At 34.5% G+C, this 140,146-nt stretch overlaps 5 protein-coding genes across 6 annotated transcripts in view; 3 read left to right on the forward strand and 2 right to left on the reverse strand.

Moving 5' to 3' along the window:
* LOC133174364 (uncharacterized) overlaps positions 1–17,821 on the reverse strand; it is a 103,492-nt gene extending 85,671 nt beyond the window's left edge. The window contains exon 1 of the mRNA XM_061309481.1: positions 17,812–17,821. The gene's annotated coding sequence lies outside the window, so the exon portion shown is untranslated. The remainder of the gene's footprint in view (positions 1–17,811) is intronic.
* On the forward strand, positions 15,264–23,205 carry LOC133174365 (uncharacterized). The gene is made up of 3 exons (XM_061309482.1): positions 15,264–15,467; positions 20,386–20,562; positions 22,334–23,205. Exons 1-3 carry the CDS (start codon positions 15,334–15,336, stop codon positions 22,506–22,508), a joined length of 486 nt encoding a protein of 161 aa, XP_061165466.1. The 5' UTR covers positions 15,264–15,333; the 3' UTR covers positions 22,509–23,205.
* Positions 23,206–41,096: 17,891 nt separating this feature from the next.
* On the reverse strand, positions 41,097–62,931 carry LOC133174360 (transcription factor SPT20 homolog). 2 transcript variants are annotated; one of them, XM_061309475.1, is made up of 24 exons: positions 62,722–62,931; positions 61,092–61,156; positions 60,852–60,918; positions 60,474–60,629; positions 59,748–59,783; positions 59,548–59,586; positions 58,897–59,004; positions 58,093–58,286; positions 57,072–57,219; positions 56,420–56,476; positions 56,210–56,266; positions 53,668–53,825; positions 53,331–53,363; positions 53,025–53,235; positions 52,590–52,674; positions 52,350–52,461; positions 51,192–51,241; positions 50,876–51,058; positions 46,337–46,573; positions 45,711–45,796; positions 44,910–45,036; positions 43,324–43,469; positions 42,537–42,660; positions 41,097–41,753 (listed from the first exon to the last, which is right to left on the reverse strand). In XM_061309475.1, exons 1-24 carry the CDS (start codon positions 62,755–62,757, stop codon positions 41,521–41,523), a joined length of 2,748 nt encoding a protein of 915 aa, XP_061165459.1. In that variant the 5' UTR covers positions 62,758–62,931; the 3' UTR covers positions 41,097–41,520. The 2 variants fall into 2 exon arrangements, with proteins under 2 accessions (XP_061165459.1, XP_061165457.1); XM_061309473.1 differs by having other exon boundaries at positions 45,696–45,796.
* Positions 62,932–67,580: 4,649 nt separating this feature from the next.
* Positions 67,581–120,720, forward strand: LOC133174366 (uncharacterized). Its single transcript, XM_061309484.1, has 17 exons — positions 67,581–67,716; positions 74,938–75,021; positions 75,241–75,287; positions 79,719–79,791; positions 80,058–80,139; positions 82,854–82,977; positions 84,321–84,372; positions 87,351–87,468; positions 88,542–88,600; positions 111,421–111,521; positions 111,920–111,972; positions 113,767–113,798; positions 114,051–114,153; positions 114,463–114,542; positions 117,225–117,396; positions 117,846–117,886; positions 118,347–120,720. The coding sequence occupies exons 1-17, from the start codon at positions 67,597–67,599 to the stop codon at positions 119,247–119,249; spliced, it is 2,244 nt and encodes a 747-aa protein (XP_061165468.1). The 5' UTR covers positions 67,581–67,596; the 3' UTR covers positions 119,250–120,720.
* An 11,528-nt stretch (positions 120,721–132,248) lies between these two features.
* Positions 132,249–140,146, forward strand: part of LOC133174361 (protein inturned-like) — a 17,026-nt gene continuing 9,128 nt past the window's right edge. Inside the window, exons 1-7 of the mRNA XM_061309476.1 lie at positions 132,249–132,697; positions 135,900–136,390; positions 136,628–136,713; positions 137,450–137,653; positions 138,070–138,176; positions 138,695–138,784; positions 139,625–139,877. Coding sequence (XP_061165460.1) covers positions 132,618–132,697; positions 135,900–136,390; positions 136,628–136,713; positions 137,450–137,653; positions 138,070–138,176; positions 138,695–138,784; positions 139,625–139,877 — 1,311 coding nt within the window. The 5' untranslated portion in view covers positions 132,249–132,617. The remainder of the gene's footprint in view (positions 132,698–135,899; positions 136,391–136,627; positions 136,714–137,449; positions 137,654–138,069; positions 138,177–138,694; positions 138,785–139,624; positions 139,878–140,146) is intronic.

The following is a 140,146-nucleotide window of genomic DNA, read 5'->3' on the forward strand; positions in this document are numbered from 1 at the left end:
ATCTTCGAGTTGATGCTTTTGAATGTTCTGAATATCCAATGGTTCTGTTGGCTCTTTTCTAGCTTTTGCTCTGGTAGGCCTGTTAGCTCTATGCCTTTTATCTCCTAGTATTTGTGCACAGTCACTGACATTAATACTAAAAAGTCTGTCTAGAGCAAACACGTCTTCTTCTTTGATTGTGTTAAAAGTTCCCCGTAATTCACTAACATGAGAGAATTTGTCACTGTCACTATTTGTAGATTCACGTTTGCACTGTTTACAAGTCGAATCACATGGAATTCTAGACATCGCATCCGCATTTCCATGCTGCTTCCCAGAACGGTGTTCAATTCGGAATATATATGGTCCTAATTGTTGAAGCCACCTAGCCATCTGGCCTTCTGGTTCTTTCATCTTATGAAGCCACACTAGTGACCCGTGATCAGTCCGTAACAAGAATTCTCGTCCCAGTAAATAATGTTTGAATTGTTTGATGAAATACACTACTGCGAGCATTTCTTTTCTTGTAACACAGTAGTTTTTCTCTGAGTTAGACAGTACACGACTTCCATAGCAAATAACAACTTCTCTACCATCTTGTATTTGTGACAGGACTGCTCCAATAGCATCATTACTGGCATCTGTATCCAGTATGAATTCACTTCCTTTTACATCCGGGTAACCAAGAATTGGTGCTGACACAAGTTTCTCCTTTAGCAATTCAAAAGCTTCTGTACATTCAGAAGTCCAGTTCCATGTACTATTTTAACCAGTGGGAGTATGTAAACACTTTGCTATTTTAGCAAATCCGTTGATAAATCTACAATAATATGCTGCCAGTCCAAGAAAGCTTCTAAGTTCAGAGACATTCTTTGGTACTTTCCATTCTTTCACTAATGTAATCTTGGACAAATCAGTTTTTATTCCTTCTTGAGATACGACATGTCCGAGAAAATTCACTTCCTTCTGGAAAAAGTTGCACTTTTTAGCCTTCAATTTTAAATTTGCCTTTTGTAATCGATCAAGTACTAAGTTCAAGTCTCTAGATGTGTATCAAAGTCACGGCTATGAACTATGATATCGTCCAGGTATAACACTGATATTCGCCACTGTAATCCGCTCAAAACTTTTTCAATAACACGCTGAAAAGTAGCTGGTGCATTGCACAGTCCGAATGGCATTACTGTGTATTGATATAATCCTCCACGAGGGGTAGCAAATGCTGTTTTCTCTTTATCACCCTTGTGCATGGGAATTTGGTGGTAAGCCATGTTTAAGTCTAACGACGAAAACCACGCAGATCCTGCTAAGGAATCAAGATCATCTGCTACTCTGGGAATTGGATAAGCATCCTTGATGGTGTTTGCGTTCATCTTCCGGTAGTCTACACATAGTCTCCAGCTCTTATCTTTCTTCTGCACTAAGACAAGGGGAGATGACCAAGGACTATTAGACTTCTCAATTAGCCCTTGTTCTTCCAGTTTCTGTATCTCATTATCCATAACCTCACGTTTAAAGATTGGGACTCTTCGTACAGCTTCTTTAAAAGGTATTTCTTCTTTCAGTTTTATAAAATGTTCTCCAACACGTGCCCTCTCAGCTGGTTTACTCGGGTCAGCAAAAACTTCTACACGACTCAGGAGAAAATCTTTGAATTTCTTTGTTTTTTCATCATTCAAATGTTCACATCCCTCAGTGAACACCGGCTCAAGGAAATCTGGCAATTTCCTATGTGACGTCTCATCCACACTACAAACATCTGTAACTTCGACAGAAGATGAAACACACTCAACTGGTTCAACGAATGCTACGGCCGTATTCTCTTTTACACGTACTTCCTGCTCAAATGGATTAAATACTCGTAAATAGATGCAACTCTGTTCAGCATCCAAACTCACAAGCACACGAGCAACCGCTAATCCATGGCTAAGTACAAAATCCGCAAGGGCACTAAAATTCCTTCACCTCCTCCTGGTCCTGAGTAAACTCTAGCTTTAATAATTGCTTCATGATGTGGTGGAATTACACAGTCCTCTATGGAAAACACATGAGATCCCTGTAAACTACTATCTGATACACATTTTAGGATACACAAATTACGATCAAAGTTCCACTGGCATTTAAATCTTGTAATGAAATCCAGTCCAAGTAAATTTGTTTTAACACCTCCAACAAATACACGAAATATCACACTAAACCCAGCAAATGATATCAACATTTTAGCTGTTACTATTATGTGCAAGTTGTTTCCATCGGCAGCTTGAAATTTCTTCTTTGCGAACTCAAGTACTGGTCGTTGTTCTGGAAGGATGCTGTAATAGGCATCTTCTGTTATGAACGTATTAATGGCTCCTGTGTCTAATTTCCATTCTAATGGTGCTCCTTCTATGAACCCTTTTAACTTCATTCCAGATTCTCCAGGAATGTGTATAAAATTTCGGCTTTCACTCACATTAGAATGATAACCCAGGTCCTCTATAATATCTGTTTGTGTTGCCATAGTTACCGACTGTGAAATGTCACCATTAATTTCCTTAACATCACGATATTGTAGATTTACAGTACAAAGCCGCTTCCTTAACTTAGCCGACGCATGGCCTACTGCCTCGGCTGACTTGCGTTTAAAGGCTCCCTTACTTCACGTTTATTTTGGTTAAGTGTCTTTTTCGGACAGTCCTTTAGTAAATGTCCTGTAGAATTGCACCTGTAGCATCGTTTCACTGATTTAAAACTACCTTGCTCTGTATGATTATTCTTGTTGACATTTCTTGCATAAGAATGACGAATATCATAAACAGGTCTTTCTATTCTTCTTTCTTTCATCTTTACATTTTCCGTCATGCGTATACATTCCTCCTGCATAGCCGCGGTAACAGCATCTTGAAGACTTGCAGGTCTGGTGCGCTTTACAGCTAGACGGAAGTCCTCATTGTCAGAGCAGTTATCCACGAATGTTTTGAGACTAGCCTCCTCAACATATTCTCTGTTATTTGGATGGGCTCTCCTAAACAAATCAGCAATTGCCTGGCCAAAATCACGAAACGATTCTGTTTTCATTTTTCGGCGCATCTTAGCTTCGGCGATGTAGCTTTCCTTCATGACTCTATGACCAAATCTGTGATCCATATTTTCCACCAGTGATTCATAACTCTGTAGTACGCAGTCCGGTAAACCATAGGCAAATGTTTCGGCTTGACCACGGAAAGTTGTAATTAGAACTCGTCGCTTCATATCCGTTGACCATCTATTCAGAGTAGATATATTCTCAAAGTAGCGAATAAATTCACTCCATACATCAGTGCTATCACCTTTGAAAATTCGTTTAATTTGAACGTTGAACGATTTGACGCTTTGGTCACTTGTCGGTACCAGACGATCAGTTTCTGGGGCGAAGCTCCTTGGAGAACTATTAGGTTGTATTCTCCTGTTTCCTGCTATATACTTTACATCGCGATAATCTCTCCACATTTTCCATACAGCACTCACTAAGATCACCAGCAGGACTAAGAACAATGATATCCCCAGAAATAAGACAATACAAGAGATGTCCTGGAAAATAGTGGTAAACACTGACCAGCACCATCACACACAGTAAAATCACGGTAGTCCAAAATCTCAGAACAGAACTCCATCTAGAATTCTTATATTCCACACTTTGGGAATGCATATTGTTATCATACACTGCTGTAGATTCATTGTACTCCGTCGGTATTTGAATAGGTGATGGTGATTCCCTATCAAATTCCGGTAACAGTTTACGTCTTGCTATTGATCCTGGCGTTTTTGGGGATGTTCCTACTTGTAATTCAGGTGTGCTGGCTGAGGATATATTACCAGTTAACTCCATGTCTCTGGGTGAAAACGTCGTGTGTTCACCTCCATACATGATGTTAAGAATTAGTGCACAATGTGTCAATGCAACAAATGCAGTAAATAAATCCAGTGTAAATACTCGTTCGTGGCGGACTACATAACATTAAATCATTCAAAGTCTCTAGAATTCATCGTAGGCTTTGATTCTGCATCCACAAAATGGGCACTTGTAATATTTACTAATATGTCCATTTTTCCTGTGAATACAATGGCGATTCTCACTTTTCACAAACATTACATAGCAGTTTGGACATTCTTTTCGGAGGTTAACATTAACACTTCCAATTAACACAAAATTTCCTAACTCATCTAAATCGTATACATTGACAAAACTCATTTTTGTGAATGTACTAGCGGTATTCCCTATGACCACAACCAGGGCAAGAAAATCGGAACACTGAGATTGCACATTTTTCACATTCCAAAATAACTTTGTTTTTGGCCTTAGATTTGGAAAATATTTTATTATATCTGGTACACTTCAAATTGTAATGTTCCAAGTCCACAAAAGATTTGACATAACCAACTCCGTTTTTCTTGATTTTATAATGTTTCACAAATGAAAATTTATCCATTTTCAATGTCACTGAACTATCCAACACCAGGTAATACTTCCGCTAGCATGAACGGTTCGTAAAATCCATGAAATTCATATTGATCCCACAAATCCACATGGATCCCACCGCTGCCACCAGTTGTAGCGCCGGCCGAGGTGCGGGGGAGTCAGCTTAAACTGCTGAGTTGATAAACATTTACTGTCCGAGCGGTTTTTACTTAAATTCTCACCCCTCCTCAGAATGATGCTTAATAATGCTTAATAACTATGAAGTCCGCATAAAAGTTCACTAATATTTTTTTACATATCTACACACAATATTTACACATATAGTCCACACTTCACATTAGAAATAATAGTAAAATAATCCAGATGAAATCTATAAAATCCTAAACTCCCGCTAAATCCATTCTGTCTGATATTACAACAATTCACTATACAACTGCAACTGCAACTCCTCTAACTGTTCAAATTCGCTCCCTTATATACTATACTGAGCCTCCACAATGTGGGGAGTGAAAAATCTATCTCCTCTAAGTGGGGAGGCAATACACAACATTAAACAATGACCACCTGTGATTAACTAATTATCACTATAATTAAAAAGCACTAAATCGTCCTAGCTTACAAATAGATAAGACTAAACAGCTAAATAGAAAATTAATAACAGGTAGCTATAATCAGGATAACAATCCGGAATCTGAAAATCAACTATTATAAATTTGCTACACAGTGCAACTCCTTTTGTATTCTTCAAAATCATTTCGGAGTGGATCCACTCCGATTTGCTACATTGCAAGTATATGGGACGTATTCTAACTGTGGTGAGGGCTTGTCCCGAGACACAGTTAGATTATTCTAACTACTTTAACCCTTGAGCTTGATTTAAATACTATTTCATTTTCATAGATGCGAAAAGTGCATCTTATGATCAAGAGGATACATATGCAATATGCAATTAGACATTTTGTTCTTTGTTATAGTAGCTAGTATGTGTATGTCAATCTATCCCTATATGTGCGACATCTCTTACTCCTCTCCATAATTTTTTTTAATCCTTGAATTTGCCCAGTGTTTAATGGGAGGCTATAGACCCGAGGCTGCGGTTAAATCATATATATATATATATATATATATATATATATATATATATATATATATATATATATATATATATATATATATATATATATACTTAAAATAAAGAAGAAAAACACGAAAAACCTCAGTAAAGCTTTAGGCCTTTCATTCTATCTAGAATGAAAGGCCTAAAGCTTTACTGAGTGTTTTTCTTCTTTATTTTAAATATTTTATTCCGACCACTGAAACTTTTTATTGGATAATCTATATATGAATATATATATATATATATATATATATATATATATATATATATATATATATATATATATATATATATATATATATATATATATATAATGAACTCTTGAGGCCCAAGGGTTCAATTCTCGTTCCCAGTGCCACGTCAAAAACAAAGGCATCTAACGCGGCTAGTGACTGTTCCTTTGCTAAGTGTTCCGTGTTAAAAGTAGAAGTCATGAGTCTTTTTGGATATTACCTTAAAAAAGGAGGTCGCAAAGTTATAGCTAATAATACTTCCAAATATGTGTGTTGCTTCCTGAAATCCAAATGGATTGCCTCCTCGCAACACCCAGGTAACACAGAATATTTGGATCTTATGTCGCTCATACGGAAAAATATGAGGGTCCTTCTGAAAGGCTGAGGCAGGAATTCCCATCAGTAATTCCCTATACAGTGGAGCCTCGTTTATCCAGACGCTTTGGTTACCAGTCAATTTGTCCGGATATGTGAAGCGTCCGGATACCTGAATTGCCTTGATTTTTGTTACTGCCTTTCATACCATTTCAACAGTAAAGAATGTTGCTTTTTATCAATATGCTTTATTGTTTAAATACTTTAATATAAGTCAGAGTACTACTCAATACTTGTTTAAATGAATAAAAAAGTCATTGGAAAAAAAACGTGTTTATATGGTCACATTAATTATTTCTACCTCCCAGTGTCTAATGAATCAACTTCTCCTATTAGCCATGTCGGTACGGTACTGTCGGTAGAGTCTTATTTAATATGGATGCCCATCAATGCTAAATGTGACATAATCTGCATATGTATACGAACACTAATCGTAATCATCCAAAGCGAGATCGTATTAACAATTGTGTAATTTTGAAAGTGATTTTATAAATGTCGTCATATAATAAAATTCGTTTCGTATACTGTGCATAAAAAAACTCCGATGTCATGTCTATAAATACATAAAACCATGTTACGACTTTATTCTAACCGTTAAAGAAATATATTTGCCGACTACGAAAAAATTATCCTAGACTTATAAAATTATTTTCTTTAATTAATACGTATCAAAACCATGTTAGAGAAGCGAGAGTCTCATGCGTACCTATCGACCTACAATTAACCTTGCCGCAAGCCACTGATAACAGGTCGCAGGTGATCATCTTTAAAAACAAACAACCAGACCAGTGTTTTCACTCAGATCAAGAAATTTAAGCAGACTTGACAGACCAGTTAAAAAATTATCGTCCGGATAAATGAACCAAAATATAACTTAAAGATTCATTTTGTGGTGAAAAAAGACCGTCCGGATACGGAACGCGGAATTCCGGTTAAACGAGACAAAATAACATTAATAAAATTCGTTCCCATTAAAAATCGTCCGGAAACTGAAGCGTCCGAATATCTGGCGTCCGGATATCTGAAGGTCCACTGTATATAAAAATACATGAGTACCTATAGAAAGATAAGTAAATAACACAATTAGCAAATACATCTTCCCACTAATCGACATTTTCGGTTGGGTGAACATTTACAAAAATAACGACTACAGATCTTCAGTATAGAGCGCATTAAGTCATTCTACGATAAAAGGACCAATTCAGGGTATATAACATACATAATATGTGAAAAAAATAATTGTTTCGAATAGCCAGTTATACATAATTCACTAAGGGACATAACAGTGGACTTGAGAAAAAATTATTATCCACAAATTTGGTATCGTTAACTTTTTACAACAATATACCATTAACAATATACCAACAATACACCATTTAAATATACCATTAATTCTAAGGTAATGTTACGGAAGTTAATGCTTGAACAGGCCTTATTATTTTTTAGATAAAGCTGAGCTTGACCATGCAATTTTTAGTTTTCTGATGTTCATATAGAACGCTAAAGTGTGATTTTTGAAGTCTCGCATGAATCCGATATTAAGTTAAAATTTTGGGGGAAATATCGTTACGGAAGTTAATCGTTACGGAAGTTAATTTCCAATAATAAAAGTTGAAATTCTCGGCAATAGATAAAATTTACGTTTGATTTAAGATGTTAATCAAAAGTATGCAGTATGTCGCTCCCAAAATAATTTAAATGTTTATACCTTAAACGCAATAACATTCTTGAACTATACCGTTACGAAAGTTAAATTTTTAAGAGAGACAACTGTTTTTGTATAATTCAATTTGTTATGTCGAAAATATAATGGTCTGTAATAGCTGACTCGCAACAAAAATCGATGATATTAGGTTCCACGGTCACTTTCACTTAATTAAGGAGGAATGCCACACCAAATTTTTATTTAATAGATCTTTGAGAAATCCCGTTTAAACTACGCAGCACAGTTAAGGCTCAGTAAGGAGGCGGGGCCTAATTTATACTGGAAATGCTTACTATGACGTCACACAAAAATATAAGTTCTTCAAATTACCACAAAATGAAATGATTTGCTATTTTAAACTTATGAATAGCTTTAAACTATATCAATACTAACTAGTGCATGCATTATTGTCGTTGGTTAAATCCCACACAGCAATATATAAACAATTCACTGATCGCAATGCAGTTGTCAATGTGACGTCATATCGGAAAATTTGACGCAGTTTGTATGCAGTGAGAGGCGGACCAACTTATATTTATACAATGAAAAATGTATTTTGTAATTAAATAAAATATAAATTGTAGATATATAAGAGGCCATTAACTTGGATGTGATGTCTGTTTTATGATTTTATTCATATACTTCCCGTACATTCCCTACACAAGCGACACTGTCGTATATTTGTATGCAGATTCATTTAAGGGTAAGAGAAGGGTTGTAATAAATCGATATATTGCAAGGGCATGCCCTCAATGAATTATGACAAGCTTTTACACATAGACTCAAGAAGTATGAAGATATTTGAAAAGTGCTGCGAACCTGTTGAAATCTTGCAAATGAAATAATTATATCTATATTTAATGTGCTTGACCAGCAAAATATTCAGCATACGGTCTAACAAATGTAATTTTAGCAATTAGATAGTAGAATCTATATAGGTTCGCAGCACTTTTCACAAATTACAAAGAGTGTTGAAAATAATTATATGTTAAACTTAGATTTTTAACTTGGTTATGCCCTTGCAATATTAGAATTTATAGATGACCTCAATACTTCAGGTATATTTGCTAAAATCACGTGACTGCCACATCACGTGACAAGTCTTAATAAGAAATCTAATCGTCCTCAACATTTAGTTTTCAACAACATTGCATTTGTCCGATAATAGTAAAGTCCTAAAAAGAAATGCCCATCCTTGTACAGAATGTATTTTCTATCTAAAAAATTCGCCGATATTTCCATTTGGCACCTTAACTGTGCTGCGTATGGTTTCAGCATTGAAAGACCGATATTAGCTTTTAATTATTTTATACGAATATTTTTGCATTTTTTCAGAGAAAATGGAAAAAATGTTATATTTGCAAATAAGATGCTTTTTGGTTTAAAATTTCAATTTCTTTTTAAAATATGATTGCCTAACATATTCTCCCTAGTTGTGACTAATTTTATGAAGATTTTAACCATAGGTTTAAAAAATATCCACAAATTATGTGTTTTATTTTCAGAAATATTTTTTATCTAAAAAATTAAAATGTTTATCCAGCCTTTAATAACATATTTTTATTAGACATTCATATTATGCATTTATTAACAGCAAATTTTTAACCGTAAAGCATCTTATTAGCAAATAAAACACTTTTTTCATTTTCTATGAAAAATAGGAAAAAAATTCTTATTAAATAATTAAGAGCTAACATTGGCCTTTTAATGCTGAAACCACTACTTATCATGGATGTCTTAAAGGTCTATGTAATAAAATTTTGGTGTGGCATTCCTCCTTAAGTTTCAGTTCTTTGTAAAATCTGCATTCTATCCGTGCAATTCAAACAAAATCGTTACGGAAGTTAACTGATTTTTCGCGACATAATATCGTATGAAAGAAGCTCCATGCATTTATTCGCGAGACGTGTTTTGTTTTCTTTTTGTATAAGACCGCGGAACATTAACTGGCAATATTGGAAATATACAGCTTACGTCATTTCCATCTGTTACAGTCAAAACATTTAATGATAGACAATGAAATAGGCGGGTACAATTCGACACGGACGTCCGTGAAAACATTGGATTGAAATTCTAGTTTGAAATTCATTTTCAATCCACCTGAGCTGTTTTCAAACGAAAAATATGAATGTATCATCCAAAAGACAAATAATTTCAATTTCCAAATACGTGTTGTTTGAAATTCAAATTTATTTATGTTTTTCAGCCTATAATTTTATGAACAATTAAAAGTCATAGAAGTTTTTCTAGGGGACGGCCATTTGATTCTAGAAGGGATCGGGGGTCAAAAATTGTCGAGTCAGATCATTCCTTCACTTGACAAAATATATTTATTTCTAGGATGACAAGAGCTTTTTTCTTTATTTTTGTCTTCATTGAAAAATGTTTGACAGTTAAAAACAGGGAGGGTTGTCCAAGTTAAAAAAAACTTTCTTTTTTTATTTCCAAGATCGTACAGCCCCTCTCCCCCAACACACGCATGCACATACCAAACAGGAATCAAATGTTTGTCCCTTTTTATTTCTTTAAAAACACTGGACAGAAATTCTGATTTATACAAATTTCAAACTATTCCGAAATTGAAATTATTTGTCCTCTGGGTCATTCAGTAACATCGTGATTCTAGCGTAGCTGAGGTGGATTGAAAATTAATTTCAAACTAGAATTTCAATCCAATGTTTTCTCGGACGTCCGTGCCGAATTGTACCCGCCCACTCCATTGTCTATCATTAAATGTTTGATTGTAACAGATGGAAATGACGTAAGCTGCATATTTCCAATTTTGCCAGTTAATGTTCCGCGGTCTTAGGAAAAAAAACTTTTCTTTAACATACCTTGCAATCTACTCTGAATGATTATACAGATGAAAATTTCGCATTCAAATTTCTAAATGAATGAAGCGATATCAAGATTTACAGTACAAAATTTTTTTAGAGACCAGAAGAGCTTATGCGATAGTAAGGTGTCCTTCGTCCGTCCGTCCGTCTGTCTGTCTGTCTAAATGTTTACAAAACCATGTGTCTATTTTAAATTTTAGAGTTGAAATTGATCTTTAAAATTATAATTACGATATTACAAAGGTAAATTTGTAAACGACATAAAAAATTATTAATTGGGCATGTTTTTGTAGAATGACTGATACATGTAATTATGCACTAAAAACCACTAGTGTTGTCAACGAGAATCCGGTTAACAGGTTTACCGTCGAACGATGCGAATATATTCTGATATGGTTTTCTGTTTTTGTTAAGTTTAAGAGGTTGCCCCTCTATGATATATAAAAATACTTAAGGTAAGAAACAAAATCTTTTAAACAGGATGTCCAGTTTCAAGGGAGATACCGGTATTCAATGTAAATACAGCATTTCAAATGGAATGTGTGCAAGAAGCAGATCAGGGAGATGACATTTTACAACCCTCTTTTGTTCTCAACCGGTCAAAGTGTAATGTATCATTTGTCCTAAATTCGTATTTATTTACCAGACTTCATTTTACTGGCAGCGAATCAGGTGGGTCATTAATCAGAAATACTGTGGTTCATATGAGAACATATATTATTTAGTAGTGCGAACATTATCGTACGGATTTTGCTAAAACATTAACATGATACTTTCATGGAATACTTTTTATAAACCATTAAAAAAATCAAAATGCAGTATAATGTATACAGTCACTAATTTGGTTAATTATATCAATTTTATTTGTAATAGTTATTTAATTTTTGCACAACATGGTTTCCAAACTTTTTTATCCATAGTCGCTAATAGCTGTAGAAGTTCACCAAATCGAAAATGTCCACTACAACAAAGATATCTTTTACCACTTCAAATACTAACAGATATGGGGTACTCCTAAGGAATAAATACAAAAATCTAGCATAAATAAACTAAACTATAATGATAAAAAATAATTACTTATAATAAAACTGATATTCACACCTGAGTATGTAATTTTCTTTTCTTTATTTCTAGCAGACAGTTCAATGAAAGTTGTCTTCAGGTGTAACTTCATAACTCCCAGTCTTTCCAGTTCTTTGATTTTAGATTTTAATTTGGCAGTCACTTTTTACAGACTTTGCCGTAAAAGCACTTTAGGCTGATTTTTCAAGAAAAGACTAATTCTGGGTTTGCGAATGAGTTTTCAACAAAAGCGACAACTGCGACAAAATGTGAAGAAGTAAAACATGTTTTTAAAAAGTGTTAAATTTTACAGAGACTGGGTTTACTTTCATTTTATTCACCTTAAGTGATTCATTCATTACTGGAGTGGAGGAATAGAAATAATGAAATGAGTTAAATTTGTCTAATAAAAGTAATGCACAAATAAAATTTATTAAGAATTTTTCAAAAAATAAGAAGCTCATGACCAAAAATGCATAAATACTGTCAGGGCATGAGAGTGAATACTTATTCTGAGTCCCAACCATGCATCACACATATAGTACAGAATGTCACTTAGCACCATGGTATGCCTGTTATGGTTCTCTAGACTTTTTCCATGCTTTCGCAGCTGACATTCAAGATTTTTCAGTTTGCCGGAGAATGTTTTTTGTCATTTTACCACTTATATGTAGGTGTTGACCCTCTCTTTTAAATTAAGTCTCAGTCAGGATGTTTATTTTAGCATGATTTGTTAAGCACATTAATGTACTGAAATATTAATAAATTACAAATTAAAGTGATGAAGAAATTTGACATATTTACACAATCAATATATCAGAATAACCATAATTCAGCTAATAAAGTGCCCTGTTCTTCTTTTGTCACTTCCTATAAATTTTATCAGCAGTTTTTGTACACCCACCCACCTCCAAGAATCATGGAGGATGGCCTGATATTAGTTTCTTTGTTGCATTTATTCACATTTAAAAGTGTTAAGACCCATAAAAATGTTTAAGATTTATATTTTTAAATTTAAATGTTGAATTTTTATGTAAATTTCTTGAAACAAAAAGCTGTAATCTTGAATTAATCATGCAAATTCATCAAACACCTTTGAAATTCCTGAGTAATTCAATGAAAAGAGGATAATTATGTATGTTCAATTGGAATTTCATGGCTAATTTGTGTCTGCAGAGAAAGCCAGTTACATAAATCACAACAATAAATTACATCTGAATTGTTTTCTCCATTTTCTTATCATCAAAGCAAGTTTAATGGAGTGTCGGAGCTGTCCAGAACCTCCCCAGATGCTGATATCATTTGGACTGCCCTGTGTTACAACACAGCTTTTAGATAAACTTCTGCATAGCAGGTTGTAGACAAGTACCTAGGCTTTATTTGGAACATAAATTGACCAGATGCAGATTTTATTATCAGCCTAATATTTAACAATTTCTGTAAATTCTGTCATTCTTAGGAGGGTAAAATGCAATTTTGTTATGTAATAATTGCATAATGGTCTCAGACTTGTGAATTATTTTTTGTTTGTTGTGAAGAACAGTGCATATACTCTCCACGGATACAAAATTGGTTGCCAGGCTTAGTCTATTAAGGATGAAATTCTGCTTCAAAATATGCATAAAAAACTACTGTCAGAGTGCTCAGTGTGTATTCTTGACTGCTATGGAGTAAGGGAGATAAATGCATCATATCTCCAGCAATAATGGGAATAAGTTCCCCAGACTTCAGGATGTTAGTGACAGTCATTTAAGAAATCTCAGGTGCGAAAATGAAAAAAATCTGACAACTTCAAAGGTCCTTCAAGGTATCACACCGGTAATTGACCAATCAAAATGAACTTTGTCAATTGTAGTTCCATACATAATAAAGAAATATTTTTTTTATTGTGGGAAATATTTTAATTTCCCTTATTCTATTTTTACATTTTTGGCACCTGTGCTTAGGATATTTTATGTACTTTGTAAAATATTAAAGGTTTTTAACAGGAACTATTTCTTTCGGGGCATAGGAGGCCACTTCCTGGGGTGCACACAGGATGTTTATAAACACATTGAATACACGTGGTTTTGAGGGTATTCCTGTTTGCGGATGGAAAAAATCAGAAAATGCCGTGTAGGTACCCAATTTTTTGGTGTCAGCTGATGTGACTGGTAACGTTTAACACTTCCTGCTAAATATTTTTTCATGAATTCAAATACCTGATTTTTAATGATTTTTTATTCTATATAGAATTACATAGTGAAAACAATTACCGGTGTGATACCTAAAAAGAGCTGAGCAACATTGGTGACATTAAGCGATTCTGAGAGTATTGTGAAGGATCCTTTTTTAACGGATGAAGATTGTAAGTGACCAGTAGGTAAATATTCCAGGAAAGCGCCGTATTTGTCCCTCGGATATCGAAAGCACCACATCTTTACGGAAACTAATTTGGAAATATATACTGAAATTAAATTTCCGGGGGGGGGGGGATCGGAGTTGTATGGGATATATTTACAGATCGAGTGTAAACTTGTCTGCATTTCGCTTTTTCTTCCCTTGAATGCTAACATTCTTCAATGGACCACTTTACGTGGATTTATTTGGATGTGTTTTCGGAAAAATCATAAATTTTATATTAAGTGTTAACTCGACCCTATAGTGTGCTTAAATACCGGTAGTTTCACAATCAGTGACCTAAGTGTAAATTCTAAGGGATTTCTGGAATATTCCTATTTTGAAAGTTTCGTTGCATGAACTGGATTACGAGTATTCTCTATTGAGAAGTTGATGGCTCGTTTTAATACTCCCCCCTCAAAACGAGCCATCAACTTCTCAATAGAGAATAGATTACGAGATGTTGATTTCCTTACAGCTTGCATTGGATTCTATATAGCTTGAATTGGATTACGGAATGCATGTTGAATTCTATAAAGCTTGAATTGAATTATGAGATGTTGATTTCTATATATAAAATGCATAATTTTTGTCTATTTGTTGCCTTATTCCTTCGTTGTGTAAAAGCTAGGTGACGTCATCTTTCGTTTCACACAGTCCAGTATTATTTTGGGGTACAATATTAGATATAATACTGTACTTCTGGAAATAACATTGGACTAAAGCTAGTACACGCTTTGAAATATGAGACTGTAGAAACAAAAGAATGACGTCACAAAAATGTTTTAATAGGGACTAATAGTACATTACTTTGTGACCTTTTATCATAACAGATACTATAGCATCATTAACTAATCTTTTGACATAAGAGGTTGGGGGGGGGGGGGGGGGAGTTGCTTGGTATGATATTGAAAGTTTTATCTTGATTAAGTTTAACATTCTTAATTGAAACAGTTGTAAAGTTACATAATAAAATCTGGTTATCAGCAAGCACTTAAAACTCACAAACAGCCTTTGCCAGTGATATATGTTTCCTGTATTTTGCACGTGTTGTTATATGCCCAACTTGCAATTATACTGCTGTTTTGTAGGCATGCTTATCTTGAATTAAGTAAGTTAAAATTCAGAGTTTTGCGTGATAACTTTAGAGCCACACATAGTAAGTGGGGTAAAGTGATTTTTCTTTTAGTGACTTTTTTCGCAACAGAATGGAAAAATTTTATATTTTCCTCGCTTTGTCTCTCATGTTTGTTCTTCAAGCCTCGTGCAGAGACTGCACTACCCATTCGTGCTTACGTAGGCTGTATAATTCTAGAGTTACCTGGGCAGAATATTGGACAAGGTAAGCTAATTTTTTATGTACTTATTCGTAGTTTCATTCTTAAAGCCAATTATTGCTACAGGGTTATTTTTTATTTAAAACATTTTTGTGACGTCATTCTTTTGTTTCTAGAGTCTCATATTTCAAAGAATGTATTAGTCTAGTCCAATATTATTTTCATGAGTACAGTATTACATCTAATATTGTATTCCAAAATAATATTGGACTGTGTGAAACAAAGGCTGCATGACGTCACCTAGCTTTTACACAACGAATGATAAGGCCACAAATAGACAAAAAATATGCATTTTATATAGAAATCAACATCTCGTAATCCAATTCAAGCTATATAGAATCCAGTTCAAGCTATATAGAAATCAACATCTCGTCATTCAATTCAAGGCAAGATACTTTCAAAGTAGGAATATTCCAGAAATCCCTTAGAATTTACACTTAGGTCACTGATTGTGAAACTACCGGTATTGAAGCACATTATATGGTCCAGTGAACACTTAATATTAATTAAATCTATGATTTTTTTTCGAAAACACATCCAAATTAATCCACGTAAAGTAGTTCACTCAAGAATGGTAGTATTCAGGGGAAGAAAAAGCGAAATGCTGACAAGTTCACACTCGATCTGCAATTATATCCCATACAACTCCGATTTTGTTCCCAGAAAATCCAATTTCAATATATATTTCCAACTTAATTTACGTAAACAGTGGTAAAGATGTGGCGCTTTCGAAAACGGCGTTTTCCCGGAATACTTGCCTACTGGTCACTTATAATGTTCATCTGTTAGTAAAAAATAAATGTATCCCTTATAAAACTCTCAGAATCGCTTATAATTGTCATGAAGTTTTCAGCTCTTTTTAATGCATCAGTAGAATGCCAGAACGATAAATAATATATGATTGGGGTTCAGTAAGGGTTTTTAATTCAAAAACTATTCATCCCTCTGAAAGAAATGTCTTAAACCCCTAAGCGCTCCATTCATCTGGTTTGGTCACCGTCACCAGTATCGTATTATGACAATAGCCAATACAAAAGTGCATTGAAAAATGTTTTAAGTAAGATACAAAACTCAGATGGTCTATAATGTCAGATACCGGACTGAGACTCGGTGCTTCGCACCTCGTCCCAGTCCCGTATCTGACATACTAGACCATCTTCGTCTTGTATCCCTTACTTATTTTTTAATTCAAAAAATCAACTTCCTTTGGCAATTTGAGTGCCAATGCCCTACAAGTTTCGAAATATTTAGAAAAGACGAAAAGGTCTCTAGACTAAGGAAATAGAACGAATGTAACTTTCTCATGTCAACATGAAATTCTCAGAGACCATGACATTAAAACAAAAAAATGCAAATTAGCAATCGTCAATTCAACATTACAGAACGCTAAGACGGATTCTGAAGTGGTTTCGTTCCTCTGAAGATTACAGTTTCTTAGAAGCAGTGATAACAATGTTTATAGTGAAAGGGGCAATAACTTTTAAAGGGGTCAATCTTCTGGGACAAGAATAAATTCTTTAAAATAGTTTCAAAAGGACATATCAAAGTTGTAAAGATACATTATAAATATTGAAAGACAAAAGAGATGTAAAAAGAGCTAAATTTTTAAATGAGCTTGACATTTTTTTTTCTCTGAAAATTGCTACTAAACTTTTTGATAAATTACCAACACCAAAGGGTATATATGTATATAAAGCTACAGTACATCACTTTTATCAAGCAGTTTTATGATATCAGAGGGATGATCAATGATTCATTTATACTGAAGCATGTGTCAGAAAGCTTTGTCTACAAAGCTAAGATCACCGGTCTTAATGGTATACTGCAAAATTTTTAAGAGATTAAGGGCCCATTATCGAACTTCCTGTTACTTCTTTGTCTCTCTCAGAAGGTACTTTTCCAGATGATCTGAAGATTGCAAGAGCTAAACAAATTTTTAGCAAAGGTGACAGATTAAGATCAGAAAATTATGGATCTGTAAGCATACTTTGCATTGTCTCTAAAATTCTAGGAAAAGCTGTATATACGCATCTGGAACACTATTTGACTTAAAAGCAATATCTTGTATGAATTACAATCTGGCTTCAGGGGCTCATTTTCCACAGATAGCTGTCAGGCATTTAACAGATTACATAAAAGGTAAAACAGCAAAAGGTCGTTTTACAGGAATGGATTTACTTGATCTACAAAAAGCATTTGATACAGTTAACTATCACATTCTTAGTTATCAAATCGTGGTGTCAAATCGATTGTATGGTTTAAATCATATCTATCTATAATAGGAAACGAATTTTAAATATTAACAACACAAATTCTAAGGTATATGCATCTTCGCTAACCAAGGGTGACAATCCGCTCCTCTCCTCTTTCGCTAGCCAAGGGTGACGATCCGCCCTCTCCTCTTTTCGGAGAGGAGCGGATCGTTACCCTTGGCTAGCCATGCCCGTAGCAACGGTTTCAAAAGTTGGGGGCCAACTTCCCCCAAAAAATCTGACAAGCAAAAAAAAAAAAAAAAAAACTTAAACTGACCAAAAGTGTGTGTGTGTGGGGGGGGGGGGGGGACTTACCAAAATTATCTGACGAGCAAAAGGAAAAAACAGCTAATTTACTGTCCAAATCCTGAAATTTGCCTGTGCTCGACCTTTCAACATCAAAAAGTGTGTGTGGGGGGGGGGGGGGGGGGCATCTAAAGGTAAATTTACTGTAGCAAAATCGATTGTCTGTAAGAGAGTTTCTCAATTTCGTCTCAACCATGTTTTAGATATTTTCCATAATAAATGACCAAATTATTCGTCTTTTTTTTTTTTTTTATAATTTTACACAAAATTCTACAAGAATAACTAGATCCTGTATGTTGAATTTTTCGTCCCCATAATTGTAAAAACAGAGACAGAAACTTTTTATTATAATGGTATTCAGGAGTGGAACTCTCTTCCAGATAAGATAAAATCCATGTAAAACAAACCCATGTTTAAAAAAGAAGTAAAAAAAATCAAATTAAGACGGATGTTTGAAATGAAAAAGATGAAGATAAGGAACAGTTATTGATCACAAAAGACACAGGTTATAGGTTCTCTTACGTTATTTATATCAAAACACTAGTGCTTACAGTGTATGCAATTACTATGAGGACCCCATTGGAAATAAGCCTATTTAGCTTTCATGGGTTATCCTCTGGTAAATGGCTTTACACTTATATATATATATATATATATATATATATATATATATATATATATATATATATATATATATATATATATATATATATATATATATATATATATATATATATCAGGGATGTGGGTAATTGAAAAAAGTAATTGTAATTGACTGTAATTAATTACATTTTTTGAAGTAATTGGAAGTAATTTGTAATTGAACATTTTTTCAATTACTTGTAATTCAATTAAATACACTGAAAAAATACCATGTAATTTCAATTACTTTTTCAATTACATTCTATTACTTCATATAATACACATTCATGATATATTCATGATATATCGTTACCACTACATTGTACCTCCCTATATTACTGGTTTTTATTTTATTGTTAAACAATATCCTCAATCCTTCAATTATACAAAATCTTAGGTTAATGTTTACAAAAAAATAATTAAATGATTGGATTGATCATAATAAACTAGTTTCTTTCTAATCATTATGTAAATTTTGATTTTTTTGATCTATGTTAACTTTATAAATATGAATTTTGAACCACCTATCTTAGGTCTATTCAGCTATGAAACACACATTTATTACATTTCAATCTTTGTTGTTTGATCAATAATAAAGAAAAAGAAGGTGTGTGTCATTAATTAAGTTCTCTCTTGTTGGGAAGAGATAATTGCCCTCCAGATCACAGCTTTAAATTGCAATCAAAACAAATCAACTCCTCTAAAGAGATATTCATTCCATGATTTAGAAGACAAAGCCAGTGAAGATAATTATTTCAATTAAAAATGCTCCACTAGCTTTAGAAAAAAAAAACTTTCAATTTGATAATTATTTTAACATCTAAACAGATTTTATGAATGAATTTTCCATATGTACAATTCTGATTTATGAAGTAAAATTGTTCAACATAAATAACAATTTAGGATGTTCAGGTTACCTTCAAAGGAAATATTTATATAATTTGAGAGGTTACGGTTGCGACTCATTTCACTCTATTAAAATACTCACTTTTAATCAAATATCATAAGCCATGCAATTTGTGTACATGTAGGTTTTGTGTGGTGGAAACTGCATCAAACTGATCTCGGATAGTTCTTTAAGGAGATTCTTATTGTTTTGTAAATAAATGCTATAAATTAAACCAGAACAATACACATTATTTCTTGCACTGTTTGTGCAGAGGCTGAGCTTATATACAAATAAATGATGTTCTATATATTCATTGACAAGGATTATAAAAATTTTCAAAAAATTAAAAATGTAATTTGTAATTTAATTAATTACTTTTGTAAAGTAATTGTAATTTAATTAATAACATGTCTTAGAAAGCCTGTAATCTAATTGTAATGTAATTGAAGACAAAGTCAAAGTAATTGTAATTTAATTAATTACTTTTTAAAGTAATTGACCCCATCCCTGATATATATATATATATATATATATATATATATATATATATATATATATATATATATATATATATATATATATATATATATATATATATATATATATATATATATGTGTGTGTGTGTGTGTGTGTGTGTGTGTGTGTATGTGAGGGTGTGTGTGTGTGTGTGTGTGAGGGTGGGTGAGGGTGTGGGTGGGTGGGTGGGTGTGTATTCATTTAAACAATTTTCATGATTATGTCATTTTCCTGAATAAACAAACAAACAAACGTCTCCAGTATATGAAAACAAATCATAAAAAATTGTTACATCCATGTGAAATCTTTGATTTCAGACCCTTGGGCTCAGGTTGGTGGTCATCGCGGAGGAAGCGTAGCTTTGACTATCACCTCCACCATGCAGGAGTAGTCGTTACTGTCGAGAACGGAGACCGATGGTTGATCCACAAGGGGTCGAATTATGGCGATTCGTCTGACACAGTTATTACAGATGCTGCTTACATGAGCAGCAGGTATTTTTTTCAAACATTAGACTATTTCTGTATTACAATACATTGTGAAGTTTCCATACACATGTACGACTCAAAGGGTGTCACTGCTGGTGAATCAGGGCATCTGTAGGCAAGAATTTCAGATGTCTCGGTTCGACATTACTTTCAAAATCACCTTGTAGTCTTAAATAACGCCATAAATGCATCATTTTGGCGATTTAAAAAAGCTAACTATGAAATTAAATGGCCAAACGCCATGCAACGAGAAGACATGTTGCTTTTTTCAATATAAGTAGTTTGAATTTTACCTCGTCATAACATTTTGAAATACCTGACTGATTGGTCTAAGTCTAAAATTTTCAAAGAAACTCTGTAGGAAAACGTTATTTTTCTATATATTTCAATGGGAAAACGTTAAAAAAAAGTACCACAAACCACATCATGCTAACAATAATGTTGCATTAAAAATTCTCGATAATATGTTGTATATTCTAATGACAATTACTCAAAAATCAAATATACAAATACAAATATTTATTGGCACAACCACAGTTACAGTAATTGGTAAAGGCCCATACAGAACATAATAATAAGCATAATAATACAGTAGAACACAACTAGAATACAAACAATTGGTGTAGCAAATAATGTAGTGTACTCATCCGATACTAAATAATTCACGATACATGTAACAATGTAGTTAATCATTTATAGCTAAAACTTTTTTTTTCTAATATCTGATATTTGACATAAAAATGATGATATTAAGAACCCTTTTACACCTTGTTTTCATCAATGATTTTAACAAAGGAGATGGGTGAACATAGCGTGCAGAAAGCCTATAGCTTCAGATATATAAAAATCATTTCAATTTATGAATTTAGTATTTAGAGTAAAGTTCTCATTATTGAAATTTATGAAATTATAATAAACAAAACTTTTCTGAGGAAATTTTCTCGACAAAATTCATTCTTTTATTAAAAAAATAATAATGCGGTGTTCGTGGGGTTCGAACCCTAAGCAATAAAAGTCTTGAGTATCATTTTCTTTCGAGACTAGCACGCTAACCACTAGACTACACAAGTCCTGATAAATAGTGGCATTTAAATCATGTTTGTGATATGACCTTTCACTTTATGGACTTCAAGTATTTCTCGAAAAGATGCAAATGCTATGTCATAAAAGTATATTTTTAAGGTATAGTGGGTCTTTGCTCCATGTTTTTGGAAACCAAAAAATGTATATTTTTATGCAAACTTTGAGGATTAACTTTCAAAAAAATGGAGCAAAGACCCACTCATAACGAAAAATTGTGTTATAGTGTGAGAAAATGACTCTTTTTGCTCTCTTTAGTGTGTGTATAGTATTTCAGAAGCAAATAATTTCAATCTTTGTGAGTTTTTTGAAAATTGTAGAGATTTTACATAAAGTATATTTTAATGTTAGATGAAATATCAAGGAAAATTTTGATATAATTGAGATTTAATTTTTCACCTTCATGTTTGTCACATTGTAGGCTTTTCGCTCGTTATGTTCACCCATCTTCTTGTCATTATTATGGATTGTTTGGTTGAAATTAGGGAATTATTTTGAATATTTTTCTCTGTGCTTCATATTTCGGACAGAGCAAAATGAAAAACAAAGTCATAAAGCACACTGCAGTTATTAACATGATCATTGCTAAATTCGAAAACTTGCATTGCCTTAAGTGCTATAGGTGTAGATAAGATTTTTCTTTTGAGCCAGAGCTAGAAACTTGTAATTCTTAATGATAAATGTTTGTGAATTACAGATGGAGACTGTGGAGCAGGAATTATTCTAGGTCGGTCAGGCACTGTAGGTACACAGTGAACATGTTCATGCAGCATGCCCTGGTATCGACACCCTACAATCTGATTGGGGCTAACTGCCAGACAGCAGCAAACGGCATGTGGGCGCTGGTAGAGAGTTGTCAACACAGAAACTGATAACATGGAAACATTCTTACTTCAGTTAGACGGAAGCTCACGAGCTACTATGATGAAGATAAAAAACGACAGCAAATGCACGCCTTTTATGTAAAGTTCGACAGGAGGAAATAACAGCTATTTTTATTGATTATTTTTATAACTTAATGATGCAGTTGCGATTCTTCATTTCTATTTCTCTTCCACTGTAATAGCCCTTGTGGCTTCATCCACTAAATGTTTAGCATGGCACCAATACTTCCCATCATCTTCTGTCCCAGAAGATATATTCACATCTTCGCTAGCCAAGGGCTTCTGATGCGCTACTCTCCTCATAAGCCCTTGGCATACGGTGTTAAAAAAAGTTGGGATTTTTTTCTCAAGTTGTGATTGGAGTTGATCGACATCGTTCGGCCAATCAGCAATTGTTTTTTGTAAATGACGATATTTGCGTTCTTGACTCTTTAATATCGGTAATGCAAGTAAACAATGATCCGTATGATAACATGCCATTCTATGAATAGCAATATGGTGTCATCCAATTTCTAAAGCAACGTGCAAAATATGTGATTAAGTATCTATACTGAAGATGTAGATTTGCATTTTTACATGTTTAAATATTAAATTAACATAACTCAATACCTTCTTGTTAATTATTCCACAGGAGTTCGCATACCTATCAATTTTACCGAAATTTTCAGTAAATATAAAAAATACGTAATACCTATAATAATTATTATAGGTATCACGTATTTTTTATATTTACTGAAAATTTCGGTAAAATTGATAGGTATGCGAACTCCTGTGATTATTCTTTAAAAACAATTTTTTTTCAAATACGCTTTTTATTTCTGTCGATGACGCAATCTGTGCGCAACCTGGTAAGAATCATGATCACGTGACAAAAACAATCCCGTTTTTTGTCAGCACCGTATGCAAAGGGTTTATGAGGAGAGTAGCGTATCAGAAACCCTTGGCTAGTGAAAATGATATTTTCAGAAAACCAATTTAAACATTATTCAGACCCGTAGGAAACAATTTTACTTTGAGAGGGCACAACCATACATTTTCAGTTGGGGGGGGGGGGGGCACTATCAAGTACCGGCAAAATTATTAAGGAGGGGACACTCCCCCCGTGCCCCCAGTTCCTACGGCCATGTTATTTATCGTTCACAAGTTAAAGATTTTATTTCCTCCATGTAGAATCCATGTAAAGTGCTTACTCTTTTAGAAAAAGTTGCATACTTGTGTATTTTTCTTTTGAATGCCTCATTAAACTTCATAATAATGAATGTAAATCTATATTTTAATTTTAACATTTACTAGTAAAAATTACCATAGCCTATTAGGATCAATCTATGGAGAAACAAAATTTAAAAGGCGCTATAACGCGAAAAAGGCGTAATAACGCGAAAAAAGGCGTTATTACGCCTTTAAAAAAGGCGTTATTACGTCTTTCTAAAAAACGTTATTATGCCTTTCCAAAAGGCGTTATTACGCCTTTCTTATAGGCGTTATTTAAGCCCGTTATAACGCCTTTGCAAAAGGCGTTATTACGCCTTTTATTCTCAATACATGACTAACTTAGCCCACTCCGGGTGCTGAAATCTTATTCTCGGGACATAAATTTCACAATTGAATATAGGGCTAATTTCTCAAAAAATAATTTAAACATATTGTATTAGATTTTCTGGAAATAGATTTTTAAATGTGTACTATATTTTCAATGTTAAACCAACTTAGTCCTTCTCTGATGCCATACACCTCTACCAAGGGTCATGGATTTCACAAATTTGGTTGAAGGGTATAATTGCTCATTATACCCATGCAAATAGTTTGCCTGTTTTTTTCCAAGAGGAGAGAAAAATATTTTCAAATTTGACATGAATTTTTAATACATGGTCAGCAAAGCCCCAAGCTGCATCTACCTATATCCTGGATATTCACAAGTAGAGTGTTGACTTCTCTTAGTACGGATACAAACAGTTGTCTGCGAGATGTGCAGGAATATAGAAAATACTTTTAAATATTGCATAAATAAAAATGGCTCTGATTCAACCTTTCATATATTTATTAATATAAAATAACGCCTTTCCATTTTTGGATATAAGGCCTTTTCAAACAGGCCGGTAGTACGAGTGCTAGTGGGGAGGGGGGGGGGGGGCTTCCCCACCCCACTTTTTGAGAGAACAGTCTTGCCATAGTTTAAATCAAAAAATTCATTTATTGGCTGCTTGGTCCCTAAACATTTTGTTGCAGTATGGTCAAACTCTGGTAAATTATTGCATTTAAAAAAAGTTTTACAGAAAAGATAGAAAAAGATCCCTCTCGAGTTTAGGCAGTTTATATTTTTTTGAATGGGGGTGTTTTTGTTTTTCGTTTGCTTGTCAATTTTTTGGGAGGCTACCCCCCCCCCTTCAAAAGCACGGGCCTGTCAAAGGCATACTAATGACTATTCAAAAGGCATAATAACGTCTTGTTAACGCCGTGTGCTCCTTGTCATGATCGGGAAATAACGGAAAAATCTGTCGACAATTCTGTGTGTAAATAATGGCCTAACAATTAGTATAAAAAACGTCAATTATTGCATTTAAAAAAAGTTTTACAGAAAAGATAGAAAAAGATCCCTCTCGAGTTTAGGCAGTTTATTTTTTTTGAATGGGGGTGTTTTTGTTTTTTATTTGCTTGTCAATTTTTTGGGAGGCTACCCCCCCTCCCCTTCAAAAGCACGGGCCTGTCAAAGGCATACTAATGACTATTCAAAAGGCATAATAACGTCTTGTTAACGCCGTGTGCTCCTTGTCATGATCGGGAAATAACGGAAAAATCTGTCGACAATTCAGTGTGTAAATAATGGCCTAACAATTAGTATAAAAAACGTCAGTCAGCATTTGACTCAATGATAAATTGTATTTGCTGATAAGATCATTGTATCGACCATAGAACGAACGAAATGATTACTTTAAACGAGACTGCTGATAACCTTGTTTCATCAATTTGTTTGTCAATAGTTTACCTCGTTTTAGAAATTGTACGTACGTAGAGCATGCTCTTGCGTATCGAATCAACTGAGAGATATAAACCCCGTATGCAGGTGATGAAGGTATATGGCTGCATAAGTAAGGGAAGTTGACGATTGAAAAGTTAAAGTTATCATGTTTATCATAAAGTTTGGTTGTTAGATTACCATTAACGTATTTTTCGAGTAAAATATCCAATTATGAAACAGATGTGTCATACTCTGTAGTATCTTTTATCTCAAGCTCACTGGGATATATCGTATCGACATTAAGGTATCCGATCCATAAAAGGACCTAATTTTCTAACCTTAAATAAATACTCGGAAATTAATTCAAAGCATTTTACAGTAGAAAAGGATTTACCAGGAGAAATTTTCAAAAATATAATTAACTAAATAGTAATTAATTAATGAAGAATGCATTTAGGTCTATGGGGACAAGCAAATTTTTGAAAATAAAAATTTAAATACTAAGAATATCAAAAAATGCTTTGGTGGAAAAATGTATTTAATTATTAGGAATAGAAAACTGATTGAAAACTATTTTTTTACCAGATAGATTTTTTTAGAATTGATTTTATTGATTAAGAGCAAAAGGGGATAACTCTTCAAGGACAGGACAAGGTCAAAAATTAGGACACATTCCGCTCTTACACATTGATACTAAAACATGAAGATTATGTCTACATATCCTGAGTATTCAGCCAATATATATCTGTTATGCATTCAGATTCATTGAATCTGAGGCTATTATGGATCGGATACCTTAAGAATGGAAATAACCATTGTTAATTGACAATACGTCGTCGATATATCTAAATGTCGAGTTGAAGGCCACAGCAAGTGTTTTCTTCTTTTCACGTATAAGATTTGGGACAATTTCTGCTTTATATGAATACAAAAAAACATAGGCGCTTGGGTCAAGGATAATGTATATTTTCTATATAATGTATTGTCGAGGAAATTCGAACTATATTCGTAACAATTTTTTTAGCGCCGTATATTCTCCGTATATGTTAGTGTTAGTATAAATATCTGTGTTGTGATGTATGAAAAATTAAATTTAAAAAAAAACAACACCAGAATAATACACTTTTAAAACATTTCTAATAAAGCCAGTTCGGAGCGACATACGCTATTGCTTGCAATAGCAGACTTTCTAGTTATTATTCCCTTTTCATAGTAATCTCAGCGAGATCCGTAGAGACTAAAAATTTTGGTCTGGTGTCTCTACGGATCTCAGACCAGTGTCACATAATTTCATTCGGGGTTTCGTGGCCGGGTTGTTGATTTTTCATAGCAATATGCTATTCGTTTAAACCTCCGATGCTGAAGAGTTCCAGCAATAGTCTGCTTCAAATACTTCGTACTATGGTTCATTTCTATAGGAAATAGTAGTAGAACGAAGTATTTGAAGCAGACTATTGCTGGAACTCTTCAGCATCGGAGGTTTAAACGAATAGCTTATTGCTACATGTATGAAAAATCAACAACTTTATATTTTGGTGGATTTAAACCTTTCAGAGGTAAAAAACGAAAGTTCTGTGGTGATAGGGAATTAAAAGGATGTCCAAAGCAAAAAGTTGAAGCGGACGGCTAATTCATTTGAATGTCAGGCAACTCGGCCCATCGACAACACCTCGGCCCATATGACATCTCGGCTCAGACGCTAGACGGGTCGGCCCAAGATTTAAGACAGGTCGGCCCATACATAAGACACCTCGGCCCAAGCAAAATTTTACTATGATATGATTATAATATATTTTCATTTTTGGGACTTTAATTAAATATTGATTGAAAAAAGTACATGAATAAACTATCAAGACAGTTTAAAAAAAAAAAAAGAAGATCTTCCACGAGTACATTAACGATAATCAAGGAATGAGAAGACAATTTTGCTATTTATTAAAGTGCTAATTGATAAACAAACAAAATGCCGCGGCGCATCCTTTGGAGGGTCAAGTGCGTGTCAAAGCAATGACAATAGGGGTTAATTACGAGCAAACTTAATTGGGAGACGGTAATTAAAGACATTTACATCCATTGAATATTTTCTCTTTTTTTCTTTTAAAGAAGTGCGTGTGCTTTTCAAAAGAAAAGAAACATAGAATGAAGTACAGACCAAAAATGCTATTTATTTTACGTTTTTAAACATACATGTATAAATTTATACGAAAATTTATTTAGACATATAGATCTATTAGTATATAGTAGGGATGTCAACGAATATTCGAATATTCGAATATCCATTCGATGAGTTGATATTCGAATATGAAATTAAGATTCGAATATTCGGCTATATCAAAATATGAATCAAAAAGAGAGGTAACTCTGGAGAATTTCAAGGTAAAGGTACAGGGGTTATCTATCTTATTTACTTGCAATTAATTTAGATCCGCCGGTTTAAATTGTTTCATGAGTATTAGTCACTACGTTCTTAGTAGAGTGAATCTTTCCATTTTGAGTTCGGTGTTTTATAAGATCAGTCATATGGATGATATTCCTCTTAGAGACTCGATTCCTTCTTCTAACGATGATCCCCAACCACCGGCAAAGCGGGCTCGAAAGCCCAACGGAATTGACTATCTAACTCAGTTCTCGCCCGAAAAGGAAAAATCAACGAGGGTGAATGAGCTAGAAAATTACTTAAGCGATCGTATCCAACCAAATTATGGTGGCACAAAAATGAAGAAAAATATCCCGTTCTTTCTAAACTCGCCAAGAAATTTCTTGGTGTACCCGCGACGTCAGTTCCGTCTGAGAGAATTTTTTCTTCGGCAGGACTTATAATTACAAAACTTAGAAATAGACTCTCCAGTGAACTTGTTGACAAAATAATCTTTCTAAACAAGAATAAATTTACTTGACAATTTAATTACTCAAGTGTGTATATATAGAAAGTCCGTATTGTTGTGATTAAAGGGTTCAATTTCATAATAGATCTATAGTTTATTTGTTTATCTCGTAATTGTCGTTTGCATTCTAATATAATTATAGTCATTAGATTGGAAAACTAGTTGAGAGAATGGCCTAGGCCTAATTATGATCAATACGCCGTTTCAAACAGGTGTTACGTCTCTAAGAGTTATCTTTCTTGTTGCTTGCTTAGACGATCGGTTCATCAAGTGTACTGGAGCTTCAATCAAACTTCCATTTTCTTGTGCTTTGACTGTTTTAACAGTCAACATATTAACATCAAATATTAAATATATATATTGTACAGTGTCTCCCTAAACAAGTCTAGATTTAACTTTCAAACACTGAAGCAAAGTGTGTACTATGGGCAGGGCAATGCGTATATACGCATATCAGAACTTATTTATTGTTAAATGACATCAATTTTTATCGAATATTCGAATATATTCGAATACTGTTATCGAATATTCGAATATTAATTATTGACTATTTTGACATCCCTAGTATATAGACAATAAAATGTTTTTTGTCAATATATGATTAACCGTGGCTACCATGATATTGTAGAAAAAATATATATGTTTTCCACAAGAAATACCTGTGGATTAAGTTAGAAAAATAAATGATTATCTATCAAAGACCCTCCCCCCCCCCCACCCCACCCCAACTTTTTTTTAATCGTTTAATCATCAGAAAGAATAATAACACCGATAATAATATATCAATTAAAACGCTGGGTTAATCTTTTTTTCCATCACAAGATTTTGCTTGGGCCAAGGTGTCTTTTATTTGGGCCAAAGTGTCAACAATCCTGGGCCGACCTGTCAGAGCTGAGATGTCAAGTGTGTCGGGCCGAGGTGTCGTTGGGCCGAGATGTCTGTTTACCAGGGTTACCATTCATTTCAGCCCGTATTAATCGAAACAAGCGGCACGAAACCCCGAATGAGATTATGTGACACTGGTCCAAGATCCGAAGAGACACCAGACCAAAATTTTTAGTCTCTACGGATCTCGCTGAGATTATTTTCATAGTACACCCGATTTCTCGAAAAATAATCGACCGATTTCAAGGATTTTTTAAAGGACGGATGCATCATTATAATATCTCCAGGTTTTTTTTTATTTTTTTATTTTTTTTTTTAATTTTTTTTCATTTTTTGAAAAACCACTTCCGGCCGCATTTTTGTCCGATTTTCATTTTGCAAATGGTCATTTTGTCCACGCATTTTCTTTAAAACGACTCAAAATAGAATCATGATTTTTTTCAGAGGTGATAGAACATCTCTTTGAATTGTGCATTACGCCTTTTATGTCTGCATCTGTCACTTCCGGTCACACCGGAAGTGATATTTAATTTTCCGATTTTTTTGAAAAATTGAACAGTTTTGAATAAAGGCATATACATATGTAGAACTTATGTTCAAATGTATAATCGACAACAGAAACTATCCACTGAAAGTACTTCCGTTTTAACCGGAAGTAGAGGAGAAATGAAGCTTTTCCACTAAAATCATTAGAAATAGTATAAAATGATTTGTAATTGAGTTTTTAATTTTTTTAATGGCCTTGTGCCTTTCGACGTCAACCGGAAGTGACATCCAAATGGCCGGAAAAGCCCGTATTGAAAGCTGAAAGAACGAGACAGTGCACTTATGGGCCCCGGTAAAATGTGAAAAAATGAAGAATCAAATTAAGCATAATTTTTCATCTCAGGTCATTAATTGATATCTAAACCAAAAGATTGAACAAATGTTATAGCTGGTATTCATTAATATACAAAGAACAAAACCATACAATGTGGTAGGGGTCAGCCGACATTCGTGATTTTCTATAGTAAATCGAGGACGGTCATTCATTTCAAGTCTTTTGTTTACTGTCAGCCTAACGTTGTACAAACTTGTGCGAATGACAAAAAACGCATTATACATTTATAAAACTTGTGTGAAAGTGGGAAATTTGTACAAGATTAGGCTTGTACTCAAAATATTAAAAATGTTTGAAAAGTTCAATGTTTTTCCTATAGCAAGCGAGAGCTATTTACCTTTACCTGTATGACCTATGTTGAACCCACCCGTGGAATAAATTATTTAAAATACCGGTTTGATTTAAACATATTTTATTGAACACAATCAATGGGATTGGACACAAGTTATACCAACTTAGATTGTCCTCTCCAACACAAACAAAATATCAAAATTATATACACGTGATGTACAAGCAACAAATATACAATACAAAAAAAGAAGAAGAAAGAAAAGGGTGCAGAGAAATAAGAAAGGAAGGGAATGGGAGTGCAAGGAGAGAATCGAAGAAAGAAGGAGGGGTTGTAAAAGATACAGAATGGTTACGCTGGTTATTCATAAAAATCTGATGTCACGTGACAATATGGTGTAGACGACAGTTTTTGTCGGTCCGTAAAATATGTGAATTTTTCAAAAGGAAAATCATGGATCACATAGTGAATCAGTGTCACAGGTAACAAATGTATCTTGTAACTGTATATGATCAGAAAAGTCAAGGCACAGATGCTAAAACTTGTATTTTAAAGCCTAAATGTTGTTGAGATGGTCAACGGTTACCGTTGAGTACAGTTCACTACAAGTACAAACGGCATCATCGCTTACAAATACAAACGAGTTTACTTGTGTATTGTTAGCAAACCCAAATCTATTTGTGACTGTGTGATTCTATGTTTAATCTGTGTGTATCTTATGAAAATTAATGATGGGTGGAAGAGGCTATTCAACAAATAAAAGCTCAAACAGAGGCAATAGGGGTAACAGAGGTAACAAATCATCAAATGTTCATTCTGATCCTTCCGCTTCTATCCTGTTCTCTACTCAAGGGTCATCACATAAACCTAAGTCATCGAAAAGATTCAGACCTAGTTCAAATTCAGATTCTGATCTTTCACAAGACCTGGTTGAGCTCAGTAACCTTTTAGACAATCTATCTGGTAACAAAGAACTACTTAAACAGGCCACAAGCATTATACTGGACAAACCCGAAATAAAAAATTGTATTCTCAAGGAATTATCAACCGAAGTTAGAGAACTTAAGGCTAAAACTACAGATCTAGAATCTCGTCTCGATGATTTGGAACAATATTCCAGAAAAACCTGTTTAAAATTTTCCGGAATTCCGGAGAGAGACAATGAAAACACAGATGAGATCATTTTAAACATAACAAATAAATTAGTTCTACCAGTAGGTGTCGAGAAACTGGACAAATTTGCAATCAGTACCTCCCACCGACTTGGCCCACCACGCCAGGATAGACCGAGGGATATCATAGTTCGGTTTGTACGGTATAATGACAAAGCTACAATTTACAAAAACAAATCCAACCTTAAAGGGTTCAACACAAATCAAGACAATGGTTACAAAATTTATATCAATGAAGCCCTTACTCAGCGGCGTGCAATCCTATATGCCAAAGCTAGACAGGCGCTGCGAAACCAGATAGTAAAGGGATGCTGGACCACAGACGGCAAAATTTACATCAAAACAAACGATGACAAAAGAGTGACTATTAGGTCACAAGATGACCTAGACGCACTTAACACTAACGAACAAGTGAACAGTGACTGTGAAACAGACACGGACGAAACAAGCGAACCAGCTATCAGTGATCAAACCAAACGTAACTCGTTCTCCGACGTTGTAAAAAAGAATAAAGACGAACCGGTGGACAGCACAAGAGCCGCCGATACAGCCAATTCCTAGATATGTATTAACCATCAACCCGCTTTATCACAAAATTAAACATTTCATCAGTGCAATTACAGATATACGTGGGCAATTCACAGATATAACTAAATCAATCCCAGTTAATTTAAAGTATATAATTCACTTATTACGGACCCTTGTACATAATTATATCAGTTTTGAATGTTGCATGTCATTACGTTGTCTTATATCCTGATATATTGTCATGTATTGTTTGGGAACTCACTTGTAGATGAGTCGCTTCCCAAACAAATTTGTATTGTAGATTTTCTTTTGTTTTTGTTCATATTTTTTCTGTTTGTATGTGAAATGCTGTTTATTTGTTTCCAATTTTCTGTTTTTAACACATCCACAGTTTTATATATCTACAACTGTCAACACAGTTATTACAAACAAACAAAACCAACTCTTAGACCTTATGCATATCGTGTACATTTTTTACATAATTTTCCGTTTTGCGGCAAATTCAATGTCCTTAGACCTGACATTATAGACAATGGGTAACAGCATAGAGCAATATAGAGCCGCAATTGGAACTTTTTACTTTGTGTGTAGGTGTGTAACTTGCTCGTCAATGTTTGTTTTTCTTACACTGCGTGATATTTTGAACTTATTCCAACAAGTGACTCGAAAATGTCTTTTGAAAAGTTTTTATGTTGGTAAAATTCTGCCTATACACATAACTTTTTTCATGCAATTTTTTGCTTTTATTTTGTTAATATCTGGTGATATAGAAACAAATCCAGGCCCTATTTATGACAATGTCCTTGACATTTTACACCTAAATATTAGAAGTCTCAGGAACAAAATTGACCCACTTAAAGCCATAGTAAATGAATTTGATATTGTGTGCTTTACTGAAACGCATCTCGACGACAACATTTTGAATAGCGATATTTATTTAGACGGTTTTAATTGTATTTTTCGCAAAGATCGAAACTCTTTCGGAGGCGGAGTCGTTATTTACACAAGTAACAATATTCGAGCTCACAGACGAATGGATCTTGAACCTGTCAATATTGAAGCTATCTTGTTAGAAATTGATAATCCTACCTCTCAACTTTTCTTATGTTGTGTTTACCGTCCTCCGAACGCAGATTCCACTTTTTGGAGAAACTTTTCGTGGTCTTTAGACAAAATAGGTGAGCTTTCTGACAAAATCATAATTGTTGGCGATATAAATGTTGATCTTCTAAGCACTCCTCACACACACATCATATATGATATAATATCCAATTGTAATCTTATCAACAGAATCAGCGAGCCAACGAGAATCACGAATTCCTCTCGAACACTTATTGACCCAATATTTACTACGCAAAGCGTAGACGTAACAGAGTCGGGAACTTTAAATGTAAGCGCGAATCTTAGCGACCATAGAGCAACTTATGTGTGTCTTACCTTGAACTACAAAATTAATCATGCGTACAAGCGCAATGTATGGCTGTATAAAGAAGCGGATTTCGAGAAACTTAATTCCTTAATTAACGACTGCGATTGGGACACTTTAATAAACAACGCCCAAGATGTCGACACTGCCACGGAAAACTTTACTACTCATTTCTTATCGTCTGTACGAAAATGTGTTCCAGAAAAGTCGGTCACTATTCGTCCTAAGGACAAACCGTGGTTTGACTCGGTTCTTAGAAAACATATAATAATACGCAACAGACTACATAAAATAGCAAGAAAAACGAAAAATGAAGCTGATAGGGCTAAATATCGAAAACTCAGAAATCAAGTTAACAACATGAAAAAATACGCGTTATCGAATTATTATGACAATATTGACCTTCAGTTGTCTGATGCGAGTGTTAACAATACTAAATTATACTGGAAGCTGCTGAGAGATGCTTTTCATGTAAAACCAAATAAAGATATCCCACCTATACAATACATTTCTGATAGCGGAGATGAAAATATAGCTTTCTCAGATGAAGATAAGATTGATGTGTTAAATAAGTATTTTTCTTCTATATCTAATGTGAATGACTCACAAAACCAATTACCTGAACTGTATTACTTATGCAATGATACACTGAGTGATATATTAATTACTGAGCAAGAAATCATTGATATAATATCAATACTTCCTGTTAATAAAGCAATAGGTCCTGATGCAATAAGCCACAAAATGTTAAAATCTACTATGTATTCTGTTTCTAAACCGCTATGTTTGTTGTTTAATAAGTCGCTGGCAGAAAATGTATTCCCAGATAAATGGAAACTCGCTCATGTATTACCATTGTTTAAAAAAGATGATCCTTCTGTAGCAACTAATTATAGACCGGTATCATTGTTGAGTTGCATTAGCAAAATTATGGAAAGAATTATATTTAAACATGTGTACAATTACTTTCATCAAAATAACTTATTTTACAAATTTCAAGCAGGTTTTTTGCCAGGTCACTCAACTGTTTACCAATTACTTGAAACTTATCACAGCATTGTTAAGAATATCGATGAAGGAAAATTTTGTTGCATGGTATTTTGCGATCTGTCCAAAGCGTTCGACAGAGTTTGGCATAAAGGTTTACTTTTTAAATTAAAGACATACGGTTTATGTGGTAACATTCTTACCTGGCTTGAGAGTTACTTATGTAATAGAATGCAGAAAGTTATGCATAAAGATATTTTTTCGTCTAGTAGAAACATTAATGCTGGTGTACCACAAGGATCAGTTCTTGGTCCTTTACTTTTTTTGATTTATGTGAATGATGTGTCAGAAAACATGATTTCATTATGTAGATTGTTTGCAGATGACAACTCGTTGCAATGTTCCTCATATAATGTTGCAACTATTGAATATATCTTGAACCATGATTTAGAAATTCTTGATAGGTGGTCTTCCAAATGGCTTATGAAATTCAACCCATCCAAAACAAAAGCATTATTCTTTACATTAAGATCTAATTACTATCTTCCTAAACTACAATTTCAACGATGTAAATTAGAATACATAACCTCTCATAAACATCTAGGACTACTATTGAGCCAAAATCTCAATTGGACTGAACATATAGACAATATAGTTAAACAGGCTTACCAAAGATTAGGCCTCCTAAAAAAGCTAAAATACAACATTGGTAGAAACACACTAGCTAAAATGTACATAACTTTTATTAGACCACTACTTGAATATTGTTCTGTAGTTTGGGATGGATGCTCTCAACAAGATGTTGAAAAATTAGAAAAGGTGCAGCTTTATGCTGCGAGAATAATTACAGGGTTACCCATTATAGCCTCAAGAGATGCATTATATTTAGAAACAGGATGGGAACCTCTCGCAGAGAGGCGTAAAGTAGGAAAACTAAATACCATGTTTAAAGTACATCACAGTTTGGTACCTGATTATTTAAAAAGTATTTTTCCCTCAGTAAGGAGTGTTGAATCAAATTACAACACACGTAATCGAGATGACTACACTATTCCTAGATGCAGACTCGAAATATTTAAGAAATCCTTTGTTCCTGATACAGTAAACCAATGGAATAGTTTAAGTATTACCACAAGAAACAGCTCAACTTTTAGTAGTTTCAAAAACAAAATACATAAAAAACCAGCAGACCCCCCTCCTTATTTCTGTTATGGTAACAGACGACTTAGTATCATACATACTAAACTACGACACAACTGTATTTTAAATTATGATCTTTATAAAAGAAACATTATTGAGAGTCCTAATTGTTCATGTGGTACACCAGAAGACCCATATCATTTCTTCTTTGTATGTAACAAATATCAACATGCTAGAGAGGAACTATTTAGAAACCTACTGTGTCTTATTAAACCAAACACTAAATTGAATATTATTGATTGTCACCTACTTCTGTGGGGAGATGAGTCACAAAATGTTGAAATCAATAAATATATTTTTCAATCTGTACAAAAATTTATAAGAGATTCTGGAAGATTCAATTAATTATTACAGCCTTACACTAAAACTCTAGTTAGTTATATATTTATCATGTAATGAATGTATGTTTAAAACAAATAAGTTTGTATATATCAATATTTTTTTTTCTCTATATATAGACCTTGACAGTTGTATCCATTTATGGTGAGAACCTCGTAAGTTGTTAGAACTTGTGTTCAAACCATTTGTATATTATTTATACAATAAAATATGTTCAAACCAAACCATAAAAATCTTTTCGATTTTTTAATATATTTATGTACGGCTTTAACAATGTTGATATTATTTTGTTGACCCAAATTTGGGTCCCCAAATAGAATTATGTCAAGGTCTATTGCTCCTTTGTTATTTTGTACGGTGTGAAATAATTCTGTTCTAATTTCAGCATAATTTTTACAGTACAGGAAGAAGTGTTCAGTGTTTTCATTAATATATCCACAAGAACACTGAGTGTTATCTGAAAGCCTAACCTTAAATAAATCTGACTTAAGGATGCTTACATTGTGTCTCATTCTTGTTAAAATTGAGTTTGTTTTTTTATCACCATAAGAAAAATACTTTGGGGGAGATTCACCTTTAAAGAGTCTTTTTTTGAAAGCATTTACAGTATCAAGGTTTCTAATCTCTGTAGGCAAAGCATTCCATACTGATATTGTAGATGGAATGAATGAATTTTTTAATAAGTTTGTTTTACATTGGGGAATAGAAATATTATTGCGATTACGTAAATCATAATGGGTAGTTTGTGAGACATCAGGAGGTAATATTAGATTTAATAAATAGTCTGGCGCGAGACCATATTTTATTTTATACATTAAACATAATTTTCTCTTTTCCCGTCTATAAGCAAGTGTTTCCCATCCTGTTTCGAAATATAGAGACTTACGAGGAGCATAAATAGGGAGACCAGTGACAATACGCGCAGCTTCTAATTGTAATTTCTCCAGCCTATCACAGTCAGCTGCGGAAATGTTATCCCATACTTCTGATGCATATTCAAATAGTGGCCTAATAAATGTGATATACATCTTAATTAAAAAATCGCGATTCAATGATAATTTTAATTTACGAAGAACAGCAATTTCTTTTGAAGTCTTTTTAATAATGTTATCGATGTGATTTGTCCATTTGCCAGAATTTGAAAACGTAAGTCCAAGATGACAGTGAGTAGAAGATGGGACTATTTCTTGATTGTCAAACTTAAACCGTAAATTGGATACTTCATCTTCTTTACAACCAAATATTAATATTTTAGTCTTATCAGGATTAAATTTTACAAGCCAGTTTTTTGACCATTCGTTAATTTTTTCTAAATCATAATTAGTAAATCTTTCTAGGTCCTGCAAGTTTTTAGAGGTGTTTGACACAGATGTGTCATCTGCAAATAGTCTAGAGAGACCCAAGAGTCCACATGGCAGATCATTTATATAAACGAGAAAAAGTAAAGGTCCAAGAACAGAACCTTGGGGAACTCCTGCTTTGGTTCTTCCCACTGTAGAACTTGATGATTTTATTTTAACCTGTTGTGATCGACTAGTAAGATAATCATTTAACCATGCAAGAACCTCTCCCACAAACCCATATTTTTCTAATTTATATTTTAAACCTTTCAACCAAACTGTGTCAAATGCCTTACTTATATCACAAAAGGCAAAACACGTGACTTCTTTGTTGTCTAAAGCAATACAGATATTGTGATAAATTTCTATTAATTGGGTAACCGTTGAATGGTTACACATAAATCCAGCTTGTAGGTTATATAACAGTTTATGTGATACTAAATGATTATAAATGTATTTAAACATTACTCTTTCAAAAATTTCTCCAATACAACTCAATAAAGAAATTGGCCTGTAATTGGATGGGTTTGATTTCTCACCCTTTTTAAAAACAGGAACTACACTAGCATGTTTCCAGACACATGGAAATTTCCCAGTTCTCAAAGATTTATTAAACAGTATTTCTAGCGGGACTGCAATTTCGTTTCTTATTTCTTTTGTTAAAATATGACTGAAATTGTCGGGACCGGAGGCTTTTTTAGAATCTAAAATTTCGATAATTTCATTTTCATTTATGGTAACATGTTCAAGTTTAGCCTCTGTCCTTGGTTCGAATTCGGAAAGGTCTTTATCTGTGTTGTCATTAGAAGAAACTTTACAAAAATATGCATTCAATAATTCACATTTTCCTTCATCTGTAAATACATAAGCATTATCTTCCAGATCTTTTAGTGGAGGAATCGAGTGTGATGGCTTAGAACCCTTCAATAATCTACGAACTATTTGCCAATAAGATTTTGAGTTTGTACAGTTCAAATAATTCAATGATTCATTTAAATTTATTAGGTACTCTTCTTCTAGTTTCTTTTTAAAATTATTGACTTTATTTCTTTGTTTCCGGTATTTTTCTTTATCTTTCTCATTTTTAGATTTTCTGTAAGCTTTCTATATTTTTCGCGCAAGTTTATTTCTTTCCGAATTCCAGAATTAAACCAAGGTTTATCGTCCGGTCTTACTACTACATCTTTTTGTGGAATGTGTTCATTCGCAATTTCCGAAAGTTTTTCGTTAAACTTTACTACATCGACGTCGACATCTTCGCTATATAGAATTTCACCCCAATTTGTTTCACTCATTTCATTTCTAAATTGGTCAAAATTCGCTCTTTTGTACAGGAAAATCTTTCGGACATACGTATTTTGGATGGCTGTATCAAGCTTGAGTATTATATAGGTTGCTTTGTGATCACTTGTAGTTTTATCTATATCGATAGTTCCTGATTCAATGCAATCAAGGTATCTGTAATAAGTATGGGGTCAATACAAGTCGATGTCAAATTTGTCACTCTTGTCGGCTCGGTAATGTAATAATAAAATACCGGTAGTCACGTGAGTTCTACCCAGGTAAACATTCCTCAAAGGTGCTCACTGTAAAAAATAGCCACGTTTTGTATCATTATATCGAAGTCGTGCTGCATCTAGAGAAGTTTGTATTTGGGTTTAGGAACATGGGAGGGTTAGGAGAGTTTAGTGTCATTAAAATGTCATATCATACATAAAAGCGTCAAACATTTTTAACATTCATGCAAGACAATGCTACCGGTATTGAAAGCTACATAAATACACATTTTTTCTCATTTTAAAATTAAAAAGAACTAATGTTAATACTTACTGTATTATTTCAAATGCAAGCGTGCAAATTTCTTAGTTTGATCACTATGGCTACAGGCCACAGGCACTTGGGGTATGGACACCCCCCTCTTTTCCTTTTTTTCTTTTTAAATATAGAGTCGAGTCACCTTTTTTCCTATTTTTGTATTCTAATATGCACTATATGTTATCAATAATGTAACTCTTTTGTCTCTACGAGCTGTTTTTAAATATATCGTTTTCGACTGATGCATAAAAAGACTCTTTTATGTATCAGTCGAAAACGATATACTTAAAAACAGCTTATAGAGACAAAAAAGTTACATTATTGATAACATATAGTGCATATTAGAATATAAAAATAGGAAAAAGGTGACTCGACCTCAGATTTTAAAAGAAAAAAATGTAAAGGGGGGGGGGGGGGAGTGTCCATACCCCCAAGTACCTGTGCTACAGGCATATGTACAACTTCATTCGATTTTTTTTCTCAGGTAAAATAGCGTAAGAAGTATCATTCGGCAAACGCGCCCGTCAATGATCCACCATCAGATTGATTTAAATAAACGAAACTCAAAATAGGTTAGGTACGACTTTTCCGGATTTGGGTTATCTATAGGCATTTAAAAATCTTCATTTGTTTCAAATCCATGCTGACTCAGGTGATGCTTCAACGTGATTTTAATTAGAAATATACACTTGTATTTAACTTTTACAAAAAGAGAACAATTTGGTAATATATTCTAAAGTAAAACGACACTGAAAAAGGGCCCATTAAGCATTGCTTAAGTGCAATTGTCCTTTTTAAGAAAAATTTTATCATTCTTAGAATAAAAACTCTTAATATATTTCTTTCGACGTCTGTCGTCCATCGGAAGACCTACTCGTTGCTTTGCAATAACTTACCAGCTATAAAATATTGTCTTGACCAAATATTTCACAGGTATTTTATATGTATCATATGTATTTTACCTCTCCCTCAATTCTGAGAGTTTTTTTAAAGATAAAATGGGAACTCGCTGATATTCTTATCTAAAAAAAATATCAAGAGTGTAAATTTTAGTCCTTTTCAAATATTATTATTAGATTTAATGACATGACAATATTCTGTGAATAACTTTTTAGATACAATCACCAGCTTACAAAAATCTGAAAAGACCATGTGTTATTATACGCCATTTATAACATGACCGTGAGGGAAATATGAACATTTATTCAACCAAGAAAAATCATATTCCCAGAGGGAAATATGAAGATTTACCGGTATTCACCTGGAAAAATCAAATTTTTCTTGACTGAATAAATCTTCATATTTCCCTCAAGATCATGCAATAAATTGTTTATTATACGAAAACAAGCCTAGCCTTTAAAAATGAACATAAATGAAACATAAGTCTGCATACTCTTAAAAAACTACAGCTGTTACAAAGCATTAACTTGATAAGAGTAAATATATATTTTTTTTAATTTAGAAAGTTATAGTCATATTGTTCATTGACTATACATAATTTTGTATGTCTGTTTGGTTAGACTTCAAAGATACATTGTAACAGATCCCCAAAACAACACATGACTTTAACAAATTATCCATAATGCTTCCTCAAGTTCTGATAAAATACTTTTCATACAAAACTAGAAAGATTAAAAATAAACAATTAAAAACTATGCCTGAACATCATTTCTGTTGACACACAGACCAGGTTGTACATGCATTTTAATACAATTATATTTGTTTTCTCATCTTTCACCATCATTTATAGACCTACATTGAAACATGTTTTATGTAAATCATATAATTAACTTTACAATCTGTGACATTTTATTTGCTACAATAATTGCAGTACAATAGTGAGTTTTGATCTGTTTATTGATAGATGGGAGTAGGGTACATGTAGATGTGTCCACTGTGTGAGTGAGCATTGTCTATTCTCCATTTTTGGGAATGTCTGTAGCTGTCTTGAGTATGTTACATGCAGATGTGTCTACTGTGTTAGTGAGCATAGCATTGTCTATTCTCCATTTTTGGGAATGTTAGTTGGGGAAGAGGCTGTATAAAATAGGCATGCATGTCTACTGTTTGGAAGGAGTTGTCCATTTATGTTTTTTTTTTTTTTGACAGATTGTGTTTCTACTGTTTGGGAGGTGTTGATGTGGTCCATTTCTTACTCTTGTCTGGGTTGTGTCTGTGTCTATTGTTTGGGTGGTGTTGGTGTGGTCCGTTTCTTACTCTTGTCTGGGTTGTGTCTGTGTCTATTGTTTGGGTGTTGGTGTGGTCCGTTTCTTACTCTTGTCTGGGTTGTGTCTGTATCTATTGTTTGGGTGGTGTTGGTGTGGTCCGTTTCTTACTCTTGGGTTTACTGACAGGCGGGGAAGCAGCGGCTTGCGGCTGACGGATTTGGATCTGCTGTAGTTGTTTATATTGAAGCTGCTGCAGTTGTAGCAACTGTTGTTGTGGTACAGCGCCCCCTTGTGGTGTGTTAGGTTTGAACTGAGACAGGGTAGCTAACTGGTGTCCTGATATGTTCTGTGCTGTGAGCTGCACTGTAATAAGGGATAGGACTCAAAATGTTACAACATTTAGACAATTCCACCGTTTTATATTCATTTTGCTACTAAGGCAAGAACTCCCTCTCTGAGTTAAACATTAATCTGAAAATAGTTGCACAAAGCAGAATTTGTTCAATCAATAAAAATACAAAATATTAATTTCACATAAATTTAATCTTCTCTCACATTTATACACAAATGCATGTATTTAACAATTACAAATTTACAACATTGTAAAACTAAGGAAACAAGCATTCTGAGAATATTGCATTAGCAATACTAGTCCCCTACCGGCAAGTGTAATCTGGTTCAGCACCCGTTAAGAACTGAAAATGCCATAATTCCGTCAAAAATTAATGAAGCGGGACAAAATGCAAACTTGATCTATAACTAATCAAGGTAAAGCCACATACCAAAAATCAGCTCAATATCTACAAGCGTTTAGAAGAAAATTGTGGAAAACCCGTAAAAATAGAAAAGGCCGTAATTCCGTCAAAAATCAATGAAGCGGAACAAAATGCAAACTTGATCTGTAACTCATCAAGATACACTCACATACCAAAAATCAGCTCAATATCTGCAAGCGTTTAGGAAAAAAGTGCGGAAAACCAAGTGGGACAGACTGACAGACAGACGGACGGACAGACTCAGAGGAAACCTATAGTCCCCTCTGGTTTCACCGGTAGGGGACTAATAATTTGATTTTAAATTTCACTTACAAAATCAAGTAACAGCAACAAACACATACTCGCACAATGTTATAAATTTCCACCTTACCTGTTGTTGGTAGCGATGACCCTGGTTTACCACCAGATTGAGAGGTCACGACCCCAGGTCCTGACTTCCCTGGTGCCCTCTGTTGGGGGAGACCCACTAACTGTATACCAGGCTGTCCCTGGATCTGCAACATTGGATATTATTTATGACATTTTATTTCAATGGATGAGTTCTTCACCTAAATGCTTTTCAAGTCAACACCATCCAAAATATACATACAATGGAGCTTGTTTTTTCCATGTTTATTTATTCTTGGAAACACATTATGGTAATGAACACAATGGAGTGTATCTTAATAGGTGTCTAGCTTCCTGAAGGTGAGATGCTGAGTTTACCTTTGTGAAATATGCTGAGTTTATTTGAATCTGAGATATTGGTTAACCTTCACAAGTTATGCTGAGATTGCCTGTGTGTGAAATATTGACATTACCTGTGGGTGAGATGTTGAGATTACCTGTGTGAGATATAAGGATCCTGTGTGAGATGTTGGGATTATCTGTGTGTGAGTTATAAGGATTACCTGTGTGTGAGATATTGAGATTATCTGTGCAATGTTGAGTTTACCTGTGTGTGAGATGTTGAGATTACCTGTGGGGGTATTGAGATTACATGTATGAGATGTTAAGATTACATGAAGATGAGACATTACGGTTATCTGTGAAATGTTGAGATTACATGAAGATGAAACATTAAGGTTATCTGTGAGATGTTGAGATTACCTGTGTGGGAGATGTTGAGATTACATGAAGATGAAACATTAAGGTTATCTGTGAGATGTTGAGATTACCTGTAGAAGAGGTACAGAGGATGGTTGTCTGATGTTAGACCCAGGTTGAGTTTTTACCCCTCCTTGTACAAAGGGAGCTATTCCTATGATGGGGGATAACAGTCCTCCTGAACCTGTGATAACAGTACTCGGGGTAGTCACTGACCCTGTAGTACACCAAAATACTTCATGAAATACTTAAATGACATGGTATGTCAAAAAGTGCACAGAAAAAATGTGATAGTTTTGAAATTAAAAAGCATTTGAGCTTATCTAAATGATAATGCAAGACTATGTAAGGCAGACAATAAAATGTATTATACAGAGTTATTAATAAACATTCTGAAAAAAATTATCTTTTACCATATGACATATAAAGTCCTCAAGACCTACATGTCATTTCTACCATATCATCATATTTACATTTGCCAATGTTTTTCCTTATATAACAATACTAATTAAATTGAAATTCAATTTTCAATGACATGCAGTTGGTCACATGATCAGACTTTCTTGCGTTTGGAAAGCAAACTGCACGAGTCATTTGGAAAGTTCTGATTGTGACGTCACATGACGTAGTAGGTACGTTTCGTTGCATTTTCATAGTAAAGTCTAAATAGTGCCTATATTTCTTTGTAACACGAATAGAAAAGTAAAATATAAATATAAGAAATAAGGTATCATTTTTAGAGTTTCACTGGGTTATGACATGAAGTCGGTACATGATCAAACCTACTATAACGCCCTTTGGGCGTTATAGGATTTGAACACGTGACCAACTTCATGTCATACTCCAATGAAACTCTAAAAATGATATCTTACTTCTTAATTAAATACAAGAAAATAAATAAGTATTAAGGAGATGTAAATCTTATATGGTTAAATCTGAAACCCTTCACAATATCTAGATCATTTGGATATTCTGTACAGATACAATGTAAATCACTGAAAGATAATCTTTTTCTCTTTACCTGATGTGACTGTGGCTGATGATGATTTGTTTACCTGATCTGACTCTGGCTGATCATGATGATTTATTTACCTGAAGTGACTGTGGCTGATGATGAAGATGATGATTTATTTACCTGATGTGACTGTGGCTGATGATGAAAATGATAATCAATTTACCTAATGTGACTTGATGATGATTGAGAAGATGATTTATTTACCTGCTGTGACCGTGGCTGATGAAGATGATGATTTATTTACCTGATGTGACTGTGGCTGATGATGATGATCTATTTACCTGATGTGACTGTGGCTGATGAAGATGATGATTTATTTACCTGATGTGACTGTGGCTGATGATGATTTTTTTTACCTGATGTGACTGTGGCTGATGATGAAGATGATGATTTATTTACCTGATGTGACTGTGGCTGATGATGAAGATGATGATTTATTTACCTGATGTGACTGTGGCTGATGATGATGATCTATTTACCTGATGTGACTGTGGCTGATGATGATGATTTATTTACCTGATGTGACTGTGGCTGATGATGAAGATGATGATTTATTTACCTGATGTGACTGTGGCTGATGATGAAGATGATGATTTATTTACCTGATGTGACCATGGCTGATTATGATGATGATTTATTTACCTGATGTGACTGTGGCTGATGATGAAGGCGATGATGAGGTGAAGGATAAACCAGAAGTGGTGACAGCTGTGGGCATTGAAGTCACCATGGTAACCAAAGTTGGTGCCGATCCAACAGATGATGAAGTCTAAATAACAAAAAAATTTGCTAACATTTGTAAAGGATTTTATAAGTTTAACAGAACAGGTATGACAGATTAATCCACTATGACCCTTCAACCTTATTAAAGACTTCATGTTTTTTTGTTTTTTTTTGAAAGATTTAGTTATGGAATACCTGTATGTAATATAATTTAATAGGAAAACAATGATTTTGCCAGGTTATATAATGTCTTGTGAAAATTTAAAATGAACATGGCACGTACAAGTATATAATTCACAGAAGGAATATAGTAGAAAAGCCTCTGGTTCTTTCTTTTACAACTTCACTTTATTTACAGAATAAAAGTCAATCAACTAGAAATTGTTCCTCTCATTTCAAACTGAATCATTCATACACATAAAACAAGACATCGAACATTGACATGCAATGCTAAAGCAAGATCTCCCTAAACATACATTGTACATTTTATTATTTATTCTAAAATTTCCTGCACAAACACTCAATACATATTTTTAAAATTGTCAGTATCCTTTTGTGGTAAAAATCAACTGCTTCATTTATAAAATGTTTACGTCCTTAATGCCAAAAAAGTGAGAGCATGCTGAACCCACACATGACCATGTTACCATGGATACCATGCAGACAAACTGGAAGTGTTGACATCTGGTTGCCATGCATACGTACAAGTTTTCTACTCACAGAGACAGGCACGGATCCACTGGTGGTGGATGACAGAGAACCACTGGGCAATGAACTGACAAAGATGTTCTGATTCTGTATTACACCTGTAATAATATAATTAAATATTGATATATCATAAAATACAGGCATGGATCTTATAGTGGTGGTCAGAACTAACAAAAATGTTCTGATTCTGTATTACACCTGTAATAATAGAAGTTATATATATTGATATCTTTAAATATAGGCATGGATCTTAAACATATGGTCAGATCTAGATATGCTGATTCTGTATTATACCTATATTATACCTGTAATTACAGAAGTTATAAAACCACATACAGATATCATAAAATACAGGCATGGACCTCATAGTGGTGGTTGAAAAACTTGAACATGTTTTACTTTATATCATAAAATAGTTTGGGAACTGACTTATAATAGGAAATTTTGTGAGCAGTATTAATTATATACTAATAGTTTGGATCTCACTGTATTGTGTATCTACTATATATTAGAGGACTTCAATATACCTACAATGGGGAATACTTGTGTACTGTACTGTATACAGGTTTGGAGTTGTACCTATGATAGGTCATACTTTTGAGTTGTCATATGTATTGACTACTGTTTTAAGATCTTACCTGCATTGGTGTTGATGAGGCTGATGGGGACAGGGACAGCGATGCCACCCCCAGGCATTGACACCCCTGTCAATGACACCTGCATGTTCTGTAGACCCTGGAGGTTGGCTATGTTGACCCCCGGGAGACCGGTCAGGTTCTGGATGTTAATGTTGGGAGGAAGGCCAATGTTGGTGATGTTGATATTAGCAATGTTTTGTTGTTGACCACTCTGTGTGCTGGGTGTATTATCTGTGTCTAAAAGTATCAATCATAAAAACATTATCACACTCTGATTCTTGATTTTAATCCTTTGATTTAAATAAAGCAATAATTCCAAATAAATTTGTAGTAAAAAAAACTTGTCTCTGTATGTGGCAATCTGACCTCAACAGTGTGATCTTAATATGATACATGTATAGAGTATTGCTTACTGCTAATTATGTTTCACTAAGAGCATGTACATGTAGCTATTCTAGCTGCAGGGGAAATTACAATGTAATAATGTATGATAAAAAATTGTAAAACAAATCTACACTCTGAGATCACCAGAATAACAAAATCATAAAATTTGGTAACTGAGCAAAACAATGTTTTCAAGAATTAGAACTGTCAATGGTCATTGACCAAAGGGTAAACAAAAAGCTTAACCAAGTAGAAGACAATAAGGTCATAGTTAAATTGTAACTGCTCGAAAGGATCACATTTTCTTACAAGAGGCCCAAGGGCCTTAACGGTCACCTGAGTATAATAAAACAATTTAGAAGTTAAATACACTGATAGATGAAGCTTTGTTGCCCTAAAGCAAGAGAAGTAGGAAGATCAGGATCAACAAAATAATTAGTCTAGTATTCAGTATCAACTCATAAATTAAGTTCTAATCTGTCCCCCACTTAACACTATCACCATGCAGACTATTAACAAACTATTAGTGCTTCAGTACTATTTTTAAACCCATATTAAGACCTCTAGCATTGACCTCTCTTATGGTCTTTGAAGAACTTTAAATAAGATGAGTTATTTTTGTCTCATTTTTATTTATCTATTACTTACAGGTCAACCTGATTATTAAAACTAAGAAAATACTTTTTGAATTATATGATAAACATTCTTGCATAATTATCTTATTCTATTAACCTTTCAAATACATTATTTACAGTGATTAATTATCAAAGGTGAATGGAAAAGGGGAATAACTTCTCTCAGTAGAATACAAATTAATAGAGCCCTGCCCAGGACTAGAATGCTTAGACAAATGGTCCAGATGTTCAAAAATCTGGTAGAAATACGCTTACTTATATCATTAAAACTTTTACTCAGTTTTCTTCCAATATGACCAGAAGCAGAGAAGAATTTCACAGGTACAATGCATTTTCACTACAGATTCAACAAAGCCTTACCCTAACACCAGAACCCAAGACCAAGGGTCAAGAAATTTACAAATTTGGAAGAGTTACCCTCATCATCATACCTATGGACTTCAAAGAATTAACACTTTTCCACTATATTATCAAAAGCCCCCCCCCCCCCCCCCTTAGTTATGCCAGAACCCCTGACCCTAGGACCACAAGATTTAAAAATTCTGTTCAAAGCTCACATTTTCATCATAGCTAAGCAATTTATTTATCAGCTCAACGCTAAGGAGCAGACAGGATTAATTAATGATTAATTAATAGAATTAATGCTTTTTCACTATATAATCAATAGAGCCCCCCCCCTCTTTCCTCAAGAACCCCAAAAACTGAGGCCATATATTTGAAAATTTTGGAAGAGGCATCCTTGCCTATCATAATCATGCACTTAGCTTGTTTAAATAATCTCCAGTAGCAGAGAAGAAGATTTCAAAGAATCAATGCATTTTCACTATATAATCAATAGAGCCCCGTCCTAACACCAGAACCCCTGACCCTGGGGCCATGAAATTCACAATTTTTGAAAAGACATCTTTATGCATCATAACCATGCACTTAGTTTGTTTAAATAATCTCCAGTAGCAGAGAAGACGATTTTCAAAGAATCGATGCATTTTCACTATATAATCAATAGAGCCCCGCCCTAACACCAGAACCCCTGACCCTGGGGCCATGAAATTCACAATTTTTGAAAAAGGCACTTTTGCTCTTCATAACTATGTACCTAGTTACTTTATTCAATACCCAGGAGCAGAGAAGAAGATTTTCAAAGAATTAATGCATTTTCACTACATAATCAATAGAGCCCCACCCTTACACCAGAACCCCTGACCCTGGGGCCATGAATTTCACAATTTTGGAAGAGGCACTCTTGCTCTTCATAACTATGTACTTAGTTACTTTATTTAATACCTAGGAGCAGAGAAGAAGATTTTCAAAGAATTAATGCATTTTCATTATATAATCAATAGAGCCCTGCCCTTACACCAGAACCCCTGACCCTGGGGCCATGAATTTCACAATTTCGGAAGAAGCACTCTTGCTCTTCATAACTATGTACTTAGTTACTTTTTTAAATACCCAGGAGCAGAGAAGAAGATTTTCAAAGAATTAATGCACTTTCACTATATGATCTATATAGCCCCACCCTGGGGCCAGAACCCCTGACCCAGGGGCTATGAATTTCAAAATTTCGGAAGAGGCACTCTTGCTCATCATAACTATGTACTTAGTTACTTTATTTAATATCCAGGAGCAGAGAAGAAGATTTTCAAAGAATTAATGCATTTTCACTACATAATCAATAGAGCCCCACCCTTACACCAGAACCCCTGACCCTGGGGCCATGAATTTCACAATTTTGGAAGAGGCACTCTTGCTCTTCATAACTATGTACTTAGTTACTTTATTTAATACCTAGGAGCAGAGAAGAAGATTTTCAAAGAATTAATGCATTTTCATTATATAATCAATAGAGCCCTGCCCTTACACCAGAACCCCTGACCCTGGGGCCATGAATTTCACAATTTCGGAAGAAGCACTCTTGCTCTTCATAACTATGTACTTAGTTACTTTTTTAAATACCCAGGAGCAGAGAAGAAGATTTTCAAAGAATTAATGCACTTTCACTATATGATCTATATAGCCCCACCCTGGGGCCAGAACCCCTGACCCAGGGGCTATGAATTTCAAAATTTCGGAAGAGGCACTCTTGCTCATCATAACTATGTACTTAGTTACTTTATTTAATATCCAGGAGCAGAGAAGAAGATTTTCAAAGAATTTATGCATTTTCACTATATAATCAATAGAGCCCCACCCTAACACCAGAACCCCTGACCCTGGGGCCATGAAATTCAAAATTTTTGAAAAAGGCACTTTTGCTCTTCATAACTATGTACCTAGTTACTTTATTCAATACCCAGGAGCAGAGAAGAAGATTTTCAAAGAATTAATGCACTTTCACTATATGATCTATATAGCCCCACCCTGGGGCCAGAACCCCTGACCCAGGGGCCATGAATTTCACAATTTTTGAAGAGGCACTCTTGCTCATCATAACTATGTACTTAGTTACTTTATTTAATACCCAGGAGCAGAGAAGAAGATTTTCAAAGAATTAGTGCATTTTCACTATATAATCAATAGAGCCCCACCCTAACACCAGAACCCCTGACCCTGGGGCCATGAATTTCACAGTTTTGGAAGAGGCACTCTTGCTCTTTATAACTATGTACTTAGTTACTTTATTTAATACCCAGGAGCACAGAAGAAGATTTTCAAAGAAATAATGCACTTTCACTATATGATCTATATAGCCCCACCCTGGGGCCAGAACCCCTGACCCTGGGGCCATGAATTTCACAATTTTGGTAGAGGGCTCACTGCTTATTACAATGATGCCAACAGTTTGACTGCTTGATGTCCTGGAGTAAAGAAGAAGATTTTTAAAGATTGCATTATTTTTGGTGGTTTTAGCCCCACCCTCAGGCCCCAGGGGGGCAGGGACCATGAATTTCACAATTTTTGTTCCCCTTCACCCATAGATGCTATAAGCCAAATTTGTAGGAGTGAAACGGTTCACCGCGGTATCGATGCACCGCGGTATTTTTTCTCGGTTTGATACACGGTGCAAAATCTCTAATTTTCGGTTCGGTTCATTTTTCGGTCGGGATCATTATTCAGTCGGGTTTGGCATAAGGTATAACACGTTACTCAGAATAAATAAGTATAGAAAACGTAAATTTTTGATGACTGATAGCTTGTAAAATAATTTTTGACAGTCAAATAATTTTAATCAATTTCTTCTAGTCAATTTGCAAATAAAATTCGTAAAATATGTGACTAGATTTAGAAAAAGAAAGCATAAAACAACGTAGAATTTGTTTCCTTCTATCAAAATGTATCGTATCGAAAATAACCGAACCGAGACAAAATTATGCAATACGTATCGAACAGTGAAGGAGGTGTATCGTTTCACCCCTACAAATTTGGTTGAAATTGGTTAAGAGGTTTCAGAGGAGAAGCTAAAAATGTTCAAATGTTAACACACGACGCACGCCGACGGACGAGAACGGATAGCAATAGGTCACCTGAGTGACTCAGGTGACCTAATAACAAATGAACAGTTCACACTTGAATCTCTTACTTTGTACAAAAGTGATATTTCCCTGTGGGAGCCCCTGGTTGATCTGTTGTACAGTGGTGCCCTCTGTTGATGACTTTCTGCCAGGAACAGTGGTTGGTGGTGAGGATAAACTGGTGACCCCTTTATTGGTCTGTGCTGGAGCAGGAGAGGGAACCAGGCCAGGAGAAAACAACTGACCTTGAACTACAAGGAATGAATTAAAACAAAATAATGTTACAGTCAATTGACTTTTACGTATTGAATCTTTTCCTGTCCATCAAGGTTGCAATTCTAAGCATCTGATAATTTGTAGATAAAATGCTAATCCTTGACTTACTTGGAGCAGAAGTGGGTGTGGTGGCCGGACTTGGGGTTGATGATGAGGCCCTACAAATATCATTAACATAGAACAGATTTTATTGCATAACCACAAATTAGATATGCATACATAAAAAGTTCTACATACATGTATATAGCACTTTGAAGTAGGAAATCACCTTTTAACTTGCAAAGACTTACTTTGTATCTCTCATCTGGAATCTAAGATATAAAATATTAAAATCTACATGTATATGGTTACAACTACCCTTACCTCAGCCCTAAGACAATGAATTCTTCCTCATGTACTCTGCTTCTTGATAATAAATTCAGCATTGGATCTTTTGACTAAGACCATGCCTATCTCTGCACATAATCAAGTGGCAATGTTATTTCACCTTTGTCCTGTGAAAAATTCTTTCAACCTTTGCTTTGAGAGACTACAAGTATGACTAGGACTTCCAACCTTTGCCTGTATTTTTGTTAAAATAACTTTTAACCTGTTTTGTGAGAATAACATGTGTTGTTGTTCATTAACTTTCTACTTTTCCCAGTTAACAAGTACAATGTACCTTTGCCCTGTGCCTTGTGAAAATGCCTTTCCTAACCTTTGCCCTGTGACAATGCCATTTTACCTTTGACCTGTGTCAATGACTTTCCTGACCTGTGCTCTGTGACAACGCCTTTCCTTACCTTTGACCTGTGACAATGACTTTCCCTATCTTTGCCCCCGAGCCCTTTGACAATGCCTTTCCTTACCTTTGCCCTGTGCCCTGTGACAATGACTTTCCTTACCTTTGCCCTGTGCCCTGTGACAATGACTTTCCTTACCTTTGACCTGTGCCCTGTGACAATGACTTTCCTTACCTTTGATCTGTGCCCTATGACAATGACTTTCCTTACCTTTGCCCTGTGACAATGACTTTCCTTACCTTTGCCCTGTGCCCTGTGACAATGACTTTCCTTACCTTTGACCTGTGCCCTGTGACAATGACTTTCCTTACCTTTGATCTGTGCCCTATGACAATGACTTTCCTTACCTTTGACCTGTGCCCTGTGACAATGCCTCTCCTAACCTTTGCCCTGTGACATTGCCATTCCTTACCTTTGACCTGTGCTCTGTGACAATGACTTTCCTTACCTTTGACCTGTGCCCTGTGACAATGACTTTCCTTACCTTTGACCTGTGCCCTGTGACAATGACTTTCCCCTCATTGCTGGCTGCTGTTGTTGCTGAGGCTTCTGTATGTTTAGCTGTAACTGGTTCCCAGCTGGCTGGGCTCCTTGAGCTGAAACACAGAATAAAACCACATTCTGTTGTTCTCCATTTTTAAAACATGTATTTTACATATTTTAAAGATTTCAGTTTATTTATTTTCATTAATGACTACACTGTAATTACAATTATCATACTTACCCATAGGGGCCAGGGTTAAGGAGAGCTGGATTGGGACATTTCTTTTTGCAGTCAGTCCTGATGAGGAGGTGGTTGATAAATCAGCCTGAGTATAAACAAAGAGAAAATGAAATTGAAAGTAAACACCAGGAAAATGAAAGTGTATTTTATTATAATACTAAAAGCATTTAATAGTTTTATTTAAAAAATAAACTAGGTGGGAAATTCTAAAGAAGGCCATAAAAGAAAAACATAGATACGATTTAACTTTCATATTAAATTCTAATAAGTTTTAGAATGTACAGAAAAGGAGCTCTAATTCTAATTAGAAAAAAGATCTGTCTTATCTTAAGGACTGGATTTGGTCTTTTAAAAAATAAAGAAAAGGGGTGTTATTATTTTACATATGTCATTTAAATTGCATATTTAATTTTTAAGTATATGACAAAAACATACCTGAGTAAACTGTCCCTTAATGGCAGCTGTCAGAGCAGGTGCATGTGCACTGAGAATGCCCTGGGGTCCTGCTGGTCCCAGCCCTGGGGTGGTGGGGGTTTGGGAGGTTTGTGTGAACTCTACATGTGGGGGATGTCCAGGTTTTTGAGTTGTTATCTTTACTGCCCGCCTTCCCTCCTCTGTAAATATCTCCTTAAACTGCTCTAGGTACCTAAACAATAACATATTTAGACAGAGAGTGGTTACATGGACACACACACAGTTAGAAGACAACATTGCCCATGTCTAGTCTAGAATCTGACTTACTTGTCTACCAGTAGTCGTGTACCCAGCAGGAACCTGTTAAATAAAATTCCACATTCTAATGTTTACTTACATACAGTAATGTTACAATAAGTAATAAAGATAAGATGTTCACTTATAATAAAATACTTACTACATAAAAATTAATTATTTAAAAAGGGGGATTGGGGTGTTTAAAATGTTTAAAAGTTCAATTATAAGAAATGATTATTTAAAATTTGTTCTGCTTTCTTTCCAAGATATATGCAGCTTAGTGATCATCACTTAATATTCTTACATATGACAAAGTTAGATAAAAAATACTTCTGTACAAGAACTAAATGAGAAGATGTCAACATACATGCATGAGGTTCCCACACTGCCCTCACGATAATCATGGTCCAGATAAAGCTCCCCGTAAAACTCGTCATCCGAGTTCCTTTTCTGGATCGTCAGTTTGGCCAGAATTTTTTTGTCTGAGCTGACATCACGTTCCAATGTTATCTCCTCCATGATTTCCTGTTAAGACGGCAGAATGACGTTATTAAAAAAATTGATTTAATATTAACAAAGAAAAACATTTTATTACCATCAGTAATTAGTTTTATGTGCATAATGTGCTTTCAAATGGGTTCACAAAGATAAAACAAGAGGCCCAAGGGCCTTAACGTCACCTGAGTATAATACAATAATTTAGAGTATCCATGGAGTATAAAATAAACTGATAGATGAAGCTTTGTTGCCAAAAAGCAAGAGAAATAGGAAGATCAGGATCAATGAAATAATTAGTCTAGTATTCAGTAACAACTCATGAATTAAATTCTAATCTATCCCCCATTTATCACTATCACAATGCAGACAATTAACAAACTAGTATTAGTTCTTCCGTACTACTTTTTAACCCCTTATTGTGACCTCTCACATTGGCCTCTCTTGGTCTTTGAAGAACATTTAATAAGTTATTTTTGTCTCATTTTGATTTATTTATTATTTACAAGTCTACCTGATCATTAAAACTATGAAAGTACTTTTTGTATTATACAATAACATTTCTTGCATGATTCTCTTAGTCTATTGACTTTCAAATACATGTACATTATTTACAGTGATTGATTTTCAAAAGTAAATGGCAAAGGGGAATAACTTCTCTCAACAGAATACAAATTAATAGAGCGCTGGCCAGGACCAGAACACTTGACCAAATGGTGTTGATGTTCAAAAATATGGTAAAAATATCCTTGCTTATTAAAACTTTTATTCTGTTAGCCTTCGATTTACCAAGAAGCAGAGAAGATTTTCAAAGAAATAATGCATTTTCACTACAGAATCAACACAACCCTATCCTAACACTAAAACCCATCTCCCAGGGTCATGAAATTCACAAATTTAGTAGAGGTACCTTCATCATTATAACTATGCACTTAGTTGAAGATTTTCAAAGAATTAACATATTTTCACTATATTATTCATATAGCCCCCCCCCCCCCCCCCCCCCCTGCGAAACACTAAAACCTGGGACAAGTTTTAAAAAAAATTTAAGAAGCACAATTGTTCATCATAACTATGCACTTAGTTTATCTGCTCAACAATAAGGGACAGACAGGATTATTTAACTGAAATAATGCATTTTCAATATTTTATGAAAGAAATTATGCTTTTTCACTATATTATCAATAGACCCCTCCCCCCCCCCCCCCCCAACCCTGGGGCCATGAATTTCACAATTTTTGAAAAGGCATCATTGCTTATCATAATCATGCACTTAGTTTGTTTAAATAATACCCAGTAGCAAAGAAAAAGATTTTCAAAGAATTAATACATTTTCACTATATAATCAATAGAGCCCAATCCTAACACCACAGCCCCTGACCCAAGGGCCAGGAATTTCATAATTCTGTTAAAGGCATCCTTGTGCATCATAAACATGCACCTACTTTGTTTAAATAATACCCAGGAGCAGAGAAGAAGATTTTTAAAGAATTATTGCATTTTCACTCTATAATCAATAGAGCCCCACCCTAACACCAGAACCCCTAACCAAGGGGCCATGAAATTCACAATTTTGGAAAAAGCATCCTTGTGCATCATAACCATGCACTTAGTTTGTTTTAATAATACCCAGGAGCAGAGAAGATTTTCAAAGAATTAATGCATTTTCACTATATAATCAATAGAGCCCCACCCTAACACCAGAACCCCTTATCCAGGGGCCATGAAATTCACAATTTTAGAAAAGGCATCATTGATTATCATAATCATGCATTTAGTTTGTTTTAATAATATCCAGAAGCAGAGAAGATTTTCAAAGAATTAATGCATTTTCACTATATAATAAATAGAGCCCCGCCCTAACACTAGAACCCCTGATCCAGGGGCCATGAAATTCACAATTTAGGAAAAGGCATCATTGCTTATCATAACCATGCACTTACTTTGTTTAAATAATACCCTGGAGTAGAGAAGAAGATTTTCAAAGAAATAATGCATTTTCACTATATGATCTATATAGCCCTGCCCTAGTACCAGAACCCCTGACCCTGGGGCCATGAATTTCACAATTTTGGTAAAGGGCCCAATGCTTATTACAATTGTGTCAACAGTTTGACTGCTTGGTGTCCAGGAGTAAAGAAGAAGATTTTTAAAGATTGCATCAAATTTTGGTGGTTTTAGCCCCACCTCTCGGTCCCCAGGGGGGCAGGGACCATAAAATTCATAATTTTTGTTCCCCTTCACCCATAGATGCTATATGCCAAAATTGGTTGAAATTGGTTAAGCGGTTTTGGAGAAGAAGTTGAAAATGTTCAAAAGTTAATGCACAACGGACGACGAATGACGACGGACGAAAACAGATAGCAGTAGGTCACCTGAGTGACTCAGGTGACCTAATAAACCAGGAAACTTACAAATGAATTATCTGTAGCTGACTCTGCAGCTGGTACAACCGTCGCAAACTTGTTCACCTGAAATTAATTTATAAACATTGTTTATTCATTTTTCAGAAGAAAACTCTTTTGTCGCACTTCAGTTGTTAAGGAGGCACAAAAATTTAACCCTCGATCAATCTGAGAAAAGGAATGTGAAAATTCAAAAGTTCCAGAAGAAAAAATGATTACCTCTACAGATTCAGGGGCAGATAACTGGAGTGGTTTCTGTTTCCACATGTCAACATGCTGAAAAATATTGTGGTAAAAATATATTAACTCACAAACCATGTGATCAAAGATTAATATCAGTCATCATTAATAAGCTTAAGTACATTATATGTAAAAGGAACTCTTTTGTGCTGGTATCTGGGGACAGTCAAAGTGTAGATATTTAAAAGACAACCAGCATGTGATAGTTTTTCAATAGTCCAGTTATATTAATTCAAATTCATGTTAACACTTTGAGTAACATGCTCTTTCTCAACAACTTGATATGGAATTAAGTTTTCAGGCAAAGTTGCTTTTACTAAATGACTCAGATGGGACCAGTTCAATGAACGTGTACCACCGCTACATTACAAAACAGTGTAATTCATCTAAACAAATGAAGGTATTTTGAAAAGTTTGATAAAGCCATGTCCAACATATTTTAAAGATACCAAACATTTTCAATGCTGTGCTTGTACTTATAAAGTGACCATTTCAATGACATGTATAACAACACTGTTGTAAGACCATCAAACAAACTTACAACATTTTCAATGCAGTGCTTGTACTTATAAAGGGACCATTTCAATGACAGATATAACAACAGTGTTTTAGGACCATCAAACAAACTCACTGGCTTTCCCACTTTCAGATTGACTGGAGGATTTGACCTCATTTTCTTTTTATGAATGAAGTCATGCAGCTTGAGTTCTTTTGGTGCAGCTGCACTAGCAAACTTCCTCTTCCTGTTTAGAGCTGCCTGGTTGTATCGCTTTGCTGACCTAATCATATAAAATGTCACATCTTGTAATTTATTTACTTCACAGGTTTTGTGGTACAAAAATTTTCTTGTTTTATGACATTTTGTTTATTTATCCAAAGAAAATGCATTTGACATGTAAAGACACTGCATTGAATGTACAACACTGTGAAAATCAAATCTGTTTAACCAGTATCAAACTGTAATTAATGCTAAATAACAATATCATCACATCATCACAAACTAAATGTATATCAGCTGTTCAACAGCATAGAGAGCAAAAGGTTCAATACATTTATAACTAATACATTATACCCCTTTTTGCAGCTAATTGAAGTTAAAGTTGTTATACAAATATATGTACTGATTGCAATACTTCAATACTGGTCAAATATGAAATTAGATTAAGAGTAAACCTGATATAATGAATTATCCATAAGTATTTTCTCTACCTGGCTCTGGGGCCATAAAACTTAGATGAGTTCACTTTTTGATTTCAGTCTCATTTTTACAAAAGGAATTTATTGTGGAAAAGTGAGACTGAGATCAAAAGCTCATCTAAGTTTTATAGAGCCTGATCCTCATCAATTTGTAAATAAGTTTGCAGTTTGTTTTTTTAAAAGATTTTCCAGGGATCATTAAACTCCTTTTATTCAAAGTTATATATGCACATCTTTTACTGAACAAAGGAACAAAGCACTCTGGAAAGATAAGATGAATTAAACAAAAGGGAAAATATACAACAAAAAATGACGTTGTTGGATGGTAGATGGACGAATACAGACAAAGAACTCATCAGAAACAAGGCAATTCATACATACCACAGTGAATCTATGGGGTGTATAGGGTGTTAAGCATTTGCTTTAAATGTCCTTGAATACTGTTGAATACTGACCTTTTGATCATGGGGTCACAGAGTCTCTTTTGTTCATACTGAAGTTTGTTGTTGACCAGAAAAACAGATGGGGAGGGGTCTAGGCAGAGGGGCTCCTCTGTTGCCAATAGCAACTGACTTTCCAGAGTAAACTGATCTTCCTGAGTCCAGCGATGTCCATCATTGATTATATTGTACATGTCTGACAATAGGGACTGAAAAGTGAAAAAAGAATATATATTCTAGTAATTTAATTTGATTTCATGTTGCAAACATCTAGTGTTTATATAATTGATCAAGATGCTCCACTAATTCATGATGTTTATCATTTTATATAACTAAGCTGTGGATATCTATTTGTACTTAAAATGCTACAGCATAATCCACAGGAAATAGAGCAAAAGGGGTCAGAAAATTCATGACCAAATTCTTGTTTACATGAAGAATTTAATATGTATAGTTTTACTTATTTTAAAAATATAGTATTTCTCTCATACAAGCATACAATGAACATTCATGCTTTTCAGAAGCAATTTCTAAAATTTGAATTTTTTTCTTCTTTTTCTAATACTGTATGTGTACATAAATAGGCATATTCAAAATTTAGCGCAATCACTGGGTATTGAGTGGTTGGCGTAATCATGAATTAGCACTACATATGTCTGCGCCATTGTATTTATGAATGATTTATCAATGGTATTCATTAATTAGCGTTGTCTGTGCCAAAGGCCCTAAAATATGAAGCCCACTTTTTTAAGTACACATACAGTATGTTTCAATTCTAATTTTGGAAATATTCTGAGTGCTACATTAGTACACCTGTACCTGAGGAGTAGGCTTCAGAAGAACGTACTGGGTGTCGTATGACCCAGTGATAGATCGACGGTAATCCCGCACCTCCAAAATGACGCAGCCACTATAGAACACATTTACCTAGAATCAGAAAATCACATCAGCTATCACAGACAGGCATAGGCTGAACTAAATCAAATATAAAATGTTTAAGATGAATTTTTCTTACTTTTTGTGTATAAAAGCTCCAATTCTGATACTATTATTTAGAGTGATGGGAATAAGTTTTCTTTGTGTAAACTTTTTATGACTTATGTTATAGCATGGATCTTAAAAATTTCACAAGAGAATATATATGTATTTAATAATCAACTGTTATAATCAAAAAAATTTTTTTCCTCCTTAAAAGGATTTTTAAAACCTAGAAGAGTGTGAAACCTAATAAGCTGGGAAAATCTACACAGTTTTAACTTCATTTTTTTTTCTAATCTGGAGATGGGGCTGTAAAAATCCTTTCAGTAAACTTTTTTACTTAAGAATTCATTCTAAAAATTGAAATCATACATTACGATAATCTATATTTTCTTGTTTGTAAAAAATGTCCTGATCCAAATAAATCAGCAGTGCTTATATACAGAAATTATTTGCTGATTTTCAAGAACTGCTTCAGTTTCCATTACTGACCTGAGCTTTCTCCAGAAGGTCCACAAGGAATGGAGGAAGCTGTTAACAGAATAATGAAGAATTTATATTATAAATAGTACACATAGGATTCCTGTGATTACAATAAATTTTCACGGATTCATTTGCCTATGAAGTATAGATATTGCATATTATTCTGAATACCCCCCTTTTTTCCCTTCTTGAATTTAAAGATATCTCACCTCAGATGAGTCCACATAGTCCAGTAGCTCCGATACCTGAAAATAGAACTTGACCTTGAAATAAATTGAACAATACCCGGTATTGATTTATTATAATAATCAATAGTGCAGAATATACACACCCTCATAGAAATAAGTATGGGAAACTTGCCTTCATAAAACTATGTTCCAGGTATGAAATTCCTCTCAAGGCCATATCATTTATCAAATTCATTTTTAAATTAGTCCACTCATATTGATTTCTTAAAATATACTCTTTGACTGAAGCTTAATTTTGTTAAAAACTAATACTACTGAAGGTGAAGAAATGAGTCTACAGTTACTTCAGACATTGTAACTCAAATGGACCCACATATCATTTATCAGTATGTGGAAAGGAAGGAATAACTGTGAATTATGAGTCTACATGAATCTTCAGTGCTCAAATAATTTAGTTGACATGAAGCAAATGTCAGTATAACGTTATAAGAATTACACAAACATTTAAAAATACTTTCCATCTAGACAATACACATACATATACATTACAGTAAAAATTGGTTGTACAGAACTTGCTTATAAGGAAATCTTCGTTTTAAGGAAACTTTGATGAATACCATAGACGGCATTGCACTATTGTTATTATTTATACAGATATAAAGAACCTTGGTTATAAAGCAAAGTTTGAAGTCCCTGTGTCTTTCTTATAAGCAAGTGATTTTACAGTATACAGTATATAAAGTTAACCTCATATGGAAGCTTCAGTGTCTCTAGCTCCACCCCTCCTCTTCCCCTCAGCATGACGGAGTAACCTTCATTCCCCGGGTACAGCTTGAGGATCAGACAATTCAGTTTATCTCTCCTGACCAACTTAGACAGGAGATTAGAGGATAACACAATATCCTGTAAAACAAAAGCATTGATGATTAAATAAGTATACTGACAAATTAACAAGAAGTCCTGAAAAAATTAATTCATACATATCTACTGAATAGCTTAGGATGACAGGTCCATTAAGAATTTACAAGATTTCATAATCATATAATCTGTCTAAGAGATAAACACAGCTACAGCTTTCTGTGGGGATAACAAACTCTCTGTGACTTCTTCCAAGTCTCCTCTTACCTTGCTGTCATCCTGGTTCTGACAAGACTCTATGTACAAATCATGTAGCTTCTGGTGAATGGATTTACTGCAACAAAGAAAAAGGCATCATTTTATCTGTGTATCTTGACAAGTGATAGATTGAACTGAAATACTTAATCATATATAAACTAGTGTCCACTTATTGAAGGTTTACACAGTTTAAACTTCTGATTTACTGACGAATGATTTACACAAATGTTTTACATTATAAACACTTACCCTTTACTGCTGGGTGAAGGTTTACATAGTGAATCAGGCCTCTGCTTGGCTGCCTGGACTAGATACTTCAAAGAATTCAGAAATTATTTTACTTTTCTAATGTGGCATACTTTTTATTTAACATTAATAATTCAATATTAATAATTTTTCCTTGTGTCTATACACATGCACTGAAAAAATTATATAAATGGTGCCTGTTTTGGAGGGTAAATGTTAAAATTGACACCCCAAGGAAAACCATTGTCAACCGATACATCAGTGGAGGTTGACAATGATTTTCTGAGGAGTGTCAATTTCAACAGGCGCCAATTATTTTATTATACTGAATGTCTTATTGATTTAGGATGTCAGCAAAAAAAATTTGTTGATCAACTTTACATTCACGTTTAGAAAGCTTTCAAACTCCCCACTTCTATTTTTCTCCATAAGAAAGTTCGAAAAAGATTTACAGACCTCTTTATTGTTTGTTTGATACTCAAAGAGTCCTCTATCATCTAAAGTTTCGGTATTTCTACACTTGCACGCATGATTCATCTGCCGTTTGTTGTTTTCAAGTAAGCTACATCGGATGCAAGCTTTAATTCATTGACTTCAAGTTTATCATCATCAAGATGATAAATACGACAAAATATTGGCCAAAAAATAATTACTTTGTAAGTCAACAATTTTGCATTAATTACTATGCGAAATTGTTAAGAACTACGCACGCTAACTCTCGATTCCCGCCTACATTTTACACCGATTTAATTCAATACCAATGGCAATTTGGCCGCAAATTCTTTGTTGAATGCAAAGGACAGTTCAATGGTAATTGACTGATAATTTTAATGCCAGTGTTAAATAGTTAATTACCCCTAATTGCAGCTCTTTAGATAAGGGGGGTAGACAATATTTTCCATTGAAATCGGGCTTTCAAGCATCAACACATTTTAAAATATTCTTGGATATGAATAAATGTTCCTTAAATCTTTTCCTATGTTTTACACATATAAAATTAAACATATATTATTAATAAAATACAATGTTTTAGTTTTAAAACCCTTTAAAACTGGTGAAAAAATAAGCTTTTTTGTAGTTTTTTGTCTGTAAATATATGTCCCCCCCCCCGTGAAACACAAAAAGCTTTGGTATGAATTTGTGAAATGACAGTGCATATTACCTGTAAAAAGGAATTTTTGTTTCACGGGGGGTGGGGGGGGGGAGATGTTTTAAAAATATTTTCCATTTTCCGTTGATTTCTATAGTGAAAAACACAAGTTTTACCCAAATTATAGAGTTACCTCTCTTTATTTTCCCAAAAAAGTAATGTTTTATGAAAATTCATATAAATATCTATATAAATATGAAAAATCATTCAAATATGTTAACTTTTGAAAATTGACTTGGAGGTAGGCGGGAGAACAATGCTATTGTTCGCAGTTCTTTACGAAGTAATCATTTTCTGGTCAAAATTTTTTCGTATTCATCATCAGTGTGACTTTATCAAGAAATGTGGTACTCACCATGTTGCACTGTTCGGCCACAAAATGTAAGTAAATCAAAAAGTTACAGGTAGTTATTAATAGCTACGTAGGTAGAAATAGTCTTTGTACTGGACCTGATGTGTGCCAGTTATAGTGCTTATACATACCTCTGCATACTCCACGGCTCTGGATAATTTGTCCATGCTACATAACACTCTGACAGCTCTTCTTACTCAGAAATCATAACATCAACATGATAAAAATATATCCCAACCCACATTAAACAGTGAAATCCATCAATAAGTTTTTTTGCTTAGTCTAAAAAACAAAAGCTTTCGAATCAGAATTTAGATTACTACATATTTAAAAAAAAAGTCTTCTTCTTCTTAAAGTATCCTAAAACATTTGTTACAAACTCTAGAGGTGGATTTCATCTTCAACCTATTCAGGCTATTAGAGGCTATATATATTCACAATATTGCTATTTTGTCGTTTTTGAGTATTTTGTTGACAATTCTGAATTATACGAACCCCGATCCCGATATTTAAAAGTATGTCTGACCATTTGAATTACTTTTTCCCTTATTTTCAAATTGAGTGTTATAAAATGCTTCATTTCTCCGCATAATTTTAAAATCATAGCCGGAAAATACGGAGAAAAATCAAAGTATGGGAAAAAGTAAGTTTACAGAAAACCGACAAACATAATTAGGGCCTATATAAATTTATATTTCCATCCAATTGATATTATATTTAAAACAAGTGCGTCCATAAGCGCTCATCTAAATTCGTAAACGACGAATGAATATATACATGTATATAGATCTATTCTTCTATACCTAGGCGCTCCCCATCTCTACTACTTATGTACATTTCAATTTTTGTACTCTTAAGCATTAAGCAGATGCATGTATTGTCATTAAAATGTTGAAACCCCCTACCACAATATATATATGCAAGGGTCATATGTCTACTTGTACATGTTTATATTTTTCTTTCTTCCACCTATATTTTAAGCCTTTCCTTCTTAATGTTGTTCACTTTATGTCATTATGAGCACTGGATTAGTCATAAACCATTATCTTATCTTATATAGTGTACATGTACATATACTTAAACAGTAAAGGTCCTGAAATCCCCCTGTACTATAAACCATACACTTGTATATATACATTTGACATTATTTGGGGAGCGCCTATGAATGGTCAAGAGAAAACTTATGCCTGAACTTTTAGCCTGGGACCACCGAACACCCCCCTCCTCCAATAAAAAATGGGGGGCGCCACCCCACAAGTAAATATTACAATTGAATGGTGTTTTGTTTTTGTTTTTGTTTTTTGTTTGTTTGTTTGTTTTTTTTTTTGGTAATTACATATTATGCCTTCACTTTTAAAAAATTAAAATAAATCTCTGGATTACATGTAAAGCATTTTGGCCTCAAAGACCCCCCTCCACTAGAGGCCATATGTACCTATACTTTGTACTAATTGAACTCTCAATCTATAATTATAATACAGCAAACAGATACTTGCTGGAAGGTGATATTACGAACATTCAAAATAAGAACCTGATGCCCCAGAATAGCAATGACGAGAAAGGGCGGACAGCAAGGGTAGGAACCAGGACCAGGGTGGAAGTGGGCAGTTAAGAAAACTATAGAGGAGGCAGAGTCCTGTCTGAAGCATACTGGGATATACATGTACTGTAGATACACGTAGTTGGGTACTGGCCATAGAAAAGTGTACACCATGCAACAGCGAAACTGGACAACAAAGAGAAGAAGGATACTGCTATCATATGTTGTTTTTGAATTTAACAGGTTGAGGTTAATGCAATGAAAAGGGTGAAGATAACGAACAGTGATCGATCAACAACAAAAACAAAAAACAAAAACAAAAACAAAACAAAAACAAAAAAAATCAACAAACAATACAAATCTGTGAACAGGGCATAAAACATGGACCCCTGGAAATTCCAGAAGTAGGATCAGGTGCCTAGGAGGAGTAAGCATCCCCTGTTGACCGGTCACACCCACCGTGAACCCTATGTATAACTATTGATCAGGTAGACCGAACATTCCGTAGTCAAATTTAGCAAAAAACAAAGGCCTAACAATTGGTATGAAACACGTCAGCCAAAATACGACCCAGTGATAGGTTATATTTGCTAACACGGTCATTATAACAACCATAGAATTTACGAAATTTTACGAGGTTGTTGAAATCCATGTAACGTCAACTTATCTGTCAGTAGCCTATCTCGGTTTAAAAATTGATCGTACTCGGAGCATACTAAACTGGGAGATATAAACATCATACGCAGGTAATAGCGGAATTTTACTGCATAAATAAGGAAAGTTGACGATGGGAAAGCTGACGTCATCTCGTTTGTCATACAATTTAGTTGTTACTTGACCCTTATTGTCTACAGTTAGTAAAACATTCAAATATGATGCAGATGTGGCAGACTCTGTGATTTTATTTTATTTTCAAGTTTATATATTGGGATATATCGAGTCGACATATGGATGGAAGGAATTGTTTTTAACTGCTAAAACGTCGTCGATATATCTAAAAGTCGAGTTGAAGGCCACAGGAAGTGTTTTCTTCTTCTCAAGTAGAAGTTTTTGAATAAATTCTACTTCATAGGAATATAAAAACAGGTCCCTAATAAAGGAGCACAATTTGTGCCCATCGTAATTCCAACAGTTTGTTGGAAACCCTGGTCTCCGAAGACTACATAAATGTTATCAATGAGGAATTCTAATATCCTTTTAATATCAACTTTAGGGTACTTGTGTGTAGAATTAGAGTGATTTTTAACAAGGTAATTTTGTTGATGATCAATCACAAGATAAGAAAATTTCCGACTTTCATTTATATTGAAGAATCTGTTGTCTGACTCTACATGTATGATGTAAAGATGCACGGGGGGTGCCCCCTAATAATTTTGCCGATATATAGATTACTATAGAAAACATAGCTACTATATGCTTTTCAACATGACCAATTAAGATTTTTTTATGTCGCTTACAAATTTACCGTTGTAATATCTAAACTATAAATTTAAGAATCGTGGTTTTGTAAATATTTACCGATATATATGCAGTTAAAGTTTTGATATGAAAGTAATGTATTGTTGAAAAACGTATTCCACTGCAAGTCTTAATGTCGCTTCATTTATTTACAAATTTCAAGATGAAATTTTCAGCCGTAAAATCGTTTCGAATAGATTGCAATGAATGTTAAAAAAAGTTTTTTTATCCTATATAAAAAGAAATCAAACCACTTCTCGCAAAGAAATGCATGCATGGATCTCCTTTCATGCTAAATCATAGCTTGTCGCTTAAAATAGATTAACTTCCGTAATGATTTTGTTTTAAATTTTAATCTGAAATTTAAATGCTGATTCATTCTGAAATTTTATCTGAAAGTGACCACGGAACCTTATATCATCGATTCTAGTTGCGAGTCAGCTATTTTAGACAATTGCATTTTCGACATAACAAAATGAATTAGACAAAAACAGTTGTCTCTCTTAAAAATTTAACTTCCGTAACGGTAAATCAGGAAAGTTTTTGCAATAAAGAAATAAATTTTTTTATCATTTTGGGGGCGAAATGCTTCATACTTTTGTTTAATATCGTAAAACTTTGATTTTAACTATTGAACAGATTTTAACTTTTATTGCTGGGAATTAACTTCCGTAACGATTAACTTCCGTAACAATATTTTTCTCGCAAATTTGATTTAATTTCGGATTCATGAGACTTCATGAATCATACTTTAGCATTCTGTACTGAACATCAGAAACGAAAAATTGCAAATTGGTCAAATTCAGCTTTATATAAAAAAATAATAAGACTTGATCAAGCATTAACTTCCGTAACATTACCTTAAAATCAATGGTATATTGAAATTGTTGTAAAAAGTTAACGATACCAGATTTGTGGACAATTCTTTGTTTTCAAGTTCACTGATATGTCCTTTAGAGAATAATGATGTTCATTTTGCTTTTTGAAACAATAATTTTTTTTCATGTTTTAAATTCTGAATTGGTCCATTTATCGTAGAATTAATGTTTTGCCCCCTCAATAAAAACGCCTGATGACCTTTTTTTCCCCTTTTGTTTTGCTTGTCAAGGAATTTTGGTAGTTGACAGTGCCTCCTCCCCCCCCCCCCCCAACTGAAAATGTATAGCTGTGCCCCCCCCCCCAACTGAAATTGCTTCCTACGGGCCTGGCAATCACTGAAAGAGTAGCATTGATGGAGAGCCAGGTGGGTCACCCCAGTCGGCGCACCGACGGAGGTTGTGGTGGAGTAGTGTCGAAACAGAAGGATACACCTAAAGACTTTTCCACTTATACGTCATAGGTAATGACATTGTAAAAGCAGTAAAGCGGAAATATGTGAATCCTCCTCCATTCTTATTTAGAAAAAAATCCCACGACAGAAATATGGCAAGCCAAAATAAAAAAAAATCGCCAAAAAAAAGAAACATAAAATCTTTTCTTCGCTGAGAGATACATGAGATAGCATATTATTACGTACATTGTATTTGACCTTAGGAAGGGTTGGGGGTGCAAACTCATAAATTTGACATTTTCCCCTGAAAATCTTTATTTGGAGAGAAGGGAGGGGAGTATATACCTCCTGCTTGATCTAATTTCAGTGTTTTGGAAATCCACGGAGATGCATTGCATGGACCGTTGGAAAATGCTTAATCAGAGAGAGAGAGAGAGATTTTGGAAATTTGTGGAGATCTTTTGCATGGTTCGTGGGAAAATGCTTGAGAGAGAGAGAGAGAGAGAGAGAGAGAGAGAGGGCTAGAGAGAGACTGAGCCTGTTGTTGGCGAGGTTCTCGGCAACCAAAATGAATTTAACTTGTTTCCTCAGAACCGACAGCATTAGATTTGATCGCTTTGATGTCACGTGACTTTACGTCTAGGATTGTCAATTGCACGTGCTAATTTCGCGGTTTTCTTTCCACGGAATATTTACCGTTATGTGATCGGGGATCAAATACAACCGTGATCTTCAGACATGAGAAAACACACAAAATGTATAGAAGGTGCAATGGACGAGTTCCTGTCCTCAATCGGTCTGTGGAGGAAACCAATTGCCAGAGATGGGTTTTCTCTGTTCAGAGCGGTTTCTGAACAGGTACGTTGTAGTTTACTAGTTTATATTCCAAAGTTTGTGAACTTCGGATGAAATGGAATTGCTTATTGCCCGATTAATTTCTTTGATCGTTTATTTCTTACTTTTGTTTGTTTGTTTTTGTTTTGTTTTGTTTTTTGTTTTTTGGTCACCTGAGTCGCTCAGGTGACCTATTGCTATCTGTTGTCGTCCGTCGTCGTGCGGGTGTGCGGAAACTTTTCACATTTTCGACTTCTTCTCAAGAACCACTGGGCCAATTTCAACCTAACTTGACACAAAGTATCCTTGGGTGATGCACAGGGGCAATACGTGTATTTTTTATGTGTAGTAGAGAACAGAGCGGATAAGATGCCCCTGTGGGTGATGGTGATTCAAGTTTGTTCAAATGAAGGGCACGTCTTCTTCCAAGGGGAGATAATTAAGAATAAGTGAAAAAATAATGGCATCTTTTAAAAATCTTCTTCTCAAGAACCACTGGACCAGGTAATATGAAACTTATACGGAAACATCTTCAGGTAGTGTAGACTCAAGTTTGTTAAAATCATACCCCCAAGGGAAGCTAGGGTGGGGCTATACAATGGACGATCTAAGTTTTACATAGGAATACATGGGAAAAATCTTTAAAAATCTTCTCCAGAACCACTGGGCCAAGAAAGAAGAAACTTATGTTGAAACATCCTCAGATAGTATAGATTCTAGTTTGTTCAAATCATGACTCTGGGGGTTGGGTGGGGCCACAAATTGGACGATCAAAGATTTACATATAAATACATAGGAAAAATCTTGAATGATCAATCTTCTCAAAATAGCAAAACCATGATTTGTCTTATTTATATAGAAGCATCCTTGGGTAATGTTGATTCAAATTTGTTCAAATCATGACCCCCTGGGGTGGGGAGGGGACACAACAGGTGATCAAAGTTTTAGTTAGGAATATTTAGGAAAGATTTAGGAAAGATATTTAAAAATCTTTTTCTCAAGAAACAACAAAGCCATGATTAGTCATTTCAATACACCTTATTTTTACGAGATAGTCATTGATTCTCTCAGAATTAATTCACGAAAGGTGGTTATTGCTCTATATGATCTTTAGGAATACGTTCTATTTCCATTAGTGAACTCTTCAAAATTAGAGGTGCGTTTGGTCATCTGACTGGGACAGCATGGCGTGGCGGATAATACAAAACATGCCAATCTCAATCCAATTTTAAAATGTTAAATGTATTTGTCATTCCAATTAAAGAATAGAAGAACTAAAAAACATGTAAGAGAGCGAGAACCCTAAATTTATCATCCATTAATAAAAAATACGACATATCCGAGGCATGTGTATTGTAATTAGATGTACCATACGATAAATAGATACATACGATCAACAATAGATATAAATTGATATCGCTGTCATTCCTACTCTTGATGTATATAAAGTCCACAGCAATAAAATATTTCATTTGCATTTTCTTAGGAACTGTTCATCGACATTCAACATATTGTTTACATGTTTATGTTACGTTTGTCCCAGAAATCCTGCGAGATTTGTACATTTTCCGACTTTTTCACAAAAGAGCGCACTAAGAAGTATAACTCTTCCATAGTGGAAATAGAACGCATTAATACTAATATACACGAGAATGAAATTTTCTTATTCTATCAGTTTATTTTATACTCTGTGGATCCTCTATGGATTGTGTTATATACTCAGGTGACTGTTAAGGCCCTAGGACCTCTTGTTTTAGGTTATAGGAAATAAGGAAAATTGCAGGAATCGGATTATAACTACTGTAATGTTCACCAATTTTCATTTAGTTTCCACATGTCTTTAGAACAGTAGAAAGAATATGCTCATATAAATCTATATTTTCATTTCCAAATATTTTTCCTTAAGATTCTTTGCAAATTAGAAAAAGTTCATGTTCTCATGAACTACCGTGGGATGAGTAAGAATATTTCCATTGTGATGTGATTGAAATAAAAAAATAGTGCAAAATTTTCAGGAAAAATCAAGGCCATTGACTTTATCATGATGTGCTAACGCGCTTCATGAAATATGCAGGCGTGAAGTGTCGTAGTTCATGTCCTCATGAATTCTCAATTCATCACTTAAATAACAATTGCAAGTCAAGTTTGTTGAACAACCATCAAAAGAGTTGACTATCATATAATGATATCATATTTATATTTATATATATATATATATATATATATATATATATATATATATATATATATAGATATATATATCACTTAATACTGGTTTATTAATCAAAGCTGCACCCAATAGAGTACGTTACAATTTCATTCTAGTAAATTCATGGGTCCTTAGTATAATTATGTTTTAGATTTGATCATGATTTAGTCACATTACAAATATTGAATAATCTGTATAATGTAATATTTCAATATTCATTAATGTTCATTTTTTTTTGTGGTTGTGAAAATGAAGCTGTAAATTTTGACATTGAAGTCTGTGTGGAGAAATTGAAACAAGCTAGTAATATATTGAAGGAAAACATCAAATGAATCTCTGCATCAATGACATGTGATGATGCTTATGATTTCTGCAAGTGCTGCAGCGATAGTGGACATAAAAATAAATGTAGTGTCCAAGATATTTTTTCATTTGCATCTGTAATAAATTCAAAAGAAAATTTTGTGCTAACTTTTCTCTTTCATTTTTTCAAGTACAATGATTAACTGGAAACCCTTGTATGCTTTTATACTGCCTACTCCCGTTCTTGGGAGCATTTCTTCTAAAAGCTTTTTGTTAAGTTACAAATTAATAATCAGATTAAAATGAGGAAAAAAAAGAAATGCATTTAAAACCAACAATTTAGACATAGTATAAAACAATTTTTGATTGTTTTTTTTTTTTATGACTTACAGTTAAACTCATTTAGTATGAACAGGGATATAGTGAGTTTACAGATATAGCAAACTTTATTGCCATCCTTGGCAAAATTCTTAACAATTCCTTGTAAAATTTTATAGATATAAAGAAAACGGATATAGCGAATTATAGGAAACTGATTTTGTGTCCCCTAGAAGTTAAAAAATGACAAGTTTTACATCTTTTACAACCAATTTAAAAGATCTACATTTTTAAAATATTGAACTGACATTTATTTTGTATTTATATTTGAAACTCAGTTCATCCAAAAACTATTGAACTTCAAGATTAATTTTGCATTTTATACTTCCTAAATACATTTGGTAGTCATACTTGAATGAAAAAAAAATCTATAATGCGAATTCCCTTTGTATATTTTTTTGAATTGGACTCCTTATATATATGGATATAACGATTGAATTACCGATATAGCAAAGTAAATTCGCTAGAACTTTGCTATAACGGAGTTTTACTGTGTATATGCATGCTATCAATATGGATTTATTCTATCAAAACAATAAAAAATAATACCTCATTTACTCATGCAATTTCTAACACTACTACAAATAGATTGGCCACAGCAGTTGATAAGGACTTGAAAGGAGGGAATGCATTGATATGATTTAAATGCAGTATGCTGTCTCCTAAAATGGCTAGTTCATTTGTTTTTGGCGAAAAACTTCTTTAATTTGTTAAGAAAAAGTAAATACTGTAAACCAACTTTTATTCGCAAGCGATAAATTTTTGCGAGGTTTGCGAGAGCTTCGTCATCGCGAATATTTCTCACCGCGAACAGGTCCTTAAAGTCTCTCTTTCTATTAACAACAGATCCAAAAAAAGGCTTGATCGCAGAAATTAATCGTCGCGAACTAGTTTATCCCCGGTAAATCGTGAAATAAAGTCGTCGCGAATAAAAGTTGGTTTACAGTATGATGTACAATGCATTGTCCCGGAAGTAATGAAAGTTATGAAAATCTGAAAAAAATTTAAATTAATATTATGATATACTTCTGACACATAAGTCTTAAATAATTTCAGATAAATGGATAAACTTTGCAATTATATTCAGCAAACACAAACAATTAGAAGAGAATACCAAGCCACCCTGAATTCTCATAATTCAACTGTAACATTTAGATTTGGAACTAATTGTTCAAGAAAAAAAGGAAATTTGAACTGAAGTTTACAATGTTATGGGCAGAGTAAAAAACTGGAAAAAATTATGACTGTTCAAAGAGAAAGATAAGACAAGAAAAGGAGCTTGAGATATACACATAGAAAGTCACCAGTGATGATGACCAAAGATATTGCAAGCCATCAATAAAAGGATAAAATTTTTGGCAGATATGTTGGTGAAATTGTCATTTTTCAGATACTCTTATCGAGACTAGTTTCTAAAATTTAGTAAGAGTCATGATAGAGGTGTTTTTCCCTTGTACAGATTCAGCTTAGAAAGGGGAGCTGCCATCTTTCCATAGGAATAGCATCTTCTCTGAGCCAAGGGTGATGATCTGCTCTCCTCTTCATGTGAAAAGAAAAGCTAGAGGAGCGGATCATCACCCTTGACTGGTGAAGATGTAGGAATATTGGCTTTACTAAAAATGTTATTGCCATCAGAATAAGGACAAGGCAATGAAGTATATTCACAACAAATATATTGGCACCAGTTAAATGTCATATATTCTTAGCAGTGGAGAATACATCCATTTATATCCTGGCAGACTGGAACAAAATTTGCTATTGGAAATGGGGTACACATAGACCAAACTGCAAGACAATTTCAAAACTTCAGAGCTCCAGATAATTTTTTACCTCAAAGTGTATTTACTCCCTGATTTTCAAATTAATGCAGATTTTGCCTTTCAGCAAAATAATCAAAAAGTATTTTGTTAATCTATATTGCTCTTTTGATATCTAATGTGAGTTTTAGTTTGTTATCGAAATAAGTATTTTTGAAAGAGGAATGTAGAGAAAAAAAAAGGACAGTTTCTGCATTTACCAATTAGGATAATGAAATTTAAAAAAAAAAAGGACAGCTTTTAGCTATAACTTAGAAACATTTCGTTTCTTTCACCAGAAAGACCATACATTAGGCAAAGTTACCAAGGGCACACAGACCTCCATTTAAGATTAGGTCTATATTGATCATAGCAAGAGTTACCAAGAAAAATATCCTTTCTTTGGCCAGATAAAATTAATCTTTAGATTTTCATCCCCACTTGCCCCTCTCAAAATGTCCCACCCCATTGTTTTTGTTCTTGTTTTGTTTTTTGGTATCAAAAATATATATTAGGTTTTGCAGTGTAAATTGTTGGCATCGATCGAGGTAAAAGTTTTAGAGTTACTCCTCATTTGCATTAAAAGTCCGTGGCGCTATTTATAGCAAAGGAGCATGTGGAAAGCAAAAAAGCAATTAATAAAGGTTGTCGGTGGACTTAAGATGATATTATTGCTACAGAAAATGGTAAATATATAAGAAATGTTAAATAAACAGTGATAAAGAAAAAATTGGACACCATACGTGTTTTGTGCAATATTGATAATATTGACGTGTACACGTCAAGAATGAAAAATTTGGATGTTTTATGAACAGTGGAAATCTGAGATATTTTCATACAAAATACAAGTATTTAATATTCAAATCTTACTCCTGAACTGAAAATCAGCCTAGGTTTTTCTGAATACGCTTATAAATCAAATTTTCCTTTTGATAAAAGTTCAAACACTGAGCTGACCTCAATTCACATAATTAGTTAAATCGTCCTTGTATCATTCAATCCATCGTACATGTACGCAGTACTTTTGTAGTGTAATGCTTATTTATGATTGCTAATGCGTAATTGTACGCCCTGTTTTAATTTTTAATGTGTATTTTAACAAAATCAAGGCATTTTTCTGCAAATACACACCTTATCTGGAGTTCTGCTTCTTGCCAATGGAAAAAATGTAAACAAAAATTGTATTCAAAACAATTAAAAAGGTCCATTAATATTTTACTTGCATATGCACAGTTGGAGAGAAAATATATCGATCTCCATAATGTTGCTCACTGTGTGTTCTTAACATATTGTGACAAAATATTCACCACCACTTTTTAGCTCACCTGATCCAAAGGTTAAAGTGAGGTTTTCTGATTGAAATTTATCCGCTGTCTGTCGTCGTCATAAACTTTTCACATTTTCGTCTTCTTCTCCAGAACCACTGGGGCAATGTCAACCAAATTTGCTACAAAGCATCCTTGGGTAAAGGGGATTCAAGTTTGTTCAAATGAAGGGCCACACCCTCTTTCAAGGGGAGATAATTAAGAATTAGTGAAAATGTGATGACATCTTTCAATATCTTCTTCTCAAGAACCACTAGGCCAGAAAAGATGAAACTTGCATGAAAACTTCATCACACATCACTTAGTGAACATGTAAGTTGGTTCAAATCATGACCTTCAGGGTAGGATGGGGCCCCAAAGGGTGATCAAAGTTTTATCTAGCAGTATACAGGAAAAATCTTTAAAAATCTTCTTCTCATGAACCATTATGGGCCAGAAAAGTTGGAATTTATGTGAAAGCTTCATTACATAGTGTAGATTCAAGTTTGTTCAAATCATGACTCCCAGGGTAAGGGTTGCACCACAATGGGAGATCAAAGTTTTACATAGGAAAATATAGAAAACAATCTTTAAAAATCTTTTTCTTTTTTTCAAAAAAGAGGAAATGCTTGATAAGTCATATTGATATTGGAAGCATCTTCAGGTAGAGTAGATTCAGGTTTATTCAAATCATGACCGGGGGTAGGGTGGGGCCACAATAGGCGATAAGAAGTTTTACAAAGGAATATGAAGTGAATAAATCTGATGAAAAACAGGAGGACTTTGAAATGACTCAGGTGAGTATTGTGACACATGGGCCTCTTGTTTAATACCTCTCCTGGTCCTGAAATAGAGACCATTGAAAAATATTTCTTGTTAATGCTGAGGTAACTAAGGCAGGTTTTCTTTTATCAACTTCAACCTTGTGCAAGAGGTGATGGTCAAAAAATTGAAAATCAGATGAATTTGATATTCACTACTTACATTGAATTTTTCTTAGTTTCTTTCTTATTGCCATCATGCATTTTGAAAGGAAAGATATTGATCATTTTCAACAGAAAATGTAATTATAATTTTCAATGAAAATGGGAAAAAAATCTACTATTTTTTAAATTCAAACATTCTTTTATATTACTGAAAATTTACCTTTGGAAATCATAATGTTATGATTTTGGTGTATATGAATATATGTGTATATGTATTCATTGGTGTATACGAATGAATGTGATCCATTCTGTATTTTTTTGGAATCTAGATTTACCTCACACAAGCTTATTATAAGGAAATCTGTGATGCAAGTAGGAGTGTTTTCTCAAGGATATGCACCCAAGAAGACTATGTAAGTTAAAACTTCTGAGATCTTGGAAGTGAGTAGATTTCACTGAAAGATCATCTGCTTTTTAACTAAAATATTGTCATCACGATTGCCAAAAATAATATTATTGAACTCAATAACAAATATACTTTGTATTTCTCCCTATATAATTTTGCAAAACACATATACAGCTTATATGAAAAATATTTCTGAATTGATTCTGTATAAATTCTTGTATTTTAGGTCTGGAATGAACAGGATGTAATGCAAACACTATCCCACATGTATAGGTAAGGAACACTATCCCACATGTATATGTAAGGAACACTATCCTACATGACTGTATAGATAAGGAACACTATCCCACGTGTACAAGTAAGGAACATTGTCCCACATGTATAGGTAAGAAACACTATCCCACATGTATAGGTAAGGAACACTATCCCACATGTATAGGTAAGAAAAACTATCCTACATGTATAGATAGGAAAGGAACACTATCCCACATGTATAGGTAAGAAACACTATCCTACATGTATAGGTAAGGGACACTATCCCACATGTATAAGTAAGGAACATTGTCCCACATGTATAGGTAAGACACACTATCCCACATATATAGGTAAGGAACATTATCCCACATGTATAGGTAAGAAACACTATCCTACATGTATAGATAGGAAAGGAACACTATCCCACATGTATAGGTAAGGAACACTATCCCACATGTACAGGTAGGGAACACTATCCCACATGTATAGGTAAGGGACACTATCCCACATGTATAGGTAAGGAACACTATCCCACATGTATAGGTAAGGAATACTATCCCACATGTATAGGTAAGGAACACTATCTCGCCTGTATATGTTAGAAATACTATCTCACATGTATGCATGTGGAAATAGAGGATGTTCAGTGATTTGTAGTTGGGTATGGAATTTATTTCACTGGAGGAAGAGGATTTTTTTAATATTGTAATGAGTAAGAAAGGAGATGGGTGAACATGACGAGCGATAAGCCTATAGTGTGACAAACATGAAGATGAAAAATTAAATTTCAATTATATCAAAATTTTCCTTGATATTTCTTCTAACATTAAAATATACTTTATGTAAAATCTCTACAATTGCAAAAATCCCTCAAAGAGTGAAATTATTTGCCCGTGAAATATTAGACACACACCAAAGGGAGAAAAAAGAGTCATTTTCTCATACTATAACACTATTTTTTGATTTGAGTGGGTCTTCTCTCCACCTTTTTGAAAGTTATCCTCAAAGTTTGCATAAAAATATACATTTTTTGGTTACCAAAAATATGGAGCAATGACCCACTATACCTTAAAAATATACTTTTATGACATAACATTCGTATCTTTTCGAGAAGTCCATTAAGTCAAGGGTCATATCACAAACATGATTTAAATGCCACTCTTCATCAGGACTTGTGTAGTGTAGTGGTTTGCGTGCTAGTCTCAAAAGAAAATGATACTCAGGGTTTTTAGCTCACCTGAGCCGAAGGCTCAAGTGAGCTTTTCTGATCACATTTTGTCCGTCGTCCGTCCGTCTGTCTGTCCGTCCGTCTGTAAACTTTTCACATTTTTGACTTCTTCTCAAGAACCACTGGGCCAATTTTGACCAAATTGGTACAAAGCATCCTTGGTTGAAGGGGAATTTAAATTGTTAAAATGAAGGGCCAAGTCCCCTCACAAGGGGAGATAATCAAGAGAAGACAAAAATAGGGTGGGGTCATTAAAAAATCTTCTTCTCAAGAACCACAGGGCCAGTAAAGCTGAAACTTATATGGAAGCATCCTGGGGTAGTGTTGATTCTGAATTGTTCAAATCATGACCCCCGGGGGTAGGGCGGGGCCACAATGTGGAATCAATGTTTTACATAGAAATATATAGGAAAAATCTTTAAAAATCTTCTCAAGAACCACAGGGCCAGAAAAGCTGAATCTTATGTGGAAGCATCCTGGGGTAGTGTAGATTCTAAATTGTTCAAATCATGACCCCCGGGGGTAGGGCGGGGCCACAATAGGGAATCCAAGTTTTACATTGAAATATATAGGAAAAATCTTTAAAAATTTTCTCAAGAACCACTGGACCAGAAAAACTGAAACTTACGTGGAAGCATCCTGGGGTAGTGTAGATTCTAAATTGTTCAAATCATGGCCCCTGGGGGGAGGGTGGGGCCACAATAGGTATTACAAGGGGGGAGTCTGGTAATGAACAGCATGGCCAAAGTTACTCAGGTGAGCGATGTGGCCCATGGGCCTCTTGTTATTGCTAGCTAGGGTTCGAACCCCAGAAATACCACATTAATTTTTTTTTAATAAAAGAATAAATTTTGCCGAGAAAATTGTCCTCGGAAAAGTTTTGTTTATCATAATTTCATGAATTTCAATAATGAGACAATAATAATTGTCAAAATTCACAAACTGAACATGATTTATATATATCTGAAGCTATAGGCTTTCTGCACACTATGTTCGCCCATCTCCTTCCATATTCAACTACAAAACATTGAATTTTCTGTTTATATTTCATTGCCTTTGATTTTCCTTTTGCCTCTGTCTTTTGGAAATGCAGATTGTTAAGGCTGTGACGACTCATGATTGAGAGATTGAGATGTCATAGCAAAGCAATTATGAGATGGAAAATTGTAAACATAGATTTTAATAACAATTTAGAAAAACTTTGGCAGTTTTAGTCTCTGTCAGGATGGTAGTTATTTACTCTCGCTATTTTAGTTATACATGTAACAGGCTAGGATGTCATTTTTCTAAAACTCTGAAGTGTTCATGAAGGTTAGGAAAATTGCCGCACTTCAGATATATTTTCACACTGAAAAAAGCTTCACTTTCATTCAAGACATAAGTAACAGTATTTCATTGTTGAAAATGTGTACAGGATAAGGAATGCTATACATCCCACATGCATAGGTAAGGAACACAGTATCCCACATTTATAGGTATGGGACACTATACCCCACATGTATAGAAACTCTATCCCATATATAAAGTACTAAGGAACACTTTTCTGTCTGAGTAAGGATTAGAAATGCTGCATTATTTTGTGTCTGAGAAACCTAACTTTCAAACTTTTTGTAGCTCAGAAGGATTTTCATGGCGTAATTTTGGGAAATATTCAATAAAATTTATATTAAATTTAAATATAATATTTAAATTAAATATTATTAAGACATGAAATTTTATGTTTTTGAATAAAATTATGAAAAAATGAAAATAAAATGTTTAAAGTTTATTAATTTAGGACCCTGCACTGCCCTGATGGGATACAGTAATCTGTTTAGTCTGATTCGAGATAATTCACTTTTATTTGTAATTTGTCAGTTTGATTAAATCCATCCATGACTATAGTTTTCACAACTGAGGAATATTCAGCATAATTTCACAAGTAAATGATTTGTGATGATAAGTGGGAGTTTAAGAAAGCTAGGTCACAAATCTTGCATATATATTTGCCTGTGACTAAAAGATAATGGTTTGAATTTCTTCTGTCCTTTCAAAGATGAAAATTTTGGATGCATTGTATTTTGGCATGAGTTATTATTATACCCCCGCTCCGAAGGAGAGGGGGGTATACTGTTTTTCCCTTGTGTGTCTGTCTGTCTGTCCGTCTGTCTGTCCGTAACAAACTTTGGTCGCAGTTTTCTCAGCAACTACTCATCAGAGGTGCTTGAAATTTTAACACACTCTTTGTTTAGGCATGCCATATGGTGGGATTCATTTTTGTACGAATCCGATGTCAACTTCCTGTTTATCCGTGCGTTTGTCCGTACCATACATAAAAAAATTTGGTCGTAGTTTTCTCAGCAACTACTCATCGCAGATGCTTGAAATTTTAGCACAATCTTTGTTTAGGCATGCCATATGTTGGGATTCATTTTTGTATGAATCCGATGTCAACTTCCTGTTAATCCGTGCGTCTGTCCGTATCACACATAACAAACTTTGGTCGCAGTTTTCTCAGCAACTACTCATCACAGGTGCTTGAAATTTTAACACACTCTTCGTTTAGGCATGCCATATGGTGGGATTTATTTTTGTACTAATCCGATGTCAACTCCCTGTTTATCCGTGCGTCTGTCCGTACCACACATAACAAACTTTGGTCGCAGTTTTCTCAGCAACTACTCATCATAGGTGCTTGAAATTTTAACACACTCTTTGTTTAGGCATGCCATATGGTGGGATTTATTTTTGTACGAATCCGATGTCAACTTCCTGTTTATCCATGCGTCTGTCCGTACCATACATAACAAATTTTGGTCGTAGTTTTCTCAGCAACTACTCATTGCAGATGCTTGAAATTTTAACACACTCTTTGTTTAGGCATGCCATATAATAGGATTCATTTTTGGAACAAATCCGATGTCAACTTCCTGTTTATCCATGCGTCTGTCCGTACCATACATAATAAATTTTGGTCGTAGTTTTCTCAGCAACTACTCATCGCAGATGCTTGAAATTTTCTCTTTGTTTAGGCATGCCATATGTTGGGATTCAGTTTTTACAAATCCGATGTCAATTTCCTGATTATCACTGTGTTTGTCCATAACCGAACTTGTGTATTCACATCAGAGCGGGGGTATTATTAGTGAGCATTCGCTCACAGACTTCTTGTTGTTTTAGTTAAAATTTGATCTGTTCTTATCATTCATTGGCATTATTGTATTCTTTTCAACTAATTTAAGGTTAGATTTTGTTGTGTATGAAATGGTTGGAAAACCCCCAGTGGATTTGACTGGAAATGTTTTCCCACGAAAGGTAATGGTATATATAACTACATTGATTTATTTAATCCTAATATAAATAATGTATAAATTTGTGTCTTTATACAGTACATGTCTGTATCATATGTCGGTTAATATGCATATATTGTCTGTCTGTCTGTATTATTAGTATATTGTAATGTCTGCATGTACTATCATACTGGTGTATACATGTATAGTTATTTATCAGTATGTATATATTTCCTATAACTTTTGTTGATGAAATCAAATTAAAGAAACAATGCTTTCTTGGGTTTTCAGATAGTTCTGTGTCGTTTGGACAATAATCAGTTGGACTGTGTTTACACCAAAGCTTACCACGCAGAACTCGCCATTTGTCAGTGTAAGTATGGGATATGTAGAGGATATTCAATCATTTTGTTGTTGGATGATAAATTTATTTCACAGGTGGGACAGGATTTTTAAAAATATTTTCAGGAGTGTGAACATACCTAAAGATTTCCCCGTTGCTTCTGTCTTTCCGTAACATAATGTCATAGGCTGTGATGTCATAGTTGAGAGGTTGAGAAGTTGTAGCTTAGCAATTGTGAGATTGAAAACTTTGTAAACATGAATTTCAAGAACATATTTGGAGAAACTTTGGCAGTTTTAGTCTCTGTCAGGATGTTTTTTGCTTTTTATCTTATAACAGGCCAGGGAGTATTTTTAACAACATTCTTCATGAACTGATGAAAGGAGGAAAATCTTGAGTTTTGTTGCACTTCAGATATTCTTTCACACTGTGACAAAATATCGCTTTTATTCAATAAATATATTACAGTAGTTCAATGTTGAAAATGTAATAAAAGTGCGCACCTGTATGTTTGAAAAAATTTGGCAGTGACAAGTTTTTTGCTCAAGTGCTCTTGATAAGGTAGTGTCAGTTTGAGGAAAATGTGCAAAATTAATCATTCCTCCCTCCTTAATAACCATCATCCTGAAGACACCAACCCAGATGCTTTCCTAGCAGGTCTGTCACCTCTACTCCAGGGCCTTTGGGGAGAGAAGGGTATCGGCAGTCAGAGCCACCTGATAGAGCATCAGACTATAGTGAATCGGGGCCTGGGTTTGAGTCCCTGTCTGGTCCATCACTTTTTTATTCCTCACCAGTTAAGTTTGGTGCCATAAATGCCATGCACTGGAAGTGACAGCTGACAGACGTGTTGGGGGAGAGTCTTGATTGGTGTCTTCTGGGGTGAAGACCTTTGAGGAGGGAGAAATATGTCAGTCAGGCAGGTTCAATCACCAGTGGCCAGATGGTTCAGTTGGTAGAGCACCTGGCTAGTGATTCAGTGGAGCTGGGTTCAAATCCCAATCAAAGCCCTTTTTTAACACACCTGAGCCAAAGGCTCACATTTTTATCTTCTTTAGAACTGCTGGGCCAATTTTGCCCCAAGGATAGGGCAGGGCAACAATGGAAGATCAAAGTTTTATGTAGGAATATTTAGGAAACAATCTTTAAAAATCTTCTTCTCATGAACAACTGGGCCAGAAAAGTTGAAACTTATGTGAAAGCTTCATTACATAGTGTAGATTCAAGTTTGTTCAAATAATGACCCCTGGCCTTAGGGTAGGGCAGCAATGGACAATCAAAGTTTTACATATGAAATTTCATAGATAGGAAAAAATGTATAAAAATCTTCTTTGCAAGAACAGCAAAGGCTTGATAAGTCATATTGATATTGGAAGCATCCTCAGGTAGAGTAGATTCAAGTTTGTTCAAAACATGACCCTTGGGTTATATATAGGCCTCTTGTTTGCTAGCAGCTATAGCTTAGATATTTTATAGAGAATTGGAAGTTTCCTGTATTAATTGTAAGATATTTTCTGTAAAGGCTTACTGGTCGCATTTTCTCCCGCCCTGGTTACATGTAGTTGACTACAGTGTGTATGCTAATTATTGATTTCCTGATATCAAAGATGTAGTTTTTGTAATTTTATTGGATCAATTCATGAGAAATTTGATTGATTAATGATATGAAATTGTTTTTTTTTTTATAATTTAAAACAATTAAGTTATGAAACTGCAGGTTACTAAAGGAAGATGAGAATACGTATGAAAGAAAAAGAATCAAGTGCAACAAATGACTCGGAACATTTTAATTTATCGTAGCTGGGCGTTCAGTTGTAAATGTAATTTATTTACTTTTATTAGCTTAATGAATGAAAAATGCTTTTAACTTGACTTTAAAAAAGCCCTTTGTTTATGAAATGTTATGGAATGGCTATGTATAAATAAAAATATAAGGTTTGAGGAGGGAGAGGAACTTTGTCCTGGACTCAAGACTATAGACATGTCGAGAACAAATTTCAAAAAGTCAAAGGTTCAAATTAGTATAACATATGGAATAATTTTGAAGAAAAAATTCATAATGTTTTTCTATATAAAAATTATAGAAAGTGGCAACTTTTAAAACATTTTTTTAATAAAAATAAGAATCAAGGTATTCAAAATCTAAACTTTTGGATCGTCAGTTTATGGTCTTCGGATCTGATCAATTGATAATTATGTAAAAATAGCAGCTAGCAATGTAATATTCATGCAGATAACAAGTTCTCATGAATTCTGAAATGGTCCTTTTAAAAAAGATTAGGAGATTTTTTTCTGTTCATCTTCCTTCAATTAATACAAGGATTACCCGATCATTTGATATTGACAGAGGCAGACTTACAAGTATAACCCACGGTAAATTACAGATTTGCTTCAGGGAATATAAATAGATGCTTTACATTTCACGGCTTATGATTTGTTTATATTTGTTACATGACATGTGGAGAAAAAAGTAATATAGTAGGCATGCATGTTTAGACACCCAACAAAAAGTACAAGAATATTGAGTTTTGTATTCTTTTTGTGTTTACCCAGGGATGAACAGCGAAATTAAAGTACAAATTCAGATAATCATCTTATTAAAAGAAAATAAAATTCACCCTTAATTTCATTGAATGGTCTAATGACCTGTGAACTTGGGTTGAAGGACGTCACTAAATGTATCGAAATCTGCAGAAGCAAATCTGTGTACTCTGTCAATTACATTTAGATTTTCCTGTTTTTAGCGATTGTGTATGAGATTCTCTATAGGACTGTGTTCCATCTTCACACGGAGCTCGAGGAATCCGTCCAAATCATCCGTGAGCAAAATAAAAACAAGAACAGGAACGGAGTCTTTCCCATTGTGGAGTAAGTCATTTTATATTGACATATTTAGGAAGCTGCTTGAATAGGGGTTATATAGTTAGAGCAACTTGTTGCTTGGTAACTAATCTGTGACAAACTTGTTATATTCAGATTGCCTTAATTAGTGTATTTTACTGAATTATTTATATCCCACAAAGTTTTGTTGGGTGTATACTGGAATTGCCATGTCTGTTTGTTTGTCTGTCTGTCTGTAGACATTTTTCTGTGTGGAGATGATCTCTGAAATTACTTCATATTTTTTTCCAAACTTTGTACAATTAATCAATTAAACTTGTGTACCAGTTGAAATTTAAGATTGATTTATTAAAATTTAGAAAAGTTCTGACTTCTTTAAAGGGTTTATTGTACATTGAACTTCTCAGACTGGATTGAGAGAAGTGCCATTCTTGTCTGGGCATAACTTTGTAACCATGCAAAAAACTTTTAGAGTCCCATACTAAGTACAAAGGTAGCTTGTATCCATAGTTGAGTGTTGACCCAGTACAAGGTCATTATGGACAAAGGTCAAGGTCACAGGCTACAAAAATATTTAAATTATTATTTTAGCCAGAACTTTGAAATGGAAAACAGTAGAAGCTTTTACCTAAGACAAAGTTTGCTTGTTACTCAAGGGTTTCTCCAGACTCTAACCCAGGGTAATTTCAACAAGGTCATGGGTTTTGGAAGTATAAAATTATTGCTGTATGCCATAACTCTGATGTGGAGAAAAACATTATAAAATACAAAGGTTACTTGTGACCAGAGAGTGGTAACAACCCTGCACCATTGTCGTGTGGACAAGGTCAAGGTCACAAGTTTGAAGTGTAAAATTCTCATTCACAACATTATTTAATAATGAAATAACTCTCAAAGATCATATTGCCTAAAGGGTTGATTATGATCATAGGATATGACATGATCCTGATCAAGGTCATTAAGTCAAGGTCACAGAGTTCATTAAAGTCCCTCACTGACAACAATGACTCCACAGTATCAGTGTTCTTCTTTATTTTTAATTCAGATTTTTGAATATTTTAATTGGAAGAGCTGGCTTCTTAATTTAAAATATTGACTGATCTAACAACTACTGCAAGATGTTGACAAAGTTATCTCATTGAACAACCAGGTCTTAAACAAATTCTTCCCTAGTGACAAGATTGTATTGTGATGCATAAAACACTTTGTAAGAGGGGATGGAGAGACTCGGTCACAGCTGTTCTGATGTTTCTGAAGTGTCTGTCGTTGAACAGCTGATGTTTAAGGCGATTGATTTGTGATTGCACTGTGACAAGATGGGGGGTTGATTTACACACCTTGATTAAGATTTTTTTTCTTGTTTGTTGCAGCGCTGAATCTAGTCCAGACTCCAGCCATAGTGGAGAGGACTCGTTCTCTAAGGTAACATTTTGTAATCGGCTAAAATTAAGTCAACATTTTTGCTACCTCCACACCTTTAAAAGAATGTAATGCTAGTATTCATTATTATACGTACAGATATATGCTCGGGTGATAAAAAAGTTGGTTTAAAAAAGTATCATTTTGACTCGGAATAATCTTTAATTGTGTACTCTTAATGTGTTTTAGATCAAAAGTTCAATATACTTGTATGTAGGCCATTAATATGTAAATGCCTGTCATATAAAACAGATGGCATATACTGTCTATTTGTCAGTAGAATTAAAAGCTGGTATTAATATGGAAATGGTTTTGATTTGCATATTTGCTTTTTTATATCGTAATTACAATAATTTTTGGAATTTGCTCTAATATGTTTTAAGGACAAAGAGTATGACTGACATTAGGTCAGAGGTCAATAAGTGACCTCAGGGTCACAAGGACAGAGAGGTTTAGATTATTGAAAAATGTGTTTTAAAGAGGCTGGGGGGTTGTGGCCATTTTTAGACTATATTGATCTCCTTTAGAAGAAGAGCTCCATATGAAGATATAGAAAATGATCAAATTTTAAAACTAAAATTTTTGAAATTTTTCTTTGCCAAATGATAGTTGACAGCTTAAGATATCATATCTAAAAAATTTAGTTAAATCTGGTGGTTAATTTGTGGTTAATTTGTTGACCCCCCAGCCTCCTTAAGTGGGATTTTTAAATTAAAAAAAAAAAAGTTGCTTTGAGGTGTATCAATTGGAACATACCAACAATTTAAATTCTCTTAATTAAACTAAATGTATGATAGCTTTGGGTCACTTCTTAGTTCATCAGATAGAATCTCTTTTAATGAGATTTTAAATGCATTGTGAAAAAGTTTAAATAGTAAAATGTGTTCAGGTTGGAAGATCAATATAAACACATGTAAATTGCAGTTGGAATTAATAGAATATGCTTTAGACTGGATTTCTCTGTTCTGATTGGGATGGATTTAATTACAGATATATATGACAGTATTCATGTAGTAAGACCATAGTGCATAGTTGAATGAATACTTGGAAACTAAGTATTCATTTTTTAAGGTCAGACGACACATTCCTCGAAAATATATAATTTTTCCCAAGAATTGATCATTAAAGGATTGCTACTCAAACAAGTTTCCTCACCCAAAATTGAGGTACCTTACCGGGGATTTGGGCATGATACCAGAGGGTAACAATATCAAAATTTTTGGTGTCTATATTTTTAAATACATATTGAAAACAATTTAGAAATCACATGAGAATGACAATTGGGAATAATTTTGATATAATACCAAGAAATACAGAACGTATGTTTGAGGAATGTGTCGTCTGACCTTAAAGGCCTCTGAACATGCACTATTATAAGTTATAATATTGATATTTCCTTTACCTAAATAATGGGTACTTGAATCTTGTGATGATACAAGTCATTCAGAATAGTATATCCTTTTATGATAGCTCACCTGAGCCAAGGGCCAGGAAAAAGCTTGAATTTTTTATGAAGATCTAGAGCATCTGTCTTTGTGTCCAGAACTATTGGGGACAATTACAACTACATTTGCCATAAAGCATCCTTACATCCTTGGATGAAGGGGATTCAAGTTTGTTCAAATAAAATGCCACACCCACCTTCAAGGGGTGATAATTAGCAAATGATTAAAATTTGATGGTATCACTTACGAAACCTTCAGAACCACTAGACCAGAAAAAAGCAAAAGATGAATGCTTCTTTAGTTAGGGTTTATTCAAGTTTGTTCAAATCGTGGCCTCCAGGCCCAGAGTGAGGCTGTAGGGGGTTAGTTTGACAAAATTCTTATCAAAAACAGCAGGGCCAATAGAGGTCACATTAATATATTATCTTCATATTATCTTCATAACTTGTGCAAATTGTGATCCCTGGTGCTTGGGTGGGGCTTTCAGAGGGGGTCATTGGTAAATTGAGAATGCAAATCCCCATTGGTTTTATTAATATTCATGCAAGCTTCTTCATGCAGTGTACATTCAAATTTTTAAAGTAACAACCCCCTAGGACTAGGTGGAGTTATAATTGAGGGTCAAACATTAAAAATTTCCTCAATAACATAAGGGCTACAATGAAAAATCAAGCATCTTCGTGTAGAGTGGATTTAAGATTGTTTAAATTATGGCCCTTGGCGTTAGGATGGGGTTTAGCTAGAGCAAAGAAAAACCAAAGTCTTCAACATTTGGATTCAAGTTGGGTCAATTAAGTTGTGCCCCATTGGAGGTAGGGTGGGGCCATGTACAATATATGGGGAAATTTTGCATGAAAATTTCTAAAAAAAAAAAAAAAAAAAAAAAGAAAGAAAAAAAAATCATTTAAAATCTCATTCTGAAGAACAGCAGGGCTGAGGTGACACAGTTGAGCAAAGTGACACCAGCATGGGTCTTTTGTTAGTCTAGAGGAGATGGAACAGATTGGATCAAAGTCAAAAGTCTACTACATATTAGATAAAACATTTATTATCAATCAGACACCACTATTTCAGTGATATACTTTAGTTTTATAATTAATGTCACTTGAAACATAAATTTTGTTGGTTTTGTCATTTATTGTCAAATAGAATGTATACTAACTATTCAATGGCAAAAGATGTGGCAGTAGCCAGAAATAGTTTAAAGGAGAGGGAGTCACAAATTTGTGTGAAGTATTTTCAGATTTCTGTAGGAGATATATTTAAAAATGAATTCTTGTGAATTGATACACCTCTCTTAATATGATTGGGGGTTTTCCCTAAAGAATCAGCTACCAGCCAAATTAACTGCTTCTAATTGATAAAAATGCCATTTAAAAATCAAATTTTAAAAAATAATTGTTGCAAGGTCCACAGATATTTTGTTCATAAACCTCAACCCCTAGCCTGTTACAAATTGATCTCTAACCCTTTACTTTAAAACTGATGATTATAGTTACATTGCATTAAGGAGGTACTGTTCTTTGTAATTTTTAGCATGAGAAGTTTGCCGGGAGGCGAGTAAGCCCACCAGTACCGTATCGCATTGCTAAAGCTTTGGACCCTGTTATTTACAGAAATACAGAACTCGATATCTGGGAAGAAGAAAAACGAGGTAGAAATTAGATAAAATTCTATTACTTGTATGAAGAAAGACTCTAGAATCAATCTTTTTTTTTTTAATTCAGATTTTGTCACCATTAGACAATAGATATCTGACATTTTTGACAATTTGGAGAAAATTTTTGTTAAAAATCATCTAATTTATTGAAAATTTTATGGAATGTCTTTAAGTAGAAGAGCTGGATTATGTGATTATTGTACATGTTTCTTGGGATTTTGATTTTCTTTTAATTTTCATTGTTAATTAACCTTATGTTGACAATGTACATGTGAACTCAAGTATAATACATGTGTTAATATGCCGAATCCTTGGCTAAAATTTTTGATTGAGTTCTGTAATTCTTCAGGTTGGTAATTTTGTAACTAAAAAAATTCAGTATGAAAAAGAGTAACTGATTAATTAAAAATGAAACTCAATAGATGTGATTTAATACCAAAGTAAACTACACTGAAGAATGATTTGTATTACTTTTAAAAGTTATTTTTGGAATTGGAAGAAATGAAGGAGTTTTAATTATAATGAAGACTGGTTCTTCTACATGGTCATTACTGCTGGCCATTATTCCAAAAGGTCTCCAAACAGCCATTTTTTATTGATTTCTAGCTGAGATGTAATATGAAATGTTGAGGAAGTGATATTGGTGAATAAAAGTAGAAACTTCTTGGAGAGTGGAATGTCTCCATTGTTTGGAGTGTTGATTGTTTTCTGTCACAATATTGATGTTTGACATGGTATTATGGTCACTGTTGACAGTGTGTCAGTCAATACCTTGTATTAAAGGGGGTTTTTATAAAAACTCAAGCACCTGTTATCTTAACAAAGAAAACATAAAACAGATTAACTTTCAATTATCTGATTTGTTTTGCCCAATACTTGTTAATTCAAATCCACAGATTTAAAAAAAAGTAGAATGTTCCATGTTGTCAAGTGAATTGGAATTTTGAGATATATATAGCTATGAAAGCCTGCAGAGAGAGTAAGGTTGATACACGAGATGTTAACATTGAGGTGATAGAGATGTAAAGATTTCTTTAATTAATATATATGTATCGGTCGTATTGTAGAGGCCATTCACAGGGAGCGCTACAAGTCTGTGACATTCTCCGCGGGGGATAAATGCCAGGTAAGAATTCTCACCCTGTATAGAGAATGCTACAAGTCAGTGACATTCTCCATGGGGAATAAATGCCAGGTAAGAATTCTCTCCCTGTATAGGGAACGCTACAAGTTGGTGACATTCTCCATGGGGGATAGATACTAGGTAAGGGTTCTCTCCCTGTATAGGAAACGCTACAAGTCGGTGACATTCTCCTTGGGGGATAAATGTCAGGTAAGAGTTCTCTCCCTTTATAGGGAGTGCTACAAGTCGGTGACATTTTCCATGGGGAATAAATGTCAGGTAAGAGTTCTCTCCCTTTATAGGGAGGGCTACAAGTCGGTGACATTCTCCATGGGGAATAAATGTCAGGTAAGAGTTCTCTCCATCTACACCTCAATATAAAAGTTTAAGCATTTCTCTGATAGGATTTATAAGCATCTGTGTTCTGATAATTCCCTGATATAAAAAAAGGTGTAGAGTTTTCTCCCCTGTTCTGACCGATTTTGGGTTTATTCTGCCAGTTCACTGTACGGTTATCAAATACTATTGAATGAAATGAATGCATGTTGGGAGTAGTCATGTGAGAATGTTTAGATATAGTTAAATGAAGACTAGTAGCTAGGGGTAAAAAGTCATGGATATAAAATATAAAAAATTAGAATTCCATGCTAAAAGAGAGTTAGGGATGTAAGTTTTGAATGCAGTGGGATTCATTTAATTAACCTAATTTGTTCAAATTATTTCAATTCCATTATATAATTATCACTGTCTTCAAAGGGAAAGTTTAGTTGTTACATTGTTGGTGATATAATGGTTCACCCTTGAAGGAAAAAAAAATGTGTAGCTAATACTGTAGATGCATGGTGCTGTGGTCACCATGTGTAGGAGTATGGCATTCATAGGAAAGGGAGATAAATCATGCATAGAACATTACCATCAGAATCTGTCCTTTGTTTTTGATCTTTGATGCCCTGTAAAATGTTTACATTGAACTCCTAAAAGATGACTGCAGATAGTTTTTGGAGATGGTATTCTTTTGGGGAAAATTGAATTAAACATGCCAAAAAAAAAGATTAAAATCTCTAGCTGTACACAGGATGATATGGTACAGCCCATCAGGGGATAGTGGTATTGACTGGTCAGACTTAACAGGACGTGTTAATTTGTTCAGTACATCCTACCTCACAGTAAAAGGTGTCCTTAAAAATTGAAGAAAAAAAAATCTTTATTGAAACCGGGCTGCATCAAAATTCAACTTAACTCCTTCAATAAGTTCTTTATTAAGATACATTTTTTTTTTTGAATAGTTGCATAAAAATATCAAGAGTATATTTTATCATGGTGACATTGACATGTTCAAGACCAGAATGCACTTTATAAAATGTGAAAAAAGTCAGCTCTGCACATATAATGTTATCACATTGCAACAGAGGTATTCAGGAAGGAAAAGACCTTGCGCTGGGCAATGTTACTGTTAAATTCATCTTAAAAAGATTTTTATCTTGTGTTCATCCATTAAATCAATTAGGATGCAAAATGTTTAATGTGAATTTATATATAGTGGTAGTGCTTGCAGAATGATCACATCAGAACATTACAGATGACTTACAGTGAGATGAAGTTCATGGATATTTGAATTCAATTTGAGACTGTTGTCTGCAGAATCCTGGGTTTCGATTAGTTGTTGTCTGCATGAGTATTCATCAGTCCCACCTAATTGGAGGTACTTAAGTTTGTACTTTATAAGTTGTAAGGAGCATAGAGGGCCTCCTATAGGTAAGAACCTGATGATGGGTTAATAACCTGGATCAAAAGAGGAACTTAACAATATGCAATTACCCATGGAAAAAGTAAACTGCCTAGTTATTAGGCAAATTTTAAGCAGTTTTCAAACAGTTTCAGGCAGTTTGGCTTTTTCTGTTCTTTTGTAACTGCTAGTGCCTTTGGAGTAAACAGTTTTCCTTAGCAGTTTTTAAGCAGTAATCAGTTTCCCTAGCAGTTATATCTTAACTGCCTATGCTTGAGGAGAAGACAGTTTTCCTAAGCAGTTTTGTAAGCAGTTAATTTCCTTGTACAATTTGATTGGGTTCAAGAGAAATTTAAATGTTGGGCTCAATGATCAACAAATATTAACAACAGGAACCCAACAACAGACCGCCAAAATTCAATTTTTGGCTGCCATGTATTGTTGGACAAAGGCTATAAAGCATCATGAAGAGGGAGCCTGCTGGCCACAAAGCTTTAGATTTATTGAAATAATGATGTAGACATTTAACAATTTGTAAGTATAATATATTCATTAATTTGTGGCCTTGTGTGTTTGGATGGAGTGAATATTTGCTGTACTTTTGACTTTTTCCTTCAGTGTTGAATCTTGTTGAACAGTATGATTTATATGCCCTGGGATATACAAGATTTAATCTTACTAGTCAGTGAGTAATATGTTTTACGATGTGACCGTTGGGGCGAGCGCAGTTGTACATGTACCATCAAAAACCTATACACAGCTTACACTTCTAATGTTGATGGATCCGCCTCTTCAAACGTCAAACCGCACGAGACACAGTCAAGACTGTGACGTCACATGACGTCGGAATTTACGGAGACAACCGAGCGTCTGGTTGAACGAGACTAAAGATCTTGTGCAATAATAAATGAAATACGTTGTAGAGTGGATGTAATTATTTTTTATTTCTTTTAAGCCCCATGCAAAGATAGAAAAGTAAACGTATCTCTCGGTAATGAATTATTATCCTTGGTCTTTTGAATGTTTTGTAAGAATTTCGCATGGAACCCTGGTAGCGAAGGAATTCTGGGAATGTTGCACCAGAAAATTTGCCTGACGTATGTACAGATTTCATTCCGAATTTTCTCTGTTCTTACACGTTAGTCTATTGAGCTCGCTTCGCGAGCGGCGCTTCGCGCCGCTCGCTGCGCTCGCTATAATTGCATGGTAACATTGTACATGTGTATGTAAATAAGGTACATGTATTAATTTTTAGTTACACTGATTATAATATCAGATGCATAAAACATGCAGTGTTTGATACTTTTTAAACATTCATCTTAGCAATCTCTAATTGTTTGACTGTGTTATACAATTGTACAAAATACAATAAATTAAAATGTAAAAAGCATTTCTGATATAGGTAGAATCTGGTAGATCTATTATAATTGCATATTATTTCAGACTGGATAATAGGAAATGTCCTCCTGACTAATTAATATTTATGTTGTAAAAGGGAAATACAGTACCGACCGGACACAACCTAACACCAGAGCGAACCCCAAGCGCACCCTGAGTTCGCTTCCTGGGTTTGCTCGGGGTCCGCTGCGGGTCCGCTTTCAGAAAATTTGGGACCGCTCTGGGTGCGCTCCGGGTTCGCTCGGGGTCAGATCTGGGTCCGCTAGAGCGAACCCGGCGTTCGCTTTCCGGGTTCGCTTTACGCATTCAAGCATGAAGCGGACCCCGCTTTAATCTTGCCGCCAGTAAGCCCCGCCCCTTGTATATTCCAAATACAGTAGTGAAATCGATCATTACTGTTTTTAAGGCGATCGAAACATGTATATGTAAGTGACAATATGGAGAACGTTGATAAATGTTCAAGAATTACACCGTACATTCGACGTAGAATTATCACTTTTATTTTTCTTAACTTACAAGCTAAGTATATCTCGAGAGAAAAAGAAGAAAAAGGTGTTAAATTTATTTTCGTTGTATCAGATGGAGGGAAATTGATAAGAGTATCTTAAGAAAAAAAAAAAGCTTTCTAATTCATTTGTTTACATTATTCATGCGTTTTAAAATAAGTTGGAACTTCCAACTTAATTGCAATTGCTAAATCGTAATTAAAATGTTTGAAAGACAAACAACTGAATTATGATCTTATCTATGAAATAGCTGAGACATACTGTACATGTAAAATGCTAAGTTTCCATATTTAGCAGTATACATTAAGCTAGGTTGTCGTCAATTACATGTATAATTTATGTAGGTCGTGATAATCACTAAATATTCTCATACAGTGTAACTTGAGTTTCGTTTTACAGATCATTAATTTTATAATTTACTTCCATGCTATAAATCATTGTTTTATAAGGCGAGTTTAACGGAAGAAATAAAAAAAAACAACAACAATCAAAAAACCAAAACACACAAACAAACCGAAACTAATAACTGGTCCAGTGATAAGAATATATTATTTTTTTAAGTTGTTTTCAAATAACATGTAAATGATCATTTGAATAGTTTGTGTTCCTTAATTACTGGTATATGATCCCCTCCCCTCCCCCCCCCCCCCCCCCCCCCCCCCACTACATACATGTACATGCTGGAGCGGCATGTTGACAAACAAAATTCTAAATGTTTAAAAATGAATAAAAATAAGAAAGAAAACACACAAAACATGAATTCAATAACTGTAAACTCACATGAATAAGTAGATGAAATTAAGATAATAACGCCCGATGTTTTTTTATTGTTTTATTTCGATGAGCCGCCCACCCTCTCCGTACTCGAATTGTTTTCTATGGGCCGGTTGTAGCGATTTTAATTTAAAATGATATACAGTGTTCTCTCTCTCTCTCTCTCTCTCTCTCTCGTAAAGCTATTTTACTGATTTTCAGCATTCAGATGGCAACAAATTACATGAATATGTACTCTTCATGGAACGTACCAAAGAACTATGATGTTTCCAAATTCAAAAAAAAGAAAGATAATAATTGAATTTCTCATTGATAACGTGCCCAGACGAGGTACATGTAACTTAAGGAGCATCGAATGTAGGGGGAGAATATACTCAGGTATACTGTGACCATGGAGACAGTATACATCCAGCTAGCAAGTGTCAATTAAAAAAAACCCACCGCAATTGCTCTTAGCACCCGCAATATCTTCGAAACAGGTGGATGATAACCGACACGTGATGACCTTGGCTTCACTTTGAAACTATAATTATTAAAGTGTTAAAATTAAATACTATGACAAATACAAAGTTCAAATACAGGTACCTATGTAATGAAAAAATATATGTACGTTTTTCGCATTAAGGTATCTTTGCAAGTTCAATTTACTAAAGTTGGAATTACGTGTACTTTTCATGAACAAGTACAAAACGTACCCGTCTAGTAATATCCATATAAAGTATTTCGAATATTACATATAGTACATGTAAGAGGTTCTTGAACATTAAACCTGTATATGCATGTATATATCGACGTGAAGGAAAGTGATATAAGCATTTTTTTTTGACTGACTTGCAAGTAGTTACAAAAATTCAAAAACATACAATGTAAGGTCTACATGTAGGATCATTAGAATTGACAAAATAATCTTTCCCTATATAAATGTACTTAAATCAATCTATTTATTAAATTTTGGTAAAAGATTAATTAAAAAAAAGTATCACATTATTTAAACAAATGAGATTTTTTTCTTTAATTTACGTATTGATATAATGCACATTTATACTGTACAATGTACATTTAATGTTTTTTTCAAGATCAATTATTAAGATCGATAATTTCTATGTTGATCTGGATATATTAAAACGTGCATTTAAATGGAAATAATAAATAAAAAATAATTAAAAGCACGTACTTGTTCTTATACTGTATCTTGAAATAATGAAATTCTATAATTTATCGAAGACCTTTTTTTTTTTTTTAAATTCTTTTTTTTTTGTAACAATTGTTATAACCATTATTATCTTCTTTTTTTCTATTATGAATTAAAGTACTTATTGTCTGATAAATTTACGCAATGTATATTTATATATTAACAGATTTTGAAAATATAAAGAAAATAAATATGTAACTATACATGTAACATGCTACCTGGATAATGCAAATAGATGTGTAAATATTCATGTTGTCTGGAGAATTAAAATATATAAATATATAATCATGTTTAAAAATCATATTAATAATATTTTACACTGTACATTCACACGCTTTGCTTGTACAATGTTTAGATTACAAACTGGCATGTTGACTGGTCGATGCGCTGATGGTCAACGCATTTTATCCCTTATCCTGATTGACAGACCTGTTCGGCATGTTGATTGGTCGACGCGCTGATGAGTTAATCGCTAATCCTGATTGACAGCTCTGTTACGCAACACCGAACGCGCGTTCACTTTCTGGGACTGCTACTGAATTTGGGGTTCGCTTCCAGCGTTCGCTCTGGGTCCGCTCTGGGTTTGCTACGGGTGCGCTCCGGGTTCGCTTGGGGTCAGCACTAGCGGACCCCAAGCGAACCCAGAGAGCGAACCCGGGGTGCGCTCTGGGTTCGCTTTCTGTTAGGTTGTGTCTGGTCGGTACTGTAGATAAGCAGTATGTAATAGTTTACTGGAAGTCCACTTAGCAGTTAGCAAAAACTGCCTAAATAACTGCCTATGAACTGCTAACAAACTGCCTATAAATTGCTAAGAAACTGCCTATGAACTGCTAAGAAACTGCCTGTAAACTGCTTGCGAACTGGTTACGAACTGGTAAGGCTAAGAAAACTGCTTATAGATTACAAAAATTTTGAAAGCAATTTGTTTATCCATTAGCAGTCTAGGGAAGGTTAAGTAACTGCTCCAGAACTGCTAAAAAGTTCAAACTGTTAAGGCTAAGAAACTGCTAAATAACTGCCTTCCACTTTGCCATGAGCAGGTGTGAATGTGTGTCATTTTCAAGCCCCTGGCATTGAACTGAGAAGGGTTGAGGGGTGGGGGGTGGAGGCAATGATAGCATCATCCACATCCAGCTTTAAAATTTGTATGATAATGTCAGATTACTTTGATTAGCAGTGTTAGTTTGTCTGATATAAAATGCAGATGAGTTTGCATTTTGGTTCAGAGGGTTTTGTTGCTAAATGTAAGTTAGAGGTTAATTGTCGTTCTATGCAGTGTTGGTGTGGCATTGAAGCAGGTTGGTTTGTCGGTTGCCAGATATCTCAGTGTTTAGTTTAGGGGCCCTGGTTTGAATCCTTTTAATCCTGGTCTGGTCTGTTGAATTATCTCCATGTTACGTTTGTTATCCTGCCATGGAAGATCCTAGATTAGTGTCTTCAAGGGTGAAGACATTAAAACAGCAAAGAATGATGTGGTCTGGCAGGTTCAAACACTGGTGGCCAGATGCATTCAGGGGACTCTAGTTGGTCTGGTTCATTGAGTCGTGGTCTGGTTCATTGCATTTTCTCCCTGGTGAGCTAGCTGGTAACCAGAGAATTTTTTCTTGGATGATCATATTTGCACCATATGGATTGGTTTTATGATGGGCTTGGTCAAGGTTGCTTTGGAGATATGAGGACAAAAGTCATGGCTTCCTTCTTATTTCATGAGGATGCAATTGGTTTACAAAAGTTTGCTTAGTCTTTATATTTGTTTTGTTTGTTTGTTGTTTAATGTCCCTCTCAAGAATTTTTCACTCATATGGAGACGCCACCACTTGCGGTGGAGACTGCAAATTTTTTACCTATACTCGGCACTCAGGGCCATTGAGCAGTGAGGGATCTTTTTCATGCCAGCACCTACTTAGACACGGGACCTAAGTTTATACGGTCTCATCCAAAAGACTGGTCTCCACATCCCACAGTGGGATTCAAACGACGCAAGGAACAACACTCTGGAGCAGATGCTCTAACCACTATGCCACTTGGGCAATTTCTTTATATTTGTAAAAGAAATTGAAATATTAGGCTCATTTTAGACCAAATATGGTTTTGGACACTTTCTCTTGTATTTACATTTCGAATGAGAAAATAAAAATGGTAAAAATATTGCAGAATTGGGGAGGGGCACCTGTATCTTACACAATCAATAAGCTGTAGAGTTTGAAAATATTTGTATTGAACAGGAGGAGTGAAAGAGACATCAAATTACCTTGATTACTTTCAAGCATGAATTGTATATTTGTATGTATGGTGTATATAGGATATTGTTCATATCAGAAACCTAAAAATTCACCAATGTTCCTGACCCTTTACAATTAAGAAAGAAAGACTTTTTAAAATTTCTATATAATCAAACAAATTTTAAAAGACATTTATATTTTGTGATATATTAAGAGATGAGTACTAGTTTAGAGGCCCTAAATAAAATGCATCGTAATGATCAATAAAAATCATATGCTGTACTATTCTCCTTTTTAGTTCAATATCTAGAGAAACATTTAGGGTCTATATTCAGAGTTTATAATGTTGACATACATCACTCGGATTCTTCCATTTTCTGACAGAACTCCACCCTTCTCCTATTCACAGCTCAAGTCCTTGGGTGTTTTCATTTTTTCTGGTACATTAATTATGGATTGAATACTGTTGATTGAGGCGAGTGTGTTGTGGTGATTTGACGCGACTCTAGAAATCAACGCCTTGCATTTTCTTATCTCTATACGTAATCACCTGGTAGTCTATTTCACATCATTGTATAGACGGGGAGCTAATGATAAATAATCATATTTTAATGTATTTAAACTGACTTAACACATAAAAAAACTTGGGTTAAAGAGAAATGATGTCAAGGAAAGAGAGAGTTGTGTTTAGGGATGTTTTTTTCTCCGCCACTGAGAGTTGTATTGATCATTTAGTGTTTTGCTGATAACCAGGAGTGATCGAGCTTCTATCTTGTTAGGAAGGAGGATTTTAATTAAACAGATAATCAGAGATATATTACAAAATGTATTGTTACAGGTATGTAAGGTTATGGTCAAATATTGAACATACTTTATCTCCTTAAATGTTGAGGTATTTTCTCAATTTTTCTCTTTTTTTTCTTACTTAAAAATTTTATGTGGATTACAGGTGTCTTCTAATGATTCATTTCAACAAGAGGATTTGATTCATTTTTTTTTTAAGAAATGAAATTGCTGCTGCTGCTATTCTGAACATGTTGTCTAGGCTAAATAAGGGAAATAATGAACAATTTTGTAATTTGTCAGTTTGGAAGATAATTTGCAGTAAAATGTTTGTTTAGCTTTGGTCGATGTATACAGTTGCCAGGGTTCAACACTAACTATTCTAGGCAAATTAGTCCTTATACAGCTATAGATCTTGCTTACTTTGACTTCTAGTCCATATAGACATTTTAATACTTTTGAAAAAGTTCCATTTTTTGTAGTAATTTAATTAAGAATTGATTAAACAATGTACTTTTTTTTAGCTCACCTGAACTGAAAGCTCAAGTGAGCTTTTCTGATTGAAATGTGTCCAGCATCCGTCTGTCATGTGTTGTCTGTTAATTTTTATGCCCCCAGATCGAAAGATCCCGGGGGTATATTGTTTTTGTCCTGTCTGTCTGTTTGTCTGTTTGTCTGTTTATCTGTTTGTCTGTTTGTCCGTTTGTCTGTTTGTCCATTTGTCCGTTTGTCTGTTTGTCTGTCTGTCTGTTGTCAACTTTAACCTTGCCCATAACTTTTGATTGGTTGGAGCTATGACTTTCATATTTCACATGTGTATTCCTTGTGACAAGACCTTTCTTTGGGTACCATCATATTTGACCTTTTGACCTTGACCTTGGAGTTTGACCTACTTTTGCAAAATTTTATGAGACTTTAACCTTAGCCATAACTTCTGAACAGTTGGTGCTTGGGGTTTCAAACTTCACATGTGTATTTTTTGTGACAAGGCCTTCCTTTGGATACCAACAACTTTGACCTTTTGACCTTGACCTAGGAGTTTGACCTACTTTTGAAAAACTTTAACCTTGGCCATAACTTTTGAATGGTTGATGCTAGGGCTTCAAACTTCACATGTGTATTCCTTGTGACAAGACCTTCCTCTGGATATCAACCACTTTGACCCATTGACCTTGACCTAGGAGTTTGACCTACTTTTGAAAAACTTTAACCTTGGCCATATCTTTTGATTGGTTGGAGCTAGGGCTTTCATACTTCACATATGTAATCCTTGCGATAAGACCTTCCTTTGGATACCAACCACCACTTTGACCTTTTGACCTTGACCTAGGAGTTTGACCTACTTTTGAAAAACTTTAACCTTGGCCATAACTTTTGAATGGTTGATGCTAGGGCTTTCATACTTCACATATGTAATCCTTGTGACAAGACCTTCCTTTGGATACCAACCTATTTGACCCTTTCACCTTGACCTAGGAGTTTGACCTACTTTTGAAAAACTTTAACCTTGGCCATAACTTTTGAATGGTTGGTGCTAGGGCTTTCATACTTCACATATGTAATCCTTGTGACAAGATCTTCCTTTGGATACCAACCACTTTGACCTTGACCTTGACGTTTGACTTTTATTCAAAAAACTTTTAACCTTCGCCACAACTTCTGAACAGTTGTATCTACGTCTTTCAAATTTCATAGGTGTATTCCTCGAGACAAGACCTTTCTTTGGGTATCAACATTTCTTATCTTTTGGCTGGATTTTGACTTGCATTTGAAGAAACTTTAACCTTCGCCATAAGCTGCCATACGGGGGCATCAGTGTTTCACAAACACATCTTGTTTACATTTTCAACTTCTCCTCCAGAACCACTGGGCCAAATTCAACCAAACTTGCCACAAAGCATCCTTGATTGAAGGAAATTCAAGTTTATTCAGATGTAGGGCCACACCCTCTTTCAAGGGGAGATAATTAAGAGTAAGTAAAAACTTAATAACATCTGTTACAAATCCTCAAGAATCACTAGGCCATATTTTTATTTATTCAAATCAAGACCCTCAGAGATTACAGAGATCCAAATTTTACATTTTGCATGTTTGAAGAAAAAAAATGATTTCAAGAACAACTGGGCTATATACATGTTGGTGGTGTTCAGATGGTGATTGATATATACATGTTGATGATATTGAAGCATTCCAAGGATTCAACTTTGATAGAATTATGAACCCTTAGGTGAAGATTTTGTTGAACAATATGGAGTCAATTTTTTAATGAAATTTATAAAAAAAAAAAAAAAAAAGGAATTTTTTAAAAAAAATCTGCCGATGAAGAATATAGCAAGGCCAAGGTGACTCAGGTGAGCAATGTGGACCATGGACATCTTACTTTTCTCCGAAATGAACAAGCATTAACTTGTACAGAAATGTATGGGAAGTTTTTTTGAATCATAAGAATTGAGAACCCAAGTCATAAGAATTTTAAAACATTTGATAGACTTGTTAAACAAACCATAAAATTCTTTGAAATCTCCTGATCAACAAGTTAAATCATACTCCCTATCTCCTGTATACTTTACGTACTCTGAGTTGAAGCATTGGGGACAAAAACATCTTTATATGTGTCATGTACTAATTTTAACTATATAATCACTAAATGTTTCAGTAAAGATAATGAATTGTTGTACAAGTAAATGACTTGGAATCCGGTAATAAAAAAGCTAAATATCAAATAGATATACATTCTCAGTGTGGCGGTCAGAAGGATCGATCGCCGGTGGCCAGATAGCTCAGTTGGTAGAGCACCTGACTGGAGATTTAGGGGGCCCGGGTTTGAGTCCAGGTCTGGTCCGTTACCTTCTTCTCCTCTCCTGTTACAGCACTTTACCAGTAGAGTTGTGGACTTATTTGAACATTGAAAATTTATTCTTGTTATCTATCAAGATTTTTTAAAAACTTGATTGGAACTCTGTTGGGTGGATCAGATTGATTATAGCCACATATTACATCAAACTGATTCAAAATTAAGTATTTTTTGTTGAACCCTTGTTGCTTTATACAGAAATTGCAATTGGAACATTTTGAATATGGAATGAAGACATTTTCCAATTCAATCTTTTTTATGTTGCTTTGAGAACTGAATTAATTTTACCCTTTATTGTACTGCATTAAGAATCCTCTATACACTGCATACTAAAGAGTTCAAATTCTGTGGTAATTTTTGCCAGTAGAGTGATCAGCTCCTAGTGATCTGAAATAAAATAAACAGTGTACAGTGTTTCACTCAATTTCTAATCAAATAAAGCACTTAACATTTTATTAAACTAAGATGTATTATAGTCCAGTCAATTTATCAAGAAACATCAAACTAGTGCAACAGAATTTCTTTTGTAATGAATAAACTCTAGAATGCAAAAAATATTTAAAGTGATAAAAAATCTAACAAACTCGGATGAAGTGGGGGGGGGGGGGAGCATTACTGGTATTTGGGATATGTAATTCTATAGAAAAGGGGCATAACTCTTGTCATTTTAGTGAATTTTGGTGCATTTTTCTACCTTGTAGGAAGAGGAATGAACTGTGTAATTAATTTATAGATGTAGTAAAACCTTTTATACCCAACCAAAACAAAAAAAAATTAATACAGAAGTTTAGGCTTATTTAAGAGTGTATGCTGCATTTCCTTGTATCAAAAAATAACATTTAGCTAGAGATTATTAAAACAAAGGTTAAATTTTGTCTCTAAATTTTTATTAATGTATTTTTTTTCATGAGATTTAGTATTTATGTACTAAATGAAATGATCAATGCATATTAAATCTTAATCTAAATGTTATTCTACTCTCTATTCAGTATCTTTTAGAAAATGTTTACATTTCCAAATTAACAAAAAAATGTGAAATTAAATTCAAAAGATCCATTTCAGATTTTTATTATAATGAAATAATGATCTATTAAACTTTATAAAAAAAAAGTTTAAATCAAAATATGCTTCGAATTTTCTTTTGATTATTTTAGCAAATCATTGGCTGGATTTACAGAGTTATGTCCCTTTTCTATTTTGTACATGTTGGATTTCATTCATCTCAGGATAATTTCTGTTACAATAAGTCTGATGTTGGGCCTATATTTTCACTTAATTTCACTGGACTATTAATTAAGGTCTTCCGTTTCCAACGGAAGACCTTCTACTGATTGTGATGATTAAGATTATTCTTTTTTTTTTTTCCTAGACGCCAACTTTGACGCTTCATATCTTCCTCATTTTTAAACAGATTTTGTTCAAATTTTCAGAGCTTTTAGACTTTACAAAACACTGTCAGAATACCGTAATACAATTCGGAAGTTACCTTCTGTTCACGAGTTATTCCCCTTTGATTGAATTTTGCATGCCTCCAATTTCCAGACAAAGGCTCAGAAATGGTTATAATTGGAGCACAAAACCCTTTGAAATTGAAAAGAGGAAGCATTGAAGTTGTGCACATCGGTTTTTGTTTTTTGATTTTTGCATTAAAAATGGCGCTAGAGAGGGGTCAAAAGTTAGAACGCGGAAAACAGCAAAAAATTTGACATATTTTCCTTTATATCTTGAAAACTAAAAATATTTTGTTAAGACATGTAGAACAAAAGTTGTGCATAATTGCAAGGACTTTCATATTATACTATTTAAAAGGGGCTGGCCCCTATGATTAGGGATCTTGGGCCCTTAAAAGTTTTTGCTTTATAACTCAAAAACGGTAAATATTTCGATCTGGATCTTGGGAACAAAATTGTTCTTTTACACCTTTTTGATCTAATGAAAATGTTGTTTTGTTCGAATATACCATGGGTATTGCGTAATACGTATTAGAAAGCTGGCCAGGTAAACAGGTAACGTTTTTCATTCGGCAAGGAAATCAGACCTCTTCATGTGTATAACTTAAACAGACTTGCTATCAATAATATACCCAACGGTATTTAATGTTAATTTTCTTTTTAATAAGGTTTAAAACGTGGTTTATGGTTCACTATTAAATTATTTATTACAACTAGTCTTTCTTTTCTTCTTTTTTAAATTAGATTAATAGTGTTCAAAAGCGGAGAATATTAAATCTATCTTTCTACGTTTATTATTACAACAAACTTTGTAAGTGATTTTAAACTGTATGCATTGAATAATTCACGATCATTAGCTGTATGCATATGACGGTCTCCATGTTCAGCTCGATGTTTAGTTATGTAACCCAACGCGCGAATCCCACGCCTTTGATCGAGGTCACCAGTGTACTAGCCACCTGTGGCCATAAACAAAGCTAGTATTTGTGATCGCGTATAATGTCAATTTTGTACAAAGAGCTATTAATTAATGGAAAGTTATGTTTTTAATTATATCGAATCAGTAAGATTACTTTACCGATCTTTTATAATCTTAATTCCAAACACTGGTGCATAAAAATCATTTTGAATTTTAATCGCTGTTTTTGTCTGTTCACGCAACAATACATTTACATCGAAATATTTCGAAAAAGCTGCCGTCATTAAAGTTGTTAGTTAACATCTTACTGATCTCAAGAAAACGTTATTTTGTTTGAGTCTTGTGTTCTAAATGAGCTAGAAGCATAACACATATACAGGTAAGCGTTTTCATTCAGCAAGTAAACAAGAGCTCTTCATGCGTGTAATAATAAAATAAACTTATTATAAATAATAAACCTAGCTACATTAGATGCTAATATTCTTTAGAATCGGGTTCTTGAAGTGTTCTGAGCTTTATTTCTAAATTATTTACTGACAACTTTCCCTTTTATTTCGTTTGTTTTCAAATTTGGATAAACCAGTCTACTTAACAGGGAAAAAAGATAACCTTTTCTTCTTATCATATAAAAACAAACAATAAAGTTAGAAAATAAAACAAAACTTTAAACAAAGACCATTCACAGCCATTAAGTACACGCCTTTTACATTCACCTTGTGTGTTTACAATTGTGTAACCTCCCTCGATAGCGCGTGGCAAAGGAGGTCACCGGGGATCAATCGGCGTGTGATCCAGCGACCTAAGGTCATACACAAAACAAACCATAGAATGGCCTTTCCAAATACATTTAGTAAACTAAGTGATGAGTGGATAAATATGTTGAATCTTTCAGATTATTTTATAATATCTTTGATTAAAAATCGCTAGTACATTTCAATTTATATTTTATTCGCTGAATTACAAGAAAGTTGCATATTAATTTTATTTTTATAAACATTGTATTTATCGATATCGAGATAATTGCGCTTTGTGAAAAATTACTTTAAAATCATTTCGAATCTTTCATATGATTTCGTCTTACTGTTTATCACTCGCTCGTTTTAATCAACTAGTCTTAACTGACTTCAAATTCAATGCATTTCGAATGCCGAAAAGACCACTTTGTTTGCGTATTAAAGAAACAATTTATTTATCTCTCTAATGTTATTATTTTACGAGTTGCTATTTCTTTCATGAACATTAAACAGCATGTATATAATTATCACGATAATTGTACGTAGAGGTCACATTTTTAATTGTCAGGAAAATCGAAAATAATATTAACTACTTTTGAGTTTGTATTATTTTCTTCCTAACTTACAATATTATTGCATACAAAATACTAGGTCGGACGCAAGTAACCTAAATATTTCACTTGTATTTGAAAATTCTATCGAGCGTCGAATGAATTTTACCCGTTAAAAAGTGTACAAAAAAACCTTCCTATGCAGTTTTCTTTGGGAATCAATTGGCTTAGATAGTCTACTCCGATATGTGTTGACAAAACTCACGCAATGAGAAGCCAAACATTTCAAACTTGTGACCTCTTGGTCAGTGCATGTGAAGATTACGCACGACAATTAGTGTCTGGAAAACGAAGTATGTTTTATAAATGATTTGACAGGTTAAGATTTGTTCTCATTCCAAATTAAATACAAGTTTACACAATCCCGTTATTTCTTTGTTATTTTATACCGTCAGTTATATTAGAGATTGTTTTAAAAACGTGTTGTCTAGGAAGATTAACCTTATGCATTTGTTTTATTTCATCTAATAAACTGAATTTTCCCATGATACGAATGACTGGTACATGCATGTAAGTACGCGTAAATGCGGTCTTATTTGTTTATGTGGAAGAGCGCCCAAAATAAATACACTTCGAACTCTGGAATTTCCCTATTTTACTGTTTAAATCATAGGTCCGCTCAGCTGACGAGTTGTTTTAATAACGGTTATAAATTATATTCAAAAAAGTCCTGGCCAGCGATCGTTACGCTTGGTTACATTGCAATTAAACAGGTATATACTAATAAGATATTAAGATACTATCGGTATATATATTTTCACCTAATATGTTTTCATTGAGTGTTTTCATAAAAATAAATTGCTGGAGAATATCATGTTCTCCCTGATCATATCGATAGCGCGTAGAAACAGCGGTATATGAACACACGCTTTTGTGTACAAAGCAAATGTGTAAATCAAAAGGATGGGGAAAAACGATGAAATAAAAACATTTCTCTATCAACTGAAATTATTGTCTTTAGACAGATAAAAATAAATGAATATTCGCCTGAGAACATGTGAAAATTATACCCAAATACAATGTAACGAAGGATTTTCGGTTTAATCCGAGTACACAATAACAATGTTGTGTACATGTACATGCAGAATACCTCTTTTTTATCCTTCGCCCATGTGTTCCTCCTTAACGGAAAAAATTATCAGTAAATTATATTATACCGAACGAGGTTGAAAAATGACGAACTTTATTTCTTAAAATTAACAGCAATTATCAGACTTTTTCTCATATCACTGTAAAAATGCCCTAAAAACTAAAACCGTCTGGTTTGACTTTGTCAACGCGTTTTAGATCGGGTTCAAGATTTTTATTAAATATCTGGAGTATTTCGCTTATTCTGCAAGTCTTTATAACAAGATTAGCTTTTTAAAAAAAAGCTGAGAGTCAGCCACTGGAATACAGAAAGTTTCTTTCTTGGTTTGTGATGGTATATGATTTGTTTTATCCATCATGTTGTGTTCATTAAAAGTCATTGTCGTCTAAGTTAAAATTCGCCCAGTCGTTTTCTTATTTGTAACATAATTCTGTACATAATAAATAATAAAGCATAGAATAAATTTTAGTTAAACTACATCGTGATCATTATGATGACCTCCAATTAATTTCTCTTGGGCGCGGACATCAGATAAAGTTCGTCTCAGAAATGAACAAAGCCACTATGATCCCAATCATTGAACGTGTAAGAATGTATACATTTTCATTTTTACTGTTAAATTCTATAAATAATATAGATTATGATGCTGAAAAGGAGGGTAGACCTTGGGTTAGATTGTGTTAATTATTATTAGATAAAAGTTTTTTAATCGTGCAGGTTCGAGGCAATGCATGATAGGGGAAGGGGGAGGGTGCATACTGTATGTATATTTAATTCAATTTCTAAATTTAAGCATCCATTTTAGTGTTATTAGGAAAGAAAAGAATTGCTTCCAAAATAAAGTAATAAACTGGAGATTCAAAATATTTTATACATACAGTACGTATACCCTAAAATGATACTGGATTCCATCTCGCTCACTCTCTCTAATTGGGGGGGGGGGGGGGGCTGTCTACAAATCCGCGCAGTTTCTCTCAACTATCGCAGTTCTACTGTGGTCAGTTTCTCACCTGTGGGCGCGGTTCACGTGCACAAGCGGCACTTACATGTACAAGTCTATCATCGTGTAAATTATAAGAATTTACACATCTTAAGTGATATTCTGACGTTTTCATAACTTTCATCATTAAAATAAAGAGATTCTTTTTTTTCACTGTCTTGGGACCTTTGTGCAAGTGGATTATTGTGTGAATTCCGACCGACCCGTACCTGTCTTATGTAAGGTAATGATCGAGGGAGTCTTGCATCAGGCATTCAGAGGAATACACACAAATCCTTGAACTTGCAACGGGTATATATCAAGTGTTAAATGTGCTCTGCATATAAACTTCTTATCTTCTATAAGAAGCACTGAAATATTTTCATAGTATCATATTTCCTAGATAGAATGTTCTATCGTTAAAATGATATTGTCCTACGGACCCGGTTTAACGATAGAATTCGTTCCGTGTATTCGCAGTGTAGCAAAATAAACACGGGCGATAACTCGAACTCTGTGCATTTTCTATGAAGAATCCAGAGAGTTCCGAATGTCAACATGGCGTTAAATTTGAAGCGAGGAAAAAACGTTGAGAAAATGAGTTGAATTTTCGTATATATATGGATTAATTTTTAGGTTAAAAGGCATATACAATCTCAAAAAGGTTTGTTATGATTAATTTGGTAGTTATTTTCAGTGCAACTCATTTTGTATTCTTCAGAATCATTTCGGAGTGGATCCACTCCGATTTGCTACATTGCAAGTACATGTATATGGGACGTATTCTAACTGTGGTGAGGGCCTGTCCCGAGACACAGTTAGAATATTCTTACTACATATCTCCCACTTAGAACAATCTCTTTTTTAATTTTTCGTTGAGAACGACGAAGAACAATGCAGTCTATAAATAGATCGAGGTCGCGTCTTTGTTTAGAGGTGTTTGTGAAGAATCACGCCCTTTGGTTGGAGCAAATAGCACGAGTTTCTTTAGAACAAGTCGTGTACATCTTTTTCCCAGAATTCCAAATTATGCAAGCGTACTTGCAGTTTTATCCCACCGTAACTAGTCGGGCTGACTAATGAAAAAAAAAAAAACACTGGCAGATTTAGAGGAGGTTCAGGGGGCCTGCAAGCCCCCTTTTTGTATCCAAAATATACACAAGATTTAATAAATCAATTTTTATGTGGCTTTGGGCCCCTACCCCGACCCAAAACTCGTCGGGCCCCCTTTTCTAGATTCCTTTATCCGCCACTGAAAAAAAGAATGTGTTGTTCTCTTGGATGTCGATATCTGAATTATATTTTAATTAAACATCCTGTCTAATATATCATGGGCGCCCATAATAGGACGATTATTTGTTTTTTAAAATAAAGTGGTTCTTACAAATGTTTAAAAAAAAACTTACAAACGGCTAAGTAATTATTTAATTCATCTAGAACAAAGTTAGTTTAGTTATTTGCTTACATATTCTAACTTTTATAAATTAACACGAAAGTCGTGCGATCGTATACAAATACTCAGAAGCAATCTTCATATTTAATGAACGTATAGGTGAATAAATTGCCTCTCATCGCAATACGTATACCCCCATCCCCGAAATAAATAGAATGTTTTCCTTCGCAGCCGGTTATGTAAGTACAAGTGAGGATGGAGCTTTACAGAAGCAGGTGATGAATTCCGAGAGAAAGGCACTGCCTATTTTATATACATGTACATTCCTAGGGACCTGGTTTTGTGAACCGATGTCACCGGCTGTTATTCAAAGACCTAGCTAGAAATTCTCTCTCTCTCTTTGAAATGCAGGTCCGTCGATAGTAAAAAAATGACAAAATAATTTCAATTTTTATTATTTATATTTGCAAATATTTTTCTTAGGTGAACCTATTGAAGAGAAAATATGTTCAATTCTGTACAAACTTATTAGGGGGTCAGAAGTCATGGCGTGACCGTATCACACAGCGAGATGATATCTTGTCTACATATTTCTGTCCCGGTGACACTGGTTTCGGAACTTCTAAGCCGTTAAAGCGATGAAAAAGATATATGTTTTTTTTCGTTCAACAAATGATCATTAGTTCTTTCTTCGGTGTGAAGAATGTTTTTAATTAGCCTAAAATCACGCTTACCTTTTTAACCCGAAATTCCTTTGAAGGTATGTAAACTGAAGACGATATCACCGCTTTTGACTTCATATAAAGAACTCATACAATAATAGTAAGATCATTCTCAGTAGCGATCATTGTTTTTTTGTTTTTTTGTTTTTGTTTTTATTATGAATAGATATTTCCTGAACTGGACTGCTGAACAGCAATATAAGTATTCAAATGTTGGAGCGAGGCGAACTCTCAAGACCAAACAGCTTCTAGGTCACTTCGCGTCACAACATAGCATGAATACGGCGGGCCGTTCGTGTAATAAATGCAGTTCTTTTCAGAAAATTCGTCTCAAATGTAAATAAAAGTAATAAACAACAATGTTAAAAAGTTCTCTGGGAAATGAACTTGGTTGGTACCTGATCAAATCTGAGAAGCCCTTAGGGCTTCAAAGGATTTGATCACGTGACCAACGAAGTTCATTTCCCAGAGAACTTTTTAACATTGTTGTTTATTTCTTAAATAAGTATCTCATCTCCCAAGCCCAAAGGCCCAAAGTAAGCTTTTCTGTTCATAATTCTTCAGCTTTGTTTGCTTTCTTGGCGTATATAAGCGTTATCGTCGTTGTCGTTCTAAAGTTACTTGTAAAATTTTCTCATTTTTATCTTATCAAGAACCACTGGGCCATAACAACGAAAATTAACATAGAATATTTTTGGTAAAGTTTTTTTCAAATGAAGGGTCACATCCTCTTTTAACGGATACATGTAGTAAAAATTAGATGGGATCCAGGCGCGGATCAAGGATTTTTTTTCCACGGGGGGGGGGGGGGGGATCCCAATAAAAAAATATTTCAACCCAGAAATTTCTTGACGAGCCAAAAAAAAGAAATTCTTTTCACAAACGTGAAAAACCTATTTCGTGTGTGTGTTTGTGTGCGTGTGTGTGTGTGTGTGGGGGGGGGGGGTTCGTTGACTTTTAAAGCTTCATACCTAAGACTTTTCATACCATTTTAACACAGATCCGCGTTTTCGAGGAAGGGTCTGCGTTTTCTAGGGGGGGGGGGGATGGTTAATTTTACTTGCTTTAGTATATACATTTAACTGCCCCCAACCCCCTCTAGATCCGCGCATGGGGTCATTTGAAAATAGTATTCTCAAGAACCCCTGGACTAGAATGAGAAAATTTCCAACATAGCATACATTCATTTTATTTTTCAAATCTTGATTCCAGGGAGAAGGTTTGGGCCGGAAAGAGTGTTCATTATTTAACATAGGAATTTATATATCCCCCCAAACGAAGTGTGTTGGTTTGGGGTGGGGGTGTTTTGAGTCTTGGAATCACACTGTCCGTCTGCCTAGCTGTCCGTCTGTACGTGATAGTTTGCCCAGGATATAACTTTGTTATGAAGAATATGGAAGGTCATACTTGGTACAAAGATTACTAATGATCCGAGGGTGTGTCATGGTTTTGATCCAACATCATTCCGGCAAGTTCAAGGTCACTTAAAAAAAAATAGCAAAGTTTTGTCCGACTCATTTATCTGTAATAGAGAGTCACCGGAAGCTCACTGGATACAGGAATTGCTTATGACAAAAAGGGTTTGCCACGACCTTCATTCAAGGTCATTCCTGTAAGTTCAAGGTCACTGACAGAAAAGTGTAAGATTACTGTATGTGCTATAATTTTGGAAGCTCATACTAGGAACAAAGATTGCATATGATCCACCGGTTTGAGATAACATAGTACTAGATTGGCAGAAGAAGTGGCAAAACTCGTGCCTGGATTATAAATTTATAAGGGGTGGGAGGAACACAGGAAACTTTTTCTCAGATTGCTTGAGATGGGTTTGTCCTGACCTTGAATAGAGGTTTTTCCCGCAAGTTCAAGGTCACTGGCAGATAAATATTAATTTTTTTTTCCATGCTATAACTTTGTAATATAAAATCACTGGAAGCTATTACTTGATACAGAGATTGCTTACGATCCAAGGATGTGTTTTGACCTTGATCCAAGATCTTTCTGGTAAGTTCAAGGTCACTGACAGAAAAGTGCAATATTCTTTTTCAGGAATATCTTGGTCATTGAGTATCACTGGAAGCTCATAATTAGTTCAAAGGTTGTTTTTGACCTTAGAATAGGTCATTTAGGCAAGTTCAAGGTCACTGATATAATAAGTGTAAAATTCAAAAAGGTCTAGTCGCCCACGTGGCGCAGTGGTAAGAGTGTCTCCTCTAGAGTCGTGGATTAAGGAGTTGATCCTTATGTCGCAGGTTCGAATCCCACTATGGGACGCAGAGACCGATCCTTCAGATGAGACCGTATAAACTGAAGTCCCGTCTGGCAGTAGGTGCTGGCACGAAAAAGATCCTTCACTGTTCAATGGCCATGAGTGCCGAGTATAGGTCAAAATTTGCAGATCTCCATCGGCAAATATGGTGGCGTCCCCACATGATTGAAAAATTCTCGAGAGGGACGTTAAACAACATACACACAAACAAACAAACAAAAAGGTCTTTAATTTTGGACTAGAAAAAATTGCATGCATTTGCATTTCACTGAAAAGATGATAAATATATTATCCAAAGTGTGTAATGGCCTTGACTTAAATTCGAGGTCACTTAGAATATGATGTTTTGGATGAATAGTCTGAAAGAATACGTGACTGTGAATTTTTTTTGTCGATGACATACAGATGGTGTTTGCTCTTAACCAGCTGCAGAATGTGTCCTGGCTTGACGCACGATTATTTGGACAAGTTCAAGTTCACTGACAGGGGAATTTTACATTCTTTTACTGTCTTTCTACTGTTGAAACATTGGAAGTTGATGCCCCTTACAGGATTGTTTATAACCTTAAAATGTTGCATGACCTTGACTCAAGGTCGCTATGTTCTGTCCGGAGCTCCGACGGAAGACCTATTCGTTGCATTGCAACGAGATCGGCTCTAGTTGAACACACTGTTTGCACAGATTTTCCCCATTCAAGTAAGCAACAGTGATTTTTGTTTGTCAATATTTTGATCATCAATACTGTCTTCGAACATTTTACCTGGGGATAAATGACTAGTACCCTATGTTGACAATGAAATAGATAGGACTCAATATTTACGCCTTTCTATGATTTTCTCAATGTCTAAAAAACACTGTTTAATGTATAGAGGGTCCTGAAGTATCTTGTGTCTTTCATGGGAAAAAAAATACATTTTCAAGAAAACACCTATCTATTGATTTAAGAATAAAATTGTGTTAATTAGTAAATTGAATAATACTGTGGTTTTCATGGTTTTTTGTCATTGTTTCTGAGGTTTAGCAGAGCATGAATTTCAAAATAGATAATAAACAAACTACAAATTTTTTTAAGGATAACTTAGTAAGTGTTTAGCCATGCATGTTCACAAATTTACATATCGGCAAATTTACCAAAACCTGAAAATTTGTTCCCCACAAAAATTGATGAACTAATTGGAGTACATTTGATGTTATGAAAGGTTTTGTCAACACAAGGTCCCCTCTACCATGGACACATCCAGCAAATAGGACCCGAGGCAACTGATCCAGCTTTAGTCTTTATAGAGGAACTAGGAGAAAAGTAAGTTCATGTTTTAGCTAAGTCTTTTGTGTCCATTTGTGATATACATAAAAGTTTTGAAGGGAAATCTAATTTGATTCACAATTTTTCTTGCATTCGATAGTGAATTTCTTTATGACGCTGATAATGTTAAGATTTTAAAATGATAAATCAATATATACTTCATCCCAGAATCAATGTTGTTTTGTGTCATACTATTGTGATAAGAGAGTCTATAATTTTATAAGACTATATGTTGCAAGGAGATATGTGATGGAGATAAATAGCATTATTGATATTTGGGGGCCGGGTTGTAAGCATTGATTTAAGGGATGTTTAAGATTCTGTCTTTGTTTTGGTACAAGATGTGCATCATCTACTGATAGACTGTTCAGATAGACTGGTGTGATTGTTTTCAGACAAGAAGTTAGCCGAGATAGATTGCGGCCTGCTAAAGCATCCGGGAGATCGGGTAAATAATTCTTGTATTTTATGTTCATATTTGTTGATCTTATCATATTTTACTCATTTGCTTGGAAATTCATTTATCAATCAGTAAATTCAGTGATCAATCTTGAAATGTTTAATTAATTGATATTTGCTTCAGTTTTTAAATTCAATGAGCCTGCATTCAGAGTTTGATTGGACTTCCTGTTTAAATGCCATTAACCAATCAAAATATCCTAGTAATTTAGAATCCATTTCTTCACTGAGTAATTATAATGGCTGTCATGATAAAGAGGCAATAAGTTGAATGAGAAAGATGTATTTTAATCACTGTTGTGTTAAATGATTAAAAAAGAATTGTTTGATTGTCTGTTGTCCGTTGCGAGTCTTTTTCATGCATACAAGATGTCACCATGTCACTTGTGAAGGACTTCAAATTTAGACCTTGGCACTCAGGGCTATTGAGCTGTGAGTGTTCTTTATCATGCCAATGCATACCGTAACATGGGGACCTCTGTCTTTAAGGTCTCGTCTGAAAGTCCCGTGACTTTTAGTCAAATTGGGGGTGCTGGGCAGAGGAATAGTCATTACCTAGGTTAAACGTCTTAGGTTTGACACAGCACCTGGAACGAGAATTGAACCTGGAACTACCTGATCATAAAGCAAGCGCCCTACCACTAGGGTACCGCTTGTGGTTTAAAGGAGAAAAGATGATCAAGATTTAATATTGAGGAACATGTATTTGTAATTGATCATCTATAATTTAGAGACAATCAATGATCTTGTGAAAACTTTTTCATGATGTTATGAAGTCATGATAAAAATTATGACATGTTAGTTTTGGGAAACACATGAAGAAAAATGAAAGCACTCATGTTTTTCTTTTGTAAATTGTTATGCTGTTAAGAGAACATTTAGAGATTATGGATGTAATTGGTGTAATTATTAGGTATATTTCATGATCAAAGGTAGCATTTAAAATTGCTCTTCTTCTTTCAGTGCAAAGATATAAATAGGATGAAAATTTATCGTCCAAATCGGTAACATGTATCTATATCTACAGAACTGTGAAGATTAGATATTGCCGAGTAATGATGAAAATGTCATTCTGTGACACTAGAGTGCACTAAAGTTTTCATAGAAATTAGATTTGACAAAAGATGAACATCCAGTATAATTGTTGCATCATGTACTTTAATCAATTATTCCATCAAATACGAGTCTAATTTAATTGCAAATGTGACTCGTTCAGGTTAAGATCAGAATATACACTCATCAAAAAATGTCTATACTGTATGTCTTGTACCTTTGAGTCCCCATGTGTCCTATATCAGAAACTTTTCTATCTAGATTACAGCAAAAACATGAAGAATTTTAGATTTTCATGTTTAATGTTGTCCATAGGGTCTATCAAGGTTATTTTGATAAAGTCAAGATCATTAGAAGAAAACTAGATGAAATTTTTAGAGTTCACAATTTAGAGATGCACAGAAACATAAAAACTCATTGACAAAATATCCCCGATCATGGAAATTGGTATCATTAACATAAGTCAGTCATTTAGAAAAAAAGGTCAAGGTCACAAAAATGTATGGCAATTGCTAAATAATCTTTTATGTCAGGGTTGATGGGCCTCTTATGTAAATGGCTTTATAATTTTTAAATGTTCTTACAGAATGAATGTTAAAATGATCTGTTTGTTACAGAGTGGTTCGAAATGTTTTAAAAATCTTCTGTCTTTTATAGCAATGTTTAAATGTTCTGTCTGTAACAATTAAGTAATTTTTTAAGTAATGTTTAAATGTTCTGTCTATTACAGAGTGGTTCCTTAAGCAGCTGAGGAGGAAGAGGGTAGGGAATCTAAAAAAAATTGATTTGAAAATGAATTAATGATTTATAAAATTTCTTTACACAGAGTGAATGGACAACATTGAAGCTGCTATAATAAAAATAAATTGAGCATGCCTTATGTTTTAAACATGCAGAAAGCTTGCATTTTTTTCATGCATTTCGATATAAATGTGACATTGTGATTGTATGTGCCATTGTTTTTTTTTTTACTGCATGGGAATAAGAAGGTGATTAATTGTATATTTTACGTAGTTGCAAGAGATGACCGTGACGCAAGACAGAATTCCCCCTATGATGCCCCACAGTCTTCCCCCTCCCCCCATCCAGGTGGTTCCCTCATCTCCTCTTCCCCAGGGTAGGTATTTGGAGGTTTAACATCTGAGGAGGTTATAGGTATACAGAAGTAAAATATTGTTGATGTGAAGAAAACTATAAGCTTTTGTACTGATTGAATTTCACCATGATCCAGCTGCCTATAGTTCAGGAATCATGGTACCAGAATAGATTAGGAGGGAATTGATGGATAAAGTATTTCTTAACCAATTATACTTCAAGTGATATAAAGTAAAAGGTATAGTTTCATCAATTAGTTTATTTTTTATCAAAATGTTGTACATATTTTGAAGTGATGCTAAATTTTAATTGTAGTATTCTGTTTTTGTAGAGGTTAATAGCAGCATTATTTTTCCAAAATGGCAAATTCTGAGTTCCAGTCCAGGGCCTCTGCAAGCAGGTAAACCAGAGGTATGCATTCAGTCAGGAATATTTTAATTCATTACAGCTTCTTGTTAGTTTTTTAGTGGACACTGTTTACAAGTAGATTTGTCTCCCATTGGAGGCAATCTAATCTCCACTATATTGAAAATCATATAGTAATGAATGACTGTCAGTGTAATGTTTTATATCTACAGTACAGGCCGTGAGTTTTCCTGGAGAAACATGGTGCCCCGTGGACAGAAAGTCCACACTTTAGCATGGACCTCGATCAATGTCAGCATCTTTGAAGTTGGGTGTCTGGGCACTGTGTAACACGGTGTGTAGGCGCGGTGTATCACAGTGCCCCATTACGACATTATGCAGAACTTATAATAAAAATGTTTCATTTCTTATTTAATCAATTATATCAATTTCCTTTGAAATAAGATTTTTTACACTTTTTCTTAAATATTACTACTTCTTTACCGATATACAGGTGTTTGAACAAATAAGATGCCATAAAATCTATGATCCACGTGCTCTTGTCCAGCAAAATACAAACTCTTCAAAATGTGTACGTACATCCACGCAAGTCGCGTTTCAAAAACCTAACTATGCGAGAGAAAAAATATGTTCAATATTCAGACTATTATTATACTAAGAAGGAATACACTTTCGTAAATTAATTACCTGGTTGTCTTTTTTCTCGATTATAACTGTTTTCATTTAAATTAGTCATTTTCATAACAAGATCTCTTTTACTGTAGGTATGCATTCATATGTGATATTTATCAGATGCATGGTTTGTTTTATGAATCATTTTCTACTTAAAAAGAATTTTTTAAAAAAAATATACATCTAAATAAATAAAATCAAAAAACGTGTCAGATACACACACAAGAACTCTGCTCTCTGATTATTACTCCGCGAATTATACTTTCGATTAAGGATTATTGCAATCTGTAATCATGTAAAATATGGAGGTAAATATCACACACACACAAAAAGCTCAAATCCTCTTTTCAACTTCTGTACAAATATTACCTTATTCTGAGACACAGGTACTTGTGGACAGGACCCCCCCCCCCCCCCCCCCCCCCCCCTAAATATACACCCTGGGTCAAAAAATATTTTTTATGCCTTTTTTCTTGAATTATTCTTCTAGTACACATTTACCATGTATTCCATATAAAAAATCCAAAAAATGACATAGAATTAACATTTTATTAAAAAAATCATACCCGAGGTATTATAAAATAGAGAAGGTAAGTCACTTCCATTTGTTAACACTGGACCCCTCTGGGATATCAGGCCTGAAATATCATTTACCTACTACATGTCACCAAAATGTGTCATGATATCTTGTTTTGGCAGATATTTTTATCTTTAATCCTGCTATTTAATTGTCTAGGTATTCCACAATAATCCGAGTATTCATTGTCAAACGTGAAAAATGCTACAAGATTTGGAAATGTCAAAGTATAAATTACAGAAGTGATGCAAAAACGACATCTAGCATGTAACCTCGAGTTCCGAGTGTTATAGAATTAAGGGAAAAGCCAGAGGTGTACGAAAAAGTTCGGGAAAATTTTGATGAAGTCAAAATTGATTCATTAGAATTTAATTCTGCTTCAGATTTTCAAGATGAGTGAGGGTAGTCGTCAGTATTCTCTTTAAAGGATTTTATCACAATCGTTTGCTACAAGAAATGCTCTTGGACATTATAAAATGAAGATTTTTTTTAGATTTATGCGAAAGGGTGTCTCTCTCTCTCTTTCTCTCTCTCTCTGACATTGTTTCTTTAAACACTTTTCAATTAAAGAAAAATTTATTACATACTTACACTGAAAGGATTTTCAAAATACTAGTTTATGAAAATCTGTTACGAGAAATACGCACAGTGTACACAGTGTTTTTGCTGTCGATTCTCGCTTATAAATTCAGAATAAGATATAAGATTAACAAAATAAATGTGCTCTACTCAGGAATACTAAATGTAATGCAGCTCAATGGATCATGCTATTTAGTCTTTCTTCGTTGCATGAGCACATGGAATTAAATTCTTCAGACATTAAAAATTTCAATCCAAATTATAATTTTAAAAAATAACTTTACGAAATATGAACTTCTGGGTGCACGATAAATTCAAAACCATTTAAATTTTCTGCTACCGATATTTAATCCTACTACATGTGTCATTAGTAAGATTCAGAGCACAGTCAATGTCTTCTAGATTTAAAAACGATAATTATACATATAAATCAAAGTGATTAATTGTTTTTAAATTTTAAAGTTTTTATCAGAATCAAATGATTTTCTTTGTAATGTTATGGACACGGTGTGGCACCGAGGGAGATTTCTGGGCACGGTGCGGCACGGGGAGCATTAGCTGGGATTTTTCTAGACACGGTGCAGCATGGTGTGCCTACCTGTGTATTTCAAATCCACACACACCATGCTACACTGTGTACACGGTGTAACACAGAGCATTTCACTCGGTGTGTTTTCCACAGTACACTGGGGAAAACTCGTGGCCTGTACTGTATTCACTTCTTTAGGCCATAGCCACCCATTCCATGTTATCTTCAATAAGGAGATATCAATGTATTTTTCTAATCATAATTGTGAACACTTAATGTTTTACATGTCTCTTCAGTCTTTGACATGATGTTTTCAACAAAGGAAGATGTGATTTTCTTTAATCTGAACTTCAGTGTTTTATGTCTACAGTCTCTCAGCTCGTATCCACCTGGTCCACCCCCCGAGATGTCCCTGATCCCTGTGTCTCAAGTTCAGGTGCCCAGGATCTGGGTCCCCTACATGGACAGTATCGCCCTGTCTAATGTGGATGTCAACATTCTCCCCTCCCAGGATTCAATGGGACAGGATCTACCACTAAATGGTAAAGTCGGGGGGTAGAAGCAGGTAATCTTTGTTACCAAGTCTTAAGAGGGGCCTGAAAAATATGTGGATGGATGAGCAAATTTGGTTCAAGGGCTCTCAAAAGATGGGAGTTGCCAAAAGAAAAATTGTACTCGAGACTAAAAATTTTTGATTAATCATTTATAAAGTTTAGGGGCGAGGGGTCTGGTGTTGTTTGGAATAAAAGTGTCCAAGATGAATCCTTTTCCTATTTCACAAAGACATGATTGAGTTAGTTTCTCCCTCTGAACATGTTTAGGTAATACTCAGGCTAGCATTGTGGTTCATGGCTATACTGTTTTCTGGGGACTCTTTTGTGAATATATCACAAGAACTTAAAAATCGCAAACAAATTTTGAGCAGAATATTAGGTCTGGAGATTTTTTGCCCTTTATCACAGTATTGATGCAAGATCTATTATTATTCCAGACATGAATACTCTACGGTTTTTCTTCAATGTGGGAGTCGCCGTAAGTATATATATATATATATAAGAGATCTGAGATCTTGAAAACTGAACACTTAAAAATTGATTGAAAGTGTGATATTCTGCTATTTTCACATGATATAACTTAAGGAAAATATGATTTGGATTGATGTTCAGATTGTATAACGTACTGTGAAAATTTGATGGAAAAAGAATGCCTCTCTTGTCACTGAAGTTAATTCTTTTTTATTACCATTTTTTATAAACTAGATGAAATTTGAGAAAATTATTTGTAGAAATGATAAGTTTAAAACAGAATTAAATAAATTATCAATGCTGGAGTTAAATGTCTTAATTGGCAGAGGAATGTTATTCAAGTGATGCAGTTAATTTTGCAAAGCTTAATAATATTGAATTATGGTTGTGTGTAAAGATGTAAAAATGCTAAATAACAAGGATACACAGGAAACAAATTAGAAATGTTTTCTTTTTGTTTTGTTTAGCACTATGGCCTGATAAGTCAGCAAGCATTGGCCAATAGAGCAGCATCACAGGGAAATATCCAACCAATCATATACTGCCAGGCCAAGCCTCCCATGGCTCTTCCTCAGATTGGTAATTCTAACTTCTCACTTCAGTCCCCTCCCCCCGCCTCTAACTCTGATGATGAGAGTAGCAACATGTCTAATGACAGCGGATGTGATGCGGACGAAGCCGCAGCCTCTCACGAGAAGTTGGTGACAAATGACGCAAACTCTCCTGTCAAGGCAAAGGAGAACTCTCCAGAGGGGGAGGTAACTGACTCGAGCACTGCTCAGGCAGAGAACCCGAGCTGTGAGACAGAGAGTCACTGTTCAGACATGTCACTCACTGATGCTTCTGATGGCACCATCACTGTTGAGAACCAGGACCAAGGCGGGGCTAAACAATACAAACCGCGCAGAAAGTATTACATGTATGGCAATCTAAAACTGATCAAACCCATTAAAGACGTACCAAAACGATTCATGGATCTCCTCACTTCAATGAATGCAGAGAAATCACGCGTTGAGGGAGAGCCAATCATAATGGCAGCTCCTGCGCAATACAAATCTGACAAAACTACAAACTGTCAGTTTAACCCTAATGCCCCGAGCTTTGTTCCTGGTTCTCAGGGTGAAAGGGCACCTGTCAATGGCAACCAAATTAATATTCCCCTGTCATCTACATCATCTAATGTGTATTATCCCTCACAGCTTATATCATTGCCTAACTCTAATGTATCCTATCATTGTAGTAACTCAGTCATCAATACCCACACTCACTATCAACGTAATCCTCTTTGCACAGGTTTCCCTCCACCCCTCCCTCCCATGGCCAACCCCTCATCCTCCAGCTTCCTGACCGTTAACAGCATGCCGCATTAGTCTCGCAGATGGTGGTGGTGGTATAAGGAACGACAGATACTTGCTAGACTAGTCATTTGTTTTATGCTCAACAAAAGAAGATGAACAAAGCTTTTACAATGCTATAGCACACTTCACCTGCACCTTTTAGACCGAGATTTAGCTGTAATGAGATTTTATGTTGAAGAATTTTTTCCACAGTTTTACAAACTTTAGAAGGTTAGTTCAGAATATTGTGCTGGTTTTATCTAGTCAGACTCGCACATTGTCAGCAAGCACCGATTTCTAGACTCACTTTGTAATCACCATATTTTTTTTATAAAGTATTTTGACTGAAGTAAAGGACTTAGTCTTTCCTCATCATTTAGATCATTGGGGACTTCAATTTGAGTAGTTCACTTTGAAACAAGTATTTAATGCACACAGATTCCTGCTTTTTACCATCTGATTATAGTTCTAGCAGTTAAAGATGAATGTTTGTACAATTAATTGTATATTGCCAATTTCCAGATTAAATTACTCGAATAATCCCATCTCTAGTTTAAAAAAGTGAAATATGAGTGCAGCAGAATTTAAAGCTTTACTTTGTTATCATGGTGATGGGATAATGTTCTGATTGTCCTGGTGTTGGTAGAATTTTATATCCATGTATACTTATGTATAGAGTTTTCATTAGCAAATCATCTTCTTTAACAATATATTGGTGCTATTTCACTTTTTTGCTGTATTTATTTTAGCTAAAACTTGTACATTGTGGAACACAGGGTTGTGTTCAAGATTGTAGCAGCTTTATGTAGCTCTACATAGAGCTATGATCTTGAATGATATGCTAGCATAGCAGCTACACTGTGAAATGTAGCATAGGTATTTGATGTTAGCTACCAAAGCCTAGATGGTTTCTTCAGCATATATTTATAATATTTTGGCTCGAGTTTGGCTCACTTTTTCCAAAACATAATTGTTACTGAGTTATCCGTATACCCACAATTTGACACTTACTGACCTAGTGGAAAGGCAAGCAAGTCCTTTCAATAAAGCTAGATATCTAGCAGCTTGGTTTAGCCGTTATGATCTTGAACACAGCCCTGATACATGTAGCACAAGCTAAATTAACATCTCTCTTTAAAATTTTACATTCTAACTGAATATTTAATGTTTACCAGTGTCATGATGTCATGCAAGTTCATTAATAACACAATCATACCCTGTAAGCTTGACAAGTATATATGCCTTATTGCTAATACTAAAATATGTACACTAATGTGAGATTTTTTTGTGTTTTTGAATTTTCTTTTTCAATTAAAAGTAGGTTTAATAACTAATGTTGTGAAATTAGCATTTTTTGGTCAACATTTTTGTCATTTACAATTTTCTATTTACAAATTTGTCTTATTTCTGATATTGTATTATAACTAATTTCTAATCTTCCAATTGTTTAAGTAATTTTTTTTATATCACTTATTTTTTCCCTCAGTTGATCTGATTGTTTTGTATGGAGAATTTAATAGTGTTGGAGTGTTGTTTCTTGTGTTTAAAGATTTTTTTTTAAACATTAATGGTACATAATTTGTTGATGGAGATATGACTTGATAGAGTTTTCCATTGTTTGCTGATCTTTGAGTGTTTTTCTTTTCTTTGGTTGTTCCATATTTTAGAAGTTTTGATGTAGAAGAAAGTCGTTCATTTTGTATTGGTACTAATTAATGATTCTAATTGTTTCCAGAAATTTTTTTTTTTGGTAAATTAATTACATTTTCAATTTTTTGAAAGATTGATGTCTGTGCATTGAAGTCAAAGTTTTTGACAATTTAATTCTTTGTGTACTTAGTAATTATTATCTATAGAGTTTGTACAGTCATCTTGAATATGTTTTCCAAAGCTGGACAGAAAAAATGGAAAAGAAACACTGAATTCTGATATTTTGAAAAATATTTTTACAAAATTGATTTACAGTGTTAAGTGTGAATTCAGTGTCTGGAATGTGAATATAAATCCTGTTTAGTATGAAATTTGTGCTTTTAAGATAAAAAAGTGAAATATGTTTTTGCTCTGCTCTGGCAAGTGGTTTTAACAATTTAAATTTACAAATAGTTGCTCTACAAAAATGTCGTTGTTTTCAAGGTGCAAATACTTGCATTGTTGATTCAAATTGGACAATTTTATGTATATTAATTAGCAAGCAGGTTATATGAGTGTCAATGGATGGATCAATTGAGTTAACTTCACTGAAATGAGTATAAAAGTGGTGATTGGCTGTTAGATTCTGATTTGTAGTGTAATAGATGGCTTGATGCATGTGTAATTAAATTTGTTCAAGTTAAACACATGCTTATTATTTTTTAAGTCCATAATCATACATAACTCTTATGTGTACGTATATAATCAGTAGACCTTTAAACTTGAGTATATATCCCGGATTTTACAGAGAGAGGTGTTGGCCACTCTCTTTTTAATCTGGAATCCTTTATTTTACTGGTCAATTCTTCATGTACATTATGATACACTTGTTCTAGCACTGTTGCATATATATATTGATCAAAAAGTAACAGCACACAGCAGCCTGCATACATTCCTAACGGACAGGTGGATGCCACTTTTATTGTTAAATGTATGTATTTTAGTGTTTTAACTTTTGATAGAAATCCAATTGAATATGTGATCTCTCTTTTTGTGAGAAATTACAGATTTCATGTTACATTCCAAGTTTTCTATGCAAGTCTTGATGCATTTTGCTATGCTCCTTCATGGAGTACCTATATATGCAGACCTGTTTACTCTTACGATTTCGCCGTATTTTGTACGGATTTTCAGTCCAAAATACGTCTCACGTTTTGCTATAACGAAAATACGGAAATCCGTTCATATGGATTATAGCAATTAGTTTTCGTTATCTGTCTAAGTTTGACGCTTTTTAATCGCTAAAAAGATAAAAATTTCGAACATTTAAGTTGTCAAAACGCGGTGGTTTAAAAAATGGCAGAGATCACTCAAAAGAAAGCAGGGTATGATGTTTTGCTTTGTTATTAAACCATATTTAGGTAATCAGAAATGTAGTTGTTTTCTAGTAATATACGTACAGTCGATGAAAAGTGAAATCTTACGGGCAAACGCCAAATCTCACTGACACATCTAATGAAAAATACTGAGAGACAACAATTTGGGTAAACAGGTCTGTATATGTAGGTATTTTAAACTGTTGAAACCCCCAGAACAACGATCTTTTCCAGTTCCTGGGAAGTTGTCTTTGTAGAACTATGCCTTGCGTTGTGTTTTCAGGATAACTGTTGACGTGTCTTAGGTCAGATGAGTGACATAAATTATGTCTTTGGTCAGGTTACGAAAATTTGTGAACCTTATTTCACTGATTATCTGAAATTCGTATACTTAAATTGTTTAATTTGTTTAAAGTTTGTTGTTGGTATTTAGAAAAAAAAACAAGGTGTAAAAATTATTTATACAATTGCTGTTCATCATTTATTGTTATTCCTTTATTAAAATTTAGTGCTTGTTCCAGATTTCTGACTTCTGGCTTCAATTTTTACATTGGAATGCCACGTGTAAGAGTTGTCTCTCTTGAGTCAAGGGGTCAAAATTGAAAGTCCAAAAAAAAAATTACTTGGGAGTTCGCAAAACCGGAGGTCGAGGGTGAAAACGCGCTAAATGGTAGTGTATACAGCTAATTGCCCTTAGGGACAAAAATTAATACAGTATTCAACTCCAGCTATTATCTTCCCTAGTGGATTACATTGTAAGGAGAAAAATGTATAACAACTATAACTTTCTAAGTGGAGGTAAGTAAATTATATTGATAAGAAAATAAGATCCAAATATCAAAATTTCTCCAAACTGTAAGAGAAGCAACCGGGAATCCTGAATTAACTTGATATTCTGAAAGTTGCATGTATATACCCAATTCAGAGGCGGATCTAGGAATTTTTTTTCTAAAAGAGGGGGGGGGGGGTCCAACCCAGTCGAAAAAAGATCCATCTTGGAAATTTCTTACTCACAAAAACCCCCAAACCTAAACTTTTCCCAAATATGTGAAAAACCTAGTTCTGGGGGGGGGGGGGGGTTGTGTTGTTGGCCGCTCCACTTCATTTCTTAAGCCTCGTATGCATGACTTTTCTTAGCAACTTCACAGGGGTCCGCGTTTTCGGGGGGGGGGGGGGTGTTCAAGGTCACTTTTAGTTGCTTTTATTAGTATATACATTTAATAACTGCAAATTCCAGGAGGGGTCCCGACCCCCCCCCCCCCCCCGATCCGCGCATGCAATTCCTTTTCCCTGGAGGCAGAGTTCATGTATTGGACTCGCAGTCTCTGCAAACGAAGGCTGAAACGTGAAAAACAAACTGGTCCAACTCGAAAGAGTATTATTTTTATTTTGATCACGCGACGGCGTGTTTTTCTGAACGCGCTGTTGAGCTTTTGCAAATGGCCCTATCCGGACACCATAAAAAAAGGAAATGATGCATGGATTTCAACTTGCAAATAATAATTGACCCGACAAGGTTTGTAATTTCTCTGTTATGCCTTGAGTATTTTTACCCTGGATATCTCGAAGCATTTCTTTGGTCCCATCGAGTTCGAGATAACGAGGTTTGACTGTATCTCGTACTCTAACGAGAGACGTTTGTTTTTGCCATGTCTGTGTTTGACAAAATGGTACAAGCTTAACTTTCATCCTTTGACTGTACCTGTTATAGAGTAGGCTTTCCCTTCTTAAATCTTTCCCCCGGAAAACTGGCACTAGAATAGGATCCCCCCACCCGAAAAATAGGCTCTAGAGTAGGATTTCCCTCACGGAAAAATGACTCTAGAGAGTAGAATTTCCCCTATGGAAATCCCACACTAGATTCAATTTTGCGGGGGAAAATCCTACTCTGTGTGATAGTTAAAGAGTGCGATTTCCACCAGAGCCAATCCCCCCCCCCCCATAAAATACCATGGCTGTACTAATGCATGAGGAGGAAGGGGAAGATATATTGTTACAAGTGGCCTTCCTTCAAAATGGCGACCATTGAAATATATGAAGTAAGAAAAGAAAATTTTTAATTAAGCTTTTGTAATCGGTTGGACAAATTTTAACCGTTTCATAGAAACTAAAAAGAACTTGTATTAAATGGATTTTTTTCTCTTGATTGTATTTCAAACTGCATGTACATAAAATTGATGTGCCATTCTGGTGTTAAAAAATCATGGATCCAAAAATGGGTCATTTATTTCTAAGAATTTGAAATTTTGTAAAACTTTTAATGAGTATTTGCTCTCTGCTTTCAAATCCAAATACTAGTATATAAGCCAATATTACATTGCTGGGATCACATACTTTTGCTTAGGCTTGCAAAATCAGTGTTTTTTGTTTTGTTGTGTTTATGGTTTTGGCTTTTTCCCCCTTTGAAAATGGCACGCGGAACCTATCAATAAGATAAATTTTAGAACACTCAAACACTCTTTTTAAAAGGGATGGATCCATAGATAAAATGCTGGGCCTTTAGAGGGCAAACAAATTATCAAATCACTAAATGTGACCTGATATTATTTTAAATTTCGTGAGCAAAAACGTACTGATGTACCGAGAGAGGGTGTTGAGACATCGAGTCTTACGATTTTTTGAGTGATTAATTTTACAATTTCCCAAAGGTAAAATTTTGGGTTGAGACTGAATAATTGGAACAATATATTTTTAGATTTCATAATAAATTGTACAATACTTGAGTCGAAAGCACTCATATTTCAATAGAAATAATCAGTTGACTTTCTTGTAAACTTTTAGCCAAATGTTGGCGATCTGATTTAAGCATTGATAAAATAAAAGAGGGGAAATCCTACTGATAAAGAAAAAGGGGGAAATTTGGCTCTAGTGTGAGACTTCCTTTCCGGGGGGGGGGGGGGGGGAGGGGGTCTACTCTAAGAGTACATATTCCGGGGGGAAAGCTGGCTATGGGGGGATCCAATTTTTCAACACCGGTCTAATTAATTGAATCTTCTTGAGTTATGATACAAAGATAACAAACAATGATCATTCTCAATTCTTTAGCTATACAATTATGAGAAGAGCCATCACGGACCTCTGAAAACAGGGGTGGGATCGGTTGCTATGAAGGAGTAAGCATCCCCTGTCAACTGGTTACACCTGTCGCGTGCTGTTTGTCTTGATGGGTAAACGGAAAAAAAGGGAAAGGGATGACTGCACTTAAGGACATGAGGAATTTGCGACAAAATAAACTTTCAAAACAAGCATTTTTCTTTTCATTGAAAGAATGGTCAACATCCAATCTACAACTTTATGTAATTACGTTTAATAAAAGTGTGTATTTACGAAGTTCGAAGCTGTTTTCAAAGGCAGGGGTCATCACAATTTCTTGAATCTCCGTTCGATAATGAGAACGCCCACTTTTTTACTGACTTTAGACATAGTCAGCGCATGTTTGTCTATTGTTCTACGCTTAACAGTAGTTGTATATTTGCATAAATAATAATGTGTCAAAAGGAGATTAATAGACAAACATGCGCTCATGGTGAAAAAGAGAAAAAAACTGCTTCTTTTTACATTCGCTTTCTGTGTTGTAACCAAGGATTGTGACATGTTGAATATTATAATTTACCACGTGATTTCTTACCTCAGGTTACTTTGTCCTGTTTGTGAATACTAAATTCCCTCACGTGACTTGTAAGATAGCATGTTTTGTGCTAACTAGGACACTGTGTTCGAACACGTTAAGTCATCTGGCATTGATATAAAATCTGCTTTAATTTCATTGACGTGCTCATATTGCTAATTTCGTTTTGAAACCTTCGTCAGAAGTGTATTTGTGTCATACAGAATGGAGAGGGAGATTGGAAAGGGTGACCAAGTTCGCTTTTCCAAACATGTTATTGTTATTTATCAAGTCTAATTTTAGACACATTCTTACAATGTTAGCTCCACCTCTCATGCATATCTAATGTTCAATCAAGGGCAGGTAAGTGTAAATTCACTATATTTGGAAAGCAGTAAGGACAAAAAACATTGAATCATTTTATTGTATCACAGTCTAAAATCATTTTAAGATTTAAATGTGGTTCCAAATTGACAGTATTCTTTCATAAACATACAAAAGTGAGATAAGGTTTAAATATAAAAGCAACAGAAGCAACCGAAAAAGACCCAAAAACAGGCGTTAAGTGCAGTCATCCTTTGCATGAAAGACGTCGGTCAAGGACCGATTGTATTTGCAAACAAGATCATTGTGTCGACCATAGAATTTGCGAAATGTTGACTTAAAATAAGATTATTGATATCCTTGTATCGTCAACTTATTTGTCAATAGCCTGTCTCGTTTTATAAATTTTTTGTTCATGGAACGTGCTCTTACTATCGAATCAACTGGGAGACATACGCACCATATGCAGGTGACAATGGTTTATTGCTAAATAACTCAGGGAAGTTGACGATAGAAGTCATGATATTTATCATAAAGCAAAGTCATCACGTTTATCGTAATGTTTAGTTGTCAGTTTGCCATTAATGTTTTTCTCTAGTAAAACATCCAAATATGAAACAAATGTATCAGATTATTTAGTCTTTACAAATGGGATATCTCGAATAAACGTAGGGATAAAACTGAATATCGTTAATTGATAAAACGTCGTGGCTATCTACAGGTGTATAAATGTTGAACTGAATTAAGGCCTCAGCAAGAAACTTCTTTTCATAAAGATGTTTTTGCATGAATTCGATCTGCTTCATTCGTAGCGAATGCAAAAACAGGTATGCTAATAATGGGGCACAACTACTACCCATGGGAATTTCAACAGACAGTTGAAAGACCTGGTCTCCGAAAACCACAGAGATATTGTCAATGAGAAACTCCAGCATCTCTCTGATATCAACCTCGGATAACCAAGAAATGTAAATTTACGAGTTCCATTTTTATTGAAGAGGCATTTGTTTATGATGTCAAAAAGTCTCGTCTTTAATTTATCGTTGCGAATGGTTGTGTATAAAGTGTTAAAAATCGTACGTTTTGATGCTAATGATAAAAACTTTGTGATTTCAAATTCTCTAAAAAATCCTTGGGATTTTTAGACATCCACATTTTATTAACACCACTCCTCGAATATGTTGTTTCACAGTGTTGCTGAAGTTTCTCCTTTACTACTGTTAATATTTTATTGAGGAGTAAAGAAAGGGGCTTAAGCTTAGTATAAAATATTTATCAGAACCCTCTATGCATCTTCCTCTCTAAGGATTTTTATGAGGTTTAGAAATCCAGTATCGGTTTTGTAATTCACATTCCATGTAGTTGTTGGAAATATTAAAAATATTTTAAACTGACAAAATTTTTTGAAGAATTTCCTCCTTAGAGAAGGAACTAAGAGTATAAGTTTGATTACAACTTGTATAATTAAATCCAAAGTTCTTCTAAAATGAGACTTAGAGAGTCTATGCTCCTACCTGCTTTGTCAGCTAGGACCAGTACATCTATCTAATTCTTTTTTTTTCCACTTCTGAATTATCGAAGACAGAAGGATAGATGGCTTTTCTATTGTTCCTCAACCGTTTAATACGAGATTTTAACACCCATCTTATAATTTTAATCCGTTCTAACAAAGTGACAAGGTCTTCTTCATATATGATCCATTGTCTAGCATAATCTTCGGCAGAATTCAAAATGTTTATAAAATTTTGTCACCAGATGAAAGATCGGGCTTCCCTAAATTTTATCGCTTTTCAGGCCCGTAGCAACGGTTTCAAAAGTTGGAGGGGGAGGGGGTGGACAACTTCCCAAAAAATATGACAAGCAAAAAAAAAAAAAAAAAATCCTAAACTGAACAAAAAGTGGGGGGGGGGGGACTTCCCAAAAATCTGACCAGTCAAAAAAAAACAAAAAACAACTAATTACCTGTCTACCTTACCTGAAATTTCCAGTGCTCCACCTTACAGCATCAAAAAGTGGGGGGGGGGGGGGGCAGCATCTAAAGGGAAATTTACTATTAAATAGCAAAAGATTATATTCAGAAAAAGTCCCCCCCAGCGTTCTATGGATCTGCTTTTAAATTAAGTGATCTAAGGTCCTCATTGTGAACTACATTCACGTCACCAGTAATGATGTACGTATAGTTGTAGTGAGAAGAACATGAACACGTAGTGGGATTATGTAGGATTATGTTTCAGATGTTCGACACCTAGGTGCTGTAGTTTTTTTTTTTTTTTTTTTTTGTAATTGAAAGGTCTGAAAACAATGGTTTATGAATATTTGTAAGAAATACAAGATGTGGACTTCAACTTGAAATATGGTGAAATATAACTCACCACCAGATCAATGTACCTGGGCAATATTGCATACTCGGACTGTAACTATGGAAACCTTAACTGGAATGATTTTTAAAAACTTAATTAAATATTTCCTTACATCCCTACAAAAAAGACGAGATTTTTAAACCACACATATACGAAATTTCTTTCAAAAATTACATTTATTCGAGTGAAATTTTAAGCTTTAAGAATATAGCACCATCCAGGGCGATATACAGAGATTTTTATTTCCAGGTGGCAGTTTAAGGAAACACATTTAAGACACCGATGCAGTTTCTATTCACTTAATCAAACTACTGAACAATGCGCTGAATAAGAGCCACTTTAACATTACATAGTTTGTTATCTCCTTAAGAGGGGTTGACAAATCCCCCGTGATCCACCGGTGATGGGGGTCGGGGATTAAGACGGTTACGGAGATGGCAGAGCCAGGGTTTGGGAGTAAACCGCTAGGAATGTTATGCCAATAATTAAATTTAGTTACACGTGTTAGGGCGTTATTGTTAGAGATGTTTTATAACAATATATGTGAATTCAATTTTGGAGAATAATAAATTTGAAAGTTATATATACATGGAACACGTTTTTGAATATTACATCTATTAAAAGAGGAAGGGGTGCAAATTATGAAAAAGCGTTGGTTTGATAAGTATACAAGGGTTCGGGGTTTTATGAATGCTATACATATGTCATGTTATCTCATAGGTGGGTCTTACAAAGATTTTTTTCGATGGAATGTGGTCCAAATTTGGAAGATACCACTTTTGGATAGCTGCACAGAAAAGTGTTCAATTCTGATTTTATAGTTTTTAGCTGCTCGACGAAGTCGGGGGGGGGGGGGGGGGGGGAGTTTAAGCAATACTCTTATTTGGCAAAGGCGTCCCAGGTTAAAGTTTTTTGGTGCAGTTTTTTTTCTAAGTACTTCTATAGCAATACTGATCTGATTTGCATTGATGTTGCATCTCTTTGATTACGTTTCATTGTACCAGGCAGGTTTCAGCTGCTGGTTTTATCCCAATATATTCTGTAAAGATGACCAGGTTAAAGTTTTGGGAGTAGGTTAAAGTTCGGGGATCAGATACTATTCTCATGTAGTTATATGCCCTACCTGGAACAAACCTGCATGGATGATGCTAGACATGTTTTCATTGCTGGATCTGACCTAAATTTAATGGATGAATGAACGGGTTAATTTTTTGGAGCAGGCCTCATTCCAAAGTAACTATATGCCCTACCCTGACCAAACTTTTATGACTGACATCTAGGGTTGCACATTACTAGACTTGCTTTAGATGCTAGATGTGGTCTACATTTTGCAGTTGATTGAATAGATTTGTGTTTAGAGCAGATTTATTCCCAAGTACACTTCAGGGATATGGTGACTAGAATTGATCGATGATGCATCAAAGGGGTGTACATTACCAGACTTGCTTCAGATGCTTGAACTGACCTACATTTTACAGTTGATTGAACAGGTAAAGGTTTTTTGAACATATCTATTTCAAAGTAACTAATGACCTCCCTGAAAGAAACTTGCATAGAAGATTTTACTCTTCCGGACCTGTGTCAGATGCTGGATTGACCTTCATTTTGTGGATGATTGAAACGTTTTCATAATAGATCCATACCCAAGTTACTGCAAGTCCTATCCAGCCCAAACTTGTGTGGAATGTTACATCTAAAGGATGCAAACAAACATTTATTTTTGTCTTTCTTTTATATAACATTGATGTGCGCCTCGTAGTCCTTGTTTACCTTTGTTTCTTTCAGCTGTTAGCACAATTATAGTTGTTATATAGTTTGCATTTTCCTTAAATTAAACCTGAAAAATTAATAGGTGAAGAGTAATTGAGAAAATTATAGAGGCTGAAGAAATTACTGATATAGAACGAATATTTGGAAAGAAAATATAACTGAACTTCATCGGATTTGTTTCACTTCAATGCAAGTTTGTACGAGAATTTAATTCAGGTTTCAAGTGAGGTGTAAATGAATTAATTTACGATTAATGTAGGATTATAGGTAATTATAGGGAACTACTTAATTGGTTACAAGATTGGTAATTTAATAAGATCAGTGATTAATAGATAAAAAAATCTAATAACAAGTTCATATAAAAATTATATGAATGTTTTGTTGACTAATATTGAGTTTTCAACGTATAGATAAAAAACTCTGTGCCATGTATGATCATCGTTTGCATATTTAATTTACATTCATTATGAAATATTATACATTATGATCTAGTGGCGGGGTTCTAGCATTACATACTTTTTTTTATTTGATTCATTAATTTGTCAATGCATGGTTTCTAAATGAAGACCCTATGTTGTGCTCATTTTTATAAAGGTACGGTAGAAAATGTACTTTTAACTTGTTTTAAAGTGAACCTTAAATTCTTATGGCATTTTAATGAACTCAAAGTCCCTGCACGCTTTCATGTTTGCCTACACAAACGTTACATTTTGCCCGACCCAACAGACCCCATATCACTAATACAAAACGGGCTCAAATATTGACAAGGTTTCCAGCATTATCGCGCTACACTTTAAAGCAAATCAAACACAAATAACGGCTTAAGACGGTTAATTTTAAATAACTTAGGTTCAAAGTTTTCCTAAGATATCAAGATTGAGTTAAGTTGTAATTACTGGATTATCGCCTTTCTGTGTTGTGTGTATGTAAAGATTTCAGTGGCGGGCGAGGGGATAGGAAGCGGTATTCTGACGTTCTGTAATCAAGGGAGGGTCAGTACCTTGAGTACTGATTTATTTATAACTATCCCCTCCCGACTTGCTTGTGACCGAGGGGTTGGAAAACAATGAGATTAAAGTCACTCAGCAAGATGAAGCTTAAGGATTAATTATTCCAATGAATGGACATGTTTCAACACTCAAAATTAACAAGTGTGAAAACTCGACACTGTACGACTGATGCTAAATGACAGGGGCGGATTTTAAGCAAGGTGCCCGTCTATTGAAAGCTGTATAATTAATGTCAAATTCACACGTCCGAGATGGAATATAATGATTTATGAGTGCCGATATTATTACTGATTTGTGACAGTAAACTTTCTCCGAACTTTAAAAAGTGAATTTTTCTGGCGTGGATTTAATTGACTCAGGGTCACGATATTCACAAAGTACAAGGCCTTTCGTGGTCCAAGAAGATATATATGTATGAAGACTAAAAGTCCTGGGGGTGAGGTATTTGGAAGACCATTTAAAAACAGCAGAATTGGGTGACAGAGGTAAACACATAAAATTCATATGTCAAAACATTGACGAGGATTATCAGCGAATACACAAACTATCTTTCATTGTTAAAAAGAATTAGGCGATTGTGGGAAGAATTGTATGGCGTGTTCCCCGCGGTGAGGATTATTAAATGATTATGTGGACCCCAATAAAGCGGGGATTTGTCACGCCGATATACCTTATACTTTCAATATGCTTACCACATACATAGTAATAAGACAAAAACAGGTTATACATGGATAGTTAACGTGAATTTTACCTCTTCAGTTTTTTATCAACAAAATTTCGTTTAACTTTGATGATGGAGGGATAACTATTCTTATTGGAATAAAGGAAGTATAGGGAGAAAGTTTTTGTCTGTTTTTTTGGTCTCAGGTGAATAAGGCGAATCGTCCCATTGTTTTACTGAACGCACTGGTGAATATTCAGTATTGGCTTTATTGGAAATCAATTAAGATGGAATAAATCGAACGTAAATGTGACACAATAGAGAAAACAGGTCTCGGTCTTTGCGGAAATGTTCGGCAATAAAGCGGACGAAACTGCGCGCAAGGATTAGCGCCACAAAAGCCTGCTCTTAAGTAAACGGAGGGACGTTTCTATTTATTGAAAAATCGAAATCAGGAATTGTTCTTCAACTTTTCAAAGTGTTGTGAAAATTTTTGGAAATTTAACTTTTTAAACAATAGTCTTTTGATCTATAAATGATTGATCGAGGGACAGCCTAGAGTGCCCAAAATGTGCGAGATAGCGCACGGAGTAGGCAAACGATTCACACCAATAGGACAGGAAACCGAACCCTGAACAGGGGGGACAGGAAGTGATTAGTGTCCATGTTTGGTCTGCAGGTGCCCCTGTCTCGGGCCACGGAGGCAGAGGAATTCGACAGTGTCAGCACGATCCTCCTGAACAGGTATCCAATTCACTACAGCGGGGGGATACGTCCGATAAGATACCCTTATATATAGATTATTGGTAAACACAAGTAATCTACGTCTTTTGGGGAACAAGCCATTAAAGTATTGTGTGTCTGTATGTAAAGGGAGCGATAAGTCTACCCCGTATATAAATGTCCATCCCGCATTATACTGGGATATCTTAGGGAATGTAAAATTCTCATTAATTATCTAACAATTGATAGGAGCCAAAATCATATCTTGAAAAGTTAGTTAGCATTCAATCTAAATACAGGGGCAGATTTGATAGAGTTTCTATTATTATTGGGTTTAATTTCTGAAGTAGGGAAATATGTTGAAGGATCCCATAAACCCACTATATTTTAGCCAGGGATTTTTATCCAAAAGTAACATATTTCTGAAATATAAAGAGGTAGCGGGGAGACACATGGTTCGCCCAGTCATGCATAAATCTAAATCTTTAGCTACTTGTAATGCTTTCGTTAAAAGCCTTTCTCTTTTGATGTATTCTTTCTTTCTCTAGCACTTAACGTTCGTGACAATGCTAGGTGTGTGTTAGGTACTGTTATCAATCAATCAATCTATAGATGAATTTTCATACGAGCTCATGCCCTAGGCAAGTTATTCATAATATTTTAGAGTTTTTGTCGATATTTTATGTAATTTACTAATACCACGGAATGCAAATGACGAACCTTTCTCTTGATATTCAAATTTGTTTAATTTTTTTTTCTTCGGTGTTAATGGTTTATCACTTGAAAGTATACAGGGACCGCTTGTTCTTGATATACTTTTGTCAGTAACGATCTTAATGTATTTGCTGTGGACCACATCATGCCCCCACTAACTGGTGAAATAGCTATTGTATCGGGGGAACACAGCACTGCCGATCTCTGACAGAGAAATGCTAGGGTCTCTGAGATTTTTCTCTCTTTCTCTGAATACCTATATATCGACTACAAAGCAGGTTTCAAAGACGGGCCCTAATACACCTGATCAAATCACTAGCACTCGATCCTGTCCGGGATTTTAGCCTTGTTTGTGACAGGTTCCGTTGTTTCTGTCTTGTTATGATTAACAATGTGTATATATAGTAACACTTCTAGCTGATAAAATTCATTCTAAATATTTTCAGCGTCGAAGTATTTTTTTTAAACTCCTGCATTAAAAAAACCAACCAATCAAACAAACAAACAATCAAAAAAAAAAAAAAAAAAAAAAAAACCCCTTCCCCCTCCACAACACACTATCTTCCTCCAAAGCGCAGTCTTAAATAAATAAATATAAATAAATTAATAAATATTCCGAAAACTGAAGATATTTAAAAGCAGCATTATATATTTTTCATACTGAATATATAATAAATATAAAAAAGACCTATAATTATGCTGCATGTCTCAATTTCATCATTATTTTGTAAATGACTTTTATTAAGATCAGATATCTAATAAAGTATTTCACATTGGAGATTAATGTGTGGGCGACGATAATTTCTTGAAAACCTCCTGAATTCTACACCTAAATTTCAAGAGAATGGACATACCCCTCCCCTTCTTGCATTTTAAGTAAAATTAGATAAAATTTCCATGCGAAAAATCTGGTCGTATCTTAAATGTCGCTGTCATTTTTGACACAAGACTGTGCACGTGTATTATTTCATTATTATTTCATAGATTATAACACTATAGGTGGTCACCACTTTATATATACAAAGTTAATAGGATACCCCCCCCCCCCACCCTCTGTTGTCGGTTCACTTTCTTAATTACGAGTTTCCACAAAACATTAAATAACCATATCTTCACTAAGGCCTTACCAGTGTTTACTTTTAAACTTCTCTGACTTGATGACTTAGGACCCCCGCCCGAGCTGTCACAATGGGTCTAGTCCAGACAAATTGAATGATTATACTGTTGGTTTTCTTATCCAAACTTTTTTCTGTTTATAAAAGAAAACGCGAATATCGAACAATAGCTACATTTAGGCTGAATCCTAATGCGTGTTTTTTCTTCTTCGAGTTTTATGGCCATGGTTAAACATGCAGCAAAAGAGGCATTGACAGAAAAGAAAACTTTCAATAAGTTAATTTCAAATAAAGTAAACTATTATATTTAGTAGAGTAAACATTACAAAAATCTTAACAAAGATGAGAAATGAATTAAATACCCGGTTCCGGAGGAACAAAAACTTTTTCTAAACAGGAAAGGGGGCGTGGTGGGTTGCAAGTCAGGAAACAAGGAAAGGCGCGGTATAATAGTTTTTTGAAAGCATTATTACGATTTATTTTTAGGAAAAAAGTATCAATTCATACGGCCAATTTTTCAATCTATTTCCACAAGCCCTCCCTTATCTTGTATTACAGGGAATACTTATATCAAAAACCTACAAGTATACAAACAGACTGTAACTACCGTATCATTCTTTCAACAATATTTCATTTTATTTTAACTAAGTCAACCGGAACCATACTGTTTGTTGCGGAAAGGTTTTAGTTTTACTGACCGATTTGAAGTGATGGTGATGTCATAACTGAGGAAAGTAGTTAGTAAGCTGTTAACTTTATTTCTATGCAAAGAAAATTCATTGTGGGTATTGAATTTGTAAGTAGATTTTTTGGATTTTTACCCCGAATGTCTCCATTCTTGTAAAGTTTGTCTAATGTCAGTTAGTCAAAAGGAAACATCAACGAAATGAATTGTGTGCGTTAATATTATTTCGAGTTTTGTTGATAGTGAATAAATACCCGGACTTAATATTTATGTCCCATCTTTTTAGTTTGCTCAGTAACACAATACAAACACGATAAACTAAAGAAATACTTTAGTTATATTTACAATAAGATAATGTCGCACTAACGGGCGATAAGGTATACCATGTGTAGGTAATCTACAAAGGGTAGATACCAGGATACACCCATTACCACTGCAGTGGAGAGTAGTAGTTTTTAACGCATAAAATACAAATCATTTTAAAGTACTATTTACAGTTTTTCTATTATAGAAATTAAAGTTAATTTTGAAGAAACAAATGAAAAATTGCATATTAACTGACTTTTCTTGTTTATATAACAATGACTTGTAAAGTACACAATGTTCAGTGGAGGCATTTTTATTATTTTGTAAGTGGTTGTAAACCTAGAGTGTCATGCGTTACCCTAAATCTTGTTCAGGTGACTGCATATTTATTCCTATGTTTCAGTGCATACAACGGCCCTACAGCAGTTGACTTGTCTGGGTGTAGAAACAATGACCGCCTGTTTGTCCTAGAACTGTTTGGAAACAAGAAGCACAAATGTGATTACCTCCACTGTCCACATAATGGTCACTCCACCGACGACACAGGGTACGGAACAGACAATGACGACATCAGTGGGGGACAGGATATTAACCCTGACTACGAGCTACTAGATATAGTGGGACACAAGTGTACGGACACCAGTGTAGATTTCATGAGGATGGACAGCATACGCAGAGTTAAACTGAAGGTGAAGAAAGTGAATCTTCAGAATTTTGACATTTCTGACAGAAATAGGAAGCCGGGACAGTTAGGGCGAGCTTTGTGTAAAGAGCTGATAGGGATTATTCCAGGTCACTTCCCGTCTAAATCAACATCTGCATGTGGACAGAGGCTATGTATTCGTGGACTCGTGCCTCACAGCCATGCATCCAAGTACTCAAAAATACAGATAGGTATCAACTTATTAAATGGAATATAGATCCATTATTAACTTGAATTATCTTCTTTTCATTTATTTATCACTAAAAAATTGTATTTCACTTTGTTTTGCTGCTTTTCAACATTCTCAAAGTGCAAACTTTGAAAAAAAAGCTGCACAAAATGCAGAGAAAATCTATTGTGGCTTGTTTTGTTGTTTGGATTTTTGGAATTTTTATGGACTAGAAAGTCTTTTTTTCTTCTGTAAACAGGTGATTGTCTCCGACTGATTAATGGCCGAGAGATTACGTGGGATAACATTGATGACATTCTGCTGAAGACTTCTCATTTGGAGGAGGTACAACATTTTAAAAAAGATATAACTTACTTACATAGGTTGATATTAACTTTATGGCTTATTAGAGCAAAAGAGCAAAGAGTTCAAGCTATGAGAGAATATTATATTTTTGTTGTAATAAGTGGATTTTGTTGAATTATATCCAGTAATTGAAATTAAAATACTAAATACAGGGTTTTTTTCACCCCATGTTTTTTTTTTTTTTTTTTTTTTTTTTATTTCACTCTCGCAAAAAGTAAAAATGAAAATTCTGTCTACATTACATACACAATTATCATGATCATTACAGATATTCAGTTTAATAATTTAGCGCTCATAACCTAGGGACTAGATACTCAAAATTATGCAGGCTATGATAGATGTAGGCTATGGTAGATGTAGCAATAATGAAAAAAGGTGAAGATAGCAAACAGAGATTGATCTCAAAAAACAAAATGTACAAACAGTACAAATCTGTAAACAGGACATAAAGCATGGTCCCCTTGAAATTCCAGAGGTAGGATCAGGTGCCTAGGAGGAGTAAGCATCCCCTGTCAACCTGCCACACCTGCCAGGCTTCCAATACATCAAACTCTAGTCTCTACAATTCCTCAAAAAGTGGCACATAAAAGTCATCTATTCAATGCTTCAGTTGATAAATCAGGCAGAAATACATGTAATTTTCTATATGTACTTAAGTACAAATCTAAATACATGTACTCTGAGTTCGAGTATATTTGATTCTATATATTTCTAGGTTTCTGTGGTGATACAACAAGTAATCAGTAAACAGCCTAAGGTTCCGGTCCTGACTCCACTACGAGCTACCGCAGTGGATCAGGACCTGGTACAGGTGATCAGTGGGCAGGCCCCGGGGACAGAGAGCTCAGAGCCCACCCCAGGGCACTGTGTTATGTTTATAGATCTCCAGAAACTACAGTCTGAAACAGAAGCTTCACAGGTAAGTCACTGATAGGCCAGACTTATAACAACAGGTAAGTCACTGATAGGCCAGACTTATAACAACAGGTACCTGTGTACTGTAAATCACCCTTTATTAACAAGATCTTTATTTTTGCATAATTATGCAAGACGGTCCACTCATGAAAATTTCATTCTTGCATACATATTTCTATTAGCATAAAATATATATAGAAATAACCAGCAATCAGAAATTTTTTTCTTGCTTATAAATACCAGGTATTTATCTTGTTAAATAAAGGTGCTGCAAAAATTTGTAGATCTGCAGTATGTGTGTGTAGATAACTGGATAAGTGAGTGGTGATATATTAGTGACTGGAAAACATTCTGATGCCTTGCAAAAATGTAAACAATAATACATTATGGATGACATATTTATTTATTTTTTTCCTTTAGGATGACCTAGTTTATCAGTATCCACAGACGACCTTGACAGACCTCAGGGGAGCACTAATTACCCTATACCACACAGCACAGGAGTGGTCCCACACCAAACTACAACAGTAAGTCACTAATTACACTATACCACACAGCACAGGAGTGGTCCCACACCAAACTACAACAGTAAGTCACACTAATTACCCTATACCACACAGCACAGGAGTGGTCCCACACCAAACTACAACAGTAAGTCACTAATTACACTATACCACACAGCACAGGAGTGGCCCCACACCAAACTACAACAGTAAGTCACTAATTACACTATACCACACAGCACAGGAGTGGTCCCACACCAAACTACAACAGCAAGTGACACTAATTACCCTATACCACACAGCACAGGAGTGGTCCCAACCAAACTACAACAGTAAATCACACACTATTGATTTAAACTACCCCAGAATTGAGAGTTTTTTTTTTTGTTTTGTTGGCATTATAGAATTTTTATCCATTTTTTTATTGGATTTTCGTAAACAAGTACAGTTAACAAACCTGTGAAGTCAAAGCTTGTTCTTGAGGTAGAAAATATTATTTTACAGATATTTGTTGATATATTTGATTTTTATTTAATTTTCAGAGCCAGTTATAAACACAATGGGGAGAAGTACAATGTGACATTTTATAAAGAGGAGACAACTCTGCTCCTTCTCACCTTTAAACAGACTCAGTAAGTGATTAGCAGTGGTTTCCCAGTTATCTCCCTTTTCTTTAATGTGTATTGTATTCTACGTTAAACTCTGATATATAATTCAAATTCACCTTTTATAGTGAAAATCCAAAACTAAAAAAAAACATTATTAATGTATTTCTTTTCACTTGAATTGTTTAAGTTTTGCAAACAATCTTTGAGATTTCAAGGCTTGTTCATCTATATACTGTTTTTATGTTGCAATAAAGAAGAAGGTACGGTTTTAGCATTATTCTGCCCTAAAAATCTAATGTTTTCAAAAAGTTTTGAAACTGGCTTAAATATTAGTTGAGTATATGAATGTGATAAATCAGGAAAGAATATGGCATGAAGAGTACCATTCTGGAAATATGACGTCATCAATTTGATTCATTTCTCTATTTTAAACAGAAAATGCCTCAAAATGACTCATTTCAAGGGTTATTTTCCTTAAGAAAATAGTGTCCACAGCCGTCGCCCACTTTAATTTTTGGATATGTTGTGTAAAATTCTTTGAAAAATCACATATCTCAAAATCTTTGTGGGCGATGGCTGTGGACAATATTATCTGAAAGAAAATTCCATTGAAAATTGGTGTCTTCTGCAACTTTTTAAGAAAATACGGGAAATTGCACAAGTTTATGACGTCACAATTAGCATTTAGAAGGTCATGAGAGAAAAATGATTTGTATGACCTTTCTGCATGGAATTTCAATGATTCAGAAAGCATGAGTTTTATTTTTTCACATCACTTTCATTTTTAAGAAAATCACAGGGCAAGAATTGTATTGAAACCGTACCTTGTTCTTAGTTGTTGTAAAGTGTCAGTAATTTTTTCAGGATACCTAATGGGAGTGTTTCCAAGGTGATGGGGGACTTGCTCCGTCTGATACGAGTTCTGTACAACTCGGTAATGGATGCCTTCCTCGACACCACTAGACATGGTGACCTTAATTGTCTATTTGCTCTGTTCTTCCACAGCCTCGGTTTGAGTCAGCCTCATTCTGAGACGTTGTCAAGGAAGCTACAGACTTCCTTAGATACCAGCCTTTGTTGTCACATACCGTATGTACCTCTTCTGACGACAGACAGCGTAAGTACATGTACTGATCAGTCATTTTTTTGGGGGGGGGAACCTTACTTTTTTGAACAAATTTTCAATGATTTATGAAATAAACATTGTGGGGATTAGATTTAATGGTTCCTAGACAGACATAATGCTATGGTTCGAAATTTTTACATTGCATTGTTGGTCTTTTAATACCATGAAAACAGTAAAAATTAAACACATATGCAAATTAGTGATTCACTGTTCGCTTTATTTTAGACTGCAAAGTATTTAAGTAATGCTTTCAGTTTGAA

The sequence above is a fragment of the Saccostrea echinata genome, unplaced genomic scaffold (genome assembly GCF_033153115.1).
Source record: "Saccostrea echinata isolate AGI-Se365-2 ecotype Australia unplaced genomic scaffold, CSIRO_AGI_Sech_v1 ptg000057l, whole genome shotgun sequence".
Classification (NCBI taxonomy): Eukaryota; Metazoa; Mollusca; class Bivalvia; order Ostreida; family Ostreidae; genus Saccostrea; species Saccostrea echinata.

Coding starts and splice junctions, on each gene's coding strand:
- LOC133174360 (XM_061309473.1), bottom strand. CDS start 62,757: ATGGACAAATTATCCAGAGCCGTGGAGTATGCAGAG. Junction 61,157..62,721: donor GAGCCGTGGAGTATGCAGAG/GTATGTATAAGC, acceptor AATTCTTTGAAG/TATCTAGTCCAGGCAGCCAA. Junction 56,267..56,419: donor CTGCCCCTGAATCTGTAGAG/GTAATCATTTTT, acceptor AATTAATTTCAG/GTGAACAAGTTTGCGACGGT.
- LOC133174365 (XM_061309482.1), top strand. CDS start 15,334: ATGGAAAAATTTTATATTTTCCTCGCTTTGTCTCTCATGTTTGTTCTT. Junction 15,468..20,385: donor TGGGCAGAATATTGGACAAG/GTAAGCTAATTT, acceptor CTTTGATTTCAG/ACCCTTGGGCTCAGGTTGGT. Junction 20,563..22,333: donor GCTGCTTACATGAGCAGCAG/GTATTTTTTTCA, acceptor TGTGAATTACAG/ATGGAGACTGTGGAGCAGGA.
- LOC133174366 (XM_061309484.1), top strand. CDS start 67,597: ATGAGAAAACACACAAAATGTATAGAAGGTGCAATGGACGAGTTCCTG. Junction 82,978..84,320: donor GGAGTCTTTCCCATTGTGGA/GTAAGTCATTTT, acceptor TGTTTGTTGCAG/CGCTGAATCTAGTCCAGACT. Junction 117,397..117,845: donor ACAGGATCTACCACTAAATG/GTAAAGTCGGGG, acceptor TTATTATTCCAG/ACATGAATACTCTACGGTTT.